Genomic DNA, 144,179 nt, shown 5'->3' with positions numbered 1-144,179 from the left:
ATTGTTGGGAAAGTTTCCTTCTCTGAGGTGGATTTGAGACTTTGCTTGGCTGTTTTCCAGTCGTTTGTAGTCACCTGAGAAACAGAAAATCTAAGATTCTGTAAACCCAACACAGTGTTCACTTCTCCAGTCCCAGTTTTTACAGATAAAAAATGGAATGCCAGGGAACTCACAAAAGTGAAGGGGTCACTCAGCCTGCAGTCTAGGAATTATTTATAAATAATAGTAATGCAGTGAAACATGTGAATGGCAAGTGCATCTTGAGTAGTGCGGGGCAATTTGAGTTCATGACTGGAGGGTGGGCGGGGGGGAGGGGGTGTCAAGGGTGGGGCCTGAGGGAAGGAATGGGAAGGAACCAGAAGTGGCTAAATGGAAAGTTTATGAGATAATGTGGAGAAAGCATTTAGGACACTGCTGGCACCTGCAACTGCTTAGTAAATGTTTTCTATTCTTTCCTTTCCTTTCCTCTTCTTGCCCCTCTTCTTCCTCATCCTGCCCAAGGCAGCCCACTGGGTGAAAAACTGGGGTGCAAAGCCAAACCAAGGATGGTCAGCTTCTGTGGAAGCGCCCCCATGCTGGAAGCAAGAGGGATGGGAATGAAAATGATGTTGTTGAATTTGACCTGAGCAGGGAAAACAGGGAAGCTTAAGGAATCTCCTTGCCCTTTGTGTTCCAGGAAATGGCTTACTGCAAAGAAGTACCCTTCCCATATGGGTTAGATAAGGCTCCTGGGCAGCCTTTTCATTATCCAAATTCCCATTCTTGGCCTCATCAATGATTGGATGAATTGTTTTTGTCCCCACTGATCAATAGGAACAAAATGCTGTTAACTGAACTCAGGATACAGTTCTCTGGTTCTCTCAGGGGATTGAACCTTGGCCCACCCTCAGCTTTGGCCAGCATATAGCCTTTCCTTAAGGGTCCTCTTGGAAAAGAGGCCAGCCTCAGGGTAAGACATTCTCTGAACTGCCACACAACCATGCATATATCGGTTCCTTTCATCCCATAGCCTTATATTCTCTACTTTATAGAAGAAAACTTTTCCCAAACTTGAGATGCTTGCTGATCTTTCCATCAATGTTCTCCTTACTGCAATAATCCTTCCCCACTCTTGCAATGATCCCTACTAATGAAGTCTCTTACTAGTCTGGATCTGATTTTGATTTGACAGAGTTTTGTGATAGCTTACAAGATGGCCCTCAATGATCCCCACTCCTGATACTCTCTTGCATCATCCCCACCCTTGAGTGTAAGCTGGACCTCATACTTTGCTTCTGAGAAAGGTCAAATAAAATGGGAGTCATTTATGTCAAGGGATTTTATTTTATTTTTAATTTTTTTTAATGTTTGTTTTTGAGAGAGAAAGAGTGCGTGAAGGAGGGGCAGAGAGAGAGGGAGACAGAGAATCCCACTCAGGCTCTGCACCATCAGCACAGAGCCCGACTAGGGGCTCAACTCACCAACTACAGGATCATGACCTAAGTGGAAATCAAGAGTTGGACAAAACCAACCGAGCCACCCAGGCACCCCTATGTCAAGAAAGTTTAAAGTGGAGCTGGGAGGCCATTAAGGAGGTGGCCTTATGCATATCCTCACCGGTGGAACCATGAACTTTTGAACAGGGCCAAAGTGCAAATACTCCAAGAACTCTGCAAGCAAGAAGGCTTGCCACTTGCTACAGTAGCAGACTTTTGCTTAGTGATAGCCTTAGCAACCAATTATGTTTGGCCAAGATTAGTTTTCTGCTGCCAACACCAATCAAAATTCTTTGTAAACAACTTATACAAGCATTCCCTTTTTTGTCTTTAAAAGTCCCTGACTTTTGCTGTTTGGGTTGCTACCCAAATCTTGAACTGCAATTCTTTGATCCCAAATAAATGCTTTTGCTTAACTGTTGCCTCCCGACAATTTAAACTTGACACTTCTAATGAATAGAATATATGGCAAAAGCAGTTGGATGTCACTTCTAAGATTAGGTTGCAAAAGCCTCTGACTTCTGTCTTGCTTACATTCTCTATCTCTGGCTCTTCTTGGTTTCCTGGCTCTGATGAAACAAACTGCCATGTTGTGGGCTACAGAGACCCATGGAGAGAAACAAGGGGCAAGGAACTGAAAGTCGCCTCTGGCCCACAGCTGGTGAGGAACTGAAGCCCTCAGTCCAATAAGGCCTCAAAAAACTGAATCTTGCCAACAACCGTGTGAGCAGGATTGTTGAGAGTGGACTTGGAAGTGGATCTTTACCTAGTCGATGCTTAAGATGACTACAGAACTGGGATGCTAGGGATTGAATATTTATATCCTCTCCCCTCCAAATATATTGAAATCTAAACCTCCAATGCGATGGTATTAGTAGGTAGGGATTCTGGGAGATAATTAGATCATGGAGCACTCATGAATGGGATTAGTACCCTTATAAAAGAGACTCCAGAAAGATCCTTCACCCCTTCTGCCACGTGAAGTTACAGCAAAAAAACGTAAGTCTGTGAACCAGAAAGCACATTCTTTCTTTTTTTTTTTTTTAATGTATTTTTAATTTACATCCAAGTTAGTTAGCATATAGTGCCATAATGATTTCAGGAGTAGATTCCAGTGATTCATCCCCTATGTATAACACACAGTGCTCATCTCAACAAATGTCTTCCTTAATGCCCCTTACCCATTTGGCCCATCCCCACCACCACAATCCCTCCAGCACTCCTCAGTTTGTTCTCTCTATTTAAGAGTCTCTTTGTTTTTCCCCTCCTTGTTTTTATATTAGTTTTGCTTCCCTTCCCTTATGTTCATCTGTTTTGTGTCTTAAATTCCTCCTATGAGTGAAGTCATATGATATTTGTCTCAGAGAGCACATTCTTACCAGACATCAAATGATCTTGGGTTTGTACCTTGATCTTGGACTTCTCAGCCTCTGGAACTGTGAAAAATAAATTCCTGTTGTTTATAAGCCGTACAGTCCGTGGTATCCTGATATAGCAACCCTAATAGACTAAGACACAGGTGATACCTTAATTGCATACTTGTAAGAGACCCTAAACCAGAGGACCAGGTAAGCCACACCTGGATTCTTGACCCAAAGAAACTGTGGTAATGAATATTGTTTTAAGCCACTATATTTGGGGGGTAATTTATTACACAGCAGTAAATAACTACACAAAGTTGATGATAGGGAATCCTCCACAGAGGTCCAGGACCTGGGGACATAAATGCTGTCTCCCGAGTAGCTATAGGAAGATCAGACCAAAAATGGTGGTTAAGCATGGAGAGACTAAATACATACATGGACAATGACCAGACCATATATTACAAGAGAAGTCTGTAATAACCAGCCTAGAAGCTAAACCACAACCTCTGCAGGAATTGTCCCAGAATGGTCAGGACCTGATCAATAATTGTCAGCTTCCTGATTTTTTTCATTTCATTTCATTTCATTTCATTTCATTTCATTTCATTTCATTTCATTTCACTTCACTTCATTTCATTTCATCATGGTAAGTGTACTTAATCCCCATCCCTATTGCACCCATCCCCCAACTCACTGCCTCTCTGGTAACCATCGGTTTGTTCTCTATGGTTGGGTTTGTCTCTTGGTCTGTCTATTTCCCTCTTTTTCCTTCGCTCAGTTTTTTTGTTTTGTAAATTTCACATATGAGTGAAATCATATGGTATTGGTCTTTCTTTGGCTGACTTACTTCACTTAGCATTATACTCTGTAACTCCATCCATATCATTGCAAATGGCAAGATTTCATTCTTTTTTATGGCTTGGTAATATTCTTCTGAGTAATATATTACATCTTCTTTATTCATTCATCAAATTGATGTATACTTGGGCTGCTTCCATAGTTTGGCTATTGTGAATAATGCTGCTATAAACATAGGGATGCATGTATCCCTTTGAATTCATGTTTTCACATTCTTTGGGTAAATACCCAGTAGTCGATGGCTGGATCATAGGGTAGTTCTATTTTTAACTTTTTGAGGAACCTCCACACTCTTTTCCACAGTGGATGCATCACTTTGCATTCCTACCAACAGTGCAGGAGGGCTTCTTTTTCTCCACATCCTCGCCAACATCTGTTGTTTCTTGTGTTGTTGATTTTAACCATTCTGACAGGTGTGAGGTGATTTCTTGTTGTAGTTTTTACTTGCATTTCCCTGATGATGAGTGACGTTAAGCATCTTTTCATGTGTTCCTTGGCCATCTGGATGTCTTCTTTGGACAAATGTCTTTCGTGTCTTCTGCTTATTTTTTTTGAATGATTTGTTTTTGGGTATTGAGTTGTATCAGTTCTTTATATGTTTTCTATACTAACCCTTTATCAGATATGGTCATTTGCAAATATCTTCTTCCATTCAGTAGGTTGCCTTTCAGTTTTATTGTTTCCTTCACTGTGCAGAAACATTTTATTTTTATGTAGCCCCAGTAGTTTATTTTTGCTCTTATTCCCTTGCCTCAGGAGACATATCTAGAAAAATGTTATTATGGCCAATAGTGCTCTCTTCAAGGAGTTTTTTTGGTTCAGATCTCACATGTAGGTCTTTAATCTATTTTGAATTTATCTTGGAGTATGGTGAAAGATAGTGGTCCAGTTTCATTCCTTCGCATACAGCTGTCCAGTTGTCCCAGCACCACCTGTTGAAGAGACTGTCTTTTCCCCACTGTATATTCGTTCTTCTTTTGTTGAAGATTGATTGACCACATACTTGTGGGTTTATTTATGGGTTTTATGTTCTATGTCATTGCTCTCTATGTCTATTTTTATGTCAATACCATACTGTTTTAATTACTACTACTTTGTAATATAACTTAAAATCTGGTACTGTGATACCCCCAGTTTTTTCTTTTTCAAGATTGCTTTGGCTGTTTGGGGCCTTATTGGTTTCATACAAATTTTAGGATCATTCCAGTTCTGTGACAAATGTTGATGGTATTTTGATAGAGATTGCATTAAATCTATAGATTTCTTTGGGCGGTATAGACATTTTAATAATATTTGTTCTTCCAACTCATGAGCATGAAATGTTTTTCTAGTTCTTTGCATTGTCTTGAATTTTTTTCATCAGTGTTTTATAGTTTTCAGAGTACAGGTCTTTGACTTCTTTGGTTAAGTTTATTCCTAGATAATTTATTGGTTTTGGTGCAATTGTAAATGGGATTGTTTTTTAATTTCTCTTTCTGCTGCTTCATTATTAGTGTATAGGAATGCAACAGATTTCTGTGCATTTATTTTATATCCTGCAACTTTACTGAATTCATTTATCAGTTCTAGTAGTTTTTTGATGGAGTCTTTTGGGTTTTCTATATATAGTATTATGTCATCTGCAAATAATGGCATTTTTACATCTTCCTTACCAATTTGGATGCCCTTTATTTCATTATGGTGTCTGATGACTGTGGCTAGGACTTCCAGTACTATGTTGAATAAAAGTGGTGAGATTGGACATCCTTGTCTTGTTCCCGACCTTAGGGAAAAAGCTCTCAGTTTTTCACCATTGAGTATAATGTTGGCTGTGGGTTTTTCATATATAACCTTTATTATGTTGAGGTATTTTCCCTCTAGACCTCCTTTTTTGAGGGTTTTTATCATGAATGAATGTTGTACTTTGTCAAATGCTTTTTCTGCAACTATTGAAATGATCATATGGTTTTTATCCTCTCTAGTATTGATGTGATGTATCGTGTTGACTGTTTTGTGAATATTGAACCACACTTGCATCCTGGGAATAAATCCCACTTGACGCTGGTATATTTTTTGTAATGTATTGTTGGATTTGGTTTCCTAATATTTTGTTGAGGATTTTGCTTCTATGTTCATGAGAGATATTAGCCTGTAGTTTTCTTTTTTGTGGTGTCTTTATCTGGTTTTGGTATCAGGGTGATACTGGCTTCATAGAATAAATTCGGAAGTTTTCCATTCTCTTGTATTCTTTGGAAAAGCTTGAGAATAGGAATTATCTCTTCTTTAAATGTTTAGTAGAATTCACCTGTGAAGCCATCTGGTCCTGGACTTTTGTTTCAGCACTTTGAATGTATCCTGCCAATCCCTCCTGGCCTGCAAAGTTTCTGTTGAAAAATCTGATGACAGACTTATGGGGTTTCCCTTGTATGCAACTGTCTTTTCTGTGGCTACTTTTAATTTTTTTCTTTTTTTAAAAATGTTTATTCATTTTTTGAGAGAGGGAGAGACAGATAGAGTGCGAGTGGTGCAGAGGCAGAGAGTGAGACACAGAATCCAAAACAAGCTCCAGGCTCTGAGCTGTCAGCACAGAACCCCATGTGGGGCTTAAACTCATGAACTGCAAGATCATGACCTGAGCCAAAGTCAGATGCCCAACTGACTGAGCCACCCAGGTGCCCTTTTGTTTTGTTTAAGTAGTATCTACACCCAGTGTGGGGCTTGAACTCACAACCCCAATATTGAGAGTCACAAGCTCTTCCAACTGAGCCAGCCAGGTGCTCCTAAAAAATTTTTTTTATCACTACTTTTTTGCCATTTTGATTACTATGTGTCTTGGTGTATTGAGTTTTTGTGGGGATCTCTGTGCATCCTGGATCTGGCTATCTATTTCCTTCTCCAGATTAGGGAAGTTTTCAGCTATTATTTCTTCACATAAATTTTCTGTTCCTTTTTCTCTCTTCTTCTTCTGAGACCTCTATAATGGGAATGTATTAACCTTGATGGATTCACTGAGTTCCCTAAGACTATTCTCAACTTGCAGGGGTTGGGACTTGGTGTAAACAAGTTAGGTAACAAGTGTTGGGGCAGTGTTGGTTCCACAGATGGGGCGTGGGGAGGGAAATTGCGCCTGTTAGCTCCGTTGTTCCTGGAGGGCTCTCCCATGATCCTTGCCTCTCCAGGCCATGCTCTGAGATGGGCAAGTCTTTTTCCCTCCTGTCTGCCCCTGGCATTCTTCAAAGTACTGGTTCTACACTATATCTGCAAGAGCTGTTTGTCATGCTGGTTCTTTAAGGGCAGGGGGATTCTGCTTCCTAACACCTTCTAGGTTCTCCCAGAGCAGAGCCACTTATTTTTAAAATTCCAGGCTTTACGTCCTGCTGATTGTAAGAACTCATGAGATTTGGCCCCTCTCACTTTCAAAGGCAAATATTATGGGGGTTCATCCTCCCTATTCATCTGTGGACTCCCTGGTGTGAAAGTCTGTTTTTCACCCTTCTCTGCACCACCAGCTCCATCCCCCCATGGTTGGCCATGGTCCCTTTCACTCCCAGACCACATCTTCACTCTTTCCACCTTATTCAGTGTGGCTTCTTCTCTACCTTTAGTTGTGGAATTTGTTCTGCCAGTCTTCAGGTCATTTTCTGGGTTGTTTATGCTTATGCGAATGTTATTTAGTTGTATCCATGGGATGAGATGAGCATAGGGTCTTTCCACTCCACCATTTCCCAACTGACCTTGCCAGTTTCCTGATTTTTTGCCCCTATTTTCAACTCAAGACCAAGCTTACAAGCCAAATATGCTTTCCAAATCAATTATATAACATGTTCCACTTCTAATTAGCTGGCATCCAGCTCCTTATGCTAACAAACTCCAATCAGAGCTTATGAGGCTATCCTCATGCCTTTTTTTTTTTTTTTTTTTTTTTACTGTAAAGCTTCCTGCTTGCCTTTGAATCTCTACCAAATGGCAAATGATGGTGGCTGACTCCTCTGTTATAGCAAGCTCTGAATAAATAGCTTCTGTTTATTCTCATTTAGGTAATCTTCATTTATTTCCATGCAACCTTTTCCTCCATTCATATGTGTTCCATTCCCTCCTACCTATAGGACCAAGATGTTCTAAATGTTCCTGTAGAAACAGTAGGAGCAGTAACACAGGTGGCTAATAACCAGTTATCTTCTCCCTTCTTCTCCACTCTATATGTTAGCATTCACTGTAGGTTATCTTGTGATTAATTGCTTGTTGGCTGGAGTCTTTAATTTATCCAAATTGAGAGGTGGTATTGATTGAGAATCAAAACTGTACTTTCTTTCTCACTCCAGTACTCAAAAGAGAAACATGGGTTCAAAATGAAGTTATGGAGCCCTAATTCTCAGACAGTGTGAGAACGCTGCAGAACAGCTTTAACCAGGGTAGAAAGGGGCAGTCTCTATTCATAGCTTGTGTTACTGTTATCTAAGACATAGGCCAAAAGAAGGAATTTGAACTTCTCTAATGGGAGATAGGAAAGTCTGAAGAAAGAAATGAGTCCTCATGGTGGTAAAATATGTTTCATTTCAGATGCCTTTGAGGGAAAAAATAGCTGCAACTCAGAGTGGAAAAATTCCCCCCTGTTTTTCTATCTTTCCAACATTCCACTGCCCCCAAGCTCCCTCTCCCACTTCCTTACTTCCTAGCAGAGCCAGAAGATGGTAAGACCAGAGTTCAGCCAACAGTTCTGCTAAATCAGATAAAGCCATTTTCACTTATCAAATGCCTGCAGTTATGGATTTCTAATGTCCAACAAGGGTACTAGGGATTGGTTATTCTGAAGGGAGAGTCAGACAGAGGTATTTGTGGTTAAAAGAGAAAGGTCTATGAGAAGAAAAGAGAAGGAAAAATTGGAAATTGGCATATATTTAGCAGCTCTGGACAATAAAGCTTTATTCTTTTATTCAAAGAACTGAAACTTGGATCAGGAAAAAAAAGACAATCAATTTTTTTCATCACTCCTTTCCAACCCCATGTGGATTTAGCAATAAAGATTGGCATAACTTTTCATCAGAATTCAATGAAAGGAAGGTGGGAATATAGAAAAAGAGTTATTACCAGAGCTCATCTACTAGGCTGAGGAAACAACTTCATTATAGACCACAAAGTGATGAGGATATGCCCTGAGGATGATGGCCCAGTTGGAGACATGGTAAGATGGATTCTATCCCTGTTCCCCGCCTCTCACTGCTGCCTATTTCTCCCTTCCAGAAAGGTTATTAGAGACATGATTTGTGGAAGAAAGAAAGGAGGAGCTTGCCATATGGGTTACATCAATGGATAAATCTAACCTGATTCTTCTCATGATTTCCTTGCCTTCCATTATTTCATCTTGTGCTTCTCCTGACTGGTGAAAAAACTCAGAACCCTGGCAGGAGTGTGCTGTACTTGATGGTGTTCCTAAAACAGAGGATGGTTGTAAGGATAGGAAGAAATATCACTCACAGAGATTTCCAGCATAGAACCCAGCATATGGATGATCCTCAATAAATGGTAGTAGATGCTGATATAGAGTGAAACATTGCTATTGGCTACAATTGTTACTCAGTAGTGCTCTGGAAATATTAGTATAACCTCAGTGAAACATAGGCAATGTTTCTTGCTCCTGGGTTGTTGAGAGCATCTGGAGAGAGGAACTCTCCCTTACGAGCATCCTCTTCTATCCTGTGTAGCAGGGCTCTTTGCCTGGTATCTTCTCCCGTTTATTCTTCATCAAACTCCACTTTTCTTTGTTGTCTCTTCAGAGCTCCATTACCCCCATGTACATGTTATGTGTTAATGAAAGGGTATTGATTAGAATTATGCATAATATATTATTAAGGCAAATGGATGTTTTGGGGTATATGGATGGCTCAGTCAGTTGAACATCTGACTCTTGATTTCAGCTCAGGTCATGATCCCAGGGTTGTGGGATCCACACTGCTTAAGATTCTCTCTCTCTCTCACTTTGCCCCTCTCCCCGCTTGCTCACTCTCTCTCTTTAAAATAAAATAATAACAAAATGGATATGTTTGAAAATATTTTTTCTTTAAATTTCTGAAAGAGTTTGTGTAGAGGTGGTATGACTTCTTTAAATGTTTGGTATGATTCATCAACCAAGCCATTTGGACCTAGAATTTTCTTTATGGGAATGTTTTTTAACTATAAGTTTATTTTTCTGATGGATATAGGACTACTTAGATTATTTCTTCTCATGTTTTGTATCTTCTTGATAGTTTGTGTCTTTCAAGGAATTTTATTTTATCTAAGTTGTTGACTTTACTAGCATAATGTTGTTTACTTATTATGCCTGTCCTTTATTATGCTTTTAATATCTATAGATTCTAGAGTGATGTTACTTCTCTCATTCCTGATATTGGCAATTTGTGTATTTCTTTTTTTTTTCCTTATAAATCTGGCTAGAGAGTTTCAATTTTATTGATCATCTGAAAGAACCAGCTTTTTATTTCATTGATTTTTCTCTGTTATTCTTTTGTTTTCTATTTCATTGATCTCTGCATTTGCTCTTTATTATTTCCTTTCATCTGCTTACTTCGAGTTTAATTTGATCTTTTAAAAAATAGTTTCTTAATGTGGAAGCTGAAGTCATTGATTTGAGACTTTTAGTGTTTTTTAATATAAACATTTGGTGTTATGACTATCACCCTAGGTATTGCTTTACCAGCATCTTATGAATTTTTAGTATGTTGTGTTTATTTTCATTCAGTTTAAAGTAATGTCTAGTTTCCATTTTGATTTCTTCTTTGATCCATTATTTAAAAATGCACCAGTTAGTTTCCTAATATTTGGAATTTTTCCAGAGATCATAATTGATTTCCAGTTTAATTCTATTGTGATCTTAGAAAAAATATGGTATTAATAATACTTTTAAATATATTGAGACTTCTCAATATCTTCAAGTCTTCTATATCTTTATTCATTTTCTATCTACATGTTGCAATAATTATTGAGATAGGTGATTGACATCTTTGACTAAGGTTATGAATTTGTCTACTTCTTGCAGTTCTATCAGTTTTTGCTTAATGTGTTTTATAGCTCTGTTATTCTGTATACAAGCATTTGTGTGTATTGTTATGTCCTCATGATGAATTAAACCTTTACCATTATAAAATGAACTGCTTTGTCCCTGGTAATAGTCTGTTGTGAAATCTACTTTGTCTAATATTAATATATCAATACAGATTTCTTTTGCATAGCATTAACATGATATACCTTTATTTTACTTTTTATTTATTTGTGTGTTTACATTTAAAGTATATTTCTTGTATATGGTTCGGTCTTCTTTCTTTTTTTTAATCAAAACCAGACAATCTCTGCCTTTCAACTAGAATGTTTGATCATTTATATTTAATATGATTAGTTATATGATGAGATTTAAGTCTACCATCTTACTGTTTTCTATTTGTGCCATCTGTACTTTGTTTCTTTTTTCCTTTTGTGTGCCATATTTTGGATTATTTTTTATGATCCCATTTATTTACTTTGTAAATAGCTACAACTGTTTTTTTATGTGTTATTATGGTGGTTGTTTTAGTGTTTGTATTATATATATTTAACTTATCACAGATTACCTTAAAGTCTGTGATATTGTGATTTTTAAATAAGAAATTTATAGTTGGTCTTGTCCAAAGAAGACATCAAGATGGCCAACAGACACATGAAAAGATGCTCAATATCACTAATCATCAGGGAAATACAAATCAAAACCACAATGAGATACCATCTCACACCTGTCAGATGGCTAAAATCAACAACACAAGAAACAACAGGTGTTGGCAAGGATGTGGAGAAAGGGGAACCCTCTTGCAGTGTTGGTGGGAATGCAAACTGATGCAGCCACTCTGGAGAACAGCATGGAGGTTCCTCAAAATTTAAAAATAGAACTACCCTATGATCCAGCAATTGCACTATTAGGTATTTACTCAAAGGATACAAAAGTACCTTTTGAAGGGGTTACATGCACCCCAATGTTTATTTGGGTATTGTTGATCAATAATACCCAAACTATGGAGAGAGCCCAAATGTCCATTGACTGATGAATGGATAAAGAAGATGTGGCATACATACACAATAAAATATTCTTCAGCTATCAAACAGAATGAAATCTTGCCATTTGCAATGATGTAGATGGAGCTAGGATGTATCATGCTAAGCAATATAACTCAATCAGAGAAAGAGAAATACCATATGATTTCACTCATATGTGGAATTTAAGAAACAAAACAGGTGACCATATGGGAATGGTGAAAAAAGAGAAGAGAGGGAAACAAACCACAAGAAACTCTTAATGATAGAGAACAAATTATGGGTTGATGGAGGGAGGTGGTGAGACATGGGCTAGATGGGTGATGGGTACTATGGAGGGCACTTGTGATGAGCACTGGGTGTTGTATGTAAGTGATGAATCACTGAATTCTATTCCTGAAGCCAATATTGCATTGCATGTTAGCTAACTAAAATTAAAATTTTATTTTATTTAAAAAAAATTTTAATCTTTATTTTTTTTGAGAGAGAAACAGAGTGTGAGTGGGGGAGGGGCAGAGAGTGAGAGGGAGACACAGAATTCGAAGCAGGCTCCAGGCTCTGAGCTGTCAGCACAGAGCCTGAAGTGGGGCTTAAACTCATGAGCCATGAGATCATGACCTGAGCCAAAGTCAGACGCTTAACGGACTGAGCCACCCAGGTGCCCCTAAAATTTAAATTAAAAAAAGGGAAAAGTACCAAAAAATGAGCTAAACATGAATTTTTAGGGTTGCTATGATTAGTGTGAACATCCTTTATGAAAGAATATATGACCAAATAAAAGAGAAGTTTATATTTAGGATGAGCCTTGATGAGTGGCAGTATGGAAGACATTCCAGGTAGAAAGATATCCTAAATAAAGGGCTGGCTTTGGGAGCACTGCCTTTAGAGGACAAAGGAAAAATGGGGGGGGGGTGCAGATTTATTATTAATGGTAGTATTTGGTGGTGGTTTTAAATTATGGGAGGTTTGAACTTTTTGAAGCCTAATAGAACAGCTAAAAAAGAATATGATTAAAAACACAAGCTAGAAAAGTTAGCACTGGGTAAGCTTTTTAGTTGAGAAAGCAAGGAAATCTATAACCATCAGGGAAAAGGAAAGTAAATAAGCTGAGAATATTTGGATGGAGCAAAGTCGAAGGAATTTAGATGTCTAGCACTGCTCGTTATTCCCATATGCCTTGATATAATGAGTAGGAATTATTAAACCTTTTTGAAATTATTCAGCTAGCTCTAAAATGAGGTATTGATTGAATTCTTAGTTCTTTTTTTAGGTCTACCATAATGAAAACATATACACATTTTATGAAAGAAGAAGAAAGTTATTGAAAATAACTCAAAGGTTTAAAATGATTTTTTGTGTTAATATTGTTTTAAGTTATTAAAGTGATTTTTGAGGTTTTTTCTATGTTTGAATATATAATATGACATAAAAATCAGAATTAAGAACTTTCCAAGTGTTATTTAATAAGATGATTAGGTTACTTCAATTGATATCTTATTAATGTTATTTATTTTTATGTTATTAATTGTTGAATTAAAAAGAAAGAAATATATAGTTGGTTTCACCCTCATTTCTGGTATAGAGCTCCTAAAACCCTTGGAATACCCTAAGTGATGAGAGTGATAAAGGTGTTTTTGGTATGTTAATTAGGTTGACTTTTAGAAAGCCCATAAGTCATCTAAGAATACAGGCTGGTTGCCAGTTGAGTCACCCAGGTGATTAGCTGGTTGGAACTTTGAATCTCACCACCTTACTTCCAGGGAGGGGAGAGGGGCTGGAGATTGAATTAAGTCACCAATGGCCAATTATTTAATTAATCACGCGTATATAATGAAACCTGCATTGAAAAAAAAAAAAAAAAAGGACAGGATTTGGAGAATTTCTAGGTTGGTGAACATGTAGAGATTCAGGGAGAGTGGGAAGGAAACTCACCCTTTCTCCATACCTTGCCTGTGCATTTCTTCCATCCGGTTGTTCCTAAATTATATCCCTTTATAATAAACTGGTAGTCTGGTAAGTAAATATTTCTCTGAATCCTGTGAGCCATAATAGCAAATTAATTGAACTGAAGAAGGGAGTCATTGGAACCTCCAATCTATGACCAGCTGAACAGAAGTGTAGGTGATAACCTGGGCTTGTGAATGGCATCTCAAATATATGTATGTTGGGGGCAGTCTTGTAGGACTATCTCCAGGTAGATAGTGTCAGAATTGAGTTGATTATAGAACATCCAGCTGGTGTTGTAGAATTTCTTAGTGATATGGGGAAAACTCCACACAAACACATTGAAATTGGGTTCAGAAACATTAAAGTCATATTATACCACTTTACTATGGTATAAGAACCTTACAGTAACACACTGCCATTTCTTCCCCACTACGTAATATTTTAAGGAGATTTAAATAATTTTTAAGGCTCTTACATATCCACTCATGTAGTAAATCTTTCCAGTGTTCCTCACTCCTTTGTGAAGATCTATATTTTGATCTATCCTCATTTTCTTCTGCTTATTTAACATTTCTTAGTGTATGGGTCTGCTAGTAATGAATTCTTTCAGATTTTTCTAAAAAATATTTTGTAAAAGTATTTTGTCTTCATTTTTAAAAGATATATTAGCTTTCTAGGGTTGCCATAACAAAATACCCAGACTGGGTTTCTTAAACAACAGAAATGTATTTCCCCTGAGTTCTGGAGGCCAAAAATTAAAGATAGGGGTATTCACAGGTTAGGTTTCTTCTGAAGCCTCTCTGTTTGGCTTGTGGATGGCTGCCTTCTATGTCTTCACATTGTTAGCTCTCAGACTGCATCTGGGTCCTATTCTCTTATTTTTTTTAAGTTTATTTTTTTTATTTTGAGAGAGAGAGAGAAAGAGAGAGAGAGAGAGAGAGAGAGAGAGAATATGTGAGTGGGGGAGTGTCAGAGCAAGGGAGAGAGAATACCAAGCAAGGCTCAGTCTCACAAACTGAGAGATCGTGACCTGAGCTGAGATCAAGTGTTGGACACTTTACAAACTGAGCCACCCAGGCACCCCCTTAATCTCTTATTATAAGTTATTACAAGGACGCCAGTCATACTGGATTAGGGCCCACACATACGACTTTATTTTATTTTAATTACCTCTTAAAAGTCCTATCTCCAAATACAGTGACATTCTGAGCTACTGGGAAGTTAGGATTTCAACATACAAATTTGGAGGTGGGCACAGTTCAGCCCCAAACAGATACTTTTTCCAGGTATAGAATTATAGGTTGACAGTTTCTTTCAGCACTTTGAAGATGTTCTCCATTATCACCTCACTTGCATTGTTTACCATAAGAAACATGCTGTCATCTTTCATTTTGTTCCTCTGAATATATTTACTCTTTTATTTCTCTGGCTGTTTTAAGATTTTCTCTTTATCCAAGTTTTGAGCAATTTTATTATTATTTGTTTTGGTGCTATCTTCATGTTTCTTGTGCTGGAGGTTCAGTGAGCATCTTAGATTCAAGGTTTTATCATTTGGGTCTGAAGCAAAAGTGATCTTTTCCTAGGACTCTTCATAGAATTGTGGCTCAAAAGATTTAAAAATTTAAACTTATTGGATTTTACCAATTTACCTTCCACAAAATGTCTACCAATTTACATTTCCATCAGCAGACAGTAGCATATTCTTTTTGATTATTGTCAATCTAAATGGTTATGAAAGTTCCTATTGTTTTCATTTGCATTTCTTTGATTACCTATGGAATCAAGGCTTTGTTCATGCTAATGGATCATGTGTTCTTATTTTTCTTAATTGTGTTAGTCATTTTAGCTCCTGCTATACATAGCACCTGCTATGCACCAGGGAGCATTCTATATGCTAGGGATAGTGCAACAAACAAGAGATAGGGGGCTCTCCTCTCAGGGAGCTTGCCTTCAAATGGGAGTGGGAGAAGACAGCACACACATGCAACTTCAGATGGTGATACAAGCTATACAAAAATAAGATGATGTGATGCAGTATATACTGGGTCATTGCGGAAGGCTTCTCTGAAGATGTGATATTTGAATACCCAATTATGAGAAAGATTTAGGTATGCAAAGATATGGGGCAAACTCATAAGAGGAGTAGGAAACAATAAGTGCAAATATTCTGAGGCAGGAAGGAGTTTAGTCTATTTCAAGACTCGAAGAAATCCCATGTGGCTAGAGAATAGTAAGTGGGAGAGAAAGTCAGGAGCTGAGGTCAGAGAGGTAGGCAGTGACAGATCCATGGAACCTATAAGGCCAAAGGAGGCCTGTAAAGTCCTGTAAGGAGTTGAGATTTTATTCTAAATGTGAATTGCTTATACAAATAATTTGCCCATATTTCAATTGGAGTAGTCATATTTTTATATTGATTTTTTAAAACTATTATTGTATTAAAATTATTAACATCTATACATATGCATATTGTAGATGTTTCCCTCTATTTTTCATTTGTCTTTTACCTTTGTTTACAGTGTTTTAAAAATCCCGTTCCCTTTCCTTTCTATTGTGCCTTCTAAAAAATTATAGTAACTCTATTATTAATCTTTCATAGCTCTAGGCTTGAGGAAGTTCTTCTACCAAAATTATAAAAATATTCACCCATATTTCCATCTCACTCATTACTTTCACACATCATCAATTTTTCCATTAGTTTTTATTTTTTTTTATTTTAAATTTTTTTTTTCAACGTTTTTATTTATTTATGGGACAGACAGAGACAGAGCATGAACGGGGGAGGGGCAGAGAGAGAGGGAGACACAGAATCGGAAACAGGCTCCAGGCTCCGAGCCATCAGCCCAGAGCCTGACGCGGGGCTCGAACTCGCGGACCGCAAGATCGTGACCTGGCTGAAGTCGGACGCTTAACCGACTGCGCCACCCAGGCGCCCCTCCATTAGTTTTTAAAATTAAGTAATGTGTAAGACAAATATTTCTACCCCACCTCTGAGTCTCCCTGGAGGGACTAAGACCAATGGATTAAGAACTGGGTGATATTATACCTTTTACTTAATAATGAAAACATAGCAACATATATTATTTAATGTCTTGCTATGGCTATTTTGATTATCTTAGAGGGCCAAAAACCACATTTGGCTGGTGTTCATGGAGGTTAAACTCTAAACCTAACCATTGGGGAGAAATGGTCCCCTCTCATTGCCTTCTTTTGTTCTCATCTATGATCCAGATTTTAAGTTTTTTTATTTAGAAGAAGAGAGCATGAGGAAGGGGCAGAGAGAGAGGGAGAGAGAGAGAATCCCAAGGGGGCTCTGCACTGTCACAAAGAACCTGATGTGGGGCTTGAACTCACAAACTGAGATCATGACCTGAGCCGAAATCAGACACTTAACCAACTGAGCCACCTAGGGACCCCTATGATCCAGCTTTTGGGAGTTCTCTGCTAAGGCACCAGGATCCACCCCAGGGAAAAAAATACTCCTTCCTTTTAAAGCTCACCTTTAATTCAAAGTAATCAGAGCCTGTTAAGTTCTAGAGTTATCCTCTGTGAAGCAGGAAACAAAGGACCCGAGACCAGCAGCTTCACAATCAGAGACTGTTCTGGGATCAGAAACAGCTTCTGTCTCTGCAGACACAATGTAGAGCTCAGAAAAGGCCAGGATGAATTAAATTTTTTTGATTTTTCATTGCTGGTACTAACTCTTAGTCACTTTATTCATAAAATGTCCTCACCCTGAAAATAATCCTGTTTCAGTTTTTTGAATATCACCCTTGGGGAGATATTAATCCTCTGGAAAATTTACAATAACCATATGGCTAAGATAGACAAACTGCCTGGGCTGTGAATTTGGAAAGCTGGCTGTAAGGAGCAGCTGCCCAGGCTCCATGCTTTGGCCAGAATGCTCCCACTAGCCCAGTAGTCTGGGTTTCTAAACTCCCAACAGATGGCAAAGTCTTAATGTTAATTGAGTCAGTGGTTTATATTTGAAATATTTTAATTCTGAAGTCACTTTTTCATATTTTCTCCCTTTTTCTGTCTCAATGAAAAAAGTATCTCAACTCCTTGCCAAGGTCAACCTTTGCGTTTATGCCATGGATCACCCACCCATCTTTGAACTCATTCCCTCAGCTCTTCAGCTCTCTTTTAACTTTACCACCCATAACACTTTTCATTTATTCTACAAACATGCACCTCAATCGTTAAAATGTTCCTTAAGCTGCATACTCCTTTAAAATAGCTATCTTATCTGTCTTATACATTGTCAATGGAATTTAATGATTAATGCATGGATTCTGGAAGTAAATTGCCTGGATTTGCACCTGTCACTGACTGTGTAAACTTGGACAAGTTTCTTGATCTCTCCTTGCCTCCATTTATTCATATGTAAATTCTGGATAATAATCGTAGCTATCTCTTAATTAATTAAAGTTAAATAAGTTAACACAAGAAAAAAATAATAAAAATAAAATAGCTACCTTATCCAAATTAGCCACCTCAACCAATCCTCTCTGAGTCCCTTGTATGGTTCCTTCCAAATGATTATCTCATTTGTATTTATTTATTACTGTTTACTCATATTTTTACTGTATTCCTCACTACTATATCATTTCCATGAGGACAGGAATCATGTTTGCCTCACTCATTATTTTATCCATGAAAATCAATGAAGACCAACCAAATGAGTACAAGCACAGACTATTTATTCAAACTTGCAAGAGTGTCAGTCACCATCAGTTGGATTTTGGCAGAAGACAAAGACAAACTCAAAGACAGACTCAAAGACAGGCAGAAGAATGGAAAAAAGAAAAGGATTTGGGTATGTCCTGATTTGATGCTATTGGCATGGGGAAGCTTAAGTGGCCAAGCAGAAATGAGCCATTGCATGAGGTTGGTTAGGAATACACATTTGGCTTTCTCCAATTGGTCCTAAGTTGGAAATGGGGAGTAAAAATAGAGAAGTTGTCAGTAATTAATTAAGTCCTGGCCATTTGGGGATGATTATTAGAGGGGTTATTATTTAGCTTCCTGGACTGGTTGTTATGGATAGTAGTTTGACTTCTTTGACTGGTTCCTGCAGGAAGTAGCTGGCTTCCTGGGCTGATTGTTACAGGTTATGGGGCAGAGCCCTATATTTATAGTCTAGTTATTATTCATTGTTACTCAGTCCCTCAGTCCCCAGGACCAGCACAGTGTCCAGCATAGAGTAATAACTCAATAGTTTTTTATGAATTAATTTGCATATGGATCCAACTCAGAATTTAATATTGCCCCTTTGAGATATAGTTCTTTTCATTTCTCTTCTACCCCTAGTTTCTGCTTTCCTGCAACTTGACTAGCTCCATTTTCTCAGTCACCTCCAAACTGTAGGTAAGTTAGAGATTCTCTGCAAGCTTTTCGGTTTTTTTGTCTACATTTTTTTCTTAGAAAACATGTTTACTTCCAAAGTGTCAAATAACACTTCCAGAGAAGTGATTCCAAAATTCTTATCTCTAGCTCTGACCTCTCTTATGTACCCCAAGTCATTGTCTGATAAACAGCTCTATGCTGACATCTCACCAGCATCTTCAAGCCTATCATCAGCCTCTCCCATCTAGGAAGTCCTCTCTCTTCCTCCAGAGTTTTCTGTTTGGTCCGTTTGTAGCAAAAGCACTACTAAAAGTGCTTTCTGGTTCTGTGGGAGGGAAAATCTGAGGATGGATGTGAGCAGAACAGAAGGAAAGGTGGAAAATGCAAACAAGTGATTGGTTTTGTTGGCAGGAATACTGCCCCTCTGAGGTGCAAGAAGAGACTGGACACTCAAGCTGTCTCACGGGCTGGAACTGGGGAATGTGATCCAATGTGAGAGACACCTGCCTTGGACACCAGAATAATCTCCAAATCTGTATCCTCCTGCTTTCCCCACAAAAAACGCAATGGGACAGTGGGAAATACCTAAGAAAACAGTAATTTTTTATGGAGGGTGTCAGTGAGGATGGGGTGGCAAAAGGAGTGGACAAGGACATGGTTGAAGAGGAACAGAAGGGGTGCTCAGCATTCTTTTATTGGCAGCAGAGGTGGTCTGATCCCAGTGTATTCATGTCAGGCTGCTGTGAATTCCACACTTCTGTATGAAGTCCTATTCAGGAAAGTTATTCAAAAAGGAATCTTAAAGTAAGGGAAGCATACATGTTTTTGTTTTTCACTGGCTACCCAGAACTTCCCAGCATTCTCTGAGAAAGGACTTGAACAAGATTTAATGTTCCCATGTGGAAAAGTGAATGGGTTGCATCCGGTAGAAGGAATGTCCTCCACCCAAGACCTGGTATAATCTAGACTAGGGAAAGTACCTCTTACAAATGGGAGCATCAGAGTTGAGTTTTCAAAGGCTGTTGCTTCCTTTGTGATAGTTCTCTCTCCCCCACCCTTCATCTTTTATGTATTTTGTGGCACTGTATACAAAAGTGTGATCCAAATTTCCATAGGTTCTATTTTCCTAATTGTTTCTGCATCTGCCATATTCTGATTCACTGGTCTCTCCTATAGCCTGACTTAATGCCTCCTAGAGCTCTACTCACAATTAAGTTCCTACCATATGCATTTCTTATGTCATTCCCCTCCTATAAATTTCATCCTATATGTTGTCCTCAGCCTCTTTGTCTCCAGTGTGGCCCCCTTTTAATCTTCTCTTTATACAATGAGATCTTTTTTTAATCTGCAGTTTCTCATTACAGAAGGTAGAATGAATTACTAGGATCTCACAAAGATATTTCTTTCTAAGTGTTCCTTTGCTAAAGAGTGTGAAGGAAACCATCAGTGAACAAGAGATTTCAAAAAATATTTAGAAGATAAAGGCACCTGGTGGTTCAGTCGGTTGAGTGTTCGGCTCTTGATTTTGGCTCAGGTCATGATCCCAGCATCATGGGATGCTGAGTATGGAGCTTGCTTAAGACTCTCTCTTTCTCCCTCTGTCCCTCTCCCCTGCTAGTGCTCTCTCTCTCTCTCTCCCTCTCAAATAAATGTTTATAAATAAATAAATATTTAGAAGCTAGAGAGCATATGGAAACACACAAAGGGCACAGTGGTGGCCAGAAGAAATGGAAGAGGCAGCTGAAGTGGAAAGAGGAGCTGATTTCTGGAAGGAAGATGAGCTCTTATGGGCAGAGCTGGCAGGCATAGGGGGCAGTGAGAAAAAGCCTTCTGTCTTCTGCTCAGTTCTGGAGCTAAGGTAACCCAACTTTAACCCCTGGAGGGAGTCTTCCCTGAAAAGTTAAATTCTGGATAATGCTGAGATTTCATGTATCATGAAATACATGGTATTGACATCCCAAAAAGAACCATCTTTATCCCAGTATTTGAGGGGTCTGCACTCCAATATGGCTCCTGCCAACTCAATCTTGATAGCGTACATATATAAATGGACAACGGTTGGGTGTAGAGTTTCAACCCATTATCTGCAGTAAGCAGCTCAGAAAGCCAGCCTGCTATCTAAATTAAACTTACAGGAAGTTAGGCCGCTATTTTAACAACCAGCCCAGGAAGCCAGCCAATTACCCAGTTAACAATTGGCCCCAACAGGCAGGACTTGATTAACGAGTGACAGCTTTCCTACTTTTTATCCCTGTTCCCAATGGAGGATCTCCAGAGAAAGCCAAATACACATTATTAACCAACCACCTAGGATGCCCCGCTTCCAGTTAGCCTGCCTACAGCTTCCCCATGCCAACAGCCTCCATTAGGGCATACCTGAAGTTTTCCCCTTCAAAGCTTTTGGGTGTCTGCCAGAACTCAAGTGATGGTGACTGACCGCCTCGTTACAGCAAGCTCTGACCAAATAAATTTGCTTGTTCTCATTTCCTTCCATATTCAGAAGGTGCCTGCTAGCCAATAAGCCTTCCCCCATATACCCAGAACTCCCCATCAGCTTTGCTCTTCAGGGGCAAGAAGAGGCACAGATATAACCACAGGACACCTATACCAGCTAGCTAGAAAAATGAACCCAGCCTGTCATTCTTAAATATGGATACACAGCCAAGGTCACCAGACATAGAGAGAACCAGCAGCACACAGGGGAAGATTAAGATAAACAGAGCAGATTGCCCTTGGAGGAAATAGGTCATTCAGACACTAGGGGGAAAAAAAAAAAAAAAGACTTAACAAAAATTCTGATTAGAGCTTCAGTGAGAGTTGAGAAGATATTACATCCATAAAACCAAAAACAGCAGGCTATGAAGAACAAGGGAATAAAAAAAAAATCTCCTGGAAATTAAAAGTGAATTTCCAAAATTAAAAAGATTGGAGGATCAAGAAACTAACCACACAGAGAGCAAAAAGGTAGCCTGTGTGGCAGAAAAGATAAGCCACATTTGGAACTTCTTCATAGGCTTAAATCCAGAAATGGTTCCAAAGTGGGTACCAAGGGACTGGCTGGCTGGGGCTGTGTGGTTCTGTGTTAGAGATCCTTTGACCTGTGTTTTAGCCACATGCATAGATCACTCTGATTAAAGCAAATCAGTTAACTGCAAATCTGATCATTCCATTCTACTGCTGAAAACTATTACTCTTCTAACCACTTATGGGGAGAAAGCTTAGTCCCCATTTCCTGCTCATAACCTGCCATAGCCTGTGCCCTTCCCCTCTCCCTCCATTCCCCACATTTGCTCCAGCCCCACTTGCCAGGGTATTCTGTGTAAGCCTCATGAGCTGAGATTGTGGCGTCAGACTTACCTGGTTTCAAACCACATATGTCTGACCTAATTTGGAAGATGGGGGGCACCTGGGTGGCTCAGTCTGTTGAGCATTCGATTTCGGCAGGGTCGTGATCTTATGATTCATGGGTTCAAGCCCTGAGACGGGCTCTGTGCTGACAGCTCAGAACCTGGAGCCTGCTTTGGATTCTGTGTTTCCCTCACTCTCAGCCCCTCCCCTGCTCATATTCTGTCTCTCCCTCTCTCAAAATAAATAAACATTTAAAAAAAGGACAGAAAGATGGGTATGAGTGTGGCTCTCAAAGCTTTTGGAGCCATCAGATCAGCTAGTACATGTTAGTAGCTTAACAGAGCCCCAGGCACAGAGTAAGTGATCAATATATACTAACAGTTATTAGGGTTCCCAGGACTAGTCTTGTTTTGGCTGTTTTAACCCTACTTTATTTTTATATTTTTACCTAAAACTCCTTTTTAAGAAGTCATTAAACTTGGGGTGCCTGGGTGGCTAAGTTGTTAAGTGTCCAACTTTGGCTCAGGTCATGATCTCACAGTTTGTGGGTTCGAACCTGCATTGTGCTCTGTGCTGACAGCTCGGAGCCTGGAGCCCACTTCAGATTCTGTGTCTCCCTCTCTCTCTGCCCCTCCCCTGCTTGCGCTCTATCTCTGTCTCTCAGAAATGAATAAATGTTAAAAATAAAAAGTCATTAAACTCTCAGCTTTATTACCACACACATACCCTCAGACACTTCATTCAGTCCTCAGGTTTTTCTTTAGATGTTTATTCATTTTTTTTTCAACGTTTATTTATTTTTGGGACAGAGAGAGACAGAGCATGAACGGGGGAGGGGCAGAGAGAGAGGGAGACACAGAATTGGAAACAGGCTCCAGGCTCCAAGCCATCAGCCCAGAGCCTGACGTGGGGCTGGAACTCACGGACCGCGAGATCGTGACCTGGCTGAAGTCGGACGCTTAACCGACTGCGCCACCCAGGCGCCCCGACGTTTATTCATTTTTGAGAGAATGAGCAAGGGAGGGGCAGAGAGAGGGGAGCAGAGGATCTGAAGCAGGCTCCATGCTGACAGCAGAGACCCTGATGCAGGCTCGAACTCACAAACCATGAGATGACATGAGGCAAAGTTGGACGCTTAACCGATGGAGCCACCCAGGTGCCCCCAGTCCTCAGTTCTTAAGAAACTTTACCTAGATGTGTTTTTGAAGCCACAATTTATTGACTCATTTCAGAGCAAGTGAAATTCCTGCTTCAGATAGTTAAGTGCTTTAGGGACCGCCTGATTTTCATTCAGCAATTTTTTCCTAGGTTTTTTTCTTTTTAATGCTTATTTATTTTTGAGAGAGTCAGAGAGAGAGAGAGAGAGAGAGAGAGAGAGAGAGAGAGAGCACAAATGGGGGAGGGGCAGAGAGAGAGGGAAACAGAATCGGAAGCAGGCTCCAGGCTCTGAGCTGTCAGCGTAGAGCCCGAATGGGGTTTGAACCAATGAACAGCAAGACCATGACCTGAGCCAGAGTCAGAGGCTCAATGGACTGAGCCACCCAGGCACCCCTTTTATTTCCTGTTCTTAACGAAGTGACCCTTTTCACTGGGGCTCAGACAGCACCCCCTTCATGAGGACCCCCAGCCCAGGCCCTGTTCTTGCTTGGTCTCCACTGCTAGCATCAGTCTCCTACTCCAGACTCTGAGCACCTCACGTAGGAGGACCATCCTCATTGGTGTTAGAACACGAGTGCCCTGCCTGTAAGAGGTTCTGCTCAGTGAAGGAGCACAGTCAGGGGAGGCGTGGGAGGAATGGGGGTAGAGTTTAATGGACCAGCAGGGCTTGCTGGTGTGTGGTGAGAATGAGTAATCGTCAGCAAAATCAACTACCTCAGATGCAGACCTATTAGAAACCTTCTTTGTCAAAGAAAAGGTTGTAGGGAAGGCACCATCTGTGCTGAGAAGCTGCTGGGCTTCAGCCTCCAGAAGGTGCTAAGTGGGCAGGTTAGCCACCAGTCCACTTCCACAGAGGACATGAAGGCTGCCCTGATGCCCCTTCTTGAGTTCAGTTCTGACTCTTATTCTTTAGGGGCTGGCACTGCCCGAGAGGCACAGACTAGATCCCCACAAACAATGGCACTGGCTTTTTTTTTTTTTTTTTAATTTATTTTGAGAGATGGCAAGCAAGCAGGGGAGGGGCAGAGAGAGATGGAGAGGGAGAAATCCAAGCAGGCTCTGCACGGTCAGTGCAGGGCCTGACACAGGGCTTGATCCCACGAACCGTGAGATCCGTGAGATCAGGACCTGAGCTGCAATCCAGAGTCTGACGCTTAACCGACTAGGCCACCCAGGCACCCCGGCATTGGCTTTTTCCTCTTTCTTTTTGTAAGTTAAAATCAAGGGGGTCCAACTCCCTCATTCGTCTCAGGGGAGAGGGAAGCAGAGACAGTCTTAAATAAAGGCCAAAGGACCTGCCAAAAGTCACACAGAAAGTGGTAGAACTGGATTAGAGCTCTGGCTTCTGAATTTCCAGAGCAGCGTGTTGTGATTCTGGGGTTCATCAGGACAGGAGACGCCTAAAGCAATAGAGGCAGTGGCTTCAGCCTTGCATCCACAGTAAAGACGATGGTCTGGGTAGTCCTTACCCTGGCTTTGGGTCTTTTGTAGGCTGTACTGCTCCCAAAGCAAAAGAGATTGTGAGTCTTCCCCCCCAGGAGGTGTTGCGAGGATAGGAGAAGGCCAAGCACATGTCAAGCAGCTAATGGTTATTAGTTAAGTAGCAACCAACGTTGAGACTTCAGTGCAGGAGGCAAACGGACTCCCTCTTTGGACATTGACTCCCTGACCATAGAGCTAGGAGAGAGTGGGTCCCTCAGAGAGAAAGGGAAGCTGCTGTTTTCTTGGGAGCACCATTAGCTCTGCCAGGGAAGGGGGTGGGCATACACTGGAGGAGAGAGGCCTGGAGTCCCACCTCAGAGACCCCGACTCCAGCCAGCCATAAAGGCAGGAGGGGGCAGGTCACATTGACTCTCCCAGCCCCTGAAAGCAGAGCAGAGAGGTGGAGGGGGGGCCTAGCTCCGAGTGTTCATGGCTTGGGCACCAGCGACAGCCTCAGCGTCCCTACCAAACCCCTGGCCTGCTCTGCTCCATTAAAGGAAGGACCCAAGGGAGGAGGCTGCCACGGCTGGCCTGACCCATAGCCGGGGGGGGGGGGGGGGGGGGGGGGGGGGGGGGGGGGGTGGGGTGGGGGTGGGGGTGGGGTGGCTGGGAGGGCATAGGAGTGTGGGAGGGAGAAGGGGCTTTTAGGATAGGAATGACAGGTACAGAGAGAAGGCCAGGAGACTGTAGGAGACTTCCCAGGGTGGGGCAGTGCTGGCAAAGAGGCGGGCCACGGCCACATTGGGGTTGTCCTGGGTGGGCTCAAACCACTTCTGCAGGCACCGCCCACTGTTCCTGCCCTCAGGGCTTGCCTTGAATGAGTTGCTCCAAATCTTCTCGCACAGGTCAGCGGGGGTGGGGAAGTAATGGGGGAAGGGGTGGCAGACGGCCCTCGCAGGGCAGCGGTTCTTCCCTGGTAGGGAGGCGAGGGGGGGGGGGGATCGAGGCACAAAGTTACCTCCCAAGACTCCCACCCTCACGTCCCCATCCTTTGCCCTAGGGGAGCAGAGGGAGCTCGCGCTTGCTGCCAGGTGGGGGCCCTGTCAAGCGCCACTCACCCCGACTCCAGTCCCAGTCGCCGTGCCAGTTGGACTTGCACGTGTAAGATGTGCGACAGTCTTCCCACCACTGCTCGCAGTCCTCCTGGCAGAGTGGCACATCCAGGATTCGCTCTCCTGGCCCAGCCAAGTCCATCTGGGTGCAGGCATAGCAAGAGACAAGAATGCTAATAGCCAGGATCCAGAGATGATCGGTAGCTACAATGGTACTCTGCCGGTTACCATTGGAAGACACGGAACAGACTCCTAGATACTGACTCCTAGGAAGTCTGTAAGCATTCCTTTACAAATGAGCACAATGAGGGGCGCCTGGGCGGCTCCGTCGGTTAAGTGTCCAACTCATGATTTTAGCTCAGGTCATGATCTCACAGTTCATGGGAGAGAGCCCTGCATCGGACTCTGCACTGACAGCAGGGAGCCTGCTTGGGCTTCTCTCTGCCCCTCCCCCCACCTCTAAATAAATAAATAAACTTAAAAAAAGAAAACCAATGAGAACAATGAGGCTACGGAGGCTGAATGGTTTGGCCCCAGCTACACAACTTCCTACATACAGGAGATGGGATTCAAAGGCAGCAAAACCTTGGATTGTGAGTAACTTGTTCTGCGAGTGTTCCGCAAGACAAGGAAACGTTTCTAATAAATTTTAACTTGATAAACGAGTGATGCCCTGCAATATGAGTAGTACATGACATGGAATGTCACATGATCACAGCTGAGCCAGTGGTTCTTGAAATTCACTTTGATATACAAGTGCTTTGGATGGCAAACATGTTTCCAGAATGAATTATGCTCACAAGCCAAGGTTTTAGTGTCGTCCCTTATCCTAAAGTTCTCATTGGTGCTCCCCTATGCTGCTCTTTGGGGCCCAGAGGTGGCTTTCTCTCCACTTTTTTCCCCAACCCAGCTTCTGACTGTGCTCTGGTCCGTAGGGGGACAGCATGTCCTGCTCCTGCTAGCATCGTGGACCTCAGGCTCTTAGTAACAGGGCACTGTGTGGATGTGCCTCCTGCCTCCCCAGCCCAGCCTTCTGACCTTCCGGATCCAAGGTCCCAGGTTTGGGGAGCACTCATAGAAGCAGATAGCCTGGATGAAGTGCTTCTCACAGCCTGGCATCATCAACCCACAGTGAATCAAGCTGAAGTTGTAAAGCAGGGACACATCGAGGTGGGCTTCCCAGCTTGTGCTGGCCGTGCAGCAGGCATTGTCTTTCCAGGGGGTGCACTGAAGGTGGAGGAAGAAGCAAAAGGCACGGGGTTGGATAAGAGGCAGGAGACGGAGGAGTGTCCAGGGCAGAGAGGTAAAAATGTCCCCTAGAAGAGGGACTGGGCAAATGGGAGGACTTCAGGCCAGCAATGCCCATCTAGAAGGAATGGTGATACTATGTCAATATTTGTAGCCAAAGGGCTCCTGCACACCAATCTCCCTGCCACAGGCTGATGCCATTCCCTAGAAACAGGGTTTCCAGGATCTCAGCTCCTAAAGGCAGCAGAGGAACCCCACAAGACCCAGAGGAGTGTGGGGCTGCCCTGGATGGGAGGGCACCAGAGTTGAGAAGAGCTTATAGGTAAAAGTCAGCTCCACGACTCCTCCTGTGTCCCTGTCAGTTGCCTCTAGGGGTCTGGGGAGGAGTCACCTGAGTCATAAGTCTCCCCAGTGCCTATGGGTAGGAAGGCTAAAGAAGGGGGACCTGGGGCGCCTGGGTGGCGCAGTCGGTTAAGCGTCCGACTTCAGCCAGGTCACGATCTCGTGGTCCGTGAGTTCGAGCCCCGCGTCGGGCTCTGGGCTGATGGCTCGGAGCCTGGAGCCTGTTTCCGATTCTGTGTCTCCCTCTCTCTCTGCCCCTCCCCCGTTCATGCTCTGTCTCTCTCTGTCCCAAAAATAAATAAACGTTGAAAAAAAAATTAAAAAAAAAAAAAGAGAAAAAAAGAAGGGGGACCTGGTTTGTTTGAATGTATGCTGAACCAGTGATGGTTCACTATCTTGGATCACTATCTGCCCCTGCCCCTGTCCCCCAAGTGGCCGGGCAGCTCAGGTATGGGGACTTGGAAGCACTCAACAGTTATGATCTCAAAAGGCCAAAGTGTCCCTCCAGTGGTCTTTGCCCAAATCCCAACATAAGGAACCAAATGAGTGAGGGTTGGTGATGGTTCAGAAGCCATCTTGGCATTTGTGTCCCTTCCCTGATCTGCCACAGCAGCCTCACTCCCGTCCCCAGGCAAGGTCTGGCCTTTGTACCTCATCGTAGAGCTGGTCTTCTGGGCCAGGCTCTCGCTTGTGGTGTTTGGTGTTCATGCAGACATTGAGCAGCTCGTCCCCAGCCCAGATGGGCACGACTGTCCACAGCCGTAACACGAGCTGCCACCACCGTCCCATGGCCTACTGCAGAGAGGAGACCCACCTGCTTGTGTGATAGACAGGACGCCCGCTCCATTCTCTCTACTCTCCCAGGGAGTGAGTATGGGTTTCAAGGCTCCCTCCCTCAAGTGATTATGACACTCTGGCTGCCCCGAGGACCTCTATCTGAGGCAGCATCATAAAACGTCAGGGCAGGTGAAACAAACCTGAGAGTTCTGATGCCCACCCCCAACGGATGCACAGACACGTGAGTGAAATCCCAGGAAGAGGCCAGCCCTGAGGTAAGGGAGGGTCTGGTGAAATGGCTCCAGCCTGCTCTGGGGAGCTTTTCTTGGTCCCTCCCCTTCCAAGGCAGACTTTCCAACTCCATGACATACGGGCTGGAATTCAGAGCTTTAATTCTGGGTGAGGAACAGAGCAAATCACCAGATTCTACAGGGGACAGAGGGCATGGTGGGACATGGTAGTGTGACAAGTGCAATCCTTACACCATCGAGAGCCAGCCGTGATGGCAGCCCCTCTGCCTCCACCAGCTCCAACCCATCACCAACCCTCCTGAGCAGGAGCCTGGGCACCCAGAGCCAGGGAGCATGCCCAGGCAGTCAGATGTGCCGGCCTTGTGCACCCAAAGTCAGGTCCTCACCACAGGAGTGAGAAAGCTGACTTTTCCCTTGATGTTTGTTGAGCACTGTGTTTCCCACTCTGTTCTGGGCAGTGCTGGTAATGTGAGGGAAAGAAACGGGAGACAAAAAGAAGAAAGGCAGAAGAGCACCGTGTCTCAAGTGCCCAACACTTTGGGAAACAGGGCTCCCTCAGCCTTGACCCACCCAGGACCCCTTGGCTCCCACAGTCCCCCAGGCCTTGCAAGAGGGACCACGGACCCATCAGAGTGAAATTGAAAACCTCTGGCCTCACCTGAGTTTAGAGCATCAAGCAGGCTGGGGATGGAGACCCCGTCCCGCCTTCCAAGCCTACCCTCAAGTCCCAATCTGCGGCTGCCCCCCTCCAGTCTCAGGCATAGCTGCAGCCATCCCGTATCTTTAAAGAATCTGGTGCATCAGGGGAATTAGAGGAAAGATGCTCCTCCTTCCACTGCTTTCTTCATACTTACTTTCATAGCAGGAGCCGCTCCCTCCCACCTCCAGAGACTGGAGGCTGCCATCTTGCTCATTTATCACCCACTCCACTTCCTACCAGCCCAGGTGCAAATACAGAGCTCCAGGTGGCTCCGGTTAAACACATCCATCTCACCGAGGTGAAGGGGTCTTCTGTGGTTGGAGCCTGAGGCTTTCACTTACTCAGAGAAGCAGAGACCAGGTAGTGGGTCGGATCCCGGGCTCTCGTCGGCTACTGACTTCCGCTCTTGGCTCTGCTCCTTGCCAGCTGGATGACCTGGAGGAAATGCCAAACTCTCTAAGTTTTCCTATCTGTATAGAGGGCCGTTTTATAACAGAGATTGCTGGGGGAACGCAGTGAAAGAGAAAATACACCATACGGACTTGGCATCGTGCCTGGCACAGAGTAAGTCTTAGCGGCTTTAATTCTTTTCCTTTCTCCTGTGCAGTGTTTCTCGCCCCGTTCCGCAGCTCTACCTGCCCCTTTGTCAGTTAAGGTACCTGGGATGCACCCTCTGGTGGCCTGAGTAACAGTGACCTCTGTCAGCCCACAGGAGCTAAGGTTCCTGCCAGGGAACAGACACGGCAGCACAGTGACCCAGAGATAAAGTGGGGCCTTGGAGACCCAAGAATTTAAAGGTGTGACCAAATCCCAAACTAACAAAACCAAAAAAGTCCCTCCACAGCCCACAGAACTGTCTCCCCTAGCATGCAGAGACCCTGTCCTGTGAAATATTCTGCAAGTGTCCTCAGCAGTGATGATGCACACAAGAAAGTCCTTCTTAACAAGGAGAGGCTGGGAAACTGGGACAGGACTCTTGGGAGAGTCTCAAAGGTAATGAAAATGCTGGAAAAGGAGCCCCTCTCCTTGCCTGTTTCTTGAACCCAGTCCCCTCTCCAAGGGACAAGCAGCCAAAGTGGCTGACATGTTACCAACACATAGGAAATGAGAACAATAAAAGCGTTTTTATATTTGAGGGAAACAAAGCCCCTAGAAACGACCCCCAAGCTGAATGCCCTCCTTGATTTAACTGTGGGGAGGCTGAGGCTCAGCTGGGGGGTGGGAGAGCTAGGATCTGAACTCAGGTCAATACCCCATATCTGATGCCTAAGGACCAGCTGACGGGGGCAACCTCCAAGACTGAAGGGGTAGGTGCCATCCAGGTCTCAAGCGAAGTCTGTGTTTTAAAGAGTCAAATGCCACCATCAGATTGTGTGTTGGGAGACCTGTGCCAGCTTTATTTGGGAACAGTGATGGTTACCAGCCCAGCCTCCCGAGTCCCTGCCTTAAGCAGTTAGGAGTCCCCCTTTCAGGGTCCGATACCAAATAGTAACTGCATTTCTGAAGCCTGGGTCTCTTTCCACCAGCGTCCACTCAGCAGGGGCAGAGCAGACAGGCCTGTCCTGTTCAAGTCCTGACAAACACTCACGGGCAGTAAGCCTTGAGGAGGAAAGAGCGTTGGGGTTTAACATTGAGTTGGCTGTAAACTGTGGACGTGCCAGGGACAAGAATCCAGAAATGAAGCGCAGGAGTAATTACTGAAATGTAAAACAGGTCCTCTGATAAACATTCTTCACGTGGAGGGAAGGAGGACGAGGAGGGGCTCGCTAACAGTCTCTAGGACAAGGCTGTAGGAAATGAGCTAAAATTACAGTCTGTGCGGGTTCCGGGGGAGGGAGGGATTATGGAGGCTGCCTCTCGGAGAACCATCAGGCCAACATCTGCTCCAGCAAAGAGGCAGTTAGCAGCCCTTGAAGAAAACTCATTTTTGCTCTATTGTGATTGAGTCTTCCAGAGAAATCTGTTTTGTAACTGAAAGCTGATAAATTAAACCTGGCTGTGGATGAAGCCATTGAAAGCTGCTGACCCCAAACAATTTTGCTCTAAAGAAACAAAACAGAACACTTAAATTGATGAGAGCAGAGCAGCTCTCAGAAAGCAGCTCTCAGAGAGGTCTGACGGGAGGGAGAGCTGGGCAGGACGGCCTAGCCCTGAGCAGGCCACCACACATGCACGGTAGGAGCCCCTCTCCGGGTCCCCCCCCCCCCCCCCCCTGCTTGTGAGGTCGCCCAAGGTGCCCAGCCCCACTGAGTTCTGAGAGCAGACTAAGGCAAGACTTCATGTCAGGAATCTCCTGGTGAGAATCTGAAGTCAGAGGCCAGCTGAAGGGGACATTGGTGATTCAGAGTTCTTAATGGGCCTCATGAGTTCTTTTCACCCCAAAATCTACTGGCCATCTTTGACTCGACCCTTAATTGGTGTGTGGCTAAGGCAGGTTTGTTTATCTCTAGTCCTCCTTCCCTCCACATCCTTTCCATCACCAAACTGTTGATTTCGCTTCCAGAGTATCTTAAACAATTTTTTTCTTTAATTAAAACTGAGAAAGAGGGGCGCCTGGGTGGCGCAGTTGGTTAAGCGTCCGACTTCAGCCAGGTCACGATCTCGCGGTCCGTGAGTTCGAGCCCCGCGTCAGGCTCTGGGCTGATGGTGCGGAGCCTGGAGCCTGTTTCCGATTCTGTGTCTCCCTCTCTCTCTGCCCCTCCCCCGTTCATGCTCTGTCTCTCTCTGTCCCAAAAATAAATAAAAAACGTTGAAAAAAAATTTTTAAACTGAGAGAGAGAGAGAAAGGGAGAGCATGAGCAGGGGAAGGGCAGAGAGACAAGGAGAGAGAGAGAATGCTAAGCAGGCTCTGTGGTATCAGTGCAGAGCATGGGCTCCATCCCACGAACCGTGAGATCATGATCTGAGTCAAAATCAAGAGTTGAACACTTAACCGACTGAGCCACCCAAGCGCCCCCCTCCCAAAGGATCTCTTCAATTCAAATTCTTTTATCCCTGGTTCTTCCCAATTCCTGGGCTGCGACCACGCCTTGCCTCAATTACTAACTGGCTCCCTTGCCCCTTTCCAAAACCTTTATCCAAGCAGCGGCCAGAGTGATCTAATTTCCCAGTATTTTACTATGAAAGTTTTCAAACATAAGGAAAGTTGAGAGAATTTTACAGTGAGCCCCCATATAACCACGACTTTGATTTTGCCATTACCCTTTTGCTATATTTGTCCCACATCTAGCTAGCCTTCTGGTCATCCATCAGTCTTCCTTTTGGTCACCAACATCCTCCTAAATAATTTGTGCATCCTTATCATTAACCAGAGTTCAATATTTGCCTGCAGGTTTTTTCGCTTCAAATTATTTTTTTTAATGTAAAGATGATTAGGGGCACCTGGTTGGTTCAGTTGGTTAAGTGTCTGACTCTTAGGTTCAGGTCATCTGGGTTTGTGAGTTCCAGCCCTGTGTCCAGCTCTGTGCTGATACCTCGCTCTCTCTCTCTCTCTCTCTCTCTCTCTCTCTCTCACACACACACACACACACACACACACACACACACACAATAAATAAATAAACTTTTTTTTTTAAAGAAGGTAAAGATTAAGCTACTCCCATGTTTAAAACCCTTCTAGGCTTAAGGTAAGTCCCAACCTTAACATGTGACAAGAACCCTGTTTAATTTGGTCCCTATTTACTTTTCCATGCTAACCTGTGGTCCTTTCTCTCACCTGCCTTGCAGGCAGTCCTCACCCCTCAACATCCCTAACTTCCCATCACTCTCCTTTGCCTGGCTGTTCTCTCAGAGCTCACTCTCTGTGACTGGTAACTCCTACTGGCCCTTTAGCTCAGAGGACAGATGGCTACTCAGGGAACCTGTGTGGTTCCCCCCAGGATTGGCGAATTGTTCTCTTGGGGTCTTATGCTTGTCACCGACGTGGAATTTACCACAGGAGTACTCACAGTACCAAACACAGTGCCTGGCCCAGAGTGACTAGTCAATACATGTTTGCTGAGGAAATGGGCAGAAAATACCTGCATAGAATAAAACTATCCACGCGCTTCCCTAGGATAACCTGACCTATCCTCTCTCCTTGCCCTTCCGTCTTCCCTCCCTTCCTTTATTCCATCCTCACCTGGAGTTTAAAATGACCTCTCATTTTCTGTTCCCTGTCTTCTCTCCTCACCGTCCTCTTTCTCTCCCTTCTCTCCCCCTTCTGGCCTCCCTCCCCCTCCGACTTCCACCTGGGAACATCTACAGTTTCTGGTGAGTTCTGTGAGGTCTCAGTGCGTCAGTGCCCTTTCATCACCATGTGAAGAGACCACTTTCTAGGTCTAGCCACCACAAAAGGAAATGAGTGTGAAGCCTGTCAGTGTTGAAGAGAGTCCAAGTAGGTTGAAACAGAAAAGCATCAAAGTCCCACCAGAAAGTGATTAGCTGAAAATCGGAGTTGGAAGAAAGGTATGTCACAAAGAACAAATGTCTTTACTTGCCTACTTATTTCTCTTCTCAGGCTGCTGGATTCTTTTCCCTTCAACACGGTTTCCCCAGTGCCAGCGTCTCACTGTGACATCCAAACCAGGCTGCTGCCGGGCAGCTGGGAGATAGGTTTTAAGAAATAACTAAGGTTTGCAGTTTAAAATGTGCAGCTGAAATCAATACATTGTCTCTCTCAATCCTCCTGGCATCCCTCCCCGCAAATATCTCTTGACCTGAAGTTTCACCCCAGCTACAAACCTCTCTCTCTCTCTCTCTCTCTCTCTCTCTCTCTCTCTCTCTCTCTTCCCAGGCTTGCTTCCTAAAAACACACCTGTATGTGTTCATTGTGGCTTCTTTGTGTCACCTCACATTCATTTATGAACCATTGGTGTTCAGCTTCTGCTTGCCATCCCATGGCATCCACTCTTGCCAACTTCACTAACAACCTCCAAATTGTTCTATCCTAGTTGACCTCTCAGCTGCCTTTGGCCAACAGAATCCCTCCTACCTTCTTAAAACTCATCTCCTCCTTGATTCCCAGGGCTCCTCTGTGTCCTGGTTTCCCTCCAACATCTCAACTTGTCCCTTCTCCGTCTCCTTGGCAGGCTCTGTTTCCTCCATCTGCCATTTAAGTGGGTTTTTTTGAACGCTCTCCTTGGGCCTCTTTTCTTTCTACTGTCCATACTCTCTCTGTGCAACCTTACCCCCAGTGTAGCTTCAGTGATCTGTCTCCTCTCTGCAGGTGACTCTTAAATCTCTCTCCAGTCCTGACCTGTAGAATGGCAGATATGTGAGGGTGTCTACTGATCTATCTCCAGGAGTATTTTACTTGGATTTCCAACAGGCGCCTTATACTCAGTATGACCTGGTTGTTCTTAGCTCTTCATTCAATCTGCTTTTCTTTCTTGGTTACTGGGACCCTCTCCCTCTAGTCATCCAGGTCATGGTCCTGGAGTTATCCTGGACTCTTTTTCCTCTCCCACCTCATGCGAATCCTTTAACATGACACACAGAATTCTTCCTGGCCTGGCAATTGGCTACTGCGGAAGTTCCTCTTCCTCCCAATCCCATCCTCACCGGACACACTTGCCATGCTGAAATCCTTGCTGCTATCTGAATTTGCCCCTGCCCTGTACCTTAGCACCTACAGCTCCATCTGCCAGGAATGACCTTTCCCGGCTTCTTCACCCAAGTACTCTTCTCTTAGGGCTCCACTCAAGCAGCATCACCTCTAGGAAGCCTGCCTTTGCCTCTCCCTAGGTTAGGGTCCCTTCTGTGGACTCCCATAGGTTTCCATACTATTTTTTAGTATTGAGTTTATTACAAGGTAGCATAATATTCTGCATTGCTTGCCTCCCTATGTAGATTTGGAGTTCCCTGAGGGTGAGGACTTTGTCTCCTCCTTTGGCTACTAGCCTCCAGCACAGTTTATGGTGTATGTAAGAGCCTCCAAATGTTTGAATAAATGAGTGGTATGTGCCACATCTGACGATCCACAGGGGCCTGAACTTGTATGTAGAACCCAGTCTTTTTGAGCCTGTGGACAGTGCTGTTTCCTCAGGTCCAATTTCCAGCACCTGTCCCTTGGATGTTTCATCCCACCTGCCTACTGTATTTAAAATTGAAAATTTGTCTGAGAAAGCACAGACCTATGTGTAGCTCCTCTCAGAGGATCTTGAAACATTCCTAAATATGTTCGTTTAGATTGGGACAAATTCACATGGTTATAATACGTATGGTTTAGATGGTTTTGAGGTCCTGTCCAGGCATGGCTGCTTAGATCATGACTCTTAGCACCACTGTACTCTCCCTCCAGCTCCCCCCCCCCCCCATCTATGGGACGTGAGCCAATGCTGGTGTTAGCCTTAAAAGAGACAGGGGTCCCAAGCCCCAGCTAAACTGAACTATCTTTAATACTTTCAACATTCTGTGGTCACTCTTTCTCAGGTCTCTACACATGCTGTCCCCTTTTACTTGGGACCTTGCCCCTGTCCTCAACACTCTTAGTACTTCTCTTATCAGACACCTTATTTTTTAGGTCTCAGATTGGAGCGGTCCACATTCAAGGAAGTCCAAGTCTAAGTTAGGTGTCCCTCCTGGTGCTCTCACAACCTGTGGGTGACCTCTCTTATGACGCCACAACTATCCCAGAATCGCCTGCCCACTTACATGTTCCCTAGTGGCCTGAAAGCTCCTAGACCAGTGGGGACTGTGTCTGTCAGTTTCACAGCTGTAACTGAGTGCCTGGTACAGAGTAGACACTCACTAGGTGTTTATTGAATGAACAAGTAATTCTTTTTGGTAAGAAGGATTCTCTTCCATGATTCATTTTTACTAAGAAGTATACCCGGACAAATTCTAGGAAGCCTCAGAATTTTTGTGGTAAGAGTTATAAGAGTTATGTGTATGTGGTATACAAGCTTGTGGATGTCCATCTTTTTTTAAAATTGTTTTGGTCTTGTCTTACTAATCTTCTTGACTCCCCACAGCTCTGTTAACCATAAGCGTTGGCTATTGTGACTGGTGAATTGTTTTTCTCTAAGGCATGTACATAATTTCAAGTTCAAAGAATGGAATTGGATCAGCTTATATTTCACAGACTAAAGGAAATACACAAACAAATATAAACTAGATTTGTTTTGGTCTGTATGTCTTGGTCTTACATTGAAAATGTCTGAGAAAATGCACAGAAGGATTGGAAGGTCCATCATGTGTTCTGTTGTTTATTGGAAAGAAAGTGGTAGAAAGTGGATCATTTGAAGTTGGCAAATATTTGACTCCTCATGCCCTTGTGCCTACAAATGACAAGGTAGAGATGGGAAAAATCAATTTTGCAAGAGACTGTGGGTAAATTGCCTTCCGGTAAAACAATGATGAAGCAGTTGGCATTTCTAGAAAAGTGAATTTTCTGATTCTTCCATGACCTCTATTCTAAAGCATTATGATATAACATTATGAGGAGCTCTTAAATGTATGATGTTTACTGAAGACTTAATACTCTGGAAAAATGTTAATGATTGTAAATATTCAAATAGTTTACGAAACTAGATTTTAATTGCTAAACGTCTCCTCATACCTGAATTGATGATTCTGTTTTTTTGTTTGTTTTTGTTTTTAATCAAAGCCTGTGGAATGTCTGGTTGCTATGGACACTGGGGCTTAAGAGGAACTACTGAGTCATCTTAGTGCATTATCCTTAAACACAGAGCACTGCACATATCCACAGAAATGTGGAAACTCTCGATCTCCTCCAAATTCCCTGGCATGGTGATTTCTTTGGATTCAGAAGAAGTTTCCTGGGTTTTCTACTGCAGGATGAATGGTCCCTTTAGGTGGAGTGAGGAGACACCATCTACCATTGGTTATTCTGAGAACTGTGCCTTTCCCATTCCTGGAGAAAGGGGAAGTCAGCTACAGTTTCTCAAGTATTACTCTGGTCTAGGCCCAAACTCTTGATAGACCTTATCTCATTGTCTTATGTGCTAGTCAGGGGCAAAAACCATGTGTAGTTCAATACTGTATACTACACAGTTTGTACTGATTAGTCCAAATGATTGCTGAATGAATGAGCAAATAACCCTGCATAGGTATTATAAACCCATTTTACAGATGACCTCAGACAGGTTATACAAGTTGTTTAAGCTCTTATCTCCTTATCATCTAACCTAAGATATATTAGTTATAGTTAATTTTATTTATTTAAAGTTTATTTATTTTTGGAGAGACAGCACAAGCAGGGGAGGGGCAGAGATAGAGGGGCACAGAGGATCCAAAGCAGGCTGTGTGCTGACAGCAGAGAGACCGATGTGGGGCTCAAACTCCCAAACAGCAAGCTTATGACCTGAGCCGAAGTCAGACACTTAACCGACTGAGCCACCCAGGTGCCCTGTAATAGTTAATTTTATATCACAGTATTCAAATTATAGGATATCAAAGGAGAAGAGTAAATATCACCCAAAGATCTTAACTCTCCTTGGAATGGATTAGCACTTTACTGGTTGTATTGGGGATAACTGTATCATATGGTAGTATGACTTTATTGTCTTTACTTGGAGATTAAGTATGGTTTAAGATGTGTGTGGGTGCCAAGCTGACAAGAGAAGACTGTGATAGTTCTATATGTCATTTTGTCTGGGTTAGTATCCCCTGTTATTCAGTAACACTAACCTAGATGTGGCAGTGCAGGTGTTTTGTAGAACTTATTAAAATCCATAATTAGCAGTGAGAAATAAGGATTTGAGTCTAGGTCTATCTAGCTTCAAAATCTGTGTTCTCCTGTTTGACATTAAACAGGACAAAAAAAGTCTATTGAATTATTCCTTGGCACTTAGATCTTATAATCAAATCTGCAAAGTATTAAGTGCTTGCTCAGGCACTGGGCCAGGTATGTCACTCAGGTTATTACACAGCAACCCTAAATGCCATCGCCCCATCTGTGGTCATGAAGAACGTGAGGTATAGAAAACCTCCATACTATGTTTAACTCTTTCCTAAAGGATGTTCCCTGAAGCCCCCATCTCCCAAATAACAGATTCTTTCATAAAAAATTGGGGAAGTATTCATGCTATCACCACCTCCTGAGGACTCAGTCTATATGCATGATATATAACAACAAGGTGTCCTGCAATAAAGACATTTCTTGGACTCCTCTTAACCCAGTATTTCTAAACATATTTGACCACAGCAGTCCTTGTGTGTGTTATAGCCACAAACATCATGGCGTGAGTGCTTTGCTGATCACACATAGGGAAGTCCTGGGCTGCTATGTGGCAACAGGCATCAGTTTCACAGTATCAGTAGTGGGGAAGGTGCTCAGACCATATCAAGCTCCTGGGTCATACCTATTACTTAGATAATGCTTCACATTTATATTATATTTTGGGTAAAAGCCTTATATGGGCTGAATTTCTGTTTGGAGTAGCCTCATTTTGCCCTGGGCTACATGTCAGATCCAGTGAAAGATAATCTTTGCTTCCTTTGGCAGGATGAACCAGAGAACCTCTAAATTCTTCTTTCGTTTTTTCTCTTGTGTGCCATTTTGATTTCCTCTCGTTTCTTTTTTTTTATATTAAATGTAATTTATTGTCAAATTGGTTTCCATACAACACCCAGTGCTCATCCCAAGTGCCCTCCTCAATGCCCATCACCCACTTTCTCCTCTCCCCCACCCCCCACCAACCCTCAGTTCTCAGTATTTAAGAGTCTCTTATGGTTTGCCTCCCTGCCTCTCTCTTTTTTTCCCCCTTTCCCCTCCCCTATGGTCTTCTGTTAAGTTTCTCAGGATCCACATATGAATGAAAACATATGGTATCTGTCTTTCTCTGCCTGACTTATTTCACTTAGCGTAATACCCTCCAGTTCCACCCACGTTGCTACAAATGGCCAGATTTCATTCTTTCTCATTGCCGAGTAGTATTCCATTGTATATATAAACCACACCTTCTTTTTTTTTTTTTTTCAACATTTATTTATTTTTGGGACAGAGAGAGACAGACCATGAACGGGGGAGGGGCAGAGAGAGAGGGAGACACAGAATCGGAAACAGGCTCCAGGCTCTGAGCCATCAGCCCAGAGCCCGACGCGGGGCTCGAACTCACGGACCGCGAGATCGTGACCTGGCTGAAGTCGGACGCCCAACAGACTGCGCCACCCAGGCGCCCCTAAACCACTTCTTTATCCATTTGTCAGTTGATGGACATTTAGGCTCTTTCCATAATTTGGCTATTGTTGAGAGTGCTGCTATAAACATTGGGGTACATGTGCCCCTATGCACTCCTGTATCTCTTGGGTAAATTCCTAGCAGTGCTATTGCTGGGTCATAGGGTAGATCTATTTTTAATTTTTTGAGGAAGCTCCACACTGTTTTCCAGAGCAGCTGCACCGGTTTGCATTCCTACCAACAGTGCAAGAGGGTTCCCATTTCTCCATATCCTCGCCAGCCATCTATAGTCTCCTGATTTGTTCATTTTAGCTACTCTGACTGGCATGAGGTGGCATCTCAGTGTGGTTTTGATATGTATTTCCCTGATGAGGAGTGACATTGAGCATCTTTTCATGTGCCTGTTGGTCATCTGGATGTCTTCTTTAGAAAAGTGTCTATTCATGTCTTCTTCCCATTTCTTCACTGGATTATTTGTTTTTCGGGTGTGGAGTTTGGTGAGTTCTTTATAGATTTTGGATACTAGCCCTTTATCCAATATGTCATTTGCAAATAACTTTGCCAATCCTTCAGTTGCCTTTTAGTTTTGTTGATTGTTTCCTTTACAGTGCAGAAGCTTTTTATCTTGATGAGGTCCCAATAGTTCATTTTTGCTTTTAAGTCCCTTGGCTTTGGAGATGTGTCCAGCAAGAAATTGCTGCAGCTGAGGTCAAAGAGGTCTTTGCCTGCTTCTCCTCTAGGGTTTGGATGGTTTCCTGTCTCACATTCAGGTCCTTTATCCATTTTGAGTTTATTTTTGTGTATGGTGTAAGAAAGTGGTCCAGTTTCATTCTCCTGCATGTTGCTGTCCAGTTCTCCCAGCACCATTTGTTAAAGAGACTGTCTTTTTTCCATTGGATACTCTTTCCTGCTTTGTCAAAGATTAGTTGGCCATACGTTTGTGGGTTCAATTCTGGAGTCTCTATTCTATTCCATTGGCCTATGTGTCTGTTTTTGTGCTAATACCATACTGTCTTGATGATTACAGCTTTGTAGTAAAGGCTAAAGTCTGGGATTGTGATGCTTCCCACTTTGGTTTTCTTCTTCAGTATTACTTTGGCTATTCGGGGTCTTTTGTGGTTCCATACAAATTTTAGGATTATTTGTTCTAGCTTTGAGAAGAATGCTGGTGCAATTTTGATTGGGATTGCATTGAATGTGTAGATTGCCTTGGGTAGTATTGACATTTTAACAATATTTATTCTTCCAATCCATGAGCATGGAATGTTTTTCCATTTCTTTGTATCTTCTTCAATTTCCTTCATAAGCTTTATATAGTTTTCAGCATAAAGATCTTTTACATCTTTGGTTAGGTTTATTCCTAGGTATTTTGTGATTCTTGGTGCCATTGTGAATGGGATTAGTTTCTTTATTTTTCTTTCTGTTGTTTCATTATTGGTGTATAAAAATGCAACCAATTTCTGTACATTAATTTTGTACCCTGCAAATTTGCTGAATTCATGTATCAGCTCTAGCAGACTTTTGGTGGAGTCTGTCTGGTTTTCCATGTAGAATATCGTATTGTCTGCGAAAAGTGAAAGTTTGATTTCATCTTTGCCAATTTTGATGCTTTTGATTTCATTTTGTTGTCTGATTGCTGATGCTTGGACTTCCAACACTATGTTAAACAACAGTGCTGAGAGTGGGCATCCCTGTTGTGTTCCTGATCTCAGGGGAAAGCTCTCAGTTTTTCCCCATTGAGGATGATATTAGTTATGGGCTTTTTTTAAATATTTTTTAAGTGTTTATTCACTTTTTTTGAGAGACAGAGACAGAGTGTGAGCAGAGCAGAGGCAAAGAGAGAGGGAGACACAGAATCTAAAGCAGGCTCCAGGCTCTGAGCTGACAGCACAGAGTCTGATGTGGGGCTCAAACTCACGAACCATGAGATCATGACCTGAGCCAAAGTTAGACGCTCAACCGACTAAGCCACCCAGGTGCCCCAGCTGTGGGCTTTTCATAAATGGCTTTTATGCTGTTTAATTATTTTCCTTCTATCCCGACTTTCTTGAGGGTTTTGATTAAGAAAGGATGCTGAGTTTTGTCAAATGTTTTTTCTGTATCTATTGACAGGATCATATGGTTCTTCTCTCTTCTTTTATTAATGTGATGTATCACATTGATTGATTTGTGAATGTTGAGCCAGTCCTGAAGCACAGGAATGAATCCCACTTGATCATGGTGAATAATTCTTTTTATATGCTGTTAAATTTGATTTGCTAATATCTTGTTGAAAATTTTTGCCTCCATATTCATCAGGGATACTGGCCTGTAGTTCTCTTTTTTTGCTGGGTCTCTGTCTGGTTTGGGAATCAAAGTAATTCTGGCTTCATAGAATGAGTCTGGAAGTTTTCCTTCCCTTTCTACTTTTTTGGAACAGCTTGAGAAGGATAGGTATTATCTCTGCTTTAAATGTCTGGTAGAATTCCCCAGGGAAGCCATCTGGTCCTGGACTCTTATTTGTTGCGAGATTTTTGATAACTGACTCAATTTCTTCACTGGTTATGGTCTGTTCAAGTTTTCTATTTCTTCCTGTTTGAGTTTTGGAAGTGTGTGGGTGCTTAGGAATTTTTCCATTCCTTCCAGGTTGTCCAGTTTGTTGGCATATAATTTTTCATAGTATTCCCTGATAATTGCTTATATTTCTAAGGGATTGGTTGTAATAATTCCATTTTCATTCATGATTTTATCTATTTGGGTCGTCTCCCTTTTCTTTTTGAGAAGCCTGGCTAGAGGTTTATCAGTTTTTTTTTTTTTTTTTTTTCCAAAAAACCAACTCTTGGTTTCATTGATACGCTCTACTGTTTTTTGGATACTATATTGTTTATTTCTGCTCTGATTTTTATTATGTCTCTTTCTTCTTCTCCTGGGTTTGGGATGTCTTTGCTGTTCTGCTTCTAGTTCCTTTAGGTGTGCTGTTAGATTTTGTATTTGGTATTTTTCTTGTTTCTTGAGATAGGCCTGGATTGCAATGTATTTTCCTCTCAGGACTGCCTTCGCTGCATCCCAAAGTGTTTGGATTGTTGTATTTTCATTTTCATTTGTTGCTATATATTTTTTAATGTCTTCTGTAATTGCCTCATTGGCCCATTAATTCTTTAGTAAGATGTTCTTTAACCTCCATGCTTTTGGAGATTTTCCAGACTTTTTCCTGTGGTTGCTTTCAAGTTTCATAGCACTGTTATTTGAAAGTGTACATGGTATGATATCAATTATTTTATACTTATTAAGGGCTGTTTTGTGACCCAGTATGTGATCTGTCTTGGAGGATGTTCCATGCGCACTTGAGAAGAAAGTGTTTTCTGTTGCTTTGGGATGAAGAGTTCTAAATATATGTGTCAAGTCCATCTGATCCAATGTATCATTCAGGGCCATTGTTTCTTTACTAATTCTCTGTCTAGATGATCTATCCATTGTTGTAAGTGGAATATTAAAGTCCCCTGCAATTACCACATTCTTATCAATAAGGTTGCTTATGTTTGTGATTCATTGTTTTATATATTTGGGGGCTCCTGTATTTGGTGCATAGACATTTATAATTGTTAGCTCTTCCTGATGGATAGACCCTGTAATTATTATATAATGCCCTTCTTCATCTCTTGTTACAGCCTTTAATTTAAAGTCTAGTTTGTCTGATATAAGTATGGCTACTCCAGCTTTCTTTTGACTTCCAGTAGCATGATGGATAGTTCTCCATCCCCTCACTTTCCATCTGAAGGTGTCCTCAGGTCTAAAATGAGTCTCTTATAGACAGCAAATAGATGGGTCTTGTTTTTTTTTTTTAATCCATTCTGATACCCTATGTCTTTTGGTTGGAGCATTTAGTCCATTTACATTCAGTGTTATTATTGAAAGATATGGGTTTAGAGTCATTGTGTTATCTGTAGGTTTCATGCTTGTAGTGATGTCTCTGGTATTTTGTGGTCCTTGCAACATTTCACTCACAGAATCCCCCTTAGGATCTTTTGTAGGGCTGGTTTAGTGCTGATGAATTCCTTCAGTTTTTGTTTCTTTGGGAAAATCTTTATCTCTCCTGTTCTGAATGACAGGCTTGCTGGATAAAGGATTCTCGGCTGCATATTTTTTCTCTTCATCACATTGAAGATTTCCTGCCATTCCTTTTTGTCATGCCAAGTTTCAGTAGATAGGTCTGCTACCACCCTTATGTGTCTACGTTTGTATGTTAAGGCTTGTTTATCCCTAGCTGCTTTCAGAATTCTCTCTTTATCCTTGTATTTTGCCAATTTCTCTGATATGTCATGCAGAAGATCGATTCAAGTTACATCTGAAGAGAGTTCTCTGTGCCTCTTGGATTTCAATGCCTGTTTCCTTCCCCAGATCAGGGAAGTTTTCTCAGCTGTGATTTGTTCAAGAACACTTTCAGCCCCTTTCTCTCTCTCTCTCTCCTTCTTCTTCTGGAATTCCTATGATAACAGATAGTGTTCTGTTTGAATCACTTAGTTCTCTAATTCTCCCCCTCGTGATCATGGATTGTTTTATCTCTATTTTTTTCAGCTTTCTCTTTTTCCATAATTTTATCTTCTAATTGACCTAATCTCCCCTCTGCCTCTTCAATCTGCACTGTGGTCACCTCCATTTTATTTTGCACTTCATTTATAACATTTTTTAATTCATCATGACTATTGTTTAGTCCCTTGATCTCTGCAGCAATAGATTCTCTGCTGTCTTCTATGCTTTTTTCAGGCCCAGTGATTAATTTTATGACTATTCTAAATTCTTGATCAGTTATGTTATTTATATCTGGTTAGTTAAAGGTCTAAACACTCCCCACTGCAAGAGGAGCTCTGCAGAGGACTGACCAGTGAAAAAGAATATTCAAAACTCAACAGCAGAGTGCACACAGCACACACCAGAAACACTTCCTAAAGTGCCAGCCCTGGACAGTGTATGGCCCTTTTTAATATAGTAGTACTCTCAGAAGCAGGAAACATAACAAGATTTTAAAACACGCAAAGGACAGAAACTTAGCCAATATGACAAGACAGAGGAATTCTCCCCAAAAGAAAGGTCAAGAAGAAATCACAGCCAAGGGACTTGATCAAAACAGTTGTAAGCAATATATATGAACAAGAATTTAGAACAGCAGTCATAAGACTAATAGCTGGCCTTGAAAAAAGTATAGAAGACACCAGAGAAACATTGCTTTAGAGGTCAAAGACCTAAAATAGTCAGGCTGAAATTAAAAAAATGCTATAACTAAGATGTAATACTGACTGGATACAGTCACAATGGGAATTGAAGAAGAAGAAGAGAGAATAGGTGATATGGAACATAAAATTGTGGAAAATAATGAAGCTTAAAAGAAAGAGGGAGAGGAAATTATTAGACAATGAGGGGAGACAAAGAACTTAGTGATTCCATAAAATGAAATAATATCCACTGCATTTGTATTTTAAATCATATAGGAAAGGAAAGAAGAATTACACACCAAAAAATACAGTAATACTGGTTTTCATATTTGCCTATATTTCATATTTGCCTTCTTCATTTCTTCATATGGTTTTGAGTTACTGTCTAGTGTCCTTTCATTTCATTCTGAAACACTCCCTTTGGTATACCCTCTAAGGCAGGTCAACTAGCAATAAACTCCCTCAGTTTTTGTTCATCTGTGAATATCTTAATTTCTCTTTCACTTTTGGAGGATACTTTTGCCAGGTATAGAATTATTGGGTGAGAGGGTTTCTTTTTCTTTTTCTCACTACTTTAAATATGTTACCCCATTGTCCTCTGGCCTCTGTGGTTTCTGATGAGAAACCAGCTGTTATTATATTGAGGATCCTTTGCACATGACTGGTTGCTTCTCTGTTGCTGCTTTCAAGACTATATTTGTCTTTTGACAATTGGATTAACAATGTATCTCAGTGTGGATGCCTTTGACTTTATCCTACCTGAGCCTCATTGAACGTTTTGGAGGCGTAGATTCATGTTTTTTTATCAGTTTGGGACTCTTGGGACATTAATTCTTCAATTTTTTTTTTTTTTTTTTTTTTTTTTTTTGCCTCTTTCTCTCTTTCCTCTCCTGTCTGAGATTCCCATAGTGTGCATGTTGGTACTTTTGATGATGTCCCACATGTCCCTTTAGGTCTGTTCACTTTTCTTCTTTCTTTTTTCTTTATGCTTTTCAGACTGGATAATTTTAATGGACCAATCTCCAAGTTACCCGATTCTCCTTCCTGTCAGATCTTCTGCTGAACATCTCTAGTGAATTTTTCATTTTAGCTATTGTACTTTCAAGCTCCAGAATTTTTATTTGGTTCATTTTATTATTGATTGATATTCTCTATTTGTTGAGACATCATTCTCCTGGTTTCCTTTAGTTCTTTGAACATCTTCAAGATAGTTGACTTGAGCATCTTCAAGATAATCTGTCTGGGCTTCCTCAGAGACCATTTCTGTCACTTTATTTTCTTTTTCCTGTGAATGCACCATAGTTTCCTGTTTCTTGGCATGCTGCTAAATTTTTGTTGGAAACTTGACATTTTGAGTATTATAAAGTGATAACTCCAGAAATCATATTCTTTCCCCTTCCCATGATGTGCTATTGTTTCTTATTGTGAGTTACAATCATCTACTTATTTAGTGACTTTTCCAAATGATTTTGCATACATTTCTTGTCATCTGTGGTCATGCAAGTCTCGCTTCCATTATCTCAGCATTCATCCAGGAACCTGAGAGATATTTCCTTAAGTGTTTGGAACCAAAAAGAAAACAAAACAGAAAAGACTTTGTGGTATTTGCAGTCTTTGCAGATTGTTTGTGAACTACAGTCCTTCAGTGCTTAGCCAGACCATCTACAACTGTCTTAACTCTCACAAAGAACCCAAAGATCAGATCACCTCACTTTTTCTGAGTATATATATTCAGACTTGGGATGCATATGGCCCTCCAGATTCCCTGGCATACCTGGAAACCCTTCCAAGCCCTTATACCTTCAGTTATCTTCCTCCTCAGGCTACTCTTTCCCAAGTTTTTGGTCTGTCAGCTGCTTGTCCCATTCTCCATCCTTTGCCCCAGGTGACTGTCAGTAGTAAGATGCCTTTACATCCTTTCAACGAATGCTGCCCAGAAGGCCATTCCATCCCTGAGAAAATTCCAAGAGGGTCAAAACAAAGGCAGCCTCTGAGCCAGTGAGTCAGGGAACTGACAGACAGGTCAAAATGCACAACTACAGTTCTTTGATAACAAAGTTTGAATTGCCCCTCTGGCATCAGCAAACCGAACCACCAGGAATGGGAGTTAACCACCAACATGGCCATGGGCCAAGCTAGAGAATGGGGGGGATCGTAGGTGGGTAAGAAAAATGCCACATGCTTTTACTAAAATTAGCAGCAGCTGCTTCATTAAGCACTTCCCTGGTTTTCGCAAATTTTTTTTTTTTATTATTATTACATTCCTCATTCTGATTATTTTTGCCAGCTTAATGTTTTCTTCAGTGGAGGGATAGATACTTGGGTCTCCCTACTATTTTTGGTGACACCTGTCCTCCAGTACCTAACACATATAGAGGCAGAGATTCTCTGATTGGAGCAGGGATAAGAGGCCTGGGGCTCCAGTCTCACAGGTAGCTAGCTATTCCACACTACCCCTCCTCACATTACCTGAGGCCTTTGTGGCACACAATTTAAAACCACCAGTACAAAGGATGGAGCATGAACTTTTGGGCTACACAGCCCTGCCTGCCTGCCTGCCTGCTTGCTCACGTTTTCATTTTCTTTATGCATTCATTTATTCATTGCTCAACAAATATTTGTTGAAGGCCACGTGCTAGGCACAGGCTTGAACCTTGGCCCCATGGTTCACTAGCTGTGTGACTTTGACACCTTCTCAGTAAAATTTGTTTCTTCCCTGCTTGGGGAGGGCTAAACACAGCCTGGCTTCAAGAGTGGCTGTTAATGACTGGGTTTAGTACTGAACAGGTTTCCAATAGTTTCCACTAGCAACCACTATTGGATGTTTAAAATTATATGATTCAAGTCAGCAAAGAAAACTACATATACTTGAAATTTTCTCTGAGGTCAAACACTTCATCCATTATACAGATAGAGTAATGGCTAAAAGGGAAGCTTTGGAGCTAGACTGCCTTCATCCAAACCCCAGTTCTTCCTCTTATTTGTGGTGTGGCATTGACAAGTTGATGAATTTCTTTATACCTCAGCTTTCTTATCTGGAAAACAAGCATATTAATGGTACCCAGCTTGTCACACTCTTACAATGTATAAATAAGGTAATCTACTTAAAATGTTTAGAACATTACTTCACATACAAAAAGTACTCAGTAAGTGTTGTCTATTATCATTTTCATCATTTTTGTTTCAATGGTACTCTAGATAGTGTTTCTAGAGCTCTGGAGAGTGGATCAGTAAAGCTCAGGCAAATTATCAAAAATCAAACCTTTGCAGGATGTGAGTCAGAGAAAAAGAGGAAAGAGCAACTCGATGGTGAACCTTCGTGGACTTCTTTAGCCCTTACCACAAAGCAGGGGGATTACATCCTTGGGTCTTTCTCTGCCTTCTCTCTAGGGCTATGTCCAGTACATAATCATGAATGTGAAATGAATACATGAATGGATGAGAAGTGAATGACTGTGTAAGTGAATCATTGATAATGGAACGAACCAGTCATGTTTTCTGTCTTTGGCACTCAGTTCATCCTACTTCGCCCGAACACCTAGGTCTACTTATTTTAGTCTCTTCCAAATGAAGAATATGGGCAGTCATTGTACACTGCCCCCTCCTCCCTCCTCCACCCACCAAAAAGAGAATTCCCCACTTGTGACTGTGCTTTTTGGGCTTTGTGGTTCTGTCCAAGGTACGCTGCACTTCATAGATCTGCCCCTTCGCTTCCCTTCTCCGGGAGGGAACAGCAGGAACCCGTCTGTCTGTCTTAGAGAAAGCTGATGTCACACCAGCAGGTTCTGTCAATGTCCTGATAAGAAACAACGATGGCCCTGATTTCCAGAAAGACTGGAGGACAGTCACAGGAACACCGGGACCTGCAGGAGCAGCAGGGCCACATTTTCTTGCAAGAACTCTTGGATTCAAATTTCACGATAGAGCGAACTTCTGCGTGAGGCTAGAGAGTGTGAGCATATCTGCTGGGTATTTCTGTTCTGTGTTGACCCTGAGGTGAGCCCTGGTTTTCTGACACGGCATTGACGTAAAGCACAACGGGATGAGACGGCGTGCAGGGTACAATTTCAGAAATCTTTCAGGAGTCACCTGGTATAGGGGCTTCCCTTCAGTTTCCTAGGGCACTGGAAGGGAAAGGAGGCTGTGCTTGAAGTTTGGTCAGACCAAGTAGGTAGCAACGGTTCAGCTGAGCATAGGACACAGTGAATTGGTTCCCCTCCCTCTCTCCACGTGGCACAGGCCCAGGCTCCAAGCGAGGTCATGCTGCTGTTGTGTAATCTCTGCATCAGGAACGAAGTAAAGGGAAACAGGGTTCTGCCCCATCTCCATTTCAAGATGTGTTTCATTTCTCTTCCTGCCAATATTTACCAGATTTAAATAGGTCGTTTTGCAGCCTATTGGCAATTCCCATCCTTATTCTTACCTCTCTCTCCACAATACTCTCCCAGATGCGTCCTTGGTACTGGCAGGGTCTCTTCCTGTAGAGACGGTTTAGATGGGGTGGACAGCACTTCAGTGATTCTTTGCAATTCCGTCGTCAAGCTCATTCTAACGCTACCTCCCATAGCTTCTTCTGTGGCAAAAAAGGAGAGCAAAATGGTGGTGCTGGTGGTGAGGTACAGGAAGGGAAAGAAAAAGCAATTTGGTCATTTCTAGAAATGCGATTATAGAAAATACAGGCGGCCGAAATCCACACTCCTAGCTTAAAGAATACTATCTTTCTCTAGAAAACTTCCACTCCGATGGCAAAAAAAAAAAAGATTCGAAGCAGGAACATTATTCCAGAGAATGCATGTAATGAGGGGCCACATAGCCCCAGAGGCAGTGTTTGGGATTAGATATTGGAGGCTCGGGTTTCAGCTGTGGCTTTGCCATCAACTTGCTGTGTGACCTCAGGTAAATTACCCTTTCTGGGCCTCAGTGTGCTCAACTGTAAACTAGAGATAATAGTACCCATCTGGCAGTGCAGGAAGATTAAATGAGAGAATGTATATAAAGTGCCTAGAATAGGACCTGGCACTGTGAACAGCCGCGTTATGGGTTCTAACACCATTATTAATGGAGGATGAGGCCCGCTTTGAGGACCTCACTGCTGGTGAAACTGAGGATGTGCTCTGGAACGTGTTCTTGGGGTCCAGCACAGAAGGTCTGCTTATGAACAGCCCTTGCTGGACAAACGTTTGAATTCAGTCATAAGGAGTCGACAGAATCTGGGGAAGCTCCCGGTTTGGTGCTCGTGAAAAGTGTGCGCTTTGTGAAGAGTTCCCTGCTAGCTCTTTGGGTGTCTGCTTCATTCGCATTTATGTTCCGGGGAATCTCAAAATCCAAAAAGGAAGGTGTGGATGTGGCATGAATTACCGTGCTGCCCTTAAGTTGAAACCATTCTTGTGGTTTCTGACTTTGGCGGGGAAAGGGAAGATCCAGGGGTCTGAAGGAGCTTGGACCTGGGGTTCCAGCCAGAGAACACGAGCACAAAAGGTATGGGAATTAAATTTCTGAGGCCTAGGGAGTCAGGGAGAGGGATTATTGCCTGTACCTGGCCTTGCACCTGATGGAAAGTTGGTACTTGATATTTGTGCCTGAAAGAATGAATGAGAATAAGTCCTACGCTGGTGGGGGTGGGGGACACTCAGAAATCAGTACAGCTGAGTTGTGCTATCAATTTTATCACTTTCTAACTACTATATTTAATTATCTATAGGGCATGATCAACCAACTTTGGCAATTTATATACATATATATATTTATATATATATACATATATTTATATATATATATTTAAAGTTTTTATTGATTTATTTTAAGAGAGTGAGAACAAGCTAGGGAGGGGCAGAGAAAGAGGGAGAGAGAGAGAGAATCCCAAGCAGCCTCTGCACTGTCAGCGCAGAGTCTGATGCGGGACTCAAACTCATGAACCTTGAGATCATGACCTGAGCTGAAACCAAGAGTTGGATGCTCAACTGACTGAGCCGCCCAGGCCCCCCAACAATTTATATTTTATTGATAATGATGGGTATAATGTATTAAACACTACTTATAAGTCTGACACTGCACTAAGTACTTTATAAATATTCTTTGTTTTTAACAATTTTTTAAGTTTATTTATTTATTTTGAGAGAGAGAGAACGCATGCACACACAAGTGGGGGAGGGTCAGAGAGGGACAGAATTCCAAGCAGGCTCTGCACGGTTGGCATGGAGCCCAACACGGGGCTCGAACCTGTGAACTGTTAGATCATGACTTGAGTTGAAACCAAGAGTCAGACGCTCAAATGACTAAGCCACCCAGGCGACCCTACAAATATTCTTAAATTTAATACCACAAGCCTGTGTCAAGTCAGACTTCTCTGGTTACTTGCCTGTTAGCCATACCTACCTCTTGCTTGGGAAAATGGTTCTGAGACTCCATTCCAATGTGGGTTACCTGCACCCGCACTTCTCTGGGGACACCAACTGGGTGTCCAACAATTCAACTCAGTTCTATCACCATCTGCCTGGAGATAGTATTGGATCTCACAGGTTAAGTGTTCAGTCCCATACGACTACCCCTCACCATGAGCCCCCCCCTCACCATGAGTCCCCCCTCCCACTAACCCCCCCCCCCCCACTTCAGATGCCAGTTACATGGCCAGGTTACCTGTGCTTCTGACCAACTGGCTATAACTTCTTGGGTTTGGTTGACTGGCCAGATTGGCTAACAGAACTCAGAGAGACATTTTATTAGCTGTATTACCACTTTATTATGAAAGGATATAACTCCGGAAAAGCCAGGTGGGAGAGATGCATAGAGCAAGGTGTGTGAGCAGAGTGCAGAACTCCCGTGTCCTCCCCAGGCACACCATTCTCCCGGTGTCTCCTGATGTCCACATGTTCATCAACCCTGAAAGTCTCTGAACCCTGTACTCTTGGGTTTTTATGGAGGCTTCATTACATAGGCATGGCTGATTAAATTATTGGCCATTGTGATTGATTCCACCTCCAGCCTGTCTCCCCTCCCCTGAGGTCAGGGTGGGGGGCAGGGAGGTGGGGACTGGGAGGGGGGTGAGGAGTGAAAGTTCTAATCCTTTAATCAAAATCAGGCCCCATTGGCAACCATGGAGCAACCATGGCAAGATAGGCTCCATTGGCAACCAGCCCCCATCCTGAGGTGTTTTCCAAAAGTTCCCTCATTAACATAACAAAGTGTGATAAACTCTCAACACAGGAAATTCCAAGGGTTTTGAGTTGTGTGCCAGAAATGGGGACAAAGACCAAATATTTGATACAATATATAAGAAATACAAATATAAGAAATACAAATATGTATTTCTTATAATAAATCACAGTATCACATTAGGTAACTAAACCCTGACTTTTTTCCCCCTGAGCTGCAATGTGCCCAGCTCCAAGATATGAATTCTGTTTGGTCTAAGCCAATAATATTCCCCAATTTCCCAGCTCCCTTGCTATGAATTGCCATATCTCCCAGTTCTGGCTAATAGGATCTAAAGAAAAGTCCAGAACAAAGACTACTGCGAAGCCTTCTATTTTCCTGTTAAAAGGAAAGATACAGGTACCTTGATATAAATGTGATATTTGGAGCCACAACAGCCATTTTATAAACATGAGGCAATAAGGATGAGATAAAGGCCAAAAGAATCTGGGAGATGTTTATGAGGTGCTGAAACTACACAGTCACCACTTCCAGAGCTCTTGCTAGGTGAGAGAAACTATTCCTTTTTGTTTAAACCACTGAGTCAGATTTCTTCACTTGCAACCAAATGATGAAATACATGCTTTAGATACTATCATTTTCAGTTTGGGATGAGAAGATTAAAGTAACTAGCTCAAGGTCACACAGCTCATAAATTGTGGTATGAAATTCACCTCTAGTTCTATCCAAATTTAAAGCCTGTCTTCTCAACCACTATCTTGTGTTGAAATTGTCAGCGTGGTTGATAGAAAGTATGTTTTTCAACAGCTAGGATCTCTAAAAAATAGAGTAACACAAGAAAAGAGAAAAAAAGAGGAAAAAGCAGGCTTCCCAGAACCTTTGCTGGGAAAGCCCTGGTCTTTCTGAATCTGGGCTGCTGGTATCCAGTAAGAGGCCAGAATGACCCTGCAGACTCATTTGTTCTGGTATCTGGGAGTTTTTCCCGCAGCTGAAAGAGACAGGTGCCCACATGGGGTGAACTCAGAGAAGGAGAAGCTGGGATTGAGGTTTTGGTGTGCAAGCTCTGCTGGGTTGGCTGCCTGGAGTAGCCCTGGGAAGCTAGCCCAGGGACTGGACTGAGACCCAGCCTTCACGCTGACTTAGTGGGCATTGGACAGCCAGCTACACCCTCTGCACAGAGTCGGGGAGCATGGCAACTCAACACGGATGTGACAAGAACCAGAGAGAGCCTCTTGGTTTGCAGCATGCTTATATGATCTATAAACAGAAAGAAGGGAGGGTCTGCCCGAAAACCATACCTGGGACCGTGCAGGCAGTGACAACGGGGTGTGGACCTGACTCGGGGGGGGGTATGGGAGACAGCTGGGTCCTGCGGTCCCACTTTTTTTGCCAGGAAATGAGGTCAAGGATACTTTTTTTTTTTTTTAATTTTTTTTTTTCAACGTTTATTTATTTTCGGGACAGAGAGAGACAGAGCATGAACGGGGGAGGGGCAGAGAAAGAGAGGGAGACACAGAATCGGAAACAGGCTCCAGGCTCCGAGCCGTCAGCCCAGAGCCCGACGCGGGGCTCGAACTCCCGGACCGCGAGATCGTGACCTGGCTGAAGTCGGACGCTTAACCGACTGCGCCACCCAGGCGCCCCGCGCAAGGATACTTTCAACACCACCTATGTCTAGACATGGGAGAACAAAGATGAGTACAACGTGCCAGACTCTGAATTAGGTACTTTACTTTATGCATATTATTTCACTTAATTCTCCATATAATACAATGAGGTAGTTATTAATATCGAGTTGTTAATTTAAAAAAATTATAGCTCAGACGAGTTAAGAAAATTTGCAAGTTGCACAGCTAGAAAATGGTGACGTTGGAACTCAAGCCGAGGTCAGTGTTTCCAAAGCCCATGGCATGTGACTCCGACTCTCAGGAAGCTCAGGGTGAAAGGAATCAGTCGTAGTTTCTTCCTACACAGCAGAAAGAAGGCAACAATGGCTCATGGTTCTTTGTGTCCAAGCCCTGCAGGGAAGAGGATTGGTGACAGGTCTAGAATTAACAGTGCTTGGCAGCTGTCACCACCCTCGATGGCAGGGTTAAGAACGCGAGTCCTGAAAATGTAGGTCAGGGGGAGTCACCGCCTTTTTCTGAGAGCACGGGGCTCTGATTCAGATGGTCAAGTACAGACACATTCTCCCTCTGTGTCTCTTCAGTGTCCAGGAGCTGTGACCCAGACCCGCGTCCCAGGACAGCCTGGAGGTGGAGGCAGAAATGAGTGCTCACGGACACCTGCTCTAAGGATGAGAGCAGAGGTTGATGGGAAGTAGGCCACAGAACAGACCCCCAACTGGACACAACTGAGGTAGGGGTAGTCCCCAAGTGATTTTTATGCCTTGTTGATCAGATTCTTTATGTTCTGGGTTCATTAAACAAATTCTCCATTCTGTGTCACCAAGTCCCTGGGTGGGCTTGGACCCGAGACCACACGGCCAAAGCACCTAAGATAGACCACGTGCCCTTCCCAGGCAGGCCCTGGGATGCCCACCTTTCCTGAGCAATGTCTACGGCAGTTCATTTCTCACCACAAGGGCTTGGCTGTGTTGCCCTCACTTTTCCTTCACCACATCCCTGCCTTGCAGGTCTTCCTTCCAGTCCCTTTGGAGCCACTCTGTTCACTGCCCTAAACTCCACACCAGCTCTCCTACTGCTCCCACACCCTCTCCTGCCTTACGGGCAGATCCGTTCTTCTCTGCCCCTCACTGCTCACCTCTAACCTAATGCCTCCTCAGAGTCCCTCCCAGATCAGAGCTGATCTTTCACAGTGCCCCTCGTTCTTTCTCACCCCACCCCATTCTGAAGCGGACCCCCTTCCACCCTCCGTCTTTCCCCATGACTGTTCCTGCTCCCAGAGTTCTAGAGCTATGGAGGGGCAGCTTCAGGTAGTCTGGGAGAGAATGACGAAAGAGGTTGGAAGGGATCAGGCAAAACAGACCTCTGGACACGTCTTTTCAGGGATCATTGTTGCCCACGATGGTTAGATCCCAACATACTATTCGATATGGGCTATAAGAGGGGTTGAACCACTCAAACATGTTTTTTGTGTATAGACAAGTATGCATTTTTTTTAATGTTTATTTTCAGAGAAAGAGAGGGAGAGCAAGTGGGACAAGGGCAGAGAGAGAGGGAGACAGGATCAGAGGTGGGCTCTGAGCTGATAACAGAGAGCCCATGCAGGGCTTGAACTCATGAACTACGAGATCGTGACCTGAGCCAAAGCTGGTTGTTTAACCAACGGAGCCACCTAGGTGCCCCAAGTATGTACTTTCTTAAGCACTTTTTCACAGCACCTTCTAAAATATTTATATACTACTTAAAAAATTAAAAGTCAACTTACAGCAATAAAAAAAGCAGAAAGGGCAACACAGTATATTTCTAGAGGCTTATTTTATATCATACCACTATTAAAATATCCAGATGCACAATTATAGGACCAAAATCTTCTCAGTGTATATTGAAGAAAATGGCTCCCAGCTGCACCATTTCACACTCTTTGCACAAAATTCAGGATCCCGAAGCCCTGACATCAGGTCTTTTATGCAACATTTGCACTTAGTGTGAGCCACTCTGACCGTGCCGGTTAGAAGTAGCATTATTACAGTTTTTTTTTTTAATTATGATTAAAATAAACCTTATAAGGCAAGGTTCAAAGTAGTGCAAATTGAGTCAAGTAAAAAAACTCATTTCTTAAACTCCACTGCCCCACCAACCAGTCTTACTTTCTACAGGCAAGTGCTTTTAACCATTTCTAACTTTATTTTTTGTTTGGCTTTTACCATAATTGTCAAGGAGTCTTACATTCTTTGCCTGCCGTCAAAGATGGTGACTTTCTGTCACTTGCACTCTCCCTCCACAGTGTCCCATGACCTGCTCCCCAAGGGCAGGAAACCTGCCTGTCAGCACTGTAGACATGCTCAGTATCGTCTCTCAAGACCCAGGGCAATGCGTAGCGTGTGGAGGGCGTGTGGTAAGTCACTGTAGAGTGAACTACACAATATACTCAAATTTCAGTTCAGTAAACTTGAGATGGTCCCTGCTGGAGGAGCAGTCAGAGCTGATGCAACATCTTCCACTTTTTCCTTGTCAGTTGCAGACTACCATTTTTGCAAAGTTCAGCTGTTTGAATTCTTTTGTGTGTCTATAATTATATCTCATGTTTTGTCTACAGATTGACTCTAAAAAATAAAACATCACCACCCGTATGATGGTTATATATTTTTCACTTACTGTAGAACCAAATACAGTGAAATCCCATGTCACTAATCCTGCTCGGTTCAAAGAATATTCGAGCCCATGGAGCAATTAAATTCTCTCACGTTCCAGCCTTGCTCAAAACCATGCCATTTTAGTTTGTTCTCTGTCTTTGTACTGGGATTTTTCTCACATTTGCTTGTTTGCTTTCCTTGGAGTTTCTAATTGTTTCCTTGTTTCTTGTTGAGAGAAATAAATGCCTTTTTAATTCCCGGATATTTCTAGGTTTTTAATACTATCTGATGAGCGAAATCCTTTTTTTTTTTTTTTTTTTTTTTTTTTTCTTGGAGATATTCATCTTAAGTCCTTTGACTTCAGTTTCTAATTTGGGCCAATTGGTTTATAAACTCCCTGTACAATTGTCATCTGATTCGCCTTTTTGTTGTTTCCATGGAATAAATCTTTCTGTTGTTATTGTAGACAATCCTCCAATCCACATTGTTCTTAAATTCTTCTTTTTTTAGTTTCATTTTTCAATTTCCGAATAAATTCCCAAGTCATTATTTTTTCAGCAAGACTATGGGAGATAAACTCTTTGACCTCTTGTAGTTCTGAAATGAATTTGGTCCCCATGGTGACTGACTGCAGCAGGAAATGGCTTCAAGGGACCCTCACATGTAGATCTGCTGGAGGGCAGGATGCCTAAGAGACTGACTTTGGGAGACTAACCTCGGATTCATCCTGTCTCGCAGTGAACGTTCTGGAACAGGCTGGAGTTGTAATCAGTTACTTGCTCCTATTGGGCTGGCAGAGTGTGGATAAGGATTCGATACAAAAACACACCGGGGGCAGCTGGGTGGACCAGTTGGTTAAGCGTCTGACTCTCAGTTTCGGCTCAGGTTCTCATGGTTCATGAGTTCAAACCCCATAATGGGCTCTGTCCTTCAGATTTTCTGTCTCCCTCTCTCTCTCTTTCTCTCTCAAAAATAAATAAATAAACATTAAACACACACACACACACACACACACACACACACACACACACACACCCCAAACAGCTTCTTGAATGGAATGCTTACCTGAGCCAGGTAGGACAGCAGCGGCTGTGAGCCTTCAGGGAGATGTGAAAGCCAGAGGGTTTGCACTCTGACTGGGTGTGCTGCTGCTCTGTGCTCTGTATGGCTGTAATTGTACCTTCTAACTACACGGAAGGATCTGGATGTCTGCCTGTGTCTCTTGACTCTCTCCATCCATCCTTTGGGACAGCCAAGCCAGTGGGCATAGTGTCATTTTCTCAATATTTCCCAGGTGCTGCTAGATCATATTGTAATTTCCAATATCAATGCTACAATGTCGGTAGTCAATCTAATTTTTGTCCCTTTGGAGTTGACCAACTTTATGTGTGCTTTACTTTTTTTTAGTGGTGGCTTTTAAGAGTATCTATTCTTAGTGAAATTTTATACTGATGTATTTGTGTACATATCTTTTTTCATTCTTCTTCTAGCTTTGGGGGAACACATTTCATTCTGAAGGTGTGAAGTTTTGGGGGGACTCTGGAAAATTTATATATTTTTTTATTTCTCAATTATGTCCTCTTTCATGTACTGGATTCAGTTTTTCTGGGATGGATGTTGGACACCTGGATGCCTGGTTTGATGCTTTGTGTCTTTTCTCTCATGTTTTGTATCCTTTTTCTTTCATTCCATGTCTTTTTTATGTTTGTTTTGTTTAGAAAGAGAGAGAAGGGGGGCGGGGCGGGGGGAAGAGAGAGAGAAAGAATCCCAAGCAGACTCTGCACCGTCAGTGCACAGCCAGACATGGGAATCAAACTCACGAACTTTGAGATCATGACCTGAGCTGAAATCAAGAGTCAGATGCCCAACAAATGAGCCACCCAGGTGTCCCTGTTGTTCCATGTTCTTGACAATTTCCTTAATTTTATCATTGAGCCCCTACTTTTAAATTTTTATTGCAGAAATCACATTTTTAATTTCCAGTCAATTATTTTCTCAATGTCCTCTGTATTAGCAGCCTATTCATGTTCCATTGATGTAATAGCTTCTCAAATATCTGATCATATTAATAAAAACTTTTACATTTTCCCTCTTTTCTTGAGTATCCTGTTTCCTCTAAAGTCCGATTTTTTCTTTTTTAGAATTTGTTTTGAGGGAGTTTCTTGTTTTGTTTTATCTGCTCTCCGCTTTTAACCTATTGATTTTTTTCATAAAGCTTACGATCCTGGGTTTCCTTTTGTATTTAGGAAAGAGAGGCTTCCTCTGCCATTTCTCCAATGCATATGTTCCCAAGTGAAAAGGGTTGGCTGTGAGCTCTTGTACTTGTGTAGAGTACATTGAGTGAATTATTATGTTTGTTGGAAGCAGACAGGCAGGGTCGCCCCTCACCCCCATCTCCAACTTTGCAGATAAATGAAGAGAGATTTACCCTGAGGTGGGCAGCAGACTCCCGCCCGAGAGCCCTGGCCTCTCCATGCAGACTCTTCCTTGTAGAGCAGGTCTCCGGTTTCACGCTGGGGGAAAATGCTGCTACCTACCCATTGTTCTGTGTGCTGAGGGGCTGGTAGTAGAAACAGAGAACTGGTGTTGAGTAACCGACTCAGCTATTCAGTAGGTTAACTGTAAGACATACCCCTTCTGGTCAGTTATATCCTACCGAGGAGAAGGCAGTAAGGGATGGACTTTGGGGATTCATGTGTGTGCACACGTAAAAAGAGAGAGAGAGAGAGAGAGAGAGAGGAGGTAGAGAGGTAGGGTGGTACCGGTAGGTGAATGATTTACTGGTATTGATTATGTATCTGTCTCTTGACTAAACCATAAACATTTAAAGGCAGAGATGTCTTTAGTGTTGGGAAGTAGGCTGAAGAGAGAGATTAGGCTGCAGAGATGTAATATTAGGAACTGAAGAGGTAGATGAGGCCATGGAGAAAGAGTCCTAGAGAAGAGGGCAAAGACAGAGCCTTGGCCTGTTCAGTCAGCAGATCTTTACCAAGTACATTATTAGAAGGCCAAAAATACACTCTGGAGTAGACAGCCCAGCTCTGCCATTTACCAGTGGTATAGCCTAGGACAAGCATCTTGAACTCTCTGTGCCTTAGTTTCCTTATCTATAAAATATAATATTAACACTGAAAATTTTTTTCTCTTGTGTCATTTGTTATGTTCCTTCTTTTTTTTTTTAACATGAAATTTATTGTCAAATTGGTTTCCATACAACACCCAGGGCTCACCCCAACAGGTGCCCTCCTCAATGCCCATCACCCACTTTCCCCTCCCTCCCACCCCCCATCAACCCTCAGTTTATTCTCAGTTTTTAAGAGTCTCTTATGGTTTGCCTCCTTCCCTCTCTGTAACTTTTTTTCCCCCTTCCCCTGCCCCATGGTCTTCTGTTAAGTTTCTCCAACACTGAGAATTTTAAAAGTGAATAGATGTGGGGTGCCTGGGTGGCTCAGTTGGTTAAGCGTCCAACTTTGGCTCAGGTCATGAGCTCGCAGTTCAGGGGTTCAAGCCCCACATTGGACTCTGTGCTGACAGCTTGGAGCCTGGAGCCTGCTTCAGATTCTGTATCCCCCTTTCTCTCTGCCCTTCCCCCACTCAGTCTCTGTCTCTGTCTCTCTCAAAAACAAATAAACATTAAAAAAAAATTAAGTTAATAGATGTGAAGAATTTAGAGTACACATGACACATTCAGAGTGCAATGTGTGTTAGTTGTTGTTATTATATGAGAGTTAGCTGTTCCTGTTGTACTTGCTGCCAGAAGGGCTGGGCACAGAGCTAGAAGCTGTTAATACAATGATGAGTTCCATACACCCTTCCTCTTAACAAGGAATCCAGTGGTGGAGACAGCAAGTAAGTGGCCTATTACTATAGCCTGATCTGTGGTACAGTGGAGACAGATGCCTGCAGAGGAGAGTGTATTTCCGGGGTGTCGGGAACCACTTCCTGCTGGGCGTGGAATCCCCTCCCTATTTTCTCCTGCCTGTGCTTTTGCCTTGGCCCACCCACACAAGTCTCGCTGGATTTCTCTGGAATCCCCGAGGCCTAAAGAAGTTGGACATCCAGGTTTCTTACCAGCCCTCCAGCCTGTAAGATCCTTTTGCCTGGGCTTGGTAACCCAAGGCTTTGCCTTCCGAGCTATAAGCTGCCCTTCGACTGACCAACCTCGGAATTCAGTCTTGCTCAGGATGTAGCCACTCCCTTCTCTGCCCTGGTTTCATTTTCTTTTATCCAAACTAACCATTTGTATCTTCCATTGAAATGAAGGCTTCTGGCTGGGCCCATCCTTGTGGAAACTTAGAGGAGATTAACAGGCACCATTGCCATATTTTGGTTCTCATTTTCTGATTTGATTAAAAACTCACATTTCTGCTCTTTACCTTGCTGGTGCAAAGGAGGGTGGGTGAATTCAATAGTTTGTTAGCAGCTTACATATAACATATATGTCTGATTTGTAGGCACTGCTCTATGGTTGTGTCAACATCCTGTTTGCTGGTTTGGAGTAAAAAACATACATGAATTTGTATAGAGGCTAATGATAGATGAAAATGGCTGACTCTTAATGTTCCCCTGTTAGCTGATGGAACAGGTGCCATCTTTGAATGGTCCTGATACCACTCTTCCCAGGGCTAAGTCTGTGTGCCCCCAAATGACAAACTCCCCAAGGCAGAGAGGAGTCAGTGGGCAGTCTTAGAGGCTGTGACCCCAGCCTGGGCAGTGGGCTAGAACGAGAGAATTATTGTGTCTGTGCCTTTTACTTTGCCCCTATTTTTCAAAGCAGGTGTACTGAGGTACAATTTACGTACAATAAAATTCATCAATTTTATGTGCAGTTCTGTGCATTTTGACACATACAGTCATGCAGCCATCAGTATAATTGAGATATAGAACAGCCGTGTCACCGCCCCCCTTGAGTTCTCTGGTGCCACTTTGTGGCCCTCCCCTCCTCCCACCCTCTCACCTCTGATCTGTTTTCTGCCCTTATGGTTTTGCGCTTTCCAGCATGTCATATTATGTAGCCTTTGAATCTGGCTGTTTTCTCTCAGGCCAGTACATTTGAGGTTCATCCATATTGGTGTCTGTCGCTAATTTTTACGATCATTCCTCAAGGTCGGAGTTATCTTAATTTTATAGATGAGGTTCTTGAGGCCAGAAAGGAGTCATGGTGTTGCAGGGAAGGAAAGACTTTCCCTCTACTGTCCTCGTCTAGGTCTGGGAGAAAAGGAATATACAATTATTCATTTTCAATATTATGCGCAGAGGGATGTCATACACAGAAAAGTGAATGCCCCCAGACGTGGTGAGATTTCAGAATTGACATGCCATCTGAATAAGGGAAGTGGGAGGTGAGTGAGTGGTTTTTAGGGAAGATGAATGGGCCCCAAGCAAAATAGGTGGGGGAGATATGATGGTTTGTGACAAAGTTGGCCTGGATGTGGCATCTACTTCTAGTCTCCTTTCCTGTGAAAGGGGTCCATCTCCTCTGGTTGATGGAACCCCAGGGGAGGGGATTTATAACAGTTGAGTTCCTGTTGGAGGCTCTGTCTTTAGGCAGATAAGGGTGTACAGAGAAAAGTATCTCTCTGCACGTATTATTTTTCAAGTGCTTTGAGCTCAAAATAATCACTATACCAAGTGGCACGTCCTGAGCTTCCTCCGTGCACTAAAGCTCCCCCCCCCCCGCCCCCAACCGCTCATGGGGCTGGACCTGAGTCCAGATCTGTGTGCTGTCAGAGCCCACGCTCTCTCCGCTATCCCCCTGACAGAGGCGGTCCTGACCAGGGATGCTCTCCCCTGCCTTCTGGGCTAAGAGAGGGGAAGATGTGAGGAGGAGCTGCATGGTGAAGACCATGCATCTGAGGGAAGAGATAGCCCCTTCTGCCACCTCCCTCCCTCCATGAACCTGTCTGGGTATCAGCATGTTTGAATTCCATGTGCACCTCAGAGCTAGGAATGTTCCTGTAACAGCATGTGGAGAATCTCTCTCCCTGTGCCTTAGAGGAGATCTTCCATGGATGTGTCTGTATGTCCTACTTATTTTTATACTGAGAAAACTTCTCTTCTGGAAGAACGCTTTCCGGGAAAGACTTGGGTAGATCATGGTGGACAGAGCAGAGTCCCTGAGCTAGGAAAGGAACAAAGGCATGTATTACCAGGTACTGTGCCTCCTTTCCTTTTAATTTTTTTTTAATGTTTATTTGTTTTTGAGACAGCATGAGTGAGGGATGGGCATAGAGAGAGAGGGAGACACAGGTTCTGTCAGCACAGAACCTGATGTGGGGCTTGAACCCACGAATCATGAGATCATGACTTGAGCCGAAGTCAGATGCTCAACCGACTGAGCCACCCAGGCGCCCCCATTCCCTTCCTTTTTAACAAGTGGTTGGTTTTTTTTTAATTGATATAGAACAGATTTCATCTTTGTATTCATTATCTATTATTGCATAACAAATTACCCCAAAACTTAGTAGCTTAAAATTATAAATATTTATGATCTCACAGTTTCTGTGGCCAAGGAATCCAGGCACAGTGTAGATGGGTGGTTCTGATTCAGGGTCTTTTCCAAGGCTGCAATCAAGATAACAGCAAGGCTTACCAGAGAAGGATCTGCTTCAAGTTTATTGGCTGTTGCCAGGCCCCAGGGTCCTTACTGGCTGTGGGTTGGAAGCTAAGTTCCTTGCCATGTTGTCCTCTCCTTAGGGTAAGTTCACAACAGACCAGCCAGCCTCTCCCAGAGTGAGAGCAAGAGAAAGACAGAGTATCCTGAAAGCCACAGTTTCTCATAACCCAACCTCAGAAGTGATAAACTGTCACTTGTGCTGTACCTGTTTGTGGGAAGTTGGTCATTAGGTCTGGCCCACACACCAGGGGAGGGCACTGCACAAGGGTGTGAATACCAGGAGTTGAGGACCCTCCTAAAGGCAGCCTGCCATAACTAATAATGTTAGTACAGTTTAATGCACTTTAAATCTTAAGGATCTAAGTCAATGAGTTTTGACAACTTAATACACCATGTAACCATCACTCAAAATAAGACAGACCATTTCCATCATCTTAGAAAGCGTCTAATGACCCTTTTTAGTGAATTCACCCCACTCCTGCCATTCCCCCCCCCCCCACACACATCCTGACAACCGCTTTCTTATTTCCATCACCATGGATTCATTTTTCTACTGGTGGACTTCGACATTCAGTCATTCAGTCTGATTTTTAATTCCTGTTCTTTCCTCCTTGCTTGGTTGTGTGGAAATAAACAAAGACCACCCACATGAGGACAGGTAAAGGCTATTTATTCAGGACTTGCTCTAACGGTAGAGTCAGCCCCCATCACTTGCATTTGGGCAGAGACTCAAAGGCAGCGAGGGAGTGAAAAAGCTTTATAGTGAGAAAAAAGGGCAAGGGTCAGGTGTGCGCCTATTGGAGGCAGTTTGCATGGGGAAGCAGGAGGTGGGATAACCAGAGCTGAGCGTCCTGCGTAATTGGTGAGGGGAACATATCTGGCCATGTCTGGGTGATCCTGAGTCGGAAGTGAGGGCAAAACTTAGCGAAGCCATCAGTTACTGATCAAATCTGATCGGGGCCTATTGCTACAGAGGTTGTGATTTGATTTCATTGACTGGTTGCTAGCTGATGGTTTGGCTTCCCAGGCTGATTGCCGCGGTTTGTGGGTCAGAGTCACTGCTCTGAGGGCATCTCTGGGGCAGCTGCCCAACAGAATGAAAACAGGCCGTCTTCAGCTTCTTCTTGAGCGCCTCATCTCTTCTCTCCCAAGGTGCTGTCTACTCTACCTCCCCACCTGCACCTCAGTGCTGGCCGTCCTCCCCCTCAGCAACTGGTGTTTGTCCATCCAGACCCCTGGTAACGGGGCTGGTTTTACCCTGCAACCCTGGCCTTACGTCTCAGGCTGACATGACTCTCCCCGCCCCCCACACATCCCTTTTTCTCTACAGAACCTTCAGTCCCCATCTAGCTTTGAGCAGAAAAAAGGCTAGCTGTGTATGCTATTTTATAGGATTCTCAAATTATTTCTGAAAAATTTCACTTCCACAAAGAGATTTTAAACTCAAAATCAAAGTCCTGATCTATTTCCAGGAGGGACTAGCCTACAGTTGTGTGTACAGTAGACAGTTGTATTTTTCTGTGAAATGAGGTTATCTCTCAAATACATGGGCATGCAAATGATACCCTGTTTCAAAGGAGATGTTTGAAATGCTGCATACAGAGTGCCCAGAATGATCTGGGACGCAGCAAGTACCCCGTAAGTGGTGGCTATTGTTGGATCAGTTGAAACCCAGGCATTATGTCGTCCAGACCAATATTTCTTCTAGATTTTAGCAAGTGCCCAAGTGACGGAGCTACTCAGAACTCTTCAAATTTTGACATAGATGTGCTGAGTGATTGGCTTCACTGATTGGCTACTACTTGCAATCTCTGCTCAGGAAATGAACATTTTGACCAGTGAATTTTGCAAGGCCAATTACCATGGGAATGTTATGTCAACATGACCTCCCAGAAAACGATAGTACCTGAGTCCTTCAGAGTACTAATGGTGTGACAGTCAGGACTCCATCAGCTGTATCAGCATGCCTGTGGACCTCCTTCCAGGCCAACGCCTAACTTACTGAAAGACCTGACTGGCTGGGGTTGGCCCCTCTCCACCCTTCATGCCCCCTGGCTCTTCTAAAAGGGCTGTGGGGACCTGCAGTTCTGGACAGTGTGCCACATGGCCTGTTCTGTGACTCAGCAGGAGGGACGCATTCTTGGTGTTTTGTCGTCACAGGAAACAACAACTCTCAGATGTTGCAGTGTGGCCAGTGCGGAGAGAATGCAGAATTTCCCAAATCCCACCTCCTTTGGTCTCTTCTGGTATGAAGAATGGACAGTTGTCAGATTGCAAGGGACAGGGTGATATTAGCTAGAGGGCATAGAGATCCAGGAGAAGAAAGATCATCCGAAGGCTCAGAGTCAATCTAAGTGGCTTTGAGCCCTCCCCTGATAGAATATCTTCTATTGTGCTGGGAGAGGTTGCAGATAAAATTTTGGAATGTTTGTTGGGGCATCGGGGAGAGTGGGTGGAAGAGAAGTTTAAGACAAGGGAGGCCAGTGTTAGCCCGTATATTTTGGGCATGGTGACATCAGCTGCTCTAACAGATAAACGCTGCAGTCTCAGTGGCTTACTACTGATTGTGTTACCTCTCCCTATGGCTCAGTCTGCTGTGAGTGGCATGGCTTAGCAGCCTTCCACACCAGCACTTGGGGACCCAGTCTCTATCCAGCTCATGATCCACTCTCCTCATGAGGGGCAGAGTTTTTCCTGTTCAACTGGTAGATGGGGACAGAAACTATAGGAGAGGTAGACCTGCTTCTTATCAGAGTCTGCCCAGAAATGACACACAGCACTTCTGGCCATATTTCCTTGGCTGGAGCTCAGTCACACGGCCACACCTGACAGCAAGAGAGCTGGGGAATGTGGTCTGTGTCCCCAGAGGAAAGGGAAGGGGACTTGATAGGACAAAGCAGCAAACCAAAACATAAAGTTAACTGAAGTAAAGACTCCAGAACACCGCCAGACCAAGCCATACTCCTCCTGAACTACTGGTTTTATTTATTTCCGATGAAATTCTGAACCTGCTCGCGGATTCTTTTTCTGTCTTCACTTTAGCTACTGCAAAGCTCAGCTGCACAACTGTACAGTGTGTGCTTCTACGTATAATCTTTTTCTTCTGGCCTTCTGTTTATTTTTTTGTAATAAATCTACATTTATTTCCCCCTTTCTTGGGTTTCTTTATTTTGGAAAGATGGATTTGCATATGAAGCAGATGCTTTTGGGCTCCTGCTTTCAGGGTAAGCTCACCCCCAGGTTCAAAGTCTGGTTGTTTGTTCAGGCTCTTACAGATTTGTTCTGGGCTCTTTGGGGATCTAATTTCATAAAATGATAGAAAAGGCTTTTGCAGTTATGTGTGGTTCGGAGGAGAAAGGGGAAACAATGGATGGGAGAGCTGTGTGCCCTGGTGTAAGGACGACAGTCAGAAATGATACCCATGGAGGGAGTGGTGTAGTCTGGCCCCAGCCTCGATAGAAGCCTCTGTGGGAATATGCAGGGCCCCAGGCTGCTGGGATGGGCTCAGGACAACTTTGTAAAAAGGTGCAACCAATGGGAGGACAAGGACCTAAATCCTTTCCATGGCCACAAACCACAGCGTTGGCCATAGAAATGCAGGGAGTGTACCAGTGGCCAGTACTCTCGGGGTGTCACCGGCCACAGAGACAATAAGATGCGGCTCAAGAGTGAGAACATGGTCCTCCTCCCTGTTGGGGAAACCTCTCAGAAAGCGCTCTTAGGTTTATTGTTGTCTGGTTTGGTTTTGGAAGTTGCCCATAATCAGGTAGGGAGAGGCTGTCGTTGTAGATAGGAGATTAATGCTGGTGTGCACGTAACCTCCTCATGCTCTCCAGCTGATGGGATGCGTGGGACATTCCACTTTCATTCACTGTTGTAAGTTACTTCAAATCTCTTGAAAATGAGATGAAGCTTGTTGCAAGTTGCATGTCTCTCCCAAACGATAGGAAGTCCTAGCCCCTCCCCCCAGTAAATGTGACTTCTATGATATAATTAAAGGGTTTGTAAAAAGAAGAAGAAAGACTGCCCAGACAAGCTCCTTCCCAAATTAGAAATGAGTGCCTGTGTTTCATTCCTCTGGAGTCTGGCCTGAAATCTCTGTGCCCAGTTTGCTTGCTGCATTTCAAACACCAGAGTGAGCATTAGGCATTCAGGAACACAATAGGGAAAGCAAGATACTTCTATTAGACCAGCTGCTGAGAAAGAGGGTGTCTCTCACTCCTTCCTGTACCGCCACCACGTGGTCCCTGACATGGAATAGTTGCTTAATAATGGCATGATTAATTTATCTGTTATGCCTCTTCTCCTACCAGGATCCAAGTTCCTTGAAAGTGGGCACCATATTGTAATTTCTTCGTAGTTAGCTCTGGCGGTTATTGTTTTTATGTCTCCAGTATGCTTTCATTTCTCCCTTCTTTAAGGGGGTGTCTTTTCCTTTGGGGATCTCTTCCTCACTCTGTGTGGTCCTGGTAGGCTTTACTTAAGATTTCCCCCATTCACAGGGGTAGGCATGTGACCCACACAGGGCAAACCATAATTCAATACTCCTTCAAAGCCCTGGATTAGCCCAAAGATGAACATATGATTCAAGGTCAGCCATCAGAGTGCTTCATTAAATTCTCTGCATTGGAAGGGAAAGGGTAGCCATTTTTTCTTGGATTCTGAGCTGAAAGAACATTGATTTTGGGCTGCAGCAGCCTAATTCCCTGATACCAACCTATCTGAAGGAAAAAGAGTGAGGACAAGACAGAAGGAGAATTGAACAGTGATATGTAGGGTAAGGAGGCTTGTGTCCTCTACTCCAGTTTCTGAGTAAGTCCTTAGCTCTTACACCTCACCCCTTTATCACTTCCCCATGACTACTGCAAGCTTTGTAATTCAGTAAGTCCTATTTTTTTTTTGTTAAGTTAGTTTGAGTTGAGTTACATGCTGAAGTACCTGTGTTTGCACATGTACAATGCCCACTGCAAATATTAATGGTAAGTGTTTATACATGCTTAGTATGTACCTGCCATTATTGAAATGCTTTATGTATATTAATTCATTCAAAAATAATGCCATTTAAGTTGTGTTATGGCCACTACTCTTTTAGGGATTAGAAAACCGAGGTATAGAGAGGCCAGAGAACTAGTAAATAACAAAGCTAGGATCTAAAACCAGGAAGGCTGGCTCCAGAATATGTGTTCTTAACAGCTATTCTATTTTGCTTCTTAAATATCAGGTAGTTACTGATTTTTCCACAGAGTGAATGAGTGGCAGAAAAGGAAAAATAGGAAAACCATATTGGTTTCATGGCTTTGTTAAGGGGGGGAACTAATGCTATATGCCACTCATGAGGGCAGAGGAACCCTCCTGCACTAAAAGACTAGAACGACCAAGTGTCCATCAGTAGGAACTGAATACCCTAGTTCTCAGACTGTGGTCTGTAAATACCATTTCTGTAAATGACACCATACGGATGCAATCAGCAAAATCAAGACTGTGAGAAACTCTACAGGATGAGCAGCTTGTTCTCTTCAACAAATAATTGCAAGTGGAGGGAAAAAGGAGGTGGGAGGGTATTGCTGAGTCAAGGAGACTTGTAAGATATAAAATTAAATAACAACAAATGGGTCTTAGTTGGAATCTGACTCAAGCACACCAAATCAACAAAAAGATGATTCATTGGCAGAATGCTTACTGTTATTAAGGAATTATGATGAATATTTAGGCGTGATAAATATATTAGTTATTTTTTAGAGTCGTTATGTTTTAGAGATACATACTGAAATATTTGTGAATGAAATGATATGTCGTCTGGAATTTTCTTCAAAATTATTCATGGAATGAGAAAGAAGTATGTGGGAATATAAATGAAACAAGGTCAGCCATGCATTGAAAATTGTGGAAGCTGGGGAGTGGGTACGTGCATCCATAATACTATTCTCTCTACTTCTATATATATGTTTGTTTTCTGTAGTAAATAATTAAAAAATATATTCCCACATCAGTCAGGACTGGCTTGGGAAAAGGGCACAACAGAGGCTGCATACTGGTGGAATGGACATCAGTATGGCCGATTATAAGGGGTTGTAGACCTGGGGAAAGAGCCAGGGCAACATGGAAACTGGGACTTAGCGTGGAAACTTGCATCCATGGATGACTGTCTAATCCTTCGCTTCTGTGCTTACACATTTTCTCCCATGCACCTACTTAACAGTCCACCCCTTATTCCAGGCACTACCTTCCAAGGCTATGTATCTAAGCACCTTCTACCCCACTCACAAGTGCCCCATTTACTACCGACTTTGCTTCTTCCTCTTCCTTTATGCTTGAGCATGAAGATGAGGCGGTGGGTAGGCCTGTATCTGCTCAATGACTGGGCCAGGATGAATAAGTGAGGTTGATTGTATTAAATGGCATGGAGTTCCTAGAACTGAGTAAACTTCTTTCTGGCACACAGGGACTTCTATGTCTATATACCTATATCTTCACAAATCCTAATCTAGCCCTGTGCATCCAGGTAGTGTTTTATGTACCGTACTTTTTAATCTGATTTACAGAGTGAAACAAATCTGTGATTAATCCAGAGAGCTGATATTTTCTAATTTGACTTCATGACATTTCTGGTCACCTCACTTTTTTCCATGGAGTGAGGGGTGATCTCCTCTTCCTCTCTGATGCATATAGACCATCTTCATAAATCCTCATACAAAAGGTACTAGAATTCCAGGGCAATTTAATGTTCAGAGGGATATATCTGCAAACCAGTCTGGAGATGAGAGTGGGTCAACAAAGTTAATTGTCTTTTAATCCCATAGCTTGTTTTCTTTAAGTCATATACACAGTCAAAACCATTGTTTCCAGAACTTTTTAATGGTACAGACCAGTGGGGTAAAAAAAAAAAAAAAAATCCCATACAATTACAGCGTATTTATTTTTACCAATTGCCCAGTTCAGATCTGTCTTCCCACTCTCATCCCCTTCCCCATCACTGTAAAGCCTCATGAGAATGGATACAAAGAATGGGTCCTCCTTATGACAGCTTACCATTTAGAAATATTATATACACAGGGACGCCTGGGTGGCTCAGTCACTTGAGTGTCTGACTCTTCATTTCAGCTCAGGTCATGATCCCAGGGTTGTGGGATTGAGCCACATGTTGGGCTCTGTGCTGAGTGTGGAGCCTGCTGAAGATTCTCTCTCTCTGTCCCTCTGCCCCCTTCTCCTGGAATGCTCTCTGAAATGAAAAAAAAAAATGTTTGTAAAGGAAAGGAAAAGGCAGAATTAACTCTTATTAAGCATCTTAAATGCATATGGTATGGCTGTGTTTATCATCATTTACATGCATTATGGCATGTAATCATATAAGGGTTTATAGATGATTAAATGAGATCATATATGTTAAGTGCTTCTCAGAGAAGCTGAAACATAGAAAGTACCAAACATTGTAGTGCTCCAAAACACATAAATAAGAATAGCTTTTATTATTAACTATGAAGTAGTTATTTCTCTCATTTTATAGATAAGAAAGCAGAGGCCCAGAGCCATTTAGTATCTTTCCTAAGATCACACAACTAATAAGTAGTAGAGCTGGGGTTTTGACTGGGGTTTCCATGAGTATAAAGCTATGTCAGTCAGAGTTCAACCAGAGTAACAGAACAGAACAGAGTAACAGAGATACATAGTAAGAGTTACTGCAAGGAATTAGCTTAAACAACTGTGAGGACTGCATAAGCAAGTTAGAAATGTGGAGGGTAGGTCATCAGAAAAGGCAGGCTGGCATTCTCAGGCATGAGCTGATACTGGAGTCCACGGGCAGAACTACTTTTTTAAGAGAGCTTCAGCTCTGCTCTTAAGGCCTTTCAAATGATTGAACCAGGCCCACCTATTATCTGTGATAATCAACTGATTATGGACATTAATCACATCTCCAAAATACCATCACAGCAATACCTTGATTTGTGTTTGAGTAAGTAGGGGCTGTAGACTAGCCAAGTCAACCCTGCAAAAGACCATCACAGTGGTCTTTCCATTTTTACTTCTAAATAGAAATTTAGAGCAGGAAGTTGCCTTCCACCTTATCAGCTCCAACTTGTGCATTTTAAAAAGCAAAAGCTTGACTTCATCTTTGCCAATTTTGATGCCTTTGATTTCCTTTTGTTGTCTGATTGCTGATGCTAGAACTTCCGGCACTATGTTAAACAAGAGCGGTGAGAGTGGGCATCCCTGTCGTGTTCCTGATCTCAGGAAAAAAGCTCTCAGTTTTTCCCCGTTGAGGATGATGTTAGCTGTGGGCTTTTCATAAATGGCTTTTATGATCTTTAAGTATGTTCCTTCTATCCCGACTTTCTCAAGGGTTTTTATTAAGAAAGGGTGCTGGATTTTGTCAAAGGCCTTTTCTGCATCGATTGACAGGATCATATGGTTCTTCTCTTTTTTGTTGTTAATGTGATGTATCACGTTGATTGATTTGTGAATGTTGAACCAGCCCTGCATCCCAGGAATGAATCCCACTTGGTCATGGTGAATAATTCTTTTTATATGCTGTTGAATTCGATTTGCTATTATCTTATTGAGAATTTTTGCATCCATATTCATCAGGGATATTGGCCTGTAGTTCTCTTTTTTTACTGGGTCTCTGTCTGGTTTAGGAATCAAAGTAATACTGGCTTCATAGAATGAGTCTGGAAGTTTTCCTTCCCCTTCTATTTCTTGGAATAGCTTGAGAGGATAGGTATTATCTCTGCTTTAAACGTCTGGTAGAACTCCCCTGGGAAGCCATCTGGTCCTGGACTCTTATTTGTTGGGAGATTTTTGATAACCGATTCAATTTCTTTGCTGGTTATGGGTCTGTTCAAGCTTTCTATTTCCTCCTGATTGAGTTTTGGAAGAGTGTGGGTGTTTAGGAATTTGTCCATTTCTTCCAGGTTGTCCAATTTGTTGGCATATAATTTTTCATAGTATTCCCTGATAATTGTTTGTATCTCTGAGGGATTGGTTGTAATAATTCCATTTTCATTCATGATTTTATCTATTTGGGTCATCTCCCTTTTCTTTTTGAGAAGCCTGGCTAGAGGTTTGTCAATTTTGTTGATTTTTTCAAAAAACCAACTCTTGGTTTTGTTGATCTGCTCTACAGTTTTTTTAGATTCTATATTGTTTATTTCTGCTCTGATCTTTATTATTTCTCTTCTTCTGCTGGGTTTAGGCTGCCTTTGCTGTTCTGCTTCTATTTCCTTTAGGTGTGCTGTTAGATTTTGTATTTGGGATTTTTCTTGTTTCTTGAGATAGGCCTGGATTGCAATGTATTTTCCTCTCAGGACTGCCTTCACTGCGTCCCAAAGCATTTGGATTGTTGTATTTTCATTTTCGTTTGTTTCCATATATTTTTAAATTTCTTCTCTAATTGCCTGGTTGACCCACTCATTCGTTAGTAGGGTGTTCTTTAACCTCCATGCTTTTGGAGGTTTTCCAGACTTTTCCTGTGGTTGATTTCAAGCTTCATAGCATTGTGGTCTGAAAGTATGCATGGTATAATTTCAATTCTTGTAAACTTATGAAGGGCTGTTTTGTGACCCAGTATGTGATCTATCTTGGAGAATGTTCCATGTGCACTCGAGAAGAAAGTATATTCTGTTGCTTTGGGATGCAGAATTCTAAATATATCTGTCAAGTCCATCTGATCCAATGTATCATTCAGGGCCCTTGTTTCTTTATTGACCGTGTGTCTAGATGATCTATCCATTTCTGTAAGTGGGGTGTTAAAGTCCCCTGCAATTACTACATTCTTATCAATAAGGTTGCTTATGTTTATGAGTAATTGTTTTATATATTTGGGCGCTCCGGTATTCGGCGCATAGACATTTATAATTGTTAGCTCTTCCTGATGGATAGACCCTGTAATTATTATATAATGCCCTTCTTCATCTCTTGTTACAGCCTTTAATTTAAAGTCTAGTTTGTCTGATATAAGTATGGCTACTCCAGCTTTCCAACTTGTGCATTTTAGAGAAGATAAAAATGAGACGTAGGGCTGTGCGATGACTTAGTCAAACTCACACACTTACCGAAGTCCAGGCCTTCTGGCTTCAGGGCTCTTTCCACAGGAACACCTGAGTTCATCCAACAAGTATTTGCTGGGTGGCCAACCTGCACCCTATGAAGAATGAGTTGTGACAGAACATCATGGATGCTATAATAGATGTGTGTGCAGCACACAGTAGAGTCCTAGAGTAAGAAGATAAGTTCTACCTTGCAAAGGAGCGTGGTCAAGGAGGGACTCATAAAGGAGGTAGAGCAGAGATTTGGAAAACATGCTACTGTTGGCCAGGCAGTCAGCAAGAGAGAAGACATCACGGGTTGAGAAAATAGTGGGAGCAAAGGCCTGAGTTCATGTTCACTTGAGGTGAGAAGAGAAAGACTAATTGAAGTTCTGCCTTCAAGGAAAGCACAGACCTTTTCACATTATATGCAGTAAAACTAGCTGAGGTCTATCTGTGGGTGCTCCTCTGGACACTTGTGGTCCCTGAGTTTGAGAATCGTTGCCTGACAGTAACCCATAAAAAAAAAAAAGAGGTAAACAGGTATCTCATTTTTCTTTTATTTTTTATTTTTTTTTTAACGTTTATTTATTTTTGAGACAGAGACAGAGCATGAACAGGGGAGGGGCAGAGAGAGAGGGAGACACAGAATCGGAAGCAGGCTCCAAGCTCTGAGCCATCAGCCCAGAGCCCGACATGGGGCTCGAACTCACGGACCACGAGATCATGACCTGAGCTGAAGTCGGACGTTCAACCGACTGAGCCACCCAGGCGCCCCAGGTATCTCATTTTTAAACGTAGAGGAAGATGGGCAACTCTGGCAGGAACACAGCTAGAGCCAGCAAGTCTGGAGTGAAAATCACAATAAGGAAGAGCCAAATCTCCTTCACAGTAAGACAGGACAGGGGTGTGTCCCGGGGATTTCATGCTGCCTCTGCTCCTGTCTGCGCCTCTGGCTGGAGTGATGTGAGGATAACTGTTCTGCTTCCACAAGGACACTTTCACCTGGCGGAAGGAAATCCTTGGTGGCGGGTTGTAGGGACATTTGCCACCTTCTTACATCAAGGGGCCACAAGAGCAGTCCTATTACCGCTCACACACGCAGTGAACACTTCTTGGAAGCAACCAAACACCTTGAGGAAATTGTAGCTAACTTGGATGCTGCTTCTCCACAGAAGACTTCAAGGGCATAAGGACCTGAGCTCTCAGAATGCTGAGGTATGTGTTCTCAGAAGCAGGACAGAGGGCGAGTGGAGCTCCCATAGGCTCAGTGTAGCATGGGAAAGAGTCCAACATGTGAGTCCATTGTAAACTAGCCATGGGGCCTCTCGAGGCTGCACAGAAAATTAGAAAAACAAAACCCTTCCCTCAGTGTTGTTGTTAGGTAATTCAAGGGTGAACATCCAACATAGTGCCTGGAAAATGTTTGCGGAATTTAAAGTCATGGGAAATCCATACTTCATGCCACCCATTAGATCCCCACAGTTACGTATAGATACATATTAAGGAATAGTTCAAAAGGGGACTAAAACTTGTCAAAAGTCCTCCCTGAACTCACCCATCCTCCAAGTTAGTTTCCTCAGCTAGGCAATCCATAGCATCTGTGTATGTCCCCATCATAATACTAATCAGACTTTCTTATAAGTGCTGGTTAATGATTCCCCTAATGGACTGTAAGCTATGGGAGAGCAGGACCATATCCATCTTGTTCTCCACTGTATTCTCAGAGGTAATTATCAATCTAATATATGGCAGGTGCTTGATATGTGCCAAATGAATAAATGAGTGTAGGAAGGAGTGGGGAGTCCCAGATGCTTTGCCTTGGTCTTCTGGACCTCTGGCCTAGCTATGAGCATAGTAAGATTTGGGAAGAGGGTCCAAAGGAGCCAGGGTCAAGTGATGGAAGACCCAGACCTAGCTTGGCCCAAAGGTCACCTAGAAGACCTAGCCGAGTCCCTGACAAGTAGAGGGTAAGGAGGGATTACTGGATCAGAACTTCCCAGGAGGATATTACAAGTGTGGTAGGATACTATAAGGCAGGGCTTGGGTTGGCTGGAGCTCACAGGTTTGCCACCTCTAGCCAGAAGCAGCCCCAAGCATTTATCCCAGGATGCCAGGTAAATATTCTCATGCATCATATACAATGGAGAAAAATAAGTTGGGAGCACTGTGTTGGATGAATAAGGACATGGTCCCTGGTCTAGGGCATGACAAGCTCTTACTTGGGAAGCGCTGGGCATTTGGAACCTACAAGGACACTTCAAAGGCAGGGCTAACTGAAGACTGAGCTGCCTGGGAAAAATAATCAGAATAGGCCCACGGGATCTGTCTGTGGTGCTGAATCAGCTCCCAGCCAGGTTGACCCTTTTCTCTTACTTGACCCTCATTTGCTACTTTGATCTTTTCCTTTCCTTGTGGTCTTGGGATGATGATCTTGACCTCATCTCATTAGGCCACTACAGTCAATCATGGGAAACTCATATACGACCCAGCCCACAGCATGTACTACACCTGAGGGGATGTCTCCCCTCAACCATGCAGGAATCTGCCCCTTCCCAACTCTCCTCCTCTGGGCTATATCTTCTGCCATATCCATGGTTTAAAATGTGGTAGCTGAAGTCTCCAGATACAAAGGAGATTGCTGAATTTGAGGAGGGAAGTACATTTGAACATGGTTTCACGTGTCTCTCAGAGCACCAGCCTGAGCTGTAACAGAGAGAAGACTAGTCCCATAGGGAGTCTGTTGGTATTAATTAGGGTAGGCTAGGTTATGCTGTGATAACAAACAATCCCCAAATCTTCTTGACTGCCCCACAGTACAAGTTAAGTTCTTGCTCCTGAAAAGTCAGCTACAGGATCAGGTGGCTCACCAGAGCAAATGTCTTCCATTTGTTGTCTTATCATTCTAGGCTGTTTTGATCATATGGCACCTCCATATAACAACTTGCTTCTATGCCTTGGAAGTTGTAACAGGGAAAGAAGGAGAGCTGATGAGTTGGCCACCAAGAATTAAATGCTTTGGTGCAAAAGTGACACCAATGCCTTTTCTCATTACTGGTCATAACTAGCCAATATAAGCAGCCATGTCCAACTCTAAGGGAAGCCCAATCCTTTGTTTGCCTAGAAGTAGAGGAGAACTAGATATTGGTGATCATTTGTGTTGTCTATCACACTGCCTGGAATGGGGTCTTAGTGTGATGAATTCCAAGCCAGACATACCTTGGCTGAGGCCCAGCTGTGCCACTCACAAAGTGTAGTCATACCGTCTCTCCAGTCTTATTTTTTTCTCTTTGTGTAAAATGGAGATGACACCTGTTCTTCCTGTTGAGACATCAACTCATGTAATTGTGTTTTGAGAACCATGAGGATCAGCTATTGATTGTTAAAATTCATAGAAGCCGTTGCAAAATTTAATAGAAGAGGGAACAGAGGCTTCTAAATAGAGAAACAGCAAAGTATGAAAATACCCTTAAGGGAAATATTTCTAGCAGCTAGAATTACAGAAGGAATTAATTTTTCATTGGGTCCTTAGTCCTCATTGCCTTGTACAGCTATTTTTTTTACTTCTTTTATTCATGAATTGTTGATTGACTCTTCATGAACATGCTTAAGATTTAAGGGACAGGGTCTTGGGTGGCTCAGTTGGCTGAGCGTCCAACTCTTGATTTGAGCTCAGGTCATGATCCCAGGTTCATGGGATCAAGCCCCATGTCAGGCTCTGGGCTGAAAGTGGAGCCTCCTTGATTCTCTCCCTCTGCTCCTCTCCCCTCCTCACTCACTCTCTAAAATAAAATTTAAAAAAAGAATTATTTCCACAAGAAAAAAATAACTTAAAAAGAAGATTTAGGGGACAATAAATAGCATCCTTCTTGTCTACCTGAATTTGGGAAACAACCGCAAAATAAAAAGGAGTCAGAGGGCACCTGGGTGGCTTAGTCAGTTAAGCCTCTGACTTCGGCTCAGGTCATGATCTCACAGTCGGTGAGTTCGAGCCCTGCATCAGTCTCTGTGCTGACAGCTCGGAGCCTGGAGCCCGCTTTGGGTTCTGTGTCTCCCTCTCTCTTTGCCCCTCCCCTGCTCTCTCTCTCTCTCTCTCTCTCTCTCTCAAAAATAAACATTTAAAAAATTCTTTTAAAAAGGCGTCAGGCTCAGGTAGAATAAAATGTTGGTTTTATTTGTAATAAAACTGACATTGGAAAACATGACAACAGGTGCAACAGTGGATTTCTTAATACTGAATCCTAGAATTAAACATACTTCCTAAAGTCATTTCAGTATAATCTCAGTAATGAAAGAATTATCTGCAAGGAGCTATGGAAGGAAGGAAAGGGCAAATCACGTCTCTGCTCTTTGGTGCCAAGCATAAAATGAGTATAGAATAGAATGCAGGCCCATCATCCATGTGTATACAGATTGTGCACTGCACATTTCTATGGGGTGTTATACCCTGAGTGGGTGAATCTCCCACCCAGAGTTGTGCAAGGAACAGCCTGAAGGGCTGTACACAGTGACCCTTGTGGAAAGAATGGATCACATTTGGGGGGGTCTAAGCCATTTGGAGGATCAGATGAAAAACAGATATTGTTATCCCTAGCAAGGTGTACATGTTTATGGTAAAATTCTGCAAGTAATTTCAGGTGTGGCACAAAGCATCTATGAAGAACTAACTAAGAATTCCTTGAGAAGACGACTTCCAGAGTCCTATATAGCTCTGATGTTCTATGGTTCTAGGTAACCTTCTGGTTAGATTGCAGTGTTTGCCTGGCAACAACCTGGAGAAAATGCATTAATGATGACATTAAGAGAAAAGACCACCCGCGAAACACAAGGCATACTTCAGCACAGAGTGCAAACGGCCCAAGACTGAAAATCTCATGCAAAAACCTACAGTAGCCATTAGGTTAGGCTTTTGAAATGATAGATTTGTTTCTCTCCCTCTTGACATTTAAAAATTGTGGTTATTAAAACAAATTTTTTCACGTTTACTTATTTTTGAGAGAGAAAGAAAGAGACAGAGTACGAGCAGGGGAGGGGCAGAGAGAGAGAGGGAGACACAGAATCTGAAGCAGGTTCCAGGCTCTGGGCTGACAGCTCAGAGCGTGACGCGGGGCTCGAACTTACCAGCTGTGAAATCATGACCTGAGCCGAAGTCGGGTGCTTAACCGACTGAGCCACCCAGGCGCCCCCCAACTTGTGGTTATTTCTATGTTTCAAACAAACAAGAGATAAACAACCCCTGTGGTTTCATGCAGTTGCATTTATTTGAGCATGTATTTGAGAACAAGCTTTGTTGTTGCCTGAAGAGCTCTCTGCCTCACTTCCTGGATTCTCGCTTCTGTTGACCCTCCGGTGGCTGCAGGCAGCCAGACTCAACCTCCAGGCCCTGCCCCTGAACTGCTGAAATCATGTGGAGAAGAAAGTTAGACAAGTGGGGCCATGTAAGGGCCTGACCTGGACTGAACTTTGAGATCTCCCAGGATGTGGTTGGTGGACCCCTGGCAAAGACACAGGTGGGTGTACATTTAACCATTCAGCTGCCTTGTGTTTATATGTGTCTCATTCCTTCCCCCTCAATTAACTTCTCATGACATGATCATGCAATATCTCCAAGCAGATTTTTTTAATTTACTTTTTAATTTACATCCAAGTTAGTTAGGATATAGTATAATAATGATTTCAGGAGTAGATGCCAGTGACTCTTCCCCAACATATAACACCCAGTACTCATCCCAGTGAGTGTCCTCCTTAATGCCTCTTGCTCATTTAGTCTGTCCCCCCCAACAACCCCTCCAGCAGCCCTCAGTTCTCTATATTTAAGAGTCTCTTGTGTTTTGTCCCCCTCCCTTTTTTCTATTGTTTTTGCTTCCTTTCCCTTATGTTCATCTGTTTTGTATCTTAAATTCCTCATATGAGTGAAGTCATATATTTGTCTTTATCTGACTACTTTTGCTTAGCATAATACACTCTAGTTCCATCCATGTCATTGCAAATGGCAAGATTTCATTCTTCTCGACTGCCGAGCGATACTCCATTGTGTATGTGTACACACACACACACGCACACACACACGCACACACACATATACATACACCACTTCTTCTTTATCCATTCATCCATTGATGGACATTGGGCTCTTTCCATACTTTGGCTATTGTCAATAGTGCTGCTATAAACATTGGGGTGCATGTTCCCCTTCAAAACAGCACACCTGTATCCCTTGGATAAATACCTAGTAGTGCAATTACTGGGTCATAGGGTAGTTTTATTTTTAATTTTTTGAGGAAACTTCATACTGTTTTCCAGAGTGGCTGCACCAGTTTTCATTCCCACCAGCAGTGCAAAAGCGTTCCTCTTTCTCTGCATCCTTGCCAATATCTGTCATTGCCTGAGTTGTTCATTGTAGCCATTCCAAGTAGATTTTTAAATATTTAAAAAAAATTTTTAAATGTTCACTCATTTTTGATCAATTGTGAGCAGGGGAGGGGCAGAGAGAGGGGGACAGAGGATCTGAAGCAGGCTCCATGCTGACAGCAGTGAGCCCCATGTGGGGTGTGAACCCACGAACCTCAAGATCATGACCTGAACTGAAGATGGACGCTCAACTGACTGAGCCACCCAGGTGCCCCTCCAAGCAGATTTTTTTAAAACTTCACTCTTAAAAAAAATTTTTTTTTAATCTTTATTTTTGAGAGAGAGCATGAATGGGGAAGGGGCAGAGAAAGAGAGGGAGACCCAGAATCCACAGCAGGCTTTGAGCTGTCAGCACAGCCGGAAGCAGGGCTCGAACTTGGGAACGGTGAGATCATGACCCAAGCCGAAGTTGGTGCTTAACTGACTGAGCCACCCAGGCGCCTCTTACAGGCTTCACTCTTAATATGAAATGTATCCTAATCTTTTTGTGGGAAGAAACATTTTCATTTCACCAGAGATGTAGAAACACTGAAGGGGCACACACACAGAGCCTTGATCTTGGTGTCTCCAAAGACACTGCTAAGTGGGAGGAGTGAGAATATGGACAACAGGACTGATATTCTCTCTTTGTAGGAATTCCCTTTTCTGGGAGCCCCTGAAAAGCGAGAAGGCAGAACAAAGGCAGTGGTAAGCTGCTGGGAGTGCTCTCAAGGAATCTTTATCAGCTTAGGCTGGGTTAAACAGATACTTTATATAGGTGCTTAATTTATGACCAAAAGTTGATGCCTTTCATTCTATGCAATGGTTTGAATTAGTTATTCTCAAGCTTTGGGATCATCTTGATGGTTGTTAAAATAGTTGGTTATGGGGCGCCTGGGTGGTTCAGTATAGTTCTTGCTTTTGGCTCAGGTCATAATCTCATGATTCGTGAATTTGAGCCCCACATCGGGCTCTACACTGATGGTGCAGAGCTTGCTTGGGATTCTCTCTCTCTCTCTCTCTCTCTCTCTCTCTCCCTCCCTCCAGCCCTCTCTCTGCCCCTCTCCCACTTTCTGTCTCTCTCTCCCAAAATAAATAAATAAAATTTTTTTAAAAAGTTGGTTAAGGGGCGCCTGGGTGGCTCAGTCGATTAAGCTTCAGACGTCAGCTCAGGTCATGATCTCATGGTTTGTTGAGTTCAAGCCCCGCATCAGACAGCTCAGAGCCTGGAGCCTGCTTTGGATTCTGTGTGCGTGTCTCTCTCTGCCCCTCTCCTGTGTGTGCTCTCTCTCTCTCTCAAAAATAAACAAACATTAAAAAAAATAGTTTGTTAAGATAGCTGCCCCTCCACCCCCACTGAGTTTCTGATTCAGTAGGTCTGGTGTGGGGATTGGGGGTTTGCATTTCTACTGGCTCCCTGGTGCTGCTGCTGATCCGGGGATTACACTTTGAGAACCACAGCTTCAACTGTCCACATTTTCCCCGTTCTTTTTACTCACTCCAGGCAGACCAGGGATTGAAGGGGATATAGAGAGAATTAAAAGAGCTGATGCCCGTTGGGAAGTGGGGAAGAATAGCTGGGGTAAAGGAGGTGGTGGACGGAGCAGCCTGTTTCTGATATTGGTTTGAAGTGTCTAATGGGGATCCAACCTCCAGGCTCTGGACACAGGCTGTTAATTTGTATTCGGCACGCCATCACCAAACCTTCAAATTCAGCTCTCTGGTTTATCACCTCGTGTAAAAGGAAATGAAGATGTAAAAACCCGCGTAGCCCACCATGCGGATCGTAGATATTGTGCAAATTATACCATAGCTCTTGCTGTAAATTTCCTGGGCAGCCAAAAAAGTAGTTACAAGACGAATGGAAGAGGAGGGTGTCGCCACATGGGAATGGAGACGAGGTGGTGACATTTAAAGAAGGAAGGCATTTAGTAGTAACACATATTTGTTGAGTGAATGGACGCATGGCTGTGTTATTTCACAGTGTTAAACGCAAAACTGTTGATGAGACTGAGACAAACTTTAAAGGTTACAAGCTCATTGGTTTTCAGATCATGAGAATTAATAACCCTACTGGACCTCTGTTCTTTCCTACTACAAATGGAAGACTGTGCTCAGCTCAGGCCAGGACGTGTTGAGATGCCGTCACATGTTTCTGTGAATTGAGAGGAAGAGGACAGCTCTAGAAAATTCCTAGGTGAGAAGTTGCCATGCCATCTGGTTCAGGATGGATGCTTCTGACCACCGCTGGAGAGCTTGGGTCTTCCTGATTATTGCCTACATGTCTCACCCTGAACCTCAGCCTCTGAATTATGAGCGCACGTGACCCCAGGTTGGCTCCAGGTCCATACAGGGTTTCCTCCACCATCAGTTTCTACCTGCTCTGCCCCTGGCACTACAGAAACTGGGGTCTGGCCTGGGGCCACACAGCGATTCTGACAACGAAAGAGATTTACGATATCTTCTCTTGTCAAACAACTTGCAAGTTTCTCCCCCTGTGGATAATTCCCGACTTCTGGCAAGATTGTTTCTGGATGTTATGTTCATTTTATGGCAACATATGTTTTAAAAGCTGAGACAATAGCTTGTAGCACCCAGTGTCCCCTGGCTCTGGTTCAGAACTGCCTGAATTTTATCTTCATCACGTCCTTCCAATGGGTCATGTTGGGGTCACCAAAAGTGATTTCTACAGGAAGTTCAGACTTGAAGGCCCTATACAACTCTGGGTGAATCCCAGCAGACCTTTTGCATTACGTTTTAGTGGTTCACTGTTTTAATAGGCCCCGTTAACTGTGCACATGGGGTGCCTGCCTGCAATCCATGTGTCTTTCTGAAGCCAAGCAGTTCGTCCAAATAGAATCTTCTGGAATTGACAATGGGCTGTGAGGCAAACACTCTCCTCAGTACCTTCAGTTCTTGTACAAGGCAAAAATGCACATGAAGCTATCCACAGCAAAAACGATTCTTTTTGGGGGTATCAAATCCAAAGTTGGTTTCTTAAGGATGGACCTAATACTGATTATGGGAGCAATGGCTAATCTATCCTGCGCATCCGCTGGCCCAAGCACTTTGTATATGTTATCTGATTTAGCCGTGACATTGGGAATAATTACATCTGCCATAGGGTGTGGGTTTCCGCGGGGCCTCTGTGCTCTACCTATGTTACTCAATAGGTCTTCTCAACAATTCTATTATGGTCCCCATTTTATAGATGAGGAAGCTGAGGACCTGAGAGGATAAGCCGAGACTTCTTTGAGTATGGATTCTAGAAGCATCAGAAGCCTAAATTCACCAGGCTCCTTTCGGCGTCGGTAAACTGGATAGATTCCCATTGTGAGGCAACCACCAAGAGCCTGAAAACGTAGTACCGGCTGACGGAGGGTTACATTGTACAGCAAGCGAAGGGAGTCAAATCAAGGAAGGAGAGCTAACGGACTTCACTTGTGCCAGGCAGCGTAGCTCTTTGTATGTCTTCCCTCATTTGAACCTCACAAGGGTCTTCTGAGGTAGGTGATACTATCCCCAGTTTTCAGCTGAATATGGAATCATCAGGAGGCTGAGAAGCCCTGAAGTCAAGCACCAAAACCACACTGGGAGCCAGCCTGCCAGCTGGAGAGCCCACCCTCTGAGCCCTCTTTAAATGCACTTGAAAAAGAATTCCTCCCAAGCCAGTAATGCTTGACTGAAATGTTACAGGTTGCTAGAAAAATACGTGTCAGAAAATTATGACACTCTTCCTCTTCCTGAATGATTCAGTCCTAAAAGCATTAAGTGGGCAGAGCAAGGCCCTGGGCGGGGGCTGGAAACAAAAGGAAGAAATGGGGAGGAACGGGAGGAGGGGCCGGCCAGCCTGGGGCCTCACTCCTCGCTGCTCCAGGCTGGGAAGGGGTGCGCGGTGCCCTCCCGTGGGAACAGGGGCGCTGACACCCACGCTGGCCTGTCAGCACAAAGGCGGGGGGCTGGGGGGTCCCTCGGGGAAGCTTCTCCAGCATCTGCTCCAAATGCTGGCAGGTTCACACCCACAGGGCCCATCTGGCTCGCTGACTCAGGGACACTCCTGAGTAGTTCCGAAAATCCCCAAGCCACCCTCACAGTCCCATCTCTCTGCTGCCACTCGTGTGGGGCCCAGGCACGAAACCCCGGGATCAAGTATCCAGCTGCTCTTGGAAACAGTGAAGGTTTTCCTGTCTTAGCAACGACCTTTCCAGATACTTTCCCAGCCAAGTGCCCCGCCGTTGGGTTCTATGAAAACATTCAAGGGGCTTCCCTTGTCCTTAGCTGTCATTAGTGGGTTTCTGTTTGAGGTAAGACAAATGGCCATTATTTCTGAGCTCTATTCGGTGCCAGGTGCATAATATCCTTGAATTTTCACAACAGTCCTGAAAGGTGAACTTTGGCACAAGGAAGAACATTTTAAATGACTTTCCCAGACACCTCTTGTAATTTTAGAGCTAAGGCACTGAACCAGATTTTCTGATCAAAACTCAAATTGAGCTTTTGCAGTGTGCCAGGCTGCCTGCCTTTTCATGAGTTGGGGGTTTTCTAGTTTTCAAATATGGTTTACTTTGTGAACTTGGCTTTTTTTTTTTTTTTAAACAAGAATTAAATGTTTTCCATGTGCCGGCACAATGTTGAGTGCCTTTATTTAGATGCCTTTGATCCTCATTGAAACCCCATGATGATATAGATATTATAGATGAGGAGACCAAGGACTAGAGGAGTCAGGGGCCAAGGTCATACAGAGGTCAGACAGGACTCGGGCAGCTTGCTTAAGCAGCCGTTCCCTTAAATCACTTGATTACATCTATCATCCCCAAACTAAGGGAACATTCTCACTAGATTGTGAAGATAATGTATATTTTTAAATGCCTGGCATACAGGTACTCAACAAATACTGATTCCTTTCTTTTTCTGTCCGGGTTCTAAGGATCTAGAGCGTGACAGTATTGATCCCAGAAGCAAAGATGTTAGACTTCAGAGGCTATTTAGTCTGAGCCCCACACCGAGCAGACAGCTAGGAGAAGTGAAATGATGGATGGAAACAAAGACTTCGTCTTTGTCGGCCTCCCCCAGCACGCCCCCCACCCCCCACCCAAATTCCCAGGAGACTCCATGAAGACCAAAGCCTACTGGTTTGCTCAACTTTATATCCGTCATCTGTTACAGTAGGAGTTTGAAAAGCCTTTGTTGAATGAATGAATGCCAACCTCATCTTGTAGTTAAGTTGCGTTTGAAGTTTTGAAGGCTCCCCCCCCCCCCCCCCACCCCGGAGCTTTGTATCTAGGGGAAAACTGACAATCTTTGGCTCCCTGCCCCAACTCAATCAGTGCTCAGGGGTGACTCATTGACTTGGTGAGGAGCCCAGTTTCCCAGCTAACGCGCTGTACACAGACTGCCCCCGGCCAAGTGCGGGATTAACCACCTGCCATAGGCTGTGGGCTGGGGAGCAGGCACAGTACAGTGGAAGGAACCCTGAATGCATGACCTGGCGTCTCGTACTTGGCCTCCTCTCTCTCTGCGCTGTACTACCCTCCACCCTGCAAGGAAGGAGTGGACCAGACGAGCTCTGACCACAAGGCTGTATACAATGGGGAAACACACTGAGGGAGAGTGTAAATTCATGGGCAGGGTGAATCACTGCCCCAGGCTGGTGTTGATCTTCAGCAAGAGCTCAGAATCAGCTTTCAGGAAAGACCTAATGTTTGCTGAGCACTGTGCTCGTGACTTGCCTTTGTGCTGTTCTGTGGGATCCTCAAAACTAGCTTGTATGGAAAACTCTTCAACAGTAAAAAAGGGATGAGCTATTGATACATGCAGCCACATGAATGGACCTCCAGGGCATGATGCTGAGTGAAAAAAAAAAAACGCCATTTCCAAGGGTTATATTCTGTATGATTCTACTTATATAAGCATTGTAGAAATGACAAAATTATAGAGGTAGAGAATAGATTAGTGGTTGCTAGGGATTGGGGAAGTGTGGGTGGGGGCCTGACTATAAAGGAGAAGCGTGGAATCCTTTTGTAGATATAAAACAGTTCTGGGGTGCCTGGGTGGCTCAATTGGTTAAGTGTCTGACTCTTGATCTCATGGTCTGTGAGATGGAGCCTTGCATCTGTGATCTCATGGTCTGTGTCTTGATCTCATGGTCTGTGAGATGGAGTCAGCTCTGTGCTGACATTGAGGAACCTTCTTGGGATTCTCTCTCCCTCTTCTCTCTCTGCCCCTCCCCTGTTTGCATGCACTTGCTGTCTCTCACTCACTCTCAAAATAAAATAAATAAACTTTAAAACACCAGTCTGTATCTTGATTGATTGTGGTCACACAGATCTATGCAGGTGAGAAATTGTACCAACTAGGCACACACACATACACACACACACACACACGAGTGCATGTAAAACTGATGAAATCTGAATAAAGCATGTAGATTGTACCAATGTCCATTTCCTGGTTTTGATATCATACTATAATTTGTAAGATGTTACCATTGGGGAAGGCTGGGTGAAGGGTAAAGGAGACCTTTCTGTTCTAATTTTACAGTTTCCTGTGGGTCTATAAGTACTTCCAAATAAAAGTTCAGAAAGCCTATGAGATATTATCCCATTCTACAGAAGAGAAACCTGAAGCTCCTGGAGGTCATATAGATAGCTCTTAGTAGGAGAGTAAAAATTTGATTCACTTCTCTTGAAAGCATAGAGTTGAACAAAAATCAATATGGCTGCACTAATGCTTCACGAAGCTGCAACTGAGTAATCTTTTCCTCTCTTCTGCAAAACTCCCCTCCTCCCTTCTTAGCCTTTTGCTTCAGGAACCCGGTACCACCTGGAAAATGTAACGAAAGAGGCTGGCAGGAGGTACACAATTCCTGTTGAGAGTGGCAAGATCCCGTTATTTCCCTATAAAACCCACCAGCCCCTTCCTCCCACCCAGCTTGCAGTTTTTAAAGGCCTCAGCGGGCGGCAGCCTCTTTTGCCCAGCAAAGCAAGAGAGCTAATGCTCCTCTTTATTCCACATTCTCTCTTGGAGTTCCATTTTGGCTGCAAAATATGAGAGTTGGTTTTCAACAACACTCTGACCTCAGAACTGTGAGCTTCTCTGTCTACCAAGGGCTTTGGGTGTGGAAAGGGAGCCGCCATAAGCCAGCCCATTATAGTCCCAAGTTGTTCTCTACTCGCTGACTTCGAAGTTCTCTCTTCAGAGTTTCAGTGCCTGATCCTGCCAAGGGAACACATGCAGTATTTGTTTTTTTCCACCTGGGTGGTGAAAGTCTATGCCTTAGCTCACTGGTGGGCAGACATTTTTGGAGGGCCTCTGCTGTGCACTTTTATTACATCTCTTGGCCCAGGTTCATCAAGGCTTTGGTTGAAGGAGAAGGAATGACCCTGAGCACCCGCAGTTTGCTCTCAGAGGAACGGAACACTTCTTCACCCACAGACTTAACTTTCCCCATCTCGTTTCTTCTAGCTGTGCTTGGCATTTGCTACGCGGAGGTTGGCGTGGGGAGGCGTACCGTGGAGACACTGAGACCAGATGCCTGAATTTAACAGGTCTATGGCTCATTTGAGGAGAACGAGGACAAGTCGCAACAAACAAAACAAGGCAAGAGAGAGCAAGAGCGGTTGGGGAAGCAGCCACCAACTCTCGCTCCAGATGAAAGCTGCTTCAGAGGGAGGTATCTGATTTACAACTCTTCGCAAGCAGGTGATGTGAGTACTCACTGACTTCTTGAGTTTCAAGCAGAGGACACGCGCCCTTCTGAGAAGGTCAGATAATCTTTCAGAAAGGAGCTAGGCTTCAAGAAGAGAGAACCCCAGGCCAGAAGAAGGACACTGGCAAAGGCACAATTAAATTTAAAGCACAAGCCTTTGAGCAGGAGCAAAGATGTGGGCACAGCATTCTGTTTTGACCTACCCTGTCCAATATGGTAGCCACTGGCCACGTGTGACCACTGAGCACTTTAAATGAGGCTAGTGTGACATGACATATGCTGTAAGTGTAAAATACATGGCTGGTAGTTCTAAGACTTAGTACAAAAAAAATGTATGTCTCACTATGTTTTATATTGGTTATATATTGAAATTATATTTTTGGTATATTGGGTTAAAATAATTATTATCACTAATTTCACCAGTCTCCTTTTACTTTTTTTTTTTTTTTTTTTTGGTGTTTTTTTTGAGACAGAGACAGAGCATGAGCAGGGGAGGGACAGAGAGAGAGGGAGACACAGAATGCAAAACAGGCTCCAGACTCTGAGCTGTCAGCACGGAGCCTGACGTGGGGCTCGAACCCACGACCCGTGAGACTGTGACCTAAGGGAAGTCGGACGCTTCACGGACTGAGCCACCCAGGCACCCCTCCTTTTATTTTTTATGTGGCTACTAGAAAATTCTAAATTATGTGGCTCTCATAGTCTATTGGACAGCCTATCTAGCCCATGCTTATTCTAATGCTGACTCTTTTTTCTGCTCCCTTTTGTAGCAGCCGTAGTTTTGGGTAATTTCTCTTAAATGATCTTCCTTATCTCAAGAGGTGATATTATTTATAGAGTACTTTAAAAGATGGTAAAGAGCCTCCAGGGCCTCTCTGCTTAACAGTGCTTCCTTGGTAGCAGTTTTCATATTCAAAATGAGCAAAAGAGATGAACGTTAAAATCTTTACCTCTGAAATCACCATCAGAACAGTCCCTTTTACATTCCTGAAGTTTCCATGGAAGCTCTGGTTCTGAGGGACTCTGCTTCCTCAGGGTAATGTGAATCACAGTTCTGGGGATTTAGAAATGATTTTTGACAACATTTTAGTTTCTCTGGTTTTCCTTTCCCTCGCATCTGAAAAGCCACGTTGAAACCATCAAACAGGACTCTTGCGAGAGTCCTTTCATTCACTGGATTTGACTTGCGTCTCCTTTCCCTGAGGGGTCTGCAGTCGCTAGACCACAAAGGAGCATTTACATGTTCCTTCTCATTTTCTCATCTCATTTTCAAGAAGGGGAACCTAGGACACTGATGTTATTTGAAGGGGGAAGGGGTGGGATTTGAATCAACAAATTGTCCGTTCTGCTGTTCACTGTAATTCAGTTTTAGCAGGAAGGGCACAGAGCTGCTGACTCAAGTCGGCAGCCTCCAGCCCAACCTCTCTCCCATCCCCCTGCCCTCATCCCCGGGTGGTGGGGGTGGTTGTGATGAGGTTTCGGGGTGATGGTGGGGTCTGGAGCTGATGGTCAAGAAGGAATTCTTGAAGATGTCTTTGGTGCAAAGAGGTGATTTTATTAAAGCCTGGGGACAGGACCCATGGGCAGAAAGAGCTGCACTGGGGTTGTGAAGAATGGCTGGTTATATACTGTGGACTTGGGGAGGTAAAGGCAAAAAGGAAGTTTCCAAAGAGATTTTCATATGCTAAAGAAGATTCACAGGAAACTGGAGGCAGAGCTATTGTGGAGCTAAGGTGGTTTTTCCCTCCAACAAAGCATTCACGTTAAGACAGCAGGGAGTTCCTGGAGAAATGTTACACTCTGTGTTTACCTCAAGTATGTGTCAATGGGCTGCAGGTTGGAAGGAAATTTAATTTTACCTGCGAAGTACGTTAGAACCCCTGGAAAATGAAATGACATAAACGGGCATGGGTGCAGATGGTGAAATCACCAACCAGGAAAGCTCCTTAAAAGTGCCTTAGAGGGGCTCCTGGGTGGCTCAGTCAGTTAAGCATCCGACTCTTGGTTTCAGCTCAAGTCAGGTTCTGTGCTGACAGTGCAGAGCCTGCTTAGGATTCTTTTTCTCTGTCTCTCCCCTGCTTGTTCTCTCTCTCTCTCTCAAAAGTAAATGTCAAAAAAAAAAAAAAAAGTGTTTCAGAAAGGCCCCAGTTAAGCCCTCAGTCACTGAAGTGGGAGAAGGAAACAGAAGATGCCTTGTCCTTGGACACCTTGAATTGGGCAAACTGGAGGGAGCAGTGCCGAGACCAATGATCGGCCAGGGGAGCGTCCCTTCTCATTTGATGCTTTCGTCTGTCTGCACTGGGCATTCCCAGGAGACATCATGGGGGATATGAAGGTATGAAAAATTCCTAGGCTGCGGGCCAGGTGCCAGGAATCAGGGACAGGAAGGCACTGTTCCAACAGTGGGAGACAGGCAGTCCTGCCTTGCACTGAGCCAAAATGTGTGATCTGAGCTCAGCAGGGGGAGCGGTGCGGTTTAAGAGGAGTGGGGGGGGGGGGTAACAGAGGGATGCCTGCAGTGGATGCTGGAGCATTTTTCTTACTGTGGCAAAATGCACGTAACATAACATTTAACGCCTTAACCACTCTTAAGTGTACATTTCAGTAGTGATAAGTACATTCCCATTGTTGTATAACCACTCTCCAATCTGTGGAACTCTTTCCGTTTTGCAAAACTGAACTCTGTTTTGTTTAAACAAACTCTCTCGTCCCCTCTCCCCAGCCCCTGGAAAACCCCATTCTACTCTATTTCTGTGAATCTCACTGCTCTAGGTAATGCATAGAAGTAGAATCCTATGAGGTTGTCTTTTTGTGATTGACTCGTTTCACTGAGTATGATGTCTTCAAGGTTCATCCATGTTGCACCGTGTATCAGAAATTGCTTCCTTTTTTAAGGAGGGTCTGTATATAAATGATTCCATTATCGGTTCATCCACCGATGGACATTTTGGTTGCTTCCATATTTTGGCTATTGTGAATAATGGTGCTGTAACACAGATGCACAGTTCTTCAAGAGCCCAATTTCAGGGGCACCTTGGTGGCTCAGTCAGTTAAGCGTCTCTTGGCTTGGGTTCAGATCATCATCTCAGGGTCATGAGATCAAGCTCTGAGTTGGGCTGTGTGCTGAATCTGGCGCCTGTGTAAGATTCTCTCTCCCTACTCCCTCTACTGTTTGTGCTCTTACTCTCTCTCAAAAAAGACCCGAATTTCAGTTCTCTGAGTTATATACCCTGCTTTGGACTTGCTGACTGAAAAAAAAGTCAACCTCAAAGTAGGTTAGTAAAGGCTTTGTTCCCTGTCTTACCGAGGACTATATAGCCCAGCAGGCAGTTTTCCAGATTGCTCTGAAGAACTCCAAAGCTTGTTAGCTCACAGGGGATCATGTGCAAAAAGGGGAAGGAATATACCTGCCTACAGGCAGCTCTCTAAAGGTATAATTGCATGTCACAAGATCTAGTGCGGTTATAAAAATCAAGGTTTCCTAATTTCCACACAGACATGACAAAGACCCTTTTGTCACCTTAACATGTTAGTGCACAGACTGGACAGTCCTTCTCCCTCTGCCCCCGCCCCCACCCATTCATATGTTGAAACCCTAGCCCCCCAATGCTACTGTATTTGGAGATAAGGTCTTGAGGAGATAATTATGAGCTCATAAGGGTGGGGTCCTAACACCATAGGACTAGTAGCCTTAGAAGAGGAAAAGAGACATATGTCCCCACCCTCACCCCAGCCCCACCCCAATCACCACATACACCAAGGAAAGGCACGTGTGGACGTGGCAAGAAGGCAGCTGTGTGCGAGCCAGGAAGAGTTCTCACCAGACACTGAATTGGCTGGAACCTCCACCTTGGATGTCTAGCCTCCAGAAAGAGGGTCCCTTCTCATAAGAAAGTGATTCTGTTGTGTAAGCCACCAGCCTCTGGGGTTCTGTTATGGCAGCCTGAGCTACTACAGGTCCAGAAGTGGGGTTGCTGGCTGGATCAGATGGCAATTCTATGCTTAATTTTCTGAGGACCTGACATACTGTTTTCCATAGTGGCTGCACCATTTGACATTCCCACTGACACAGAGCTGACTTTTGAACAGAAGGGAAGAGGGGGTGGGGACAGGGAAGAGCGCCTGAGGAAGAAGAGGGTCCTTTAAGGAGCAGGACATGAGGCTGCATCCGAGATGGGAGGGACGGTGGTAGAGATGAGCCTGAAGAAGCAGAAGTGTGTTCTTTATCCCCAAATCCGTGAAGACTCTCAAGGGATTTAAAATGGTGGGGGTGAGGTGGGGAGGGCTGGCATGACCGGATTTGTATTCTCAACAGTCTTGAGAGGAATGTAGAAGATGCTTAGACAGGGAAAGACTATAAAAGAAATTCAGGAAAGAGGGGGTCAGAGGCTCGAAGATAGCTCTGGGAATGGAGGGAGGCCTCAGACAGATGTCGAGGTTGTACAGCAAGCTCAGAGACAGAGGGGCTGGGATTTAGGAGAACCTCCCAAGATGGCCCTATGATTCTCCCCCGTGGTTACGCCTGTACAGTCTCCTCCCCCTTAGTGGGCAGGACCTGGGACTCGATTCTAGGCAATAGAGCGCGTGTGATTTCTGCTGTGGAAATTGCAGGATCCGTGGGCCCTTAATCGAGGACTTTCTTCTTCGGTTGCTGCCAGCCGGCTTGTGGAGAGTACCTAGTGAATCTCATGTGTCCAGCAGAGAGGAATATGGGCCTCCCCACGCATTTCAGGGCCCGTCTTCCTTGAAGAGAAGGCAAGAAGCAGGAAGACACATTTTTCACTGGTGAGAGAAGTTTTATTTAGGTGGGCATAACAGTGCAGAACCAAAAGAGTGCTTCACCCTTCCCTACACAGCAGCCTTGATTTAGGGAGGGATCCACCTTTCATCCCTCCCTAAAGGGAGGCCGGCTGGATCAGAACGCAGAACTTGGACAGGCGGCTTACGTGGAAATACAAAAATGTAACAGTGATAGCCACCAAACTAGAGAGTTTCAAGGTTCTTGTGCTTTAAGGACCGTTTTCTAACCATGATACGCTGTCATCCTTTGATCCTTGTGGAACAGAAAGTGATCGTTCTTACCAAATGATACAGCAAAAAGAGCATGCGTGTCTCTCTTTAAAAGTTCTGGAGATGTTTGGTCGTTGAAAAGAATGTGAATTACACCTAGAGCACCGCTTTACAGAACCCCATTAGGCTGTAATTACGGTGCCTTTAAAAAACTCCGACTTGTAAACAGGAATTGATGGCTTCATCCTTTGTAGGGAACACTGGTGACACTGTCAAATTCTACAAGGACTTTCCTCCTCTGGTGGGCAGGGGAGAGCACTCAAGGCATTAGAAACTCTTGTCACTTTCAAGAACTTGAAGAACAATCACGGATCAAACACATGCTTTCAGTGACACAGTATTTTTACGGCTAAAGAGAGAACGCTGAAACAATACATTTCATTTCCAGCAGGCCGAACAAAGCAATCACGAATTAACATCTATTATGTTCCACAAATGACACAATATCATCTTTGCCAATCTTTTTTAAAGGTTTCACATCACTTGTGAAAAACAGGACCAAAAGGCCAACGATCACCCAGAAGGAGCCACTTCATCTCCACGCCCTCAGAAGAACCCCCAATTACTGGCAATTGCGCATTTCAATCAACGTTCCTTTTCAAGAGGTCGTTCTGGAAAATAACGGAGATCAGGGGCTTTAAAACTTCAATTTCAAAAAAAAAAAAAATTCATCACTGCAAGGCAACACTGAACTTGTACTGAACTTGGAAACTGGTCACAACTTCACAGTAAAAAGCCAAGGACTGTCATTACTTACATGTAGAGACCTAGTCATTTACAGAAATATTCCTCTCTCCACCGTGAGGCTGAGTCTCCCCTCTCGTCTCCTGCCGAGGACAGTTTGCCTTTTAAATCAACACAGTTAGTTGCCAACAAACTAGGACTTCTCCTAACAGTGTGTTCATGTGTTCACCAAATATTTACACAATGTCCGTTACACTCCAGCCAGTCGCTGTGTTAGGAGCCTGCGGTACAGCACTAGATAACAACTCCCATCACTGTAGATATTCTGTCAACTGGGACTGACAATAAGCAAAATAAACCAACGCGAACACAGTTTAAAACGCATGCGGCAATCCACCCCCAGGAGCAGAACTCCCTGTCACAGGACGGAGGCCGGCAGCGCCCCCAGCCCACCTCCGCTCAGTGTTGGATAGGAGAGGATGCTCAGTGAACAGGGAGCTTCTACGAGCGAGCGAAACACAGACGTGCAGCAAGCCCTGCCGCACAGCTGGAAGTTCCCGCATTTTCACAGCACAGCTACAAAGGAGGACAAAGCATTTGACAAGGGCTGTGCTCACCCTCACCCGCACTCTAGAGAAGCCGGACAGGGGTCGCTCCGGGCCACTGCCAGCCACACGCACTCTCTTAGTTGACTTTTTCAGCCTGACTCTACAAAATGAAATCCATTCCTCAAAAGGTAGAGCACGCTCAAGAGTGCGCAGACACGATTTCACTAAACACGCAGCAGCTTTCCACGTGGGCAAAGGGGCCTCCGTTCTGTGCCGTGCGCCTTGGTCTCCAGCCACAAGAGCACAGCTTCGTGGACGACAATGGCCCCCTGAAGGTGTATTTAGTGTTGTGTGCATCCCAGAGGAAAGGGTTCGTAGCTTTAAAAGTATTGGCAAGGGGTCTGTAACTTCCTGGAGGCTTAAGAATGTCTACATTCCCGTCTTAAGATGGGAAGTCTCTGCCTTCCGTGTGGTAAAAGCGAACACGTGGCTGGATACTGCTTTCAGAATGATCCGTTCGAGGCCCAGCTGGTGCTTTACTAGGAAGACGTGAGCCGGAAACAAAGTCAGTCGCTGGGGTACACATTTAGGATCGGTCTGTCCCCTTTTAAATGACTCTTACCCTCAGAAAATGGGACCCTCAAAAGTAGTCCTGTAAGCCAGCAACTCACAGGAGATGAACGAGTTACCTTCCTTGATAACACTTTTTCCCAAGCCAGAATGTATGACCAGGCATCCATATCAGCCCCTTAGCTCCACGACTGTTGTTCACGGGCAACTCCATGTCCGCCACAGGCTTGCCCTCACCCGCAAGGTCAGGTGCAAAAGGCCAGTGGAGCTCCTACTACTCAAAATCGATACCTTATCATTTTGTCCAAGCTTCAGACTGGAGTACTTGTGGCTAAAGAAGCTCTGGGAAAAACTGCGACCAGATTCTTAAAACCACCGGCTACAGAGGCTACGGCAGAGAGGAAAACAATATGGCATCCACCCAGAACACAGAGCGTTTGCTGGAAGTTTTCTGGAAGGGCCTTTATTGTGGCTGCTCCTTTTTTGTACCTGCCTCTGCCTTTGCGGCCTTTGACTAGACTGTGAACTCCTCAAAGCTGTGCCTTATTCATCAGAGCCACACAATCAGTGACTAGCAGGACTAGCCTGGGACATCGCAGACCCCACTGGAGCTCAGCAGGTAGGAACAGCAAAAAGGAACAGAGGTCAAGGACTCCAACCACAATCCTGATGAAAGGATTACGTGTGCCAGGGCTTACGGAACTGCTGTTTTCCTAAGATAATGGATCCACTTTTACTTCTTCAAAATACAAATAAGGGGCAGCCTGTAGAGAAGATGAAGCTTTTGTGGGGGCGGGGGAAGTATATGATAGAAAAATACCTCTCCGAAATCTTTTCCGAGTATAAAAAGAAACCAGTGAGGAGAACTGTGAACAGTGAACACACACACACAGTGATATAAAAATGAGGGGAAATGGGATATTTAGGTTACTACCATTTCTAAATCACACTGTAATTCAATGGTAATAAATATCACGTAATAAGAATAATTTAAAGCACTGATTGCATCCTTAATACTTATTATTAGCTTTCCATCTCAGAAACCATCACAGAGGCACAGCTAAAATCCACTTCTGTGAATACTCTGGAGAGAGACTAGAATATTCTCAGAATATTCTCAGCTTATATAACTTTTGTTTTTCAAAAAACAGTAATTATATTAAACAACTATCGCTAAGAGTCAAACGTAAACTTTAGGTTCCTGAGGATTACTTACTTTAGAAATGTGTTAACGTCCTAAGAACAAACACAGGGAGATCCACAGATACGGTTTTAAAGAATTTTGTATAAAATGTAAACATAGTTAGGACCCACTTACATGGTTAGAAAGGGAAAAGTTTTTTTTACATACTCTGAATCGGACTTAAATGTTTATGAAATAATGCTTGGGTGTTATATACCCGTTTTTAACATGTAGTCTACAATTCTCCATCAAAACCAGAACGTCCTTCCCAAATGGCCTCAAGTTTGATACCATACACTTCTAAATTAAAATGAATTTTTAAAAGATATGCTCCAGTGTAAATAAACCGCTAAGTTGTTCTGGCTCCAAGCACGCCATATGGCAGATGTCATTTATATGTTCTGATCATAATAAGCAAAATGTCCCTCGTTTTAAGCATTCTGTGTTCCGCTCATTTAAGTAACATCCTGTTTCGATTCTTTTGACAGCAGAGGATTACCTGCAGAAAACCCCTTGGAAAACTGAGTTGCTGTGCACGTGCAGATTTCCCCACGGGGCCCTTTTCGCGGCATTCTTTTCCTGTACAGAAGTCACAATGAAGTATCCTTTGCACACATCTCGTTCACCAAGTCTCCCGTCAGAGCAGTGCATGGGCCTGCAGCCCTTCCCAGCAGAGTGCGACAAACTCAGTTAGCCAGGGTGACAAGCAGCAGTGTGAAGAGACACCAGCACCGTCCCCAGGTTAGGACACCACCGGGAGCAGGACTGCCTGTGGGTTGGTGGATGTTTCTCTTGTCCAACAGTTATTAACACAGAGGAGACTCAGATTAAAATTGTATCCTGACATGTTTATTATTTTTTCCTGAAACAAATTAAAAATAAGGCCTCCCAAAGTCCTTGCTGGTAGCTCTGAGTCTCACTGCACTATCTCCACAGAAAGGTGTCCCTCTGAGGCACTCAAAGGGCTAGGACTCTTTGATGAGCCTTTCCACTTTCCATTCGATGAGGACTTAAACATCAACACTTGCTGTGGTTCACTCATCTCCATGGTGCTTCTCGTTGGAAGTCCATGAACCTTACTTCCACACCATTCTGTTGACCGTAATTTTCATCAGGGACTCGATAAGACACGCTCAGTGTTTCTACCAAGAAGCACTGGCTGCAAACCAGCTGGAAACCCGACCCGAGTGCTTCAGCCGTTACAAATCCCACCTCACAGAAGTCACAGATCTCAAGTTCAAAGGAAAAAACCTTCAGCAAGAAGAATCCAGAAGCCTCTGCCGAGCATCCTTCCCTCCATTGCTTGCTTTAGTTTCACTGGGTGCATTCAAATCTGTCAAAATGGAAAACAAATATTGATGGCAGAAGTCACACAGCAGGAAGCCACAGCAGGAATTACTTTCCCTTCTAGAAATCTCAGCATTCTTTGCCTTACCGGCTTTTGCTTCTGAGCCAAATTTCAGAGCACAGTGAAGCTAGGTCAGCGCCACGACTAAATCAATGAACTTTCAGCCTCTTTGAAAGGAGGTGGACAACAACAGGCAAGAGGCTCAGAGGTGCAGGGACAGAAGCAGCAGAACGGGACAAGCATGAGCGAGCATGACAGCAAGCAGGAATGCCTGAGCAAGAGGCAGCGCAGGAGACAGCGTGAGGAGGAAAAGGAGGAGAGAACAGTCTGGAGGAGGCACACCTTCCTGTGGAGGTCTGAGGCAGCACCAGTTCTCTCCCTCCGTCACCCAGTAGGGGAGGGGTCTCACCTAAGACCACACAGGAGAATGGTTTAGGGACGCCGGGCCGGGGTAAAGACGGGACGGTTCGTGGAGGCCGGCCGCCTGGGTGTTCCGTGGGCTTCCTCAGCCTCTGCCCTGAGAGCTAACCCTACCTTTGAGCTCTGCTGTCGGGTCTTCCTCCTCCTGTGCCATCATCTCCACAGTCTCGGGTCCTCTGCCGTCGACAACGTCCATCTTGATCAGGCCAAGGTTCGTGAGGAGAAGCATTGGGTCGACACCCTGGCTGCTGCTTTTGATGTTCTCCAGCACCTTCAGACACTTGTAGGACTTGAGCTCACTTATGTTCTCCTCCAGGAAAAGATTGTAGAGACTCAGGTCATTGTACCCTTCAGACTTGAAACGCAGGACTTCGAAAGTGGGCAGGATTTCGTACACTTTGAGAATGTCCGTCTTCTGTCGGGACGGAACACAGAGCGTGTAGACAACCACGGGAGCCAACAGGATGTACACCATGAGGTTGATAAAGCTGAGCAGCTGGAAGATGCCGACGGCGATGAGCTTGCACTGAAACCGCTCGGGGATGGTGGTGTCATTTCTCAGGATCCCCGACTTGATGCTGCACACAAACTCATCTGAGAGGGAGGAGAGGCTGAAGTAATAGCCCAGGTAGATGCACGCTAACAGTATTATGCTGAGGGTCAGCAACCGGCAGCTGACGTACTTGACGATCAAATTGTTACAGTGTTTCTTCGTCTTCAAGTACTGCTCCACAATTGGGTACTTGAAGTGGCTTTCAGATATCTCCCACAAACTAAAGGGGGTGGGGGGAGAATAAAAACTTCAACCCTTACGAAGATCAAATGTTAAAGACGTACACACAGAGCAATATCACACTAAAAATCTCAAACACCTTTCCTCCCTCCCTACTTTACCTATAACTTCGCTGGGGTATCAGGGAATAAAATCCTGTTTAAAAAAATCAAATAAAATGCTCTCCCCCTTAACGTTTTAAAGGTCTGGTTCATTAAATGAGTTATAATTGTAAATCCTTAAAGTGCCTGGCACTCAGTAAATGCTAAATGTTGACTGTTTGATTCTACTACTTTAAAAAAAAAAAAAAAACCTACAATTTTCTCAAGTGTGCAGAATAAAGACTTTCCAGCCCAACCAGAACATGCGCGCCTCCTGCAGGCAAGGGGCAGGAGGCAGCCAGCTCCTAGGGCAAGGGGGGGTCAGGCTCCAGACGGACAGACCAGGGTCAGGTCCCAGCTCTCCCACTGGTAGCTATGGGAGAATGTTTTTATCTGGGGAAAAGGTGGGGGGCAGTAAATAAATGCAGTTAGTTGTAACGACATTCTGAGGGTTAAATGAGATAATGTACTAGGAGAGCTCAATGTGGTATCGGGAATATTAGCTATAAATATGATCACCATTGTTGATGACAAGAACCAGAGAAGACTGTGCAACAGGCAATGCACTGCCTACTCATTGCCCATTTTTCTCACCCCGGTTCTCCAAGCTCAGCAGCCCCATAATCCTCTGTGCTTCTCCATTGAGGAGCAGGTCAAAGCAAGCAAGTACGTAGCGCCTTAACCTGTTACCCTACCTACATCTGCCTTCCAGACCACGAGACGGCGGCATTGCTCGCAAAAAGGGAAAGTTTCCTGATGTGAGGACAGGTGCGGAGGCAGGCAGGTGGGGGTGAGATTCGCGGGGGCGGGCCTTCCAGGCTCCCACAGCCTGTCTGTAGGTGGATGACCACCCCCCCCCCCATCTAGTACAGTGCGAACCGTAAGCCCAGAGGGGCAGGAGAAGGGCTGAGACGTCACACCCCAAAGCCTGATGAGAAACGAGCCGGGGGCTGAGTTACCTTTGTCCTGTGTTCTCATTAACACCTGGAACGGGGCCGGGACCGTCTCTCATGTCCTGATCACACACGCTCTTTGCGGCTTTAATGGAGCGGTTGTATACTTTGTCAAGTTCTTCCATGATAAACTTCAAATCTGAGCAAAGATGAGGAGCTGCTGCAAAACGCCAGAACAGGGCGGGCAGGTACAGGAGGATGGCGACCAGGAGCAGGATGTAGGGGAAAAACTGGAAAACAAGAGAGCAAATCATGGGTTCAACAGGTGCCCCACTTAAGTAAACAAAGTGTACCAGTGCTGCTCTCACTTTTCTCACTTTGAGACAATGTGCACACGCATGTCAATTTCGGAAATAGGGCTCATTACCTCGTAACCATTTTTGGCTGAATTCACCTGCGCAGCTACTTAACAGCGGTAACTACCTTTTTTTCCCCCTCCAAAAGACTTCAATTTGAATTTTTTTTTTTTTTCAACGTTTGTTTATTTTTGGGACAGAGAGAGACAGAGCATGATTGGGGGAGGGGCAGAGAGAGGGAGACACAGAATCGGAAACAGGCTCCAGGCTCCGAGCCATCAGCCCAGAGCCCGACGCGGGGCTCGAACTCACGGACCGCGAGATCGTGACCTGGCTGAAGTCGGACGCTTAACCGACTGCGCCACCCAGGCGCCCCAAAAGACTTCAATTTGAAATAACTGGCAACTACACAGTGACGCGTGGTGCCTCCGCCCTAATCACGGAAGGGAACAAAAAAATAAAATTACTCCCACGGCCTTTAGAGTAATCCCTCAGTAAAATCCCAATTAGGGAACGGATAAATGTCACAGTGGTCTCTGGTGGTTTTTGGGTTGTTTTCCATTGCCATGGTGTTAGGAGGTCACTAATCTTAGAGCTCTTTTCTTTCTCCTCTCTCTAGAATTTGGGAGAACGACCCAGGAATGCAGACCTTATCCAATACGAATTAGAAAAATTGTGGCTTCAGTGATCCAATAGTCACCCCTATTAAACAGCTGGAATAAGCCGTTAAAATTCACAGAATGCAGAATAGGCCTTCCATGCTGGACACTCCTGAGGACCACCCAACACCCTCATTTTACAGTGGAGTAATCTCAAGTCCAGACAAGCCAACCGTGACGGGCAACAGACATGTGGAGAGCATCTGGATGTGGATGTACGTGCAAAACAAACACAGAGGGGTTCAGGAGTCAGAGAAAGCAAAGAGCACCCGGTCACCAGGTCCATCCAGCCTTAGGAAAGGCTTAGCCCTGAGAGAAGATAAAGGAACACCATGTACCGCAGTTAGCACGGACCTGAGATTTAGTCCAGCTTAAGCATTCTTGGGTACTGAGGTCACTGAGCCTCTCACTCTCAGAATGAAATGGTTGTGTGATACAGGTATTATGAAGACTAAATTAGATAGTTTATGAAAAGTGTTTAGTGTGGTGCCTGGCATGTAAAATGCACGACAGCACACCAGCTAAAACCAACAGAAGGGCCACCTGGTGGGCACGTGATCTTTAGTCCTCGCATGGACACTGATAAGGCCTTTATCAATGGCTTTACTCTCAAAGGGGAAGAGGAAGCCCAGAACAGCTCCTAGCCACAGAGGACAAAGTGAACCCACGGCCATGCCTTTCCCACTGGAATACGCTGCAAATTATTTCTCTGGAAAATTTCTCCCGATCTTTGGCTTGGTCTCCAATTGCCTCAGAGTTGTGACAGTGATGGCCTTGAGATGACACAGAAGTCCCACCCCACAGATCTCTAGGGGCAGGCAGCTGGCCCAACACCGTGACTCTCACTGTAAAATCAGATGTACGGAGCGTTCTCAAGTAACACTCATCTGGTTTTCCCGCTGTTACCACTTTACATTTCCGTGGTATACTTGTCAACACTAAGAAACCATCATTGACCAAATTTCAGACTTTCACTTGGATTTCTCCAGTGTTCCCATTATTGTCTTCTTTCTGTTCAGAGATCCAGTTCGGGGTCTATCCGTGACATTGAGGCGTCGTGCCTCCCTCGTCTCCTTGATTCTGTGACAATTTCTCAGGTCTTTCCTGGTTTTTCATGTTTTCCATGCTTTTCATTTAAAACTAACACATAAAGTAGCACCTAAAAGTTCACAGAAGAAATGGGTGATACGGATATAGTTATCAGAATATTAAACAAATTTGTGTGTGCTTATTAACACATTAAGTAGGACCTACCCGTGCTGTACCACCAACTCTGAAGTGGTGAAGAGATCTGTAACAGAATCACAGAGTCCACAAATACCATGATGTATCGTTGCTTCCATGGTACATGTTTTCTGAAGTTAAGTTTTAGTCAAGAGATGCATAAAAAATAAAGCTGTGACGTGTCTTCCTACCCTCGTTCCCGGATTCCCTGCCACCACTTGGAGCCCACGCTCGGAATTCCCGCCCCACAGGAAAGACGGCAATGGCACAACGCCTCTGAAACTCTGCAAAGCCCCTTCACCAGTACAGGCACTTCAGTCCATACTGGGCATGGGATGGGGTTTCTCAAAATGATTCAACCCATGTGCAAAGGGCCGCTACACAATGACAACCGTGACAGGCTGCGATTCCATGAATTTCGGCTACATAATTCGTAGCTGGCTGCGGTGAGAAGCTCTGTTCCTTCAATCCTAGCGTACTCTAAAGGGGGGTAAAAATGGGATAAAAATGTAACCGTGATATAGAGTCAGTGCTGCTCCCAAGACCAAGAGAATCTGGCATTTTCTCTGGAAACTACAGAGGGAACACGATCTCTAATTTGGGACTGCGGAGTAGTTTTAGAAGTCACTTTTGTTTCTAGGCAATTTGAATTAATAGAATTTTACCACAAACTGTTCTTCTGAGTTAAAAAGTGCCTGTTTACAATCTGTGGCAATTTTCCCAACACGCCTAGGTGGTACAAGAATTAGTACCAATGAATAGATCAACATAGCTCATTGTAATTGGAAAAAATGAATGTTTAAGGGTATTTACATATAGGGTGTTTGCTTTCTCTTCCAATATCCCTGTACCTTGATCACCTCTGTAAGGAATGTAGTTGAATGGCCCACTCCTTGGTTTTCCCCACAGTGAAACCTCTTTTTCGTTTTCATCAAAAAGGAAAATGTGACTCTGTAACAAGGTGGTATTAAAATCGATTCAACAGAAACAGGAATCCAAAACAGCATTAAATTACAGTCTTTAAAATCCTTTTGTCCACATAAAGAACATGGAAAAACTGCCAAGCTTTACGAGTGCATCTGCTGGGTGGGAATGGCTTTGTCCATAAGCTTTGTCTGCTCCCAGTGAGGTCCGAGACACCGAGCATCTCTCAAGGCCACGGGGGTCCGTTAATGTGGTTCATGTTAACACCGAGCCCTTCCAGTGACAGTGAAGCTTCTCGAAACCACCAAAAGGAAGCACAATGCCCAGTCTGTGTGCCTTAAAAGTTTGCGTTGTTTCTGGAAGGGGTTGTAGTTAGAACAACAGAAGCTCCAGATGGAAGGAAGTGTGGAGAGGCTCTGGTACAGCCTCCTTCCACATTCGAGTCACCCCGACCTCCTCTAAGGCGAAGAAGCATCCAGTTAGGACTGACCATCTCCTCCCCTGAAATGTATGTGATCGCTTCTTACGGGATTAAATGCAGATGGGTAATTTCTTTCAAAAGCATCTGGGCTGGGGGCACCCGGCTGGCTCAGTCAGTGGAGCACGTGACTCTTGATCTCGGGTATGAGTTCGAGCCCCACATTGGGTGTAGAGATTACTTAAAGAAATAAAATCTTTAAAAACAAAAGGCAAACCACCTCCCACTCCGGAAAACCACATCTGGGCTGGAAGCTTGGCCCCTACAGACAAAATGCACAGAGTCTGCTCCAGGACCACACAGGCCAGATGGGAATGCAAGCTAACGATTAAACAAAACATAAAAGTGAAGGCCACTAAATACATAGGTACTAAGTAGCGAGCAACTTGAAATGTCCTTGGGGAGCTCAGGGAAGGCTTCATAAAAGAGGTGACATCTGAGCTACGTCTTCAAGTACTGTGAGGCAATAACAACAACAACAAAAACCCCCAAAACAATTCCATGAGTATATTAAGACCCAGCTCAGATTTCACCTTCTTGTGGCCCTTCAGACACACTCCTTCCTCTGCATGGAATTCTCTTTTTCTGCCAAGTGAATTCCTACCCGTCGAGGGCACCAAAGCAAATGAGTGAGCCCATGGTGAGGACACAGTAAGAGCTGAGGCTGGAAGAATGTACTAGGGTTGAATGGGGTCCCTCCCTGCCAAACTCATGTCCACTTGGAACTCAGAATGTGACCTTGTTTGGAAATAGAGACTTTGCGGATCTAATTAGTTAAAATGAGGCTGTACTATATCAGAGTGGGACCTAATCCAGTAACCGATGTCCCTCTAAGAAGACCATTTTAAGACACAGAGACACACAGGGGAGACTGGAGTGATGCATCTACAAGCCAAGGAACGCCACAGATGGCTGGCCACCACCAGCCACTAGAAGAGAGGCACACAACTCTCCCTCTGAGCCCCCAAGAAGGACCCCACCGTGCTGACACCTTCATTTCCAACTCCTGGTCTCCAGAAATATGAGAGAATGAAGTTCCGTTGTTCCAAGCTACTGAGTTTGTGGTAATTTGTTACAGTGGTCCTAGAAGACTCATATGCAGGGTAAGCAGGAACTAAATTACGAGGCCCTCACCTTCCCACATCATACACAATGGGAAGCCCACTGGTGGGGGGCATGAGGAAAATTTATTTTGCAAAGATTGCTTCAGCCGTGGAGAAGGGAACACACTGGAGGGGAGAGAGACAAGGCAGTTGGTTGCTGCGACGGAGAGGCGGGAAGTGATATGCACTGAACTGAGGCAGCAGCCGTGGGGAGAGGGGAAGACATTTAAGAGCTATCAAAAGCAAGAGACGGACATTTCAGTGCCTACCTGGAAGTGAGGGATGCAAGAGGGAAGAACAGAGGCTAATTCTACATTTCTAGCCTATGCAAGGGTGTGGGTGATAGTACCATTAGTTGCAATAAAGAAGCAAGAAGGAACAGATTCCAAGCAGAGGGGAGTGAGGTGGGAGGCAGACCCAAGAAGATGAGAAATTATGAACATAAGCTACTCACACCCCAAAACTCTAATCCTAGTGGAGAGTAAGTAACTGGAAATAAAAGAAAAAACTCCAGCTAACCTTACAATTGAGGATTTTGTAGCATATGGATGGTTGAAGCCAAGAGTGACCGAGATCATCCAAGGAGAATATGTAGAAGGAGACAAGAGAATAAGAGAGGGACATGGGATCCTAACATTAGGGTCGGGCAAAAAGAGAACCCTGGAAGACATGGGAAGGAATGGTCAGAAAGTAGGAAGCAGGTAAACCAAGAACAAATTGCACTGGGGAAGTGATGTAAAAAGAGACACAAAAGATGTCTGCTCTTGTTTGCATGTTTTTCAGATAATAGCCCACTTTTTTTTTCAGTTTATTATTTTGAGAAAGAGAGAATGTGAGAGAGAGAGAGAGAGCGCGCACGCAAGGGGAGGGGCAGAGAGAGAGGAAGAGAGACAATCCTGTGCTGTTAGCACAGAGCCCAGCGCAGGGCTAGATCCCATGAACCATGTGATCATGACTGAAGCTGAAATCAAGAGTCAGAGGCTTAACCGACTGAGCCACCCAGGCGCCCCAGAGAGAAACCCACGTTAAAGATAATCCCAAATGTAGGAAGTCACGAGTGAAGGTCTACCCAGAAGGCCAATGCAATGCGTTCCATGAGCAGCTTACAGAGGACAGAGAAGGAGGTGGTACGCCATTCTATTCTGTGCTCTTGGGAAGACACCCAAGGCAGTGGGCTTCATGATTCATGACATTCTAGGAAGGGCCTAGAAGGGCCACAGGAGAGACCTAGGGAAGACAGGATGGTGAGCAAAGCACTTAGGCGTGGAAGTAGAAAGAGACTCCTGACAACAGAATTAATACCAAGTCACAAGGAAGCAAGGAAAAACCTTCCTAAAGATCTGTATGAACATGGAATGAACTGTCCTGTGAGGCAGGGAGTTCCCTTTCAATGAATCATCTGGGAGGGCTTTAGAATTTCAGATTAGGGGCGGGCAAAGGGCCAGACAGTAAATGTTTGTGAGCTATATGACCTCTGTTGCATACGTGAAACCAGACATAGGTAATGTGTAAAGGTATGGGCGTGGCTGTGTTCCAATAAAACTATTTGCAGAAACAGGTGATCGATGGGCTGGATTTGGCTGGAGCGTTTAGGCCATTGTTTGTCAATCCCTTGCTCCTGATCCTTGCTTCTCAAAGAATGGTCCACAGACCAGCAACGTCAGTATCACCTGAGAATTTGTTAGAAAGGAAAAATGCAGGCCCTGTCAGATCTACTGAACCTGAGTCAACATTTCAACAAGTTCTGCAGGTGATTTTCATACACACAGAATTTGGGAAACACTGGTCTAGATGAGGGGTACCCACACGGGAGCCCAAGTTGGGCCAGCAGTATCTGAATCTCCTGGGAAGCTGATGAAAACCATATTCCTGGCCCTCAGGATCCTAAATTTTCACACCCCCCCTACCCCCCCACCCCAGATAATGCTAAGGCTTGGAAACCTCTGGTCTGGGAGCCTCAGAGGACCCTTCTAAACTAAGTTTCTGTGAATCCACTTAAAGGAAATAAAGATTTGTTCATTCTATTAATTTTATTTTCCTGTTCTGTTGCTTTTTTTTTTTTTCAGTCAAAACCCTGCTTTCCTGTTTCTGAAAAAATCTTGCCTAACGGTTTGCCTACATTGTGAACTTGAACAAAGAGAAAAGAGCACTGAAAGAAAGAGAGAAAGAAAAAAAAAGAAAGCAAGAAAGCAGAAAGAAAAAGAAAATGCCGGTTATCAAACAGTCCTGGAGGTCCTACAGCACCACCTGCTGGTCCCACCTGAAAGCACACTCATTTCCACAAATCTATTTCCTCAGAGGTACTGGAGGCTACCGGAAAGAAATGGAGTAGGAGAGAGTAGGGGGAGGAAGAGGAAAGGAGACATGGAATAAACAGCTGGGGAGAAAGAAAGTACAGCATTAATTATACCAGGACCACACACTACACTGATGTACACTTAAAGATTACACTGACTCATTTCTTTGGGGGGAATTTGGGTCTCCTGGTTTGAAGTCTGGCATCAGAACTGAATTGAGAAGTGTTCATATAAACCTGGTGCCTCTAAGCCTCTCGCCCTGGACTCAGAATGCTCCTGGAGAATGAACTCCGGTTCTGAACAGCACATAGAAACCGCCTCACTCTCCTCCTCCCTTCCACACATGTGATTTGAGCACCCATTATGGGCTATGCTGTCCCAGAGTGCACTGATGAGGGACACGGGCATGGTCTCTACGTGCATGGAACCTGCAGTCTTAGAAATAAAGGATCAGGGGCACCTGGGTGGATCAGTCAAGTGACTGACTCTTGATTTTGGCTCGGATCCTGATCGCACAGTTCATGGGTTCGAGTCCCACATCAGGCTCTGTGCTCACAGCGCGGAACCCACTTTGCATCCTCTGTCTCCCTCTCTCTACCCACCCCCCCTGTTCTGTAATAAATAAATGTTAAAAATAATTTTAAATAAAAAGAAATGAAGAATCAATTAAGTAGACTTCAGGCAAGTAACTGCCACGTCCCATGGTGACTGCAGGAAAAGCACAGACTGCTTGGGAGTGCACAGTATTGACCAGGGTGTGTGTGGTGCAGCCGATGTTTTGTTGGTTAACACCCCATTTTTAGGATCTGACTGCTTTTAGGCAGGGTGTGCGGTCTACTGTCCACACAGTGGCCTCATGGTCTTATTCCTGGAGACTTCGCATTGACCCACCTGGCCCTGAAAGCAAGAAGCCTCCATCTAGAGATCCAGAGGAAACTTCCAGGTGGAAGCTGAGAGCAGAATCATACAATAGGAGGTGGCCAGATTAGAGGGGAGGAGGGGTCAACGGAAGATGCGTGTGAAACAGCCAGGAAAGGTGAGAGCTACAGGAAGTCAGGTTCCCGGGGGCCCAGGGATGGTGGGGATGGGCCCAGAAGTGAGGCTGGGATGGTTCACAGGGCCCAGTGGCAGAGAGAAGCTTGGAAGCCAGAGTAGTTTGTCTTTTGAAAGAAATACAGACATTTTGTAGGGACTCTGGGGGGGGGGGGTTGTTTGGGGAAATGACAGAGTCAGAAAGGCAGGACCTCAGAGGGCAGGAGGTGGGGGCAGGGAGCAGGGTCCCCTCTTTAGTTCCAGGTAATGAGTGAGGTGGCCACAGGATGAGGCGGATATATGGAGAGGGGGTCAGAGTCCTTGGAGATCAGACAGTGGATGGGATACTGGATGCACCTTCGGGGAGGACAGAGTTCTCCTGGGACGGGAATGTCTATGAGCCACTACCGCAGTCGTGAACGAATGGGGGTGACAGAGGATGACAGCAATGGGGGGGGGGAATGACGTAGCCAGGTGTCAAGAATAGCTCAGGAGGGATTTTACATGAAGGAAGCGCAGCAGGGGTAAGGAATAAAGACATGGGGAGAAGACACACACCTTTGTGCCTACCTGGAACCAAAGACCTCCTTGGTTCCACCAGCAGGTGGGCCCCCTGCCGGACAGCCCTTCTGCCAGAAACTCCCTTTCTGTGTCGAGCCAAAGTTCAGCCACTGGTAGCTACCCCCAGGTTAGAGTGCACACTCTGAAGCCATACAAATTAAGCCTTCACCTTCTCACATGTGAGAAACACCTGAAGTCTGAAGGCGGTCCTGTGCTTTGCCACCACCTGGCCATGGGGCCTTGCACACAGCATCGACTGCTCTGGCCCTTCAGGAGATGGGGAGCCTGGCTCACAGGGTGCCTGCTGGCTGTAGCAATCAGGAGTCGGCTAAATGTGGAGAAGCCAAGAGAAAGCCACCAGGAAAGATGTTCTAAACTTGAGAAAGAATCTGGCAACTCCACATCTGGGTATATACTCACAGGAGCTGCAAGCAGGGACTCAGACAGGTGTCTGTACCCACCATGTTCAGGGCAGCATTCATCGCAATTGCCACAAGGTGCAAGAAAGGTAAGCACCCACGGCTGGATGCGTGGACACACACAGCATGGCGCATACACACACACACACACACACACACACACACACACACACACACACACGATGGAATATTATGCAGCCTTAAAAAGGCAGGGAGTTCTGATCATGCTACCATACGAGTGAACTTTGGAGACATGCTGACTGAAACCATCCAGATGTAGAAGTGCACAGACTGTGTGACCGTGGCTATCTGAGGTGCCTGGAAGAGGAGATAAGACTCAGAAGGTAGAATGGTGGTTGCCAGGAGCTGGCGGAAGGGAAAAGCAGGGAGTCGGTGTCGAAGGGGCACAGAGTTCCGGTTTGGGAAGCTGAGAAAGTTCAGATGGATCTTGGCAATGGTTGCACAACATGGCGAACGTACTCTGTGCTGCCCAACTGCACACCTAACAGGGGTTAGGAAGGTACATTTTCCGTGGTGTGCATTTGACCACAATTAAAAGAAAAAAAGCCGAAGACGAAATCAATGTGAAAATAAAGCAGCTGCGATCACAGAATCTGGCTTGGCTAACAAAGCCCCATGGACATTCAAATCTGACATAGCTTTTATTTCCCCTCCAATGAGGCCGGAGTCCCGATTTCTCTAACCACCTGCACCAGCTCCCTAGGGCTGCCCTAACCACGTCCCACGGGCTGGATGGTTTAGACAACAACGTTGTCTCTCAGAGTCCGGGTAGCCGGACGTCTGAAATCAAGGTATTGGCAGGTCTTGCTCCCGCCAGAGCCTCTGGGGGATGACCCGTGCCCGTCTCTTGCAGAAAGTGGAATCAGGGTTCTTGGCTCACGGCACCATAGCTCTGCGCTAGGCCTCTGCGTCACACGCCATCTTGTCCCCGGTGTCTCGCATCTCTCCCCTTTGTGTGTGTCTGCGCCCAAATGTCCCCCAATCAGGAAGACACCAGCCATACTGGACGAGGGGCCCACCTTACTCTGGCAGGGCCTCACCTCGACTGATTCCACCTGCAACAAGCCTATTTCCACCAAAGGGCCCATTCGAGGGGACGGGCGTTAGGACATCAACAGAGCCTTTAGGGGATACAATTCAGGTCACACCCCCACCCAAATGAAGACTTCATCTCCATCCCCCCGCAGCACCTGACACGGTACTATGTTGACACAGGCCTTCCTCACAGGACCTCCTGGCTTTCCTTCGTGCGGTGCACAGCCTTCACGTTTTCCCCACCAGCCGCGGCTCGGACTCCTCGGCCAAGTTCTCCTCCTCCCCCTCAGACACTGCCCTGTCTGCACGCACACCCTAGGAAACCCCAGCGTTGACTACCACCTCCCTCTGACACACTGTCGCGGGTGCCTCCACACCCCTCTCGCCTTGGACCTCGGGACACCACGCACGGCCCACGGCCTACCTAACATCGTGCCGCTCACCGAGCAGCTCTGACTGCATGTGTGCAGAACCGTTTGGCTTTCCTCCAAAACCTTCTCCCTCCCCAGACTTCTTCAAAGGGGCGAATGGCCTCACCTTCTTCACCCACTGCCTAAATCCTTGGGCGTGCCGTGTCCATGACTCTGACCTTTCCCTTGTCCTCTGTGTCCCACTGGCACATCTTCCAAGATGCCCGGAATCTTTGTACTTCCCACCACCCCCACTGCTATCCCCTGAGCCCGCGGGACAGCAAAACGCTCCCACGAGCCCAATGCGGCCACAGATGCATCTGCATCTCCGCAGAGTGACTGCCAGACCTGCCTTGATGAGAAAATGGACCGTGTGGCCCTTCACAGAAAAGCTCGCTGACCCCTAAACACGGATGTCACCTGTGACTGTCCTTCACTGTGGTCCTCCAGCCAACAACAAAACACCTGTGTCGCTTTTAGATTGTTCTTTCCCTTTCTCGTGCCAACAGCTCCCCTTCTTTTCTGTCTCCTGATCAGAAGCCTCAATCTGCCTGCCAGGCGGCTCCCTCCCTGCCTCCCTCCCTCCTTTTCCTCCCGCACTCCATCTCTGAGCATTGTCTCCTGGGAACACCATGTTCCCCCATCAAGGAACTGCAGCGGCTCTCACCGTTTCCAGCACTTAGCCTACACACACCTGTTAAGGTTTCAAAGGTCCCGTATAACCTGGGCTTACCCTGTAGAGTCAGTCGAGGCCCCGCTGCCCCCCAACAGGACAAGCCGGCGCCCTCCCCTCTGCCAGAAGGTGCCACAGGCCCTCCCCAGCCAGTGCACCGTTGCTGCAGCCAGCCCACTTTCTTACTGCCGTTGGTATCTGAATGTGTGCCAAACTCTCTCATATCACACAATCTCCCAGAGGCTCCCAAACCTTCCCTCCAGCTACCACCCAGCTTATTGCTCTCTCCTCCTTTTCCCAGAGAGAGAGATTTTCTGGGGGAAAAAAATCTGAAGGAACTATCTACCACCATCATCTTCACCTCCTCACCTCACCGTTCACCCACTGCTTCACTAAAATCACCTCTGCCGGGGGCACTAATGATTTCACCCACGCCAGTAAGCCTGTTTCACTCCTACTGCACTGTCCGCTCTGCAAGGGCACTGAACAGAGTTCACTGCTCTGTCCAAGAACACTCTCCCCCAGGCTTCCGTGACAACCACACTCTTCTTTTCCCATCTCGCTTCTGGAATACTCCTTCTCAGCGTCTTCGTTACATATCTGTCTTCCCCACCAAACAGGGAGCTTCCTGAGGAAGGGGCCGCGTCACGTGTGGCTCTCTGATGCCACACATACATTCTAGTATACGGTAGGCAGGACGTCAGTGAATGTCAGCTAAAATCAATTGTCATTTACTGTTTTCAGCTCAAGAATTTTCACTCTCTGGCTAAAAGGAACAAATCAGGAGACTAGAGATGCTGGCGAGGATGTGGAGAAATGGGAACCCTCTTGCACTGTTGGTAGGAATGCAAACTGGTGCAGCCGCTCTGGAAAACAGTGTGGAGGTTCCTCAAAAAGTTAAAAATAGATCTATCCTATGACCCAGCAATAGCACTGCTAGGAATTTACCCAAGGGATACAGGAGTGCTGATGCATAGGAGCACTTGTACCCCAATGTGTATAGCAGCACTTTCAACAATAGCCAAATTATGGAAAGAGCCTAAATGTCCATCAACTGATGAATGGATAAAGAAGTTGTGGTTTATATATACAATGGACTACTACTTGGCAATGAGAAAGAACGAAATATGGCCTTTTGTAGCAAAGTGGATGGAACTGGAGAGTGTTATGCTAAGTGAAATAAGTCATACAGAGAGAAGCAGATACTATATGTTTTCACTTTTATGTGGATCCTGAGAAACTTAACAGAAGTCCATGGGGAAGGGGAAGAAAAAAAAAAAGGTTAGAGAGGGAGGGAGCCAAAGCATAAGAGACTCTTTTTTTTTTTTTTTTTTTATTTTAAAAAAAATTTTTTTTTTTTCAACGTTTATTTATTTTTGGGACAGAGAGAGACAGAGCATGAACGGGGGAGGGGCAGAGAGAGAGGGAGACACAGAATCGGAAACAGGCTCCAGGCTCCGAGCCATCAGCCCAGAGCCCGACGCGGGGCTCGAACTCACGGACCGCGAGATCGTGACCTGGCTGAAGTCGGACGCTCAACCGACTGCGCCACCCAGGCGCCCCATAAGAGACTCTTAAAACTGAGAACAAACTGAGGGTTGATGGGGGATGGGAGGGAGGGGAGGGGGGGTGATGGGTATTGAGGGGGGCACCTTTTGGGATGAGCACTGGGTATTGTATGGAAACGAATTTGACAATAAATTTCATATTTAAAAAAAAAGAATTTCCACTCTCTTGAAATGCTCCATATCATCAGTATTAATACTAATACTATAGTATTAGTGATTATTCAAATGGGGTATCTGCTCTTATGTGGATCCTGAGAAACTTAACAGAAGACCATGGAGGAGGGGAAGGAAAGAAAAAAGTTAGGGAGGGAGCCAAACCATAAGAGACTCTTAAAAACTGAGAATAAACTGAGGGTTGATGGGGCGCGTAGGGGGGAGGGTGGGTGATGGACATTGAGGAGGGCACTTGTTGGGATGAGCACTGGGTGTTGTATGGAAACCAATTTGACAATAAATTTCATAATAAAAAAATTACAAATAAATAAATAGGGTATCTGATCAATTTATCAACTGGATATCCTGTGGGTCTGTTTCTAGTTCTGATTTTTCTCTTGGTTTTCCTGTGTATCAGCCACTGAAACTACACGTGAAAAACCAGACAAGAGTTTGAGGCTCTGGATGAAGTTACCTACTTCCGGAAAAGATTTATTTTTGCTGCTGGCTGGTGGGCAGACTCGAGATGCTGACAGTCCCTGTATCTCCTCATTCAGTCAGTACTGAAAGTGATTCAAACCAGGACGCTGGTCCCCATGAGGGCTGGTCTAATTTAGGATCACCCCTTACTCCCTAGCAACGGGCTCTCGAGCCTGGGGTGTGTTGACCAAGCTCCTTTCAACTTGGCTGTGTCAACTCTTAATTTTTGCCCCAAGCCCTGTGGATCTGGAAAAGTCTCTCAGCCAAACTTCCATCCAAACAAGCTAGCCTACTACCACCACAAAGCTCCTTAGTGTCTCACTAACACTGGACACCGGGGGCTTGGCTGCCCACACCACTCTACAGGGCTTCTCCTCCTACACGGCAGGGGCAGTGGATGGCCAGGGACCTGACTGTGGTCAGCAACTAGTCCTGAGTCCTCGGCTTGTCTCTCTAGGTGTCCTTCACCTTATACTGCATCAAAACCCTTGTTTCTTCCTACTTTCAAAGTTTCACAGTCTCTAACATCCCTAACATACGCTGGACACGCCAGATGATACATTCTTCTTCTGCGGCTCTGTCAGTGCCCAGCCTGGCACACCCTTCCTTCCCCTAAGAGCATCACAACACAGAGACCCACGTTAAAACAGCATGGATTCTGACGTACAGACAAGGCTGTTCAGCTTCTGGAACTGTGCCCATTCCTATAGAATATCTTTATTATTTGCTGGCCTGGCTACTAAGACCTACAGTGTTGACGAGGACCCAGCTAGCGCTAAGGCTAAAAGTCAAAGAGAAAAGCCCAACCCCAAAGAAGAAAGCAGCCACTGTAGGCATCACTCTGCCTGGTGGCACACAATAAATTAACACGAGGGGATGAGGCCTGAGTCATAGCAAAGGACTTAAACTGTTCTTTTTTTTACAAAGGATGCGGTGTGTTCAGCAATAGGTCAAGGCCAGAGTCAAACTTTTCAGCCTTTGGCTTTTCAGAAACTAAAGCAGCACTCTTTCCTCAGTGGAGGAGAACACCAGAAGAAACACAAACATTCTTTTTGTTTTCATGATGGATGGCAGAACCAGTGGTTGAAAATGATGACGGGTTGATACACAGTCCTACTTTCACACGCATGGAGAAGACCTACTCGAGCCGTGTTGTGACACAAAGAACGTTCTGCACAAACCCGCTGACTCCGGCGCCGGTTCCTCACTGCCCATACCCCATGTTACCCCCCAACTCCATCACTCCCTGACCAGGGAGCTCCTGACGGGGCCTCTTCTCTGCAGGACACTGGAGTCTCCTATGTAGTATGTCTCCCCTTCCTTGTGGAATGTGGACCTGTCAAAACGCCAAGGAATCGATCCCTGCAGCTCTGTCGCAGCCAACACCCCCAGAAGGAGTCATCACTAGGCTTCCCGATGCTCCAGCAACGCACTGGCGAGAAGAAACCAAATGGTATGTTGGCCGCCACTTTCCCCAAGGGACCCTGGGAGCAGTGGAAAAGGCGCGGGCCAAGGCTAGGTTTGAGTCCTGGCTCTGCCCCTATCTAACATCGCTCACCCAGGCAATTCAAAAGGCACCGAGAGCCTACTCTGCATCAGACGCCACTGGGCAGTAAGGGTAGAAACAGGACACAACAGGTGCCCACCGTTATGGCGCGAAAATCCAAAAAATGCCTCAGTTTCTGCATCTGCTAGTGAAGGTGCCGAACCAAGTAATCTCTGAGGTTTCTGAGTTCTTCTGACCAAATTTAAAGTGCTAGGCTTGTATGATCCGAGGGACAGGGCTGCTGGCTGGCCATGCGCATCTGTGTGACTACGTGGCACAGCCTCTCTGGGCCTCGGTTCCCCCGTCTACAAGGCTATCGGGTGAGAAAACATCCCCAGTTACCTTATGCAGCCACAGAGGAAGGTGTCCGGAATCGCCCTGCAAGGAGTCCTTCTGCTGAACGGCAGCCCAACAGTAAGAATCCACGAAGGCAGCCTGACGCCAGGAGAAGGAACTTGGGGAGAAACAGCTTATCTGGGTACCTGAGAAGCAAAAAGAGACAGCGCTAAATAAATGTGTGAGCAGTATCTGGACCACCCCACCCCCCACCCCCCAGCCTCAGGTCTCTCAGTGGTAGCAGTCACAGAGCAATGCGCCACAAGGTCAGAACCAAAACCAGATTCATATTAAAGCTGAGTATTTGAGAGATTTTTGGCCGACGCTGGTCATGATGGCAGCTTGGGCTCAGCTGGAGAAAGCTCTTGAAAGTGAAACCACCATAAAAAGAAAAAGTGGGCAGGAAAAGAACCAGGGCTAAAAGAATAGCAAGGCTGGCTGAATTTGGGTGAGGTTTGAGTGAAGGGGGGGGGGGGGGTTACAGGGGAGGGGGGAGAGTCTATCAGAAAACTGGGCAAAAGGGTGCCTGGGTGCCTCAGTTGGCTGAGCATCTGACTTTGGCTTAGGTCATGATCTCCCGGTTCTTGAGTTCGAGCCCGGTGTCAGGCTCACTGCTGACAGCACAGAGCCTGCTTCGGTTCTTCTGTCTCCCTCTCTCTCTGCCCCTCTCCTGCTCAGGCATGTGCTCTCACTCTCTCTCAAAAATAAATAAACATTAAAAAAAAAATAAGAAAAAGATGGGGTGCCCGGGTGGCTCAGCCGGTTAAGCTTCTGACTTCGGCTCAGGTCATGATCTCGTGGTTCATAAGTTCGAGCCCCGCATTGGGCTTTGTGCTGAGTGCTCAGAGCCTGAAGCCTGCTTCAGATTCTGTGTCTCCCTCTCTCTCTCTGCCCCTCCCTGCTCATGCTCTGTCTCTCTCTCAAAAATAAACATTAAAAAAAATTTTTTTTAAAAAAGAAAGAAAACTGGACTAGAAAAGGAGTCCTTTAGAACAGAGAAGCCAGGACTTCTACCCTGATGAAGGGAAGGCTGAAGGAACTTTTGGTGACAGGTCACTGGATGGCAAATCAGCAGTTTTCCGTCTCCTCCAAGAAGAAAGAAGGCACAGGTAAAAGTACAGCCCAAGGAAGAGAGAGCAAACCCGCTAACGGAGGGATGGGTGTGGGGCGGGGTGGCAGGAAACCTGGGTCCTACTCCCGGGCCCCCATCTGGCACATGTGGGAACGTGTATCTCAAGCCGAGAGCAGGCACACTGTCCTCCACACCTTGCACAGTGTGAGAGGTGCTAGGTGCTTGGGCTCTGATGCTGTTCTATTCAAACCCAACTCTGCCACTCACAGCTGGGTGACCTCAGGTCACTTCACCTTCCAAAGCCAAGGCTCTCCAAACAGACGATGACATTAATGTCTATATTCTCAGTAGGCTGCCTGGTTCCCAGGAGTTACTCAGGAAGTATTGCATTCTTCTGTATGAGGTAACTAGCAGGTTCTGTTGTTGCTTTAAAGAGTGGGGGCATGCCCACCCTGGAAAGAGGGGAAAGGGGTGGCAGGAAGATACTGGGGTGGACTTCCCTAGTCCCTGAAACATAAAAAGCCTCAAAGCGTCACCTCCCTCTGGGGAGGGAGTGGGCTTTACGCTTGTGGCAGGAGAAGGCAGTGACGGGGATGTTGTCTGGGGAGCAGAATCTTGTGGTGGAGGAGGTACAATGAGGTCAGAGCACCCCCACTTCATTGGGTATTTTTATACCCACAGACATCAAGAAAGGACTTTTCAGCAAGAGCCCTTGGAGGACATCACAGTGAAAAGTCACATATCGTCAGAGAGTGTCCAACGATAGGGTATGTTCTTGCCAGCTAGGAATGGCTTCAGTATGAGTTGGGGGTGGGTCACGCATTTCAAGGAGCTTTCAATTCTCATAGTCCACTGAACTTCAGTTCTTGCATTTTATAAAAACAGAGTGGTCAGAACAGCGCTGGGCCGTAGGGATAACGTCACACAGCTCTTGCATTAGCATGACTTTGCTAAACGCTGCCTAGGAAGTCCCCACCCACCAAGGCTTACTGATCTCGGTTATAAATGGATGGTTTCTGATGCGTTGCTTGCTTGGTATCGTCTCTCCAGATACTTTCTCATGCAAAAGGACAGTACTTTCAGGATTTCATGAAAACCTGTCTGCTCCTTCCTTGTATTTCTTAGGTATGGTCCTGGCAGTGCACATAGCCAGCATGTAGTAACATTCTTTCTATAGGATAATGTGTTTCAGGTCCTGTCTTGGGACCTCAAAAACCTCCCCCAAGGCACCGGTGGAAACTGCCAGAGCATAAATAAGTAAACTTTTCATACCAAAGCTTTTGCAAAAGAGGAAGAAAGAAAATGTAACTGAGTCTAGAGAGACAGAAATTGAGGATGTGCTGAGCTCAAAATGTTTTTCATCTGGAATGGAAGGTCAGAAGAAAAGACAACACACAACCCACATTCACAGGATACAGGCGGTCCTTAAACCCTTGCCTCATTTAAACCTCACGACCAAACTGGAGAGAAAGAGAGAGGGAGGGAGAAAACGGTATCTTATCTTCATTTTACCCTAGATAAAACCAAAAGCTCAAAATAATCTCTATCCAAGCTAGTAACTGGTAACACCAGAACTTTAATCTCTCAGTCTCTTAAAACACTCCTCTCTGGGCCAATCACTCCAACGAGGCCATGCTAGAGGGGTCCCAGGAGCCAGGGCGCTGTTGGAATGGGAGCGACTTGGGCCAAGTGGTTCTTCTGAGTGACCAGAGGGGCAGAGCTTTCTGGGAAGGGTCAAGACAAATCCAGGAAAAGAAACACATCGAGCCCCGAAGGGTATTCCCAGGCCAGAAATGAGAAATACAGGAAGTCAAGAGTCAGGGAACAGCAGGAGCCAAGCTGGCACAGAAGGGTGGGAGTAACGAGAAGGGTTTCCTTCCTGTGGTAGGGAACCCCGAAAGTCTACACCACAGGGAAGAAGAGCTTGTATAAACCTGACGATTGTCCAGTGAGTAAAAAAATTCCCATAACCTGGGTACCAGGGCAAAAAAGGCATAAAAAGAACTCAGTGTTCTAGTAAAGAGGCAAGTAGTACTCAATGTACTAAATACTTTATTTTAAAAATTTTTTATCATCAGAGATTAATTAACGTAAACATACATAAAATTACAGAAAATAATATAACAGACACCCAGGAGTTTAAAACAATATTGACATTTTGTTGCATTTACTTTTTTTTTTTTAATTAAGCATTTTATTTAGATTTTTTTTTTTTTTCAGACCTACGGAGAAGTTATAATGTTCAGTCTTATAAAGGAAGGAAATCCTCAGGGTGCCTGGGTGGCTCAGTTGGTTAAGCCTCCGACTTCGGGTCAGGTCATGATCTCACGGTTCCTGGGTTTGAACCCCGTGTCGGGCTCTGTGCTGACAGCTCAGAGCCTGGAGCCTGCTTCAGATTCTATGTCTTCCCCTCTCTCTGCCCCTCCACCACTCTGCTCTGTCTCTCTCTCTCAAAAACAAATAAAGTATTTAAAAAAAAAAAAGGAAGGAAATCCTGCCATTTGCACCATGGATGGACCTTGAGGGCATTATGGTAAGTGAAAGAAGTCAGAGAAAGACAAGTACTGTATGATCTTACTTCCATGTTTTCTCTAGCAAAACCAAACTCACGGAAACAGAAGAGTTTGGTAGTTGCCAGAGGTGGAACATGGGGGCAGGTACAGGAAGTGGGTGAAGGTGGTCAAAGGGCACAAACTTCTAGTTTGAAGATAAGTAAGTTCGAGGACGTAATACATGCCATAGTGACTACAGTTAAAACTACAACACTGTACCATATATTCAAAAGCTGCTAATAAAATCTTAAAAGTTCACATCGTAAGAAAAAAGACTATGTGGGGTGATGAATGCTAACTAAAACTACTGTGGTCATCATTTTGCAATACATACATATGTCAAATCATTATGTTGTGTACCTTAAATTTACACAATATTATATGTCAGTTACAGCTCTGAAGAGAGCTGTACAATACGAATGGAAAAATTACATAAAATCTGTAAACGTGCAGGAAATACAGTATCGGCATAACAAAAAAGAGTATTGCAGTGAAATCCCAAATACTCTGGCATTTGGATTCAACCATTGTTAACATTCTGCTCTCTCCATCTATACATGTATATATAATACATACGTTTATTTTTCTTCCCGAATCACCTGAGAGTAAGTTGCAGAGGTCATGAGCCTTTCCTCTCAGGAGTGTGTGATTCTAAGAACAAGACATTCCTATAGAACCCAGTGCAATTATCCATTTAAAAAAAAATACAATACTGCTATCTATGTTTGGATTTTCTAAACTATCTTATGCAGCAACTTTCCCCTCCTCCAATCAGGATCCAATCCTGCACCATACAGCATGCATCCAGATGTCACGTCTCTTCAGTCACCCTGTCGTGGAAGGGTTCCACAGCTTTCCTCTGTTATTTGTGACCCTCACGGGGGCAAAGACCACAGGCCCTCTGTTTTGTGTGATGATCCCTAATTTGTGTTCATCTGCTTGTCTTTTCATGCTCCAACCCAGACTGTGCATTACAGGCAGGTCTCCTACAGAAGGGTTGGGGGTCCCTTGCAGGACACCCTGGGAAGGCACCTGACATCGGTTTCCTCCAGAACAAGTGATGTCACATATGACGGTTACTTGGTTAAGCTGCTGTCAGGGCTTTGCCGTAAAAGTGCCTTTTTTTCCTGAGAAGCAAGTTGTCTGTGTCCTCTGACTGTGTAAGTATTTGGTCCCCAACAAACTTTCACCCAGAGGTGAATCAGACACTTCAACTGGGGTCGCAGATGGAGTTTTCCAACTTTATCCTTCCTGCTGCATTTGTAACAGTTAGCATTTTACAATAACAAGGAACTTCCCCTTCCCCCAATTTATGCTTTTTAGTATCAATATGGACTCATATGGTCTTTTGTTTTTCAACAGTTTATGATCTGGTTGCTGTTACTTATCTTGACACTCAAAATGTTTCAAACTAGCTCCTGTGTCCTTCTGCCATGCTCCCTGTGGGGAAGAAGTTTAAGAATTCTCTCTTCAGGGAGCCCCAGTTCCTTTTAGTGGGTAACGGAATTTGTAAACCCAGGATATGGAAGCCAGATGTGCCCACTGCTCAGGGATGCCGTTGCTCCTAGCCTCCTTCGGCAGACACAGCTAGGAAATCAATCTGCACATGTGTGTGTGAGAGAGAGAGACGGACTTTATACTGAAAATTCCAATTTAACACCACTGCCCTTCCCCCAGTCCACATCTGTATTTTCTCTTACAGTGAGAACCCTAGATCCCAAATATATCCACATATTCATTTCCTCAATCCTAAAATTCACACAGAATAACTTTCAGAATTTTTAACGCAAACATATATTCTGATTTTCATTTTAAAGGGTTACTCTAGATGCGATGTCAACAACTGCGCATCCAGGGTCAAGAATAGAAGCGGACACCAGTCAGGAATGTGCCACAACAGTGCAGGTGAAAACAACACAAAAAAACAGTCACAGGGGCACACATGAAAAGACACGGGGGCTCAGCTGGTTGAGTATCTGACTTCAGCTCAGGTCATGATCTCACAATTGGTGGGTTCGAGTCCCTCATCGGGCTTGCTGCTGTCAGCACAGAGCCCACTTTGGATTCTCTGTCCCCCTCTCTCCCTGCCCCTCCCCTGCTCAAGCTCTCTCTCTCTAAAGAAAAAACAAAACAAAACAAAAACAAAAAACAGTCACAGTATGCAACTGCCTGCATTGTCTTTGTTTAAAAAAAATTTTTTTTAATGTTTATTTATTTTTGAGAGCGAGAGACACAGAGCGGGAGTGGAGGAGGAGCAGAGAGAGAGAGAGAGAGAGGGCTCCAGAATCCGAAGTGGGCTCCAGGCTCCCGGCTATCAGCACAGAGCCCCACACAGGGCTCAAACTCACAAGCTGTGAGATCATGACCTGAGCCGAAGTCGGACACTTAACCAACTGAGTCATCCAGGTGCCCCTGGCTGAACTGTCTTTGATTTCCTGTAGGTCCTAGCCAGGTCCAGGCTAAAGGATTGGTTCCATAAAATGAAGCGCAGTGCAAAAGGCCAGATGGGAGGCAGAACAAAGAAATCAACACAAGCATCTCTGCTATAATGCCATTTACGTGTTAAAAAAAAAGAATAGTACTATTCTAGCAAATCACACAAGATCTGTACCTAGAGCACTAACCAAACAGCAATAATCCTGATAAAAACATACTAGTGCGATGAAAGGGTATGTGAAGAAGGTTGCTGGGTTATGTGCACAAGAAGAGAAAGGAAAAGGGAGAAAGACCAGAGAGAACTGCCTGACAGCACTTCTGAAACACGGCACGTGACCAAACGGAGCCCAGAGGAAGAGCATGGGGTGAATGGGTACCATGTACTCGCCAAGCCATGAAAACCAATGTGACTCCCCCATACTGGTATTCCCTCACGTACTGATCACATACAAGCTACTTCCCATCACAGAATCACTTACTAAAGGAAAATGGGTCATTTGTTAAATACTACAATTAAATAGGAATTAGATGCTCTTGTTCAATCCAGTGAAAGAACCTACGGACTAGTTGTCATCTGGTCCTATTTGTCAGATGAAGAAATAAGGCTCAGAGTAACTTCCAAAGTCAGACAGCTAATACTTGGTGCAGATGCGACACGATCCCAAGTCCCTGCTCTTCCCCCAGGGTGATGACACCCTGGGAATGAGTGACCAGGGAGGAGAGAAGGTGGAGGCAGGGCATGGAGGCAGGGTGGAGTGCAGAAGGGTAGGTGTTGCGCAATGCCAGGCCAGCCAATGACACGAGAAGAAGCAGGAAAGGGCGAGCCTCAGCTCCCCAGCAGCCTGGTCCTGAGCTCCGGGCCCAAGCTGATAAGAAAGTGTCATCAAAACCCACAGTGCCAGGCATCTGGCTGGCTCAGCCGGTGGCACATATGAGTCTTTATCTCTGGCATGGAGTTTAGGGATGGAGGGATGTGGGATGGAGGCTGGACCCATGGAAGGGAAGGGCCAGATCAAATAAACTGTGTCATCAAAACATCCCAGCAGGAATACGACATGTGAGAGCCAGGAATAAGTTCCTTAGCAGTCCCAGACCTGCCACACCTCCACTAAAGGAAATGCAGCCTGGATTTCTGCACTGTAAGAGGGCAGCAGGGAAACACCATTTCAAAATGAACACGAGAAATGGATGCTGTCCAAACAAGGAGGTCAGGGGCAAGAAGTCAGCTTAAGAAAAAATGTCCAATGAACAGACACTTAAGGCCAAGGGGCAATTTAACAGACACTTTTAAAAAAAAATTTTTTTTTTAACGTTTATTTATTTTTGAGACAGAGAGAGACAGAGCATGAACGGGGGAGGGTCAGAGAGAGGGAGACACAGAATCTGAAACAGGCTCCAGGCTCTGAGCTGTCAGCACAGAGCCCGACGCGGGGCTCGAACTCACGGACCGCGAGATCATGACCTGAGCCGAAGTCGGCCACTTAACCGACTGAGCCACCCAGGCGCCCCAACAAACGCTTTGAAGTATAAAGAGGTTAGAAGAAAATTACCATCCAGCTAGTTGTCCCTGACACAGAGGCCAACCTGTGTGGAAAGAAATATGGAAGTCCAACTGGATAGGGGGAAGGCATTTTAGCCTGAAGGGAAAAGTTAGGTAAATCTTTAGGAGGGGGGGGGAAGGTTCTGGAATCTTTATTCCTGAATATTGCTTTTATAAAGATCTCACGATATTGAAGAGCCATTGGGTTTTCTCTTTTACTAACAAGTCACTTAACCTCTGAGAACCTGATTTTTCTCATTGGCAAAGCCTCACAGAAATGCTTGCCACAGTGCCAGCATACCATAAGAACTCAATAAGCAGCAGCTGTCAGTCTTATGTTCTATGCATCAGACTCCATGGTAAGCAATGGGGATACGGGACTCCTCGGTCACATCCTGTATTATTTTCTTCAGTGCATTTATAATTATTTGAATTTCACCTTTATTAACTGGTTTACACATTTGTCTTATCTCCCACAACTCTTGAACATACGTACCGTGAAAGCCTGCCTTGGATAACTGGGATCTTAGATTTAATGGGGCCACAGCCTGAGACCAGACAGCTTTGTTAAGTCCTTTTGCATCATCTCCCCCTCAATGATGGCTTGTAAAAGCTAGCTTTTGGAGTTCTGGCAACAAAGGAGCTCTATTGTGTAGGATAAGGCTTTGAGTGTCTAAATCTGGTAATGAATCAAAGTTAGTGACTCCAATAAAATGAAAACAATTCACAACAACTGTTTCCATTATTCAGATAACCGGTCACAAGACTCATTTGCAAATACAAAGACACTCATTCTAAGACATCGCGGATTACACGGCAAACACTTTTCTCAAGAAGCCTCAAAAAAGAAAAGAGACATCCAAGTTCATCAGAGCTAGGTATTTAATGGCACAGGGCCTTTGTGCCAGCAGCATATCAGAGACAGCCAAGGTGCCAAGGACACCTACCCTCCCCAGGAGCTCTATTCTTCCTGTGTCTATCACAGGGCAACACAGCACAGATGTTCTCCCGAAGGTACTCAGAACTCAGTGGTGCTAAGCTCAACCCAATAAAGATTCACTGGGCGTCTACTGCGCACATGGTGTATGGGGCACACAAGGGGCTCAAAGGTAAAGATGACATGGTCCCTGTCCTCGAAGAGCTTACAGTCCAGTAGAGGAGGCCAAGAACAGAGCCACCAGTGATAACAGACAAGACAAAGTGCATCAGGGTGATGGCTGAGCCCTGGCAGGTGTTCCTGTTTGAAGAGAGGAGGACCCAGTTGGGGAACCAGCCCAAGCAGACACCTGGAGCCTTTAGAGTTTGTGGCGCATCATGAAGGGGAGCAGACCACTGCACCCGGGACACAGGGTCCATCTGGGGATCACGTAAAGGACAGCCCTGCAGACTCAATCCTGTAGTGCTGGCAGGGAGGGCTTGGTGGGGGGAGGGGGTTTCAACGTCCTTGGGGCCGTCAGCCCCACAGTTGCAGCCCTGGTGACCTGCAGGGCTGGGGTGGGGCTGGTCATGGCTGCAGCAGAGCAAGTGGCCTCCCCAGCAAGAGTGAAAGCGGTGGGGAGGGTGATCCCACAGCGGCGGGACCCAAGCCCCAGCATAAGTGAGCAGCTTCTGTGCTGGGGCACGAGCTAGCCTGCTCTGTCTGCACTGCTCCCCGCTCACAAGACTGGGGGAGGGCAGAGTACACAGGCTTCGGGACGGAGCTGCTTACCAGGCCTGCTCCGCGTGCCCCCGGGCTGGTGATCTGACCTCTGCCCGCCTCAGTTCCTCATCTGTCGGCTCGGCAGCCAGTCTTTCCAGAGTGCCTGCCCTGTCCTAGACCCTGGTCTGGTGCTCGCTGTGCTAGTCCCTTTCACTGTCACCACCCCATGAGACAGGCTCTACTCTTACCCAATTTACTGATGAGGAAACTGTGGGACAGAGAAATTATGCAACTTGCCTCAGGTCTCACAGTGGGTATGTCGCCTGCCGGGACCGGAACCCAGGCAGTCCAGCTCCAAAACTCGCATCTTAATGGCTATCCCACAGTCTCTCAAAAGTGAAAAACAAATGGAACTGTCTGGAAGGACTGCTGCCGGGAAAACACGGCGCTGAAAGGACCTGACACAGAGGTGGAGTCAGTATATGCTGGGTTCAGGTGAGAGACAACTGTTACTCAAAATATACAAAGATCTCTTAAAACTCAACATAAGAAAACAAACAACTCAATTAAAAATGGCCAAAGACCTTAGCAAACACCTCACTAAAGAAGACAAGCAGATGGGAAACGAGTATATGAAGAGAGTCATGTGTCATCAGAGAAATGCACATGAAAACAAGGTACCAGTACGTGCCCATTAGAATGGCCAAAATCTGGAACACTGACAACACCTGGGGCAATAGGAACACTCATTCGTTGTGACTGGGAATGCGATATAGTAGAGCCACTTTGGAAGACATTCGGGCAGGTTCTTAAGAAACTAAACATGCTTTTACCACATGATCCAGTAATCCTGCTCCTTAGTATTTGCCCAAAGGACTTGAAAACTCATGTCTACACAAAAACCTGCACATGGAGGTTTACAGCAGCTTTACTCATAATTTGCCAAAATTTGGAAGCAACCATGATGTCCTTCAGATAAACCGTGGTACCTCAAGACAATGGGATACTCAACACTAAAGAGAAATGAGCTGGGGAGCCTGGGTGGCTCAGTTGAGTGTCGGACTTTGCCTCAGGTCATGATCTCGTGGTTTGTGAGTTCGAGCCCCGTGTCGGGCTCTGTGCTGACAGCTTGGAGCCTGGAGCCTGCTTCTGATTCTGTGTCTCCTCTCTCTCTACCCCTTGCCTGCTCACACTCTGTCTCTGTCTCTCTCTCAAAACTAAATAAACATTTTAAAAAAAATTTAAAGAGAAATGAGCCAGTAAGCTACAAAAAGTCATGGAGAAACGTGTGTATGACTAAGTGAAAGAAGCCAATCTGAAAAGGCTACATACCATACAGTTCCAACTCTATGACACTGTGGAAAAGACCAAACTCTAAAGACTGTAAAAAGATCAGTGGTTGCCAGGGGTGTGGGGGTAGGGGTCGAATAAGCAGAGCACAGAGGATTTTTAGGGCAGTGAAAATATTCTGTATGATACCATAATGATGGATACAGGTCATTTTCACGGTTTCCCAGCCCACAGAATGTACGACTCTTGCGGGGGATGTTGATAATGGGGAAGGCCATGCCTGTGTAGGGGCAGGGAGTATTTAGCAAATCTCTGTACCTCCCCTCAGTTTTGCTGTGAACTTAATGCTCTAGGAAAGTAGAGCCTTCATAAAATTTGTGTGTGTGTGTGTGTATATACATGCACCTCAGTAGCTGTTAATACTGGTCCTAAAGACAGCAGAGGAAGGCAGGCATTGGGAGCAACTGTCCAGGCGCAGAGGGAAGTGGCATTTCCCTGCAGGACCCCAGCCCCTTCAGCTGCCCCCCTCCAGGGCCCTCCCAGAGCTGCGGCTTCTCACAGGCCCACAACAGGGCCGCCTGCTCGGCCTGGTGCTGAGTGCCAACCGCCAGCCCCACCCAGGACATCAGGCTTCCACACCAGGCCCGGCCCACTCCTTCCTCACCGTCCAGTGCCAGGCCAGGCTGCGGAAGTGACCACGAAACCCCAGAGCAGAGCTGCCCAATGGGACTGGCTTGGGTCCTTCCCAGGTCAGCTCCAACACCCCAGGAGGGGCAGGAGAGCTCCCATGTGCTCACGGAGTTCCCCACGATGGCTCCTTGGAAACTGTGATAAGGTATCCGCCCCACACAGAATATCGTGGCGGACTCCAAGACACCTGTAACAGTCCCCGTCCTCAAAGTGCACAGAGATCGTCAGCTTGAACTGCACTGCAGGAGCCCCTAATTAGTATCTCCACAACTGCAATCCATTCTTGCAACCCACCCGGGTGAGGTTTTAAAAACGTGGCTGTGATTATGTCCCGTTTAGCTAAGAGCCCTCTGACTGCGCTGGATAAGCTAAAATCCGAATGCCACAGGCGCTCCTTGATGGGGCCCCTGCCCACCCCTCCCAGGTCTTGCCCCCCACCTCTTCCCCCTGTTCAACAGGCCCCAGTAACACTGACCCTCTTCTGCTTCTTTCAAGAAACCATGTCCGCTCTCCCCTAAGAGGCTTCACACAGGCTGATGGACCGCTCCTCCTAAAGCCATCTCCAGTGTCCCGGATGGGGTGAGGCTCCCCACCAGGGCCCTTGCTCCAAAACCCTCCTCACGGCAATTCCCAGGGAGCTGTCTCCCCCGCCAGGCTGCAAGCTCCCGACCTTCTTCACTGGTAGGTCCTAGTGCACAGTGCGGTGCTCAGTGAAGGGCCAAATGAATAAGAACATGAACAAATGGAGATGAGGGGTGGAAAGGAAACAGTAAGGCACAGAGGGAACCGCAGGCCAGAATCAGAAGGGGACTGGTGTGCATCCAGTAACTAATTTTAGCCAATGTCCTCACGTTACAAGGGTTGAAACAGATTCTAAGGCGAGATGCCTTTTGGGCCCACATGCCCCACACAGCTGTTCCTCACTGGGAAGCATTAAGTGTCACAAGAGTGTTCCTTCTGTTCTTTACAGCACATCCTTTTTTTTTCATGTTTGTTTATTTTTGAGAGAGAGAGACAGAGTGCGAGTGAGGGGTAGAGAGACTGAGACACAGAATCTGAAGCAGGCTCCAGGCTCTGAGCCGTCAGCATAGAACCCAACGCAGGGCTCGAACCCACAAATCATGAGATCGTGACCTGAGCTGAAGTCGGACACTTAACCGACTGAGCCGCCCAGACAGCCCCAGAGCATCCGTTTTCTGTCCCACTATTCACTTTGGTGTGTGCAGCAGAGAAAACTGAAAGCATAAAGGCTTAGAGAGTTTACAGAGACTTAAAAGGAATGAAGCCTTATTAGGAAGAAGATTTTCACAATCATCAGACTCTCCTTCCTGTAAGGGACACTGGCGAAGGGAAAGGAGGCAAGTTACTGTCACCCAGACTCATCCGGAGTTGAGCCTCCAGCACCTGAGTGGTGCCTGAGTATGAGGGAGAGCTGGGAAGAAGCAAAGCCTCTCATCTCAGCTGTATTGGCTCATCACAATACTGCAAAGCACGCCCAGGTTGCAAAAGCTTAACATACACTAGCTTCAGCATCAACCAGCACGTACTGAATACAAACCATGCTTCAGGCCTCTTTCCATCTATTCTCTCATTTGATAGGTATCATTTTCTGTTTTGCAAACACAACCTGGTCAAAGAAGAGGGAAACCTCACCAAGAAAGGGTACAGAACATCTCTCTCTGTGCTTTTTGAAATTTTAAGAACCCTTATGCATGATCATCAAATGTGCAGCAGATGTTAACACTTAAAAGAAAGAGCTTTGTTGTTTTTTGTTTTTTGTTTTAAGAGAGTGTGAGAGAGAGGGTGTGAGCAGGGGAGAGGGACAGAGTGGGAGAGACAGAATCTCAAGCAGGCTCCATGCCCAGTGTGGAGCCCAACACAGGCTTGATCTCATGACTCTGGGATCATGACCTAAGCCAAAATTAAGAGTCATATGCTCAACCAACTGAGCCACCCAGGAGATGCAAAAGACTTATTTATTTATTAACATTTATTTATTTTTGAGAGACAGAAAGAGACAGAGCATGAGCAGGGGAGGGGCAGAGAGAGAGAAGGAGACACAGAATCGGAAGCAGGTTCCAGGCTCTGAGCTGTCAGCACAGAGCCCGACGCGAGGCTCGAACCCACAAACCATGAGATCATGACCTGAGCCGAAGTTGGATGCTCAACCGACTGAGCCACCCAGGTGCCCCCAAAAGACTTTTTAAAAAGACATCCTTACAATGAAAGACCTAAATGTGAGACAGGAAACCATCAAAACCCTAGAGGAGAAAGCAGGCAACAACCTCTTTGACCTCAGCTGCAGCAATTTCTTGCTGCACACATCTCCAAAGGCATGAAAATTAAAAGTAAAAATGAACTATTGGGACCTCATCAAGATAAAAACCTTCTGCACTGCAAAGGAAACAATCAACAAAACTAAAAGGCAACTGACGGAATGGGAAAAGAAATTTGCAAATGACATATCAGATAAAGGGTTAGTATCCACAATCTATAAAGAACTTACCAAACTCAACACCCAAAAAACAAATAATCCAGTGAAGAAATGGGCAAAAGACATGAAGAGACACTTTTCCAAAGAAGACATCCAGATGGCCAACAGACACACATGAAAAAATGCTCAACGTCATTCATCATCAGGGAAATACAAATCAAAACCACACTGAGATAACACTTCACACCTGTCAGAATGGCTAAAAGTAACAACTCAGGAAACAACAGACACTTGTGAGGATGTGGAGAAACGGGAACCCTCTTGCACTGTTGGTGGGAATGCAAACTGGTGCAGCTGCTCTGGAAAACAGTGTGGAGGTTCCTCAAAAAATTAAAAATAGAACTACTCTATGACCCAGCAATAGCGCTGTTAGGAATTTATCCAAAGGATTCAGGAGTGCTGATTCACAGGGGCACATGTACCCCAATTCATAGCAGCACTTTCAACAATAGCCAAAGTATGGAAAGAGCCCAAATGTCCATCAACTGATGAATGGATAAAGAAGATGTGGTTTATATATACAATGGAATACTACTTGGCAATGAGAAAGAATGAAATCCTGCCATTTGCAGCACTGTGGATGGAACTGGAGGGTATTATGCTAAGTGAAATAAGTCAGAGAAAGACAGATATTATATGTTTTCACCCATGTGGAACTTGAGAAACTTAACAAGACCATGGGGGAAGGGAAGGGGAAAAAATAGTTACAAACTGAGAGGGAGGGAGGCAAACCATAAGAGACTCTTGGATACTGAGAACAAACTGAGGGTTGATGGGGGGGGGACGGGGAGAGGGGAAAATGGGTGATGGGCATTGAGGAGGCACCTGTTGGGAGGAGCACTGGGTGTTGCACGTAAGCGATGAATCGTGGTAATCTACCCCCAAAACCAAGAGCACACTGTACACACTGCATGTTAGCCAAATTGACATTCTATTTAAAAAAATAAAAATTTGGGGCGCCTGGGTGGCTCAGTCGGTTAAGCATTCGACTTCAGCTCAGGTCATGATCTCGCGGTCCGTGAGTTCGAGCCCCGCATCGGGCTCTGTGCTGACAGCTCAGATCCCGGAGCCTGTTTCGGATTCTGTGTCTCCCTCTCTCTCTGACCCTCCCCCGTTCATGCTGTGTCTCTCTCTGTCTCAAAAATAAATAAACGTTAAAAATAAAAAATTTAAAAAAATTAATAAAAATTTAAAAAAATAATAAATAAAATAAAATAAAATAAAATAAAATAAAATAAAAGACATCCTTACATTTCCTAGTAGGCATGTGCTAGTTTTGCTCATTGACTAAGATTAAGCAGAGAACGTTTTGCTTAAAAAAAAAAAAAAAAAAAAAAAGTCAAGATAGACTGGGGTTGGAGGAGATTTCATAAAGCAATGATAAAGAGCTGAGACCTGATGGCCTCTCTAGGATCAAATACCTGAGGCCAAAACGCAACAGTAAGTGGCTGGAAACAATGAGCAGCCCCTAGCACACCTCTAAGTGTCATAGCCAGACTCCAGAGCCACGTCTTGTGAAATCCCAGTGCAAATAGGGAACTACTAACTGAAACAGTGAGATGCCGTTTCCAAGAGAATGGCAAATATAAAACTCCGAAAATATTAAGTATCAGTAAAGAAGTGGGGAAGGGGGCTGCTCCCCTACATCCCTGATGTGTGTGAGTTAACATTTCTGAGAGCAACCGGAAGTAGCTTTTATATTTGGAATGTGCATACCTTGTGACCCTTGAACTTCCAACTCCACCCTCAAGTCTGACCCTGGAGCAATGGTTCTCAAAGTGTGGTCTGGAACCTGAGAATCTTTCAAGAAGATTGTGATGTTAAGCCTGCTTTCACAATCAGCTTTATTTGCCTTCTTACTCTCATTCTTTTATGAGTTTAGATAGTGAGTTTCCAGAGGCTACGGACATGGGATATTGCCACATAATGAATGAAAAGCAGATGTGAGAATGCAGTGGTCTTCCATTAAGCTAGACATTAAGGAGATTTGGCAAAAATGGAAAACGCTACTCTTCTTATAAGATTTTTGTTTTTGAAGTTTTTTAAATGAAAATATATATGTTTCACACATATGTGAAAAAAATAACACATTTTAATGAAAATATATGACAATATGACATATAATGGGCTTCTTATTAAGTTCATGTTTTCGCAATTTGTTTTAACTTTTAACATGCTAAATACTGACAGACACAACCCACAAACAAAAGTTCTTTGAAATCTTCAATAAGACTTAAGAGTGTGAAATGTCATGAGACCAAAAAGTTTGAGAACCACTAACCACTGATCTAGAGAAACACATTTTGCATGAGGAAGCACATCCAAGGATGTTCACTGAGCCACTGTGTATAGTAGGAAAATGCAGAATGAACTTCCATGTCCCTTAACAGAATGGTTAAATGAACTGGGGTGTAGTCAGACTATGGAAAATGATGCCACATCTAAAAAGAGTGAGGCAGATACATCTACGTGCACCAACGTGAAAATATCTCCAGGACACACTGCAGATAAGTGAGCAAATTGCACACTATTAATACGTGGCATAACATTTTCTTAAAGATTTAATAATAACGGCAGCGCCTGGGTGGCTTAGTCGGTTAAGCATCTGACTTCAGCTCAGGTCACGATCTCATGGTCCATGAGTTCGAGTCCCCCATCAGACTCTGTGCTGACAGCTCGAAGCCTGGAGCCTGCTTCAGATTCTATGTCTCCCTCTCTCTTCTCTGCCCCTCCCTCCCTCACTCTCTCTCAAAAAAACTTTAAAAATTTAATAATAATGAAATGCAAATAAAATCATGTTTTTTCCACGGGAACACAGAGCAGCATAAAACACTAACAGTACGCAGTAACGGTAGTTAGTTACCTCTGGGGAGTGAGCAAGGGCAGGGCTTTAATTTTCTCTTACTGTCTGAACTTTAACATAGACACACACAAACACACATACTTACAGACATGTGGCAAATTCGAATGACATATCTGGGAAACTCCCTCCACTATCCTATCAGCAGCAGGTGGTGAGACCTACTGCTACTGGGGCAGGGAGCATCTCAGGACAGCCTCATGCCCACAGCCTGTCTCATCAGCTGAAGCCCGAGGTCATGTACAGCTTATTCATACTTCCTCCTGGAATATTCACCACTTTCCAAACCAACTTGGAAATCGTAATTCTTCTCAAAGCCCATTCATAATCTGTTTCAACTTCCTGTCATCCCAAAGACAGAGGAATAGCAGTGATCAAAATATGGAAAGTAACCTTGATGACACCCCAAAATGTAGCAATAGACTGGTTCTTGCAACTATCAAAACAAAATGTCCAATAGTTGAGATAACCTGACAAGTTCCCAATAAGGACCAGCTGATAATGATCCTCTTCCTGTAATCCAATAACATTTTAAATATTTAATACGGTGTGAAGAATTTTTCTCCTAAAGATGCAACGATCTGCCCTAGGCAAGTCCGTTGCTTCAACTGCTGAGCTTTGCACTGGTTTCTTAGCTCATGATTCTAATATTCCATGATTGCAGTTACTTAATTGACACACGTATCTCCTTGCACCTAGAAACAAGCCAGTACGAAAGCAATAACAGAAAGGTCTGGTGTTTTACAAGAATAGACCAGAGGGACGATACACATAGCCCGAAAACAGGCTCACTTACGTAAGAGTTTGTAGTAAGAAAACCACCATAGATTAATGAGTAAAGAATAGGTTCCTCAATAAATGACATGGGGGAATAAATGGGGGAATTAGCTACAGTCTTGACTTCCACCATCAAAAGAACAAAACAGACTGAAGGGGTAACGGTTAATAAATAAGATCACTGAAGATAATGAAGAAAAAGGAGATGGTTATTTAAGTGCTGTAAGGAGGAGCTATATCAATCTCATCATAACAGAATTAAAGAAATTTAAAAAATGGGCAGTTTGACAACTTAAAACAACTGCTGCTCATCAAAATGAACCACAGCCACAATTCAAAGGTCACAGACAACTGAAAGGAAGATACCTGCAATAAAAGAGAGCCAAAAAATATCTGAAACTATGTTACCCATAGAGTTCATAAAATCCATTGAGACCTCAACATCCTGGGGCACCTGCGTGGCTCCTTCAGTTAAATGTCTGACTCTTGATTTCGGCTCAGGTCATGATGTCACAGTTTGCAGGATTGAGCCCCGAGTCAGGCTCTGCACTGAGCCTGCTTGGGATCCTCTGTCTCCCTCTCTACACCTCCTTTGCTCCAGCATGCACATGCGCTCTCTCTCTCAAAATAAATAAATCTCAAAAAAATTAAAAAAAAAAAAAAAAGAAGAAGAAACCAACATCCCCTTTGAAAGATAAGCAAAAGACAAGAACGAGTCACAGAACTATATAAATGGTAAAAACACCTATGGAAAAATGTTCAACATAGTAATTGAATAAATGTGACCTAAAACAATGGTGTACTTTTATCCGTCTACTAAACTGCCAGGGACCATCGCTACATGCTGCTGGCGGCGATGAGGAGGGTACTCTCCTCACTGCTGGTGGAAGCGGCAGGGACCATCCTTCCGGAGGGCAAGCTGCCATGCCAACCAGTCCTGAAACTGTCTGCACACACTTTGGCCTCATAATGAGACATACATACACAATTTGTTGAAATACTGAAATCTTTATAGTGAAGAGGTTTGTGTTCAGGTGTATTCTGCACAATGCCATTTATATCAGCAAAAATGTTGTGCAAGGGTTAAATTTTGATATTCCTATTCAACGTCCAGTTTTGCAGCCACCAAACATCAAGTTTAAGAATATGGCAAAATGGGGCACCTGGGTGGCTCAGGTGGTTAAGTGTCTAGCTCTTTATTTTTTTTTTAATTTTTTTTTCAACGTTTTTAATTTATTTTTGGGACAGAGAGAGACAGAGCATGAACGGGGGAGGGGCAGAGAGAGAGGGAGACACAGAATCGGAAACAGGCTCCGAGCCATCAGCCCAGAGCCTGACGCGGGGCTCGAACTCACGGACCGCGAGATCGTGACCTGGCTGAAGTCGGACGCTTAACCGACTGCGCCACCCAGGCGCCCCAAGTGTCTAGCTCTATAACTCCGGCTCAGGTCTTGATCTCACAGTTCATGGATTTGAGCCCCGTCTTGGGCTCTGTGCTGACAGCGCAGAGCCTGCTTGGGATTCTCTCTCTCCCTCTCGCTGCCCCTCCCATGCTTAAGTGTTCGGTCTCTCTCAAAATAAATAAACTTAAAAAAAAAAAAAAAGAATATGGCAAAAGTGCTCTGAATTAGTGTTTGATTGGTTTTTTTTTTAAGTAGAAGCTGTCAGCTATGTATATATAAAAAGCCAAGGCATAAAATACACCAAGATGTAACAGTGGCTAACACTGGTGGTAGAATTACTACCAGTTTCTCTTCTGCATTTCCTGTATTTTCTACAATAAGCCCCATCTTTACAATCAGACACACACACACATATAAAGGAATACGAGCTTTAGAGAGGATGAATAAAAAATACATAAGAATGAAAACCCCTTTCCCAACACGCTCCTTGTATCCCACACAGAGCCAGGCTTGCCTCGGTAGCACATGGGTTCTCTGTAGGTCCCTCCTCCCCCACCCCTGGCCACCTATGTCCCCACGCTGCCCTCCTCACTCAGCCAGGGCCCAGTGGGCATGGGCCTCAAACTGCCTACCCTTCTCCACTCTGGACCAAACTCACTGCCTCAGTTAGGGGTTTGAGACAAAAGCAATCCAAGGGAGCAATCTGCAGCGGAAAGGTGGTGTTTGCATGGTTTTTAAAAAGGATGCTGCCGATCCAAACTTGGAATCTGCCAAAGGTCCAAGATGTATTTTCAGTTTTTGCTAGGGATGGGAGTTCCATCTATTTCGAAAGAATAGACTTCCCCCACCTCAAGTTTCATTTTCTTTCCTTCCTTTTTCTTCTTGGGGTAGGAATGGGGAGACACAGAAAGGGAGCAGTAAATAATCAAATACGGATCTAATTTACTGGGACTCTTCAAGTCAGGAAACATTGTGCACTGAAACAGAAACAGAAAGAAGGCCTTCCCACCAAAAGCAGATGAGGGTTCCTTTTTCTCTGCATCCTCGCCAACTTGTCATTTCTTGTTTTTGTTTTTATTTTTTTTATTTTAGCCATTCTGACTGGTGTGAGGTGCTCATTGTAGTTTTGATTTGCATTTCCCTGATAAGTGATGTTGGGCATCTTTTCATGTGTCTGTTGGCTGTCTGTATGTCTTTCTTTGGAAAATTTTCATGTCTTCTATTTTTTTTTTTTAATTTTTTTTCAACGTTTTTTATTTTATTTTTGGGACAGAGAGAAACAGAGCATGAACGGGGGAGGGGCAGAGAGAGAGGGAGACACAGCATCGGAAACAGGCTCCAGGCTCCGAGCCATCAGCCCAGAGCCTGACGCAGGGCTCAAACTCACGGACCGCGAGATCGTGACCTGGCTGAAGTCAGACGCTTAACCGACTGCGCCACCCAGGCGCCCCATCATGTCTTCTATTTTTAATCAGACTGGTCTTTTTGTTTTGTTTTGGTGTTGAGTTGTATGAGTTCTTTATGTATGTTTGGTAGTATAACCCTTTATTGGATATATCATTTGCAACCATCTTCTCCAACTCAGTAGGTTGCCTTTGGTTTTGTTGGTGGTTTCCTTGGCTGTGCAGAAGCTTTTTACTCTGATGTAATCCCAACAGTTGATTTTTGCTTTCATTTCCCTTGCCTTAGGAGGCCTGTCTAGAAAAATGTTGCTATGGCTGACGTCAAAAAAATCACTACTTATGTTCTCTTCAAGGTTTTTTATGGCTTCAGGTCTCACATTTAGGTCTTTAATCCAATTTGAGCTTATTTTTGTGTATGGTATGAGAAAGTGGGCCAGTTTCATTCTTTTGCATGTAGCTGTCCAGTTCTCCCAGCATCATTTATTGAAGACACTGTCCTTTTCCCACTGTAAAAATTGATATAGCCACTGTGGAAAACACTAGGAGGCTCTTCAAAACACCAAAAATAGAATTACCATATGATTCACTAATTCCACTACTGGGTATTTACCCAAAGAAAACAAAAACACTAATTTGAAAAGATAAAGGCACCCTATGTTTATCACAGCATGATTTATAATAGCTAAAATATGGAAGCAACCTAAGTATACATTAATAGATGAATGTATAAAAATGTACACACACACACACACACACACACACACACACACACAAAGAATATTATGCAGCCACAAAAAAGGATGAGATCTTGCCATTTATGACAATCCATAGATGGAACTAGAGGGTATTATGCCAAGTGAAATAAGTTGGACCGAGAAAGACAAATACCATATGATTTCACTCAGGTGCAGAATCTAATAAACAAAACGAATGAATAAGTGAAAACAAATACATGAAAAGCAGAACCATGCCTACAAATATGTAAAACAAACTGATGGTTGCCAGAGAGAAGGGGGCATGGGGGGACTGGCCAAATTGGTGAAGGGGAGTGGGAGATAGGGGTACCACTTATGGAATGAGTAAGTCATGGGAAGAGAAGGCACAGCATATGCAATATAGCCAACAATACTGTGACAGCACTGTATGGTGACAGACGGGAGTTACACTTGAGATGAGCATAACGTAACACATAGAGATGTTGAATCACTAGCTTGTACACCTGAAACTGATGTAATATTGTGTATCAACTATACTCAAAAGATAAATAAATAAATAAATAAGAATAAAACAGAACAAATGCTGCCTGGGCAACTTCTAGTTGTTTTAAAAACCAATCTCATCATTACTAAATGTTTGCTTTTCATCTCTCAGTTCAATTCCTTGCTCTATTATTGTTATTCTAGTCAGTTCCAATGATAATATACAGAGTTTTCAAATATTTTTATGATAATTTTTTAACACTGACTCTTCCAAGATACATAAAATTCCATTTTTACAGAGATTCAATCCTTCTGACATCCCTGCTCATTCTATTCCTTCACACACTCTGTTAAACGCCTGCTATGTATCAAGTTTTATGTTCGAGGCTATGGATGGAGCAGTCAACCAGAGAGGACAGGTGGTTCCTGCCCTCAGTGAACTTACAGTCTTAGGGGGAGACAGTATTTAACAAATACTTACACAAATTACCTAACTGTAACTTGTGGTTAAGTGCTAGGAAGGAAACTTATAGATGCTGTGAGAACACATCAGGAAGTCCACTGACTATTATGATTTTACTCCTGAAACAGGCTATTTCTTTCTTAAAGCTGGAAGCACATCAAAACGCCTCTTCCAATCCTCTGATAGAGTCACATTTAGAGGGAGGTAGTGGTGGAGGCTCTTGTGTGTTTTGTACTTACTTGCAGTAAGAACACAGGAATGCACAACTATCCTGGAAAATGATTTCACCCTGGAAATTGATACTGGTTTCTTCTTTCAATGTAGAGAGGAGGGGAGTATTTACAAAGACTTATGTACAAACAAACTTTGTGTTTAATTAATAGAAGAAATTTTGGGGCAGCTGGGTGGCTCAGTTGATTGAGCATCTGACTTCGGCTCAGGTCATGATCTCACCGTCTGTGAGTTCAAGCCCCACGTCAGGCTCTGTGCTGACAGCTCAGAGCCTGGAGCCTGTTTCAGATTCTGTGTCTCCCTCTCTCCCCCCACCTCCCCACCCCCCGCTCATGTTCTGTCTCTCTCTCTGTCAAAAACAAATAAACATAAAAAAATTTAATAGAAGAAATTTTGAAAGAACCTAGATGTGCATCATTCAGAGAGTGCTCAGATGAATTATGATAAGGATATACTATGTTCCGTAAGAACATGGATGGAGGTAAAGACAAATACCCTATGATTTCATTCATATGTAGAAGTTAAGAAATAAAGAAAAGAGACAAATAGACTTTTTAAAAAAATGTTTATTTATTTATTTTGAGAGAGAGTGCTTGCACAAGCAGGGGTGGGTTAGAGAGAAGAGAATCCCAACCAGGCTCCATGCTGTCAGCACGGAGCAGGATACAGGACTTGATCCCATAAACCATGAGATCATGACCTGAGCTGAAATCAAGAGCCAGATGCTTAACCAACTGAGCCACCTGGGTACCCCAAAGTACACTCTTAAACACAGACAACAAACTGATGGTTTCAAGAGGGGGAAATGGGTGAAACAGGTAAAGAGGAAAAGGGGACACTTGTCATGATGACCACTGAGTAACATATGGAAGAGTTGAGTAATTACAGTGTATACCTGAGACTAATATTAACACTGTAAGTTAACTACACTTGAGTTAAAGACTAATAGTAAGGCAATGCCTATGTACTAACATGGAATGCTCTCCAAAACATACTATGTGGGGAAAAGCAAACCACTACATATGACTCAATTTGTTTCTAAAAGAATGCGTACACCTGTTGCACTAATGAGAGAAAGCGCTTCACAGCTATACCAGGTGTCCGTGGCGATTACCTCCGGCACATGATGGAGGAGGTTTACGCATTATTTACCATGAGAATGTATTTAGGTACTATTCGTACAATAAAAATACAACAGTTAAGACAAAATTCACCCTGAAAAATTTGTACTCGTTGGCAGCCTCCCCACTGCTTACTGGAAGCAGTGCCCTGTAAAAACAGCCAGAGAGCGGAGCCAGCCCGGAGAGACCAAACCCCTTTGCCCAGAACTGTGGGTGTTCACTGGGAGGGCAGCAGGGAGGGAAGGGCAGACAAAACACCCCTTCCCAAGGGCCTGCTGGCTGTCCCCGCGGCCCATCTGCTCCAGCCAGCCGGGCTCAGGGCAAGCAGCATATCCTGGCAGCAGACGGGAGCTCTCCTCTCCCAGGGCTGCCTAACGTGCCAGATTACGGCACCAGAGAATCAGAGCGGTCCCTGAGGAGGAGTTATCTCAGCATCAGGCCCTGAACAGCCCTAAGCCAAGGGCACCGCAGACCCCGTCAAAAGACTCCAAGAACACAATCCCATTCACGTTGAAAGGTAGCACTTTTCTTCAATAGTTTGGATACATACTCAGAATCTGAGCTTAAAGGCCACGTAGTCTACTTACGTTTGTATTCTACACAGAGTTGTCACCCGCATGTTTCCTAAACTCTCTCTGAAAACAGGTGTGTTAGGCACTGAGGAGGGCACCTGTTGGGACGAGCACTGGGTGTTGTATGTGAGCAAAGAATCATGGGAATCTGCCCCCAAAACCAAGAGCACACCGTATACTCTGTATGTTAGCCAACTTGACAATGAATTATATTAAGAAAATGAGGGGCGCCTGGGTGGCACAATCGGTTAAGCGTCCGACTTCAGCCAGGTCACGATCTCGCGGTCCGTGAGTTCGAGCCCCGCGTCAGGCTCTGGGCTGATGGCTCGGAGCCTGGAGCCTGTTTCCGATTCTGTGTCTCCCTCTCTCTCTGCCCCTCCCCCGTTCATGCTCTGTCTCTCTCTGTCCTAAAAATAAATAAACATTGGAAAAAAAAAAAAAAAAGAAAATGAAAAAAAAAAAAGAATGAGGGGGCTTCTGTGGCCCAGACCTTTGTCTCCCTGCAGCTTCCACACTGGTGACGTGTGTGTTCTCTGGGCCACAGGGAATGACATTCATCCACCCTACACAGTAGAGGTAGAGCCCTTCAACATTACAAACACAGCTCCCTCCATGCCCCAGAACACTGCAGAAGGGAACTGGAGGTACCTGGAATATAACCTAGACTTCTAAGTCAAGTGAGGCAACTTGGCTCTGTCTCTTGATAACCCACATCCGTCAATGCTATTATCTGGGGCAGACGTCAGGAAGGAAACCATGACAAGGCATGACTTGGATTTTTAAAAGACCTGGGAATCCCGGTGACTGGGAATCTCCCTCTCCATACTAGGGACCCCACGCTTCTAGCTGGTGAATTCCAGGCACCGGGTAGGACCTGCCAACTGCAACCTCTGGCCTGACCTTGGCATGTGAACCTGGCTTCCCGTCTTCCATGCTTCCCCTTTCCCGGAATGCCCCTGCTCCCCCTCAGCCCAGCTGCAGTCCAAGAGAGGACCCCAGAGCGTCTTGAACGTGCTCCAGCATTTCCTTCACCACATTTTGACTGAGCGCCCGTGGCGTACAAGACATGACGCCAGACTCGGAGAGAGAAAAAGTGAGGGCTGGTCAAACAGAGCGTCCGTTCTGCCTTGCCGGGCTCCCACCACGTGATCGTCCCAGTCCGGTCACAATTACATTTAGACCGTCTTCTGCTGCGTGCCAGGTGATGTAAAATTGAGTGGTTGTTCTTCTCCATACCCAACTTACCCTCTGGGGAGCAGGGAGGGCCTGGAGTGTTTCAGGAGAGCAGAGTAGAAGCATCGGGCCCAACCAGACCAGGAGTTATTTAATTCTTACATCAGTTCAACAGTCAGTGGCTCACTACCAAAAGCCTTCAAAATGCTCCCAACCACAACTCAGGGGTTAAGAAGTCCCCTAGCAACTCCTTCCAGAATGTTTCTGCTTGTACTTCTCTCCATCACGGGGCAGTCAGGATCAGTAAGCAGTCCCAGCCTCAGGCCGCTACAGGCGCTACCGGAGTTCCCTTTACCTTGACCATGGGCACCAGCCCCTCTCTGCTCGTCTGCATCTCATCACTTCTATGATGACCCACACCTTGTGGGCAAATAGCAAGGTGGAGTCCCTTGTTGCTCCCCACCCCTGCAGCAATCCTCATCCCTGCAAGCAGCCCCTCACCAGGGCCCATGGGAAGTGAAGGGGCCAGAATCTCTGTGGAGGGGATTCTGTCTGCAGCCCTTGTGCCGGCAGCCAGCAGGGCCTAAATAAAGGTCGTTCACTGCCCCACCTGCGGGTCCCTGTGGCCTGGGCAGGGTCTGTCCCTTTTTTTCTGAGAGGAGCCCGGTGGGCTGAACTAGTGAGAAAATGGGCCAAAGACTAAGGAGAAGCCTTTAATACAAAGCCTAATATGTTTTATCACGAGGACATTCTCCAATCCTCAACACTCTGCTTCCATATGCATACACTTTTTTAATTCTAAAAAGTCTGTGCAAATTTTCAGATTTATTAGAATCTTTTCTTTAAAGTAAAAATGTTTTCTTAAAGTAAAAATTGTCACCCAGTTACAACCTGCATCCTGTTTTGTAGAAATCAGTTAATGGAAAATTTAGTTTTCAGAAACTGGAAAATAAAATTTATTTTATGCTTAAGAGGATTTTGGGGGGGCACCTGGGTGGCTCAGTTGGTTAAGCGTCCGACTTCGGCTCAGGTCATGATCTTGGGGTTTGTGGGTTCAAGCCCCGTGTCAGGCTCTGTGCTGTTAGCTCAGAGCCTGGGGCCTGCTTTGGATTCTGTGTGTGTGTCTCTCTCTCTCTCTGCCCCTCCCCCACTCACGCTCTGTCTCCGTCTCTCAAAAATAAATAAAATGTTAAAAAAAAAAAAAGAGGATTAAAAAAAATTTTTTTAAGTTTATTTATTCATTCTTTGAGAGAATGGGTGGCTTAGTCACTTGAGCATCTGACTCGGTTTTGGCTCAGGTCATGACTTCATGGTTTGTGGGACAGAGCAGAGCCTGCTTGGGATTCTCTCTCTCCGTCTCCCTCGGCCCCTCCCCTGCCCATGCGCTCGCTTTCTCTCAACAGTAAAAAATAAACATGTTAAATTACTACTCTCGGGGCGCCTGGGTGGCGCAGTCGGTTAAGCGTCCGACTTCAGCCAGGTCACGATCTCGCGGTCCGTGAGTTCGAGCCCCGCGTCAGGCTCTGGGCTGATGGCTCAGAGCCTGGAGCCTGTTTCCGATTCTGTGTCTCCCTCTCTCTCTGCCCCTCCCCCGTTCATGCTCTGTCTCTCTCTGTCCCAAAAATAAATAAACGTTGAAAAAAAAAAATTTAAAATAAAAAAAAAAATTACTACTCTCTTTCTTTGTTATTGTTCTCCTTAATTGCTCTGCTTGTTTTTGCTTTTACACAAAAGCCGACATTACCCAAAAATCAATGCTGTCTGACATGACCCCGCTGTACGAACTCCATGCATTAATTTATGTTACCTCTCTTCTCCTCTCTAATGTCTTTCTTTCTGGCTTCATCTAATGAGTACTGACAGGTCTTCCCTAGTCCTGCTGGCTTCATCCCACATCCTGTCCTCTCCCTGGAAGTTCTGAAGCTCTTGAGAAGAATGGGGGTCTCTCCACAGCTTCACCCCAGTCCCTGCCAGCCTTCACCTGCTTGGTGCTCAGAGCTCGACACTGTCTTGTCACTGAGTCACACGCTGCTGAATGGCACCTGTCAGCATGTCTGTTCTAGCGCCCAGGCAGACGGTAAACTCTTGCAGGGTGGGAAGAAGATGATGCCTCAATCATGTCCCACTCAGCACACAGCAGTGCTCTGCACATAGCATAAGGTCAGTCTCCTGCTGGGTAAGCCCACTTCCAATGCCAACCAAATGCCTCTCAGGCAGCCCATCGACTTGGATGTGTCGAGAGTGCTTCCAGTGCGGCTGCCTTCAGAATCCCTCTCATATGCGGGGTAGACATTAAGTTTGATCACAGAGGGTAACCAACTCCTCCCTCCTGGCATCAGATAGATGCCCAAGACTGTTGCTTCTCCATGACAGGGACCATGCATCCTTTACTCCTGGGTCCTTGGTCCAGCCACAGCTGGTACTCAAGGAACACCTGCTGAAGGGAGAGATTATCTCCAGGACCCAAGCTACTTGCTGGTTTTCCTTTCTATTGGAACTCCCCAACTCCTGGCCATCTGGAAGGTGGAAGGATACCCCATGACTATGCCTGCCCAAAGACAAGGTGAACACTTATTTTCCACAATGAATTTGGCAATTTCCTGCCAAGTTTAACAACTTAGTGCTGTAGATCACAAAATCAAGATCACCACAACCCTTTCCTAATCAACCACCATTTCCAATCACTCGGGCCTGCAGCCTTTACAACTCTGGTCAGTCTCTTCCCTTCATGGCCCATTAAAAACTAGGTACCCAAGTGCCACTTATTGCTCCTTGATCTCTTTTAAGTCACCCTTCCCACCCTCTCCCTTCAAGTCCTGGCCCAAGCGCAAGACCTCAAACAATGCCCCAGCTTCTGGCATCCGGCCTCCCTAGCTCCAACTCCCTTCACAGACCCTACATGTTGCCATCAGGCTTATTAAGGACTGTTTTCAACGGGTCCATCCTCTGCTCAAACAGTAACTTTGCACTTTTGAAACCATCAAGTCTGTACTCTTCTGTTCTAACTGACCTGGACCCATATTCATGCTCATATCCCAAGAACTGTGACTAACCTTCCTGCCTCTCTCCTTCCAGGAACATGCAACATTCTCTGCGATCTCATAATCTTGGCAAAGGTCTCACCTCTGCTTATTCAATTCCCACCCATGCTCCAGAGCTCAGGGCCAGCACAATTTCTCACATAAGCTTTCCCCAAGGCCCAGTCCCACGGGTCTCTCTTCTCCCTCACTGAACAGTCTCTAGCTGTCATACACTGACTTCCTGTTGACTCATAAGCATCCTTTTCGATAGTGTAAGTCATAACATCTGAGGAAGACCAGACTCTTATTGGCCATGTAATCCTGCCCAAACCATGAAGAATTCTGGTATCCCTCTGACATCTGCCAAGTGCAGTTCTCTCCCATGATTCACAACAACCCTGTAGAGCCAAAGTCTCAGTAAGGATCAACTAAATGTCAGGTAATGAAGAGCGCACACACTTTTCCTGGAGTGCTTATCCTCTATTCAGCCACTCAGGAACTTCTCTGCTACAAAATTTTAGGTAACTGCACAAATGTAGGGGTACGGGAAGGAGACAGGAGGCCGTTCGACAAATCTGATGGCAAGGGCGCCGGTCCTAAGTGTGGGACATGAACACTAAGCCGCTGTCGGGATCAGCGGGGAGCAGAGAGAAGAACTGAGCAGTAGGGATGCAAGCAGGATCCACAGGGGTATAAATGAACCACGTGGACAAAGAATAAAACTGGGGCTACCTTTCTTCCCAACGCTCAATCCATCGCAGCCTCCAGGACTGCCAGGGGCGCGCAGTAAAATCACTTCCCACCAGACCCCGGCACCTCGGAGAGCGCCGGCCAGGCCGACCCGCCCCTCCCCGCCCCTCTGGCCTTACCGATCGAGATTTCCTGCGCGAAGGCCAGCGAAATGAGCAGCAGGGGCAGCCCCACCGCGATGCACGTGACCATTTTATCCACTGCCAGCTCCAGCCGCAGCCCCTTGAACTTGGGCTCCGAGGGCTCCTTCAGCAAGAAGTCCGAGAACACGTACTCGGTGGCCAGGTGGGCGATAGCCATGGCTGAGGCGCGCGGGTTCGGCCGCTCTGGCGCAGGAGTGCAGGCGCCGGTACCGCCGACGTCTGGAGGGTTCGGAGGACTGCGCGGCACCTTCTCCGTCACCTGCCGCGCCCCCGGCTTTCGCTTTCCCTTTGCCGGCTCCCCGGTTGCTCATACAACCCACCAGCCTTTGTGTCTACAGGCGCCCGGCTCCCAGCGAGCCACAGCGCCGCCGCTTCAGCTCGCGCCGTGCGCCCGGGCGCAGGAGCTCTCGCGCTCGCTCGGGCGCAGGCCCGCCCCCGAGCGCTCGGCCCGCGCAGGCCCCAGGGATGCGCGCGCCGCCTGCGCCCCGCGCCGCCCCGCCTCCGCAGGCGCGAGAACCTCTCTCCTCGTTCCCGCGACCCCTCCGCCCCGCTCCGGAGGCAGAAGCCGCCCCCGGCCGGCTCGCGCGCTCGCTCGCTCGCTCGCTCGCTGAGCCGCGCTCTTCCGGAACTACCGGGGAGCCAGAGATGCCGGGGGCGTGGAGTTGCCGGAAACCGCGGTGACGCGGGCAGCCGGCGCGCGACCCCGGGACGCACCTCTGCGGAGGGGTCTTCCCCCGGGGCGGGACCTCGGAAATGCTCGGCCCCTCTCGGCCTCGTCCTTCCCCTCTTCCCGGACCGGGAGTTTTGAAATCATTTCTGAAAGCGACCCCGCACCCTGGAGACAGGATGGTCCCCGTTGACGCCCCACTCGCAACACTCCTACACGGTGGAATCGGGTTAAAAGGAGCCGCAAAGGCTTCAAAGAGCAACGGCTTCCATAAGAGGTGTAGAGAAGAGGGGACTCTGGACCCTTCCAGGGGCTGGGCGCGAGGGGAGGCGCGAGGTCCGTGGTGAGCCGGAGCCTCCCACTTCCCTTATTGCTGCCCGGTCCGCGCTTTGCCTCCAGCCTTCCCAGTCAGAGCCTCGGGATGGGAGCCAGCTTCGGGCTGAGCGCAAATGAACGGGTGTGGGGCTGGGGACGGCTGCTCCTGAACCGCTTACGGGAAGTAAGCAGGAGCAGAAGTAGACACGAGGAGATGCTCTAGCGGGCAACATTAGGAGTTGACAGGACCTTTAAGCGAGAGGGCTCCTCGGGCTGGGCTGGGCTAGCCTGGGCTGCCTTCTCTGCCCTTTGTTCCTGGGCAGGTCCGTGCAGGCCTCCTCCGTGTGCCCTCAGGTCCCTCCAGCAGATCTCCACCCTGGCCTGTCCTCTGAGCGCTCATCCAACAGTTTGCGCAACTCTGCACTTGGATGGCTCACAGGACCTCAGACTCCTCACGGCCAGGACTGCAGCCCACCCCCCTTCCTCTCAACCGGAACTCCCGTCTTCCCCATCTGGCGGAATGCCCCACCATCCACCCCTACCACCGAGCCAGAAACCTCGAGCACCACCTCTCACGTTTCCATTTCTCCAGCTGCCATAACCAATTTCCGAATTCACTGGGCGCTTCTCTCCTAAATATAGAAAATCTGATGGTTTTTCTCCAC

The 144,179-nt window shown here is 44.9% G+C and overlaps 2 protein-coding genes and 1 long non-coding RNA gene across 3 annotated transcripts; 1 reads left to right on the top strand and 2 right to left on the bottom strand.

The window, feature by feature from the left end:
- Positions 1 to 25,626: 25,626 nt before the first annotated feature.
- Positions 25,627 to 28,443, bottom strand: IZUMO1R (IZUMO1 receptor, JUNO). Its single transcript, XM_025928962.2, has 4 exons — positions 28,306 to 28,443; positions 27,084 to 27,291; positions 26,071 to 26,208; positions 25,627 to 25,925 (listed from the first exon to the last, which is right to left on the bottom strand). Exons 1-4 carry the CDS (start codon positions 28,441 to 28,443, stop codon positions 25,657 to 25,659), a joined length of 753 nt encoding a protein of 250 aa, XP_025784747.1. The 3' UTR covers positions 25,627 to 25,656.
- Positions 28,444 to 31,237: 2,794 nt separating this feature from the next.
- LOC147576821 (uncharacterized) lies at positions 31,238 to 87,280 on the top strand. The gene is made up of 5 exons (XR_015241181.1): positions 31,238 to 31,557; positions 54,056 to 54,204; positions 78,102 to 78,252; positions 82,344 to 82,638; positions 86,597 to 87,280. It is a non-coding gene; the product is annotated as an uncharacterized LOC147576821 (long non-coding RNA).
- A 4,335-nt stretch (positions 87,281 to 91,615) lies between these two features.
- On the bottom strand, positions 91,616 to 142,932 carry PANX1 (pannexin 1). Its single transcript, XM_086678581.1, has 5 exons — positions 142,509 to 142,932; positions 113,711 to 113,850; positions 98,496 to 98,719; positions 96,778 to 97,436; positions 91,616 to 96,228 (listed from the first exon to the last, which is right to left on the bottom strand). Exons 1-5 carry the CDS (start codon positions 142,687 to 142,689, stop codon positions 96,149 to 96,151), a joined length of 1,284 nt encoding a protein of 427 aa, XP_086534707.1. The 5' UTR covers positions 142,690 to 142,932; the 3' UTR covers positions 91,616 to 96,148.
- Between the last annotated feature and the right edge of the window lie 1,247 nt (positions 142,933 to 144,179).

The sequence above is a fragment of the Puma concolor genome, chromosome D1, assembly GCF_028749965.1.
Source record: "Puma concolor isolate L17-30 chromosome D1, mPumCon1.1.hap2, whole genome shotgun sequence".
Taxonomy (NCBI): Eukaryota; Metazoa; Chordata; class Mammalia; order Carnivora; family Felidae; genus Puma; species Puma concolor.
This window is presented reverse-complemented; position numbering and strand designations above follow the sequence as displayed.

What these genes read in the sequence shown, in the direction of transcription:
- PANX1 (XM_086678581.1), bottom strand. Translation starts at nt 142,689, where the DNA reads ATGGCTATCGCCCACCTGGCCACCGAGTACGTGTTCTCGGACTTCTTG. An exon ending in AATGAGAACACAGGACAAAG is followed by an intron (nt 97,437 to 98,495) that starts GTAACTCAGCCC and finishes CACCCCCTTTAG; the next exon opens with TTTGTGGGAGATATCTGAAA. An exon ending in CCCGACAGCAGAGCTCAAAG is followed by an intron (nt 96,229 to 96,777) that starts GTAGGGTTAGCT and finishes CCATTTTGACAG; the next exon opens with ATTTGAATGCACCCAGTGAA.
- IZUMO1R (XM_025928962.2), bottom strand. Translation starts at nt 28,443, where the DNA reads ATGGGACGGTGGTGGCAGCTCGTGTTACGGCTGTGGACAGTCGTGCCC. An exon ending in AAGACCAGCTCTACGATGAG is followed by an intron (nt 27,292 to 28,305) that starts GTACAAAGGCCA and finishes CTCCACCTTCAG; the next exon opens with TGCACCCCCTGGAAAGACAA. An exon ending in CGACTGGGACTGGAGTCGGG is followed by an intron (nt 25,926 to 26,070) that starts GTGAGTGGCGCT and finishes CCTCCCTACCAG; the next exon opens with GGAAGAACCGCTGCCCTGCG.